The sequence below is a fragment of the Meles meles genome, chromosome 5 (genome assembly GCF_922984935.1).
Source record: "Meles meles chromosome 5, mMelMel3.1 paternal haplotype, whole genome shotgun sequence".
Taxonomy (NCBI): domain Eukaryota; kingdom Metazoa; phylum Chordata; class Mammalia; order Carnivora; family Mustelidae; genus Meles; species Meles meles.
In genome coordinates, this window is record NC_060070.1 from 60,553,410 (window position 1) to 60,682,167 (window position 128,758).

Genomic DNA, 128,758 nt, shown 5'->3' on the forward strand with positions numbered 1-128,758 from the left:
CATGGCTCCACCTAGTTAAATTTGTTTGTTAGCCTAAGACACCCCCTCTAGAGCCCTAAATGAGAAGTCAGACAGAAATGCCCCTTTCAGGGCATCTGGGAGGCTCAGTACAGTGAGTGCCCATCTCTTGATTTCAGCTCAGGTCATGATCTCAAGGCTGTGGGACTGAACTGGGTCAGGCACCATGCTGAGCACGGACTCTGCTTGGGATTCTCACTCTTTCTCTCCCTCTGCCCCTCCCCTCCATTCATGTGCACCTGCTCTCTCTATCTCATAAACACAGGAAGGAAGGAAGGGAGGAAGGAAGGAAGGAGAAGGGAAGGAAGGAAGAAAGAATTGTCCCTTCCCTTAGTTTCCCCCTTATTTATCTAACACATATAGTAATACTAATCTACAAATAGACGAGGCTTAACACATGCTTTGCATGATTTAATTCTTACAACAACCCTATAAGGAAGATGTACTATTACCATGCCCATCTAAGAGGTGTGAGGCAGAGAGGTCAAATGACTCACCCCGGATCACACAGCCCTATGATAAAGGGTGGAGCCAGGATGGGAGTCCTGCAGGCCACAGGCTGCAGAATCCAAGCTCTTTACTCTGGCCTGTGCTGCTGTTCACCTCTTCTGAACCCCTTGGCCTCCTCCCTTCACTCTTCCTTGCTCTACTCCCTGCCCCCACACCAGAGTAGGGCAAGATCTTATTTCCCCATGTCTCATGCTCTCGATCATGAAGCTGGATTATTTACCATATAAAGAATGGAGTGGGTTCAGTTTGTGCTGAAGGCTTTTCTTCTGCGTCTCCAGAGAAAGACTGTGTTGATGTTAGCTGTGAGGCGAAAGTTTCACTTCTTCCACTGTCCGCTTTAGAAGTGCCTGGGTGGGGGGGGGGGGGGTTAAAAAAAAAAAAAGCCAACCTCAAAGTAGGTTAGTAAATGCTTTATTCATTGTCTTACCGAGGACCATAGCTGGGGAGAGTCTTTCAGATTGCTCTGAACAGCGGCTCCGGAGTCTGTCTGCTTATGGGGGTTTATATGCAAAAGGGGAAGGGTCTACCTCTTGCAAACAGTCCTCCGGCGGTATAATTGCACACCACAAGGTATTATTTGTTGGGCTGTAAAAACTAAGGTTACTGATTTACACACAGACAAGTGAATGACCCTAGGTCATCTTTTTTTTTTTTTTAATATTTTATTTATTTGACAGAGAGAAATCACAACTAGGCAGAGAGGCAGGCAGAGAGAGAGGAGGAAGCAGGCTCCCCGCAGAGCAGAGAGCCTGATGCGGGGCTTGATCTCAGGACCCTGGGATCATGACCTGAGCCGAAGGCAGAGGCTTTAACCCACTGAGCCACCCAGGCGCCCCTGACCATGGGTCATCTTAATGAATTAGGTTTCTATCATATCTAATTGTTCAAAAATATGGTCTGGCGGGCCTCCACTTAACTGGTTTTCAGGTTCTTGTTTTTGATTTCTCCTGAAGTCACTTGAGAGGGTCACAGGAGGCTGACCTTGGTAACCTACTGCAATTTTAGGGCAGGAGGATTTCTGGGAACTGCTGAGACCAGTTGATGGCAGTCCCCCAACTCCCACATGGAGATCCAGATGGTGTCCTGTGAGCCTCACTCAGAAGTCAGCTCCGCCCTGGATGACAAATGCTAGCCCTGAGGAGATCAGCTGAATGACTCCTTCCTTTGGCAGCAACAAAGAAGTGGGCCAGGGCTGGCCTCCTGCCTTTTCCTGCCTGGGAGATCAGGAGCAGTGAGCGCTGGAAACACCGTGAGGACCTGTAGTTGCCCACCATATGGTTGCTGGCATCTCCTGCTACAGGGATGAAGACTTTGCCCTTCTACTTGGCGTGGCACCCCAAGGTGATCTCAGACAGAGAGGCTGTGATCAGGGCTCTTGGACCGTGTTCCCTGCTGAGATCTGAGGCCCCCCCAAAATACCCGACAAGTGAGCCATGTGTACCTGGAGAATCTATTGTCTCAGTTATTGGGATTCTCTATCAAAACCTTTAAATACATAGTTTAAGTCTGTTAAAGAACAAAAATTTGGGGAGGGGGGAGAAAATAGATGTGGTAAAACTTAAGAGACTCTCAACTGTAGAGAATAAACTGAGGGTTGATGGAGGGAGGTGGGTGGGGGAGGGGCTAAATGGGTGATGGATTCTAGGAGGGCACCGTTTCTGATGAGCACTGGGTGCTGTATATACGTGATGAATCACTGAACTCTACTCCTGAAACCGACATGACACTATGTGTTAACTAACTAGCATTTAAATAAAAACTTGAAACAAACAAGCAAAAAAGAAAAAAATTCATCTGAGTAAATCTGAAGGTCTAATTGGTTTTATTCTATGATTCATGAATTGGGCAGAATCTCATCCAGCTAGAAGCTCTGAGGGGTTGTATCAAATGGACAGTGGTTATAGAAAGGATAGTGGGGCAAGGATGTTATTAGCAAAAGAAAAGAAAGGATGGTTTCAGGCAAGGTCACCTTCTCTTAGGGGTAGTGACAGGGGGTCTCATCATGCAGATGACCTTGCTAGGACTGACCAGAAGATTCCAGACCAATTGGTTTACCATTTCACTCCTGGGAGAAGTAGCAACTACAGTTTAGGTATATATTAAGTCTTGGTGGAGCTCAACATAAATGACTACATTTTGGGTCTGTTTCTTTCTTTTTTTTAAATTTTATTTTATTAACTTGACAGAGAAATCACAACTAGGCAGAGAGGCAGGCAGAGAGAGAGGAGGAAGCAGGCTCCCCGCGGAGCAGAGAGCCCGATACGGGGCTCGATCCCAGGACCCTGGGATCATGACCTGAGCCGAAGGCAGAGGCTTTAACCCACTGAGCCCCCCAGGCGCCCCTGGGTCTGTTTCTTTCTAACAAGCCTTGGCGCAGGTAGAGTCTCCTGCTCAGTTAGCAGTATCTATCAGTGCAAAAGACTGTGGCTTTGTAAAGCATCATCTTATAAAAGGTGATGTGCAGGTCTCTCCTTAAGTGATCATGTTCTAAAATATTTTATAGATTTCACTCTTCAGTTATTTAACAAGTATTGTTTGAGTAGAATCTCTTCTTCCTCTTAGAAATAAATCTATTTCTTATTTATTCCAAATCCTGGATCAATGGTTCCCCATCTAGTATCATAGGATTCTTATGTGTTCACAAGGGCAGTAAGAAAGGCCTTTCATCCACTTTCAGTATTTCCTACAGATATTGTACTTTTATGATAAGGTTGTACTTGCTAACTAAAAAAAAAAAATGTATTTGCCTTTAAGTGAAATAATATATGACCCAAGTGATATTTACACAGACCAGAAGATCTCATTAGCATTCTTTAACTGAAATAAATGGAAGTGTAAATAATTTATTACACGATGGAAGAAATTTGTTTGGAAGATGGAAACTTTCAAAATGTGGGGTTCAACGGGCAGACGATGTCTAACGAGAAAACCAAGAGATCCCCACTGTTGCATTGTCACGACAGCTATGACTACTGTCTCTTTGTTACTGATCAATCTATCATAGCCACGAACTCAGGGTAGAAGTGGAGAAGGCCTGGCCCACGCCTGGGGGCCCTGCTGCTCCACTGGGAATCATGAGAGGGCTAGACAAATCGAAAGCATAGCTACCGGCTGGGATTGTCAACACTGTTGCCCGAACAAACTCAGTTACACTGAACACAAGAGAAGCCGCTCACTCAAGAGATGAGGGTTTAGAAAAGAGAAAGGGAGAAATTTATTTCAGGTGCTGATAGCCATGGCAGGCGCAAGCCTTGACGACTGACCACTCCACCGACAAGAGGGACACCTAGAGCTTTATAAGAAAAGGTTCGGGGGTACATGCAAGAGAGCAGGCAGAGAGCTCCAGGATCCCAAGTGGGGCTCCATATGTGTTCAGTCCATGATCATGGGCAGGGAAGGGAATGTGTGGAGTCTAGTCTTCTAGGCATTCCATTGCTACAAGGGCTTTTCTGGTCTGGTGGTTGGAAAACATCTTCTTTGATGCCTCAAGAAAGTGCAATGAGAAATAAGCACAATGGATTTTTTTTTAATTTCTTTTTAAAGATTTTATTTATTTATTTGACAGATCACAAGTAGGCAGAGAGGTAGGCAGGGAGAAAGAAGGGAGGAAGCAGTTTCCCTGCTGAGCAGAGAGCCCGATGCGGGGCTCGATCCCAGGACCCTGGGATCATGACCTGAGCCGAAGGCAGAGGTTTTAACCCACTGAACCACCCAGGCGCCCCAAGCACAATGGATTTTAATTAGAGCCAGAGTAAAGTAGTCTTGTCTATTTCAGCTTTTCACTGTTGGAGTCAGAGTTGTGCAAGAGGGTTTGCTGACACCTCTGAGAGTTCAAAACTGTTGGCAAGGAAAAGATTTTCTTTAGCCTTTGAAGCTTCTTCTGGCTGGTTTAAGAATTAAACTGACAGGAGACTCATTACTTGGAGAAAATCTAATTTAATTTTGTATGTATACAGGAACCCTACATAAATGAGAGATTCATAGACAGAAAGGTAAAATGAGGTATATGCCACCCTAAGCTCAGGAATGGGATAGGTGGCTGAGGATTCAAAGTTCCCGGCCTCACAGTTCCCTCCTTTGAAACTTCCCTGAAGTTCCACATGTTAAAATTTGAGCTGGGAGGTTGTTTCATCTTTTTTTTTTTTAAATATTTTATTTATTTGACAGAGAGAAATCACAAGTAGGCAGAGAGGCGGGCAGGGAGAGAGGAGGAAGCAGGCTCCCTGCGGAGCAGAGAGCCTGATGCGGGGCTCGATCCCAGGACCCTGGGATCATGACCTGAGCCGAAGGCAGAGGCTTAATCCACTGAGCCACCCAGGCGCCCCAAGGTTGTTTCATCTTATTGAACCAGTCTGTTAGTCCTGATAATAGGTTAGTTTAATCAAACTCATTTCAGGTGAATTCTCAAAGTTAAACCTACAGTTCAAATAATCAGATATTAAATAAGAGGCATTTCTTACGGAAAGAAAAGGTAAAACAATGGCTAATGATCAGATCAAGTGTTAAGCTGGTTTCTGAATTCTAAGGGTAGGCAGTCGAGACTTTTAAGTGTCAGATTCAAACATCTTCAGATAGAGTGAGGGCAGGTGGTGGCAATCTGAGAGACCCTCCTGGTCTATAGTTCAAATGTCTTTGATGTTCTTTGAATGGCCCGCTGAGCAACAGGAATGGAGATGGTCTATTCATGAGCTACTGTGGCAATTTCTCTGAAGTTTACATCAAGTCGTTTATATTTAGTTTGTAGGGCAGTTTTAGTTCTCAAATAATTCCAAGTCAGAAAGGAGGGAGAAAAATCAAAATGTTATGTTGGGGGGGCGCCTGGGTGGCTCAGTGGGTTAAGCCTCTGCCGTCAGCTCAGTTCATGATCTCAGAGTCCTGGGATCGAGCCCCACATCAGGCTCTTTGCTCAGCAGGGAGCCTGCTTCCCCCTCTCTCTCTGCCTGCCTCTCTGCCTACTTGTGATCTTTCTCTCTGTCAAATAAATAAATAAAATCTTAAAAAAAAAAGTTAGGTTGGAGAATTGTAGCCAGGCATTGGAGGAGACTATAAGAAATCAGGACCTTGTCCATTTTATACTAAATAGTATTAAAATCTCATATCTACAAGCACGTCTTATTGAAGCATATTTTTTCCTTATAATCAATCTCATTTTTACCAAAAACAGCCAAATTAACACTAATTTGTCTGCAAAATAAGTTTAGTTAAAAAAAGGGGTGGGGTGGACCTGGGTGGCTCAGATGGTTGGGCTTCTGCCTTCGGCTTAGGTCCCGATCTCCAGGTTCTGGGACCGAGCCCCATGTTGGGTTCCCCGCTCAGCAGGGAGTCTGTGTCTCCCTCTCCCTTTGCCTCTCTCCCTGCCTGTGCTCTCTCTCACTCTCAAATGAATAAATAAAATCTTAAAAAAAAAAAAAAAGACTTGGCCTGATTACTTACATAAAAGCAGCAAGAATAATGGTTGACTATATAGACTCTTTAAAACCTGCTTTGCTGGAACTTTTCATTAGAGCTCTAGATTGAACTGTTAACAATCTTGAGACCAGAAGCCAAGCCAAACACTTGTCATCATACTTTGTCTACAATATGAATTTGATTGAATTCCTTTTTCTTTTTCTTTTTTTTTTTTTAAGATTTTATTTATTTGTTTTACAGACAGAGATCACAAGTGGGCAGAGAGGCAGGCAGAGAGAGAGCAGGAAGCAGGCTCCCTGCTGAGCAGAGAGCCGGATGTAGGGGCTCGATCCCAGGCTCCTGGGATCATGACCCAGTCTGATCTGCTGAAGGCAGAGGCTTTAACCCCCTGAGCCACCAGGTGCCGTTTGTTGAATTCCTTTCTTAAGTTATCTGTAATATCATGAGATTATTGCATCTGTCAGGAAGTGATCTTCCTACTTACCTGGTAAGGCTACTGGGAACTCTGTAAACAAAGTATCCAGCTGACATTTCCAAGAGCTTTATTGGCTTTATAAAGTCAGGGTTAGTCACCTAAGGCTGTCTGATCACATCTGAGTCTATGCAGGTCTCTCTCAAATATGACATTCTAGTCAAAGCCTTGGTAACATAACCAATATTTCTGATTGTGTCCTGTCATAAAGAGAACAGATTCTTACTGGCCTTATGTAAATAAATATATTGTCACAAAAATATAAGAATATTCACTGAGAGTTTGTGAATTTTAGAGGGTGAGGGTAGGGAGACAAGATAAATGTTTCAGCTTGCTCACAAAGGTATATTTTATCAAATTGCTGTGAATCAGTTAACTTACGAGTTTCTTAAATCTGGAAAAAAACCCAAAACATTTAAAAAAATGTCAACAATGTTTCAAATAAGAAGTCATAAAAAGTATAATTATCTTCCTCGATGTATTCAGTCCCCTCCATGTTACTAATTCTTGTTCTGACTGAATCCAGTTTTTCTTCTAGTTCTGGAAATTTTTACCTAGTTCAGTTATAAAACTGAGGTATAGTATCTGGTATCTGAGGTATTAGATAATAATATCTAAGATCTAAGGTTACCCAGAACCCTGTATTCAGTATTTTTTTTCCCCATGAGTCTCATAAAAGATGAAGCACATTTGCAGGAAACTTTTATAAAGGCATTAGAATAAAAGTACAACCATCTATAAATGACAAAAGACTTAAAAATGGCTGCAGCTCAAGACCTGGTTAGAGTTTATTACAAAGCAACTGACATGGAAATTTTGTTATTTTTGTGACATACAACCCTTCGAGACAATGACATATCAGGACATCAGATTTCTAGGTGTTTCATATAATTTTTACAAACTTATTTTAATAACATATCTATATAAATATTATGTAAGAGAGTTTAATATTACTTATTTGATATACCAAATAAGCTCATTAGCTGAATTTCTCATAAAAAAATTATTTTTTGAATGTTCCAGGGGCTCACTGGAAAGTTTCAGCTAGACTATGGTCAACATACTTCATTTTAGAATTTGAGTTTGGGAAGTATGTAAAAGAAATATCAAAAGGTTTGAACATTTGATTAAATAGGATTACAGATCATTATGAAAGAATCATTATCTATTTAACCAAGGTAACAAGGAAAGATTTCAAAGGTAAATGCAGAAGATCACTTAGTTGTGAACAAAATTTAGTTTCTTTAATATGAGACCAGTTTTCTTAAGAAATCAAAGATCTGGGGCACCTGGGTAGCTCAGTGGGTCAAGCCTCTGCCTTCGGCTCAGGTCATGATCTCAAGGTCCTGGGATAGAGTCATGCATAGGGCTCTCTGCTTGACAGGGAGCCTGCTTCCTCCTCCTCCTCTCTCTCTCTCTCTGCCTGACTCTCTGCCTACTTGTGATCTCTCTCTGTCAAATAAATAAATATCTTAAAAAACAAATCAAAGAGCTGATAAACACAGGAAATTATTTTGGCAAACATAAAATCATTGTTTTTAGGCAGACGACTTAAAAGATAAAGGAAAACTTTTGTTTACAATTTCTTATGAAGAGCAGGTCAATGGTTCTAGAGAAAATTGTACTTTTAACAAAGAGAAAACAAAAACTTTGCATCAATGTACTTTTGATATTAAGATTCATTTACTTATTTAAATTATCCCAATCTTAGCAAGTACTGAGCACACATAAAATTTCTTTCCAAAGATTTTTTCTCCATAAACCTTCTACAACATTTTTTTTTTACACATTTAGATCGTGTCCTAAATTTTCCATCTTTAAATAACCAGTCTTACTTTAGTACAAAACTATTTTTCCCCTAACAAATATATATTTTTATTCGTTATATTTTCTCCTACCAAAAACATGTATCTTATTTTTCTCACATACAGAGTTGTTTCCTTTATTATTTCTAATAGTCTTAATTATATTTAGTAGAATTCTTAATGCTTAGCAATTCAATTGCTAGTGAAAACTAATAAATAATTGTGAACCTTGTTAATCAGAATTCTTTAGATTAGCAAATTTATTAATATATTTCATAATTTTTAGAAATGTGTTGTTTTTGTAGTACAATCTTTCTTTCTTCCTTCCTTTTTTTTTTTTAGGTAGGCTCCACTTCCAGCATGGAGCCCATGGAGGGGCTCGAACTCACCACCCTGAGATCAAGACCTGAGCTGAGATTAAGAGTCAGAGGCTCAACTGACTGAGACACCCAGTTGTCCCAGTGGTACAATCTTTCAATAAAGCATAAAACATGTTTACTAACAAACCCAAATTTCTCTTTAGTTTCTTTATAAGACAAAAGTAGGTAAACATATATTCATTATTTCATCTTATGTACATCTATTTTAATTAACTTGTTCTTAGCAATTATGCTTAGACCACCCACAAAACTTCACGAGGCATTAGACAAAGTCAACCATTATTCTGGGTTTTTTTTTTTTTTTTTTTTGACAAATTTTGTAACAGAGATACCATGAACTTATGTGACTTTTAGAAAATACAAGCAGAATAAAAGTTTTATATTCAATGCTGATAATTCTTCAGACAGGTCTATTTTAATTAAACCAACAACCTTAGATTAGCTTTAATACCAAATATGTTCCCAGACCAAGTGAACTTGAAAAACATTTGGGTTAGTTTCTATCTTTCTGAGTTTTGGAATGCCCACCCCTTACAAGTGTGTGCCTTCAAATCAGCTAAATAAAGCTCTTTTACAAATTAATTTTAGCAATACCATCCAGAGGTAGAGGAAATATCTCACATTTATAACATACATGGACACACATACAATATACACAGACAAGATGTAAACGAAATCTTAATTTTGTTTCTACTAATATTTCTGGAGAGGACATTGCAGGCCCAATTTTTAAACACTTTTCTCTTTTATTCTTCAGTCTCAGGAGACTGTGGGCTGTGTTTACATTTCAAAGATGTGATTAGATTTATAATTTGAAGGGACAGAGAAAGAATGTAAAAATGTTTTTCTAGAGTTTCAGGGTAATTGCTATTTAAAATTTACTTTTTTTTTTTAAGTAGAGAACAATTTTGTTCCAATATCTTGATCTTTTACAATAGTAACAAACATTTTGAGAGGAATAGTTAAGGTAAGGATAGGTAGGATTTAAGTTGTTTCTGGAGTTGTATTCCTGGTTTTGTAGAGATTTGTAAGATAAAGGCCATTGTTTCTAATTCCCCAAAGACCTGCATTACAGCTCAAATATCAAGGGATGGCTCATCTTTTTAACTAAATTTGCTCCTTTATATCAGGGAGAATTTTAACTAAAATGGGAACAAAAGATTTATGCCTTTGTAAAATCTGTTTAAAGCATTTTTAACAAAAGCCTTTTTTCTGGGTACACAATTTAAACTTGGCCTCTATTAGCCCCTGAATATTGGCCTTTTGCACACCATTTCTAGGAGGGCTTAGGAGAAATTGTGGTCATCTATTTCCTCAGGAAAGGGAAGGTTGTAAATATAGTCAAGTAATCTTTCTAATTATTCTCTAAATTTGGTAGGGTAATAGGGGTAAAATGGCTGTATAATTTAAAAGATCTGCTGCTGTGCAGGGGACATAAATTTTGTTGCAGTGGTGATGGGGAGGTCTAGGACAAACCTGCAAGGACCATTGCATAGGGACATCTAAAATAGGCAGAAGCCGATTACAGAGCTCAAAGGTAGGGGCAAAGCAAACCTTATTACCAATCTTGGATGCTTTGGTTAAATTTATTTTCTGGCTTTCAGTATTTACATGAGCAACCTATATACTTAGAACCTAGAGATAGGCCAGAGCAATCTCTGTAAATCTTATAGGAATGTGAAGTTAACACAGGCAGGTGAGTCTGGATTTTTTATTTTTAAATTTATGTATTTATTTATTTGAGAAAGACAGAGCATAAGTGGTGGGGGAGCAGGAACAGAAGGACAAGCAGACTCCCCACTGAGCAGGGAGCCTGATGCAGGGCTGAGATCATGACCTGAGCCGAAGTCAGACGCTTAACCAGTTGAGCCACCCAGATGCCCCAGGCTGGATTTTAAGAAGAGGAATGAACATTGGATGTGGACATTCATTTTTGAGTCTTAAGTCTAATTTCTATGCTTTTATCTTGTCAAGGGAGTCTCTAAGGCTAGCTGTTCTAAGACAATTGAGAGTTCTTTATAAAAAATATATATATAGGGGCACCAGGATGGCTCAGTGGGTTAGGTATCTGACTCTTAATTTCGGCTCAGGTCATGATCTCAGGGCCTGTGTTGATCTCCACGTTTGGAATGGACACTGCTTAAGATTCTCTCTCTCCCTCTACCCCACCCCCTGCCCCCAGCCAGGTCACATGCCCCCCCCCCCAATCTATATCTGTATCTATATCTATATGTATATCTATATCTATCTATCCATCCATCCATCTATCTATCTATCTACTTAAATACAGCCAATTTAAATGATTTGTCATCTGGCCATCGACAGATAGGATCTATTAGTAGTGACTCAAACCAATAAGCCTTCTAATGGCTTAATCAAAGACAAAAGGAGTGTCCAGAAGGACACAGATGATGTAGTCCTCATAATCCAAAAGTTTACTCCCAAGAGTAGTGAAAGCAAAGGTCTTTTTGCACAGACACTAAGGATGGTGTAGTGAAAATGGTGTCTCTGGTCTCCCATGAAAATATGAGATGCCTCCAGTCACAGGCCCACTCATCTGTGACACTGTACAAATGCTTCTGGAATGAGATGTTCCAGCACTCCCAAGCAACACAGGCTGAGACAACAAAAGTTCCCGTGGGCTAGAACCTCTCATGACACACATTCCTGAGAACTGGCACAGACAGATTGATACTTGGATCCCCAAGTCTATTTGGCCACCAAGGAGCACCACAGTAAGTACTCCCGAGTAAGGGCATCTCCACCCAGGTGGTGGAGACCAAAGAGAAATTTCTTGCACAAAGCCAAGCTCTCAGGACACAGAAAGAGACTAAGAGAAAAATATAACAGTTTTATCTAAGCCTTGGGTCTCTTGGAACCAAACTAATACCTATGAGTGATTTGCCATGGTTGGGGAATGCGTGTTGCTTTACAACAGTACCTCACTGCGTGGAAGTTTTCTTGAAGTTGGCAGGTGACCTAGTGTCAATCTAACCCATTCTGTGACAAACTTATCTTACCACAGGAGTCCTCTTGAGGAGGCCAGCACTCTGACAGTCTTTAAGTGTTCAGCCTGTGCCCATGAATTTTGAATTTTGCAGCTTTAACTTCCAAGATGTCCCTTAGCAACGGATGACAAGCAACATGAAAGACACAGACAAAGGAAGACAAAGGCCATTTCTGGGAGGAAGTGGACCAGTAACTGATGAGTACTCTAACACATTTAACCAAAGAGCTGTCAGGCCCAAGGAACTAGTGCCACAAATATTTTCTCCTGCGGATTTAAATTTACAAACCAATAAGAAAAAGGACTCTCATCGCTCTTGCTCCACTGGACTCGCAGAGAGAGATTCTGGGAGGCTGACATGGTAAGAAATCTTACCTTCCGCTGGCGGTATGTCCCACGTCCCAGGACCTCTCAACTAGAGCAATACTGGGGCGAGCTACGTCCTGTGACTTAGTGTCTTGCTGACGAGGCCAACTGTCAGGAAACAGGAATTCCTGTCCCCTCAAGGTCTGTCTAGCTGGATGAAGACTCAAATTGACATGAGACAGACTAACAGGAGGAAATGGAATTTGATAGTGTACAGATGGAGAATCCACACAGACGTGGAAATTCCAAAGACAGTCAGGCAAAATGAGGCCCGTGTGTCATTCTGAACTAAGGAGGAAGGAGCAGCGATGTGGAACTTTAGAGGAAAGGAATGCCGTTCACAGGGCAAGAAGAAGAGCAAAAGTTTGGTCATTAAATGTTTGCCCTGCCATACAGATGAGTCACTCTGATAAAACTGATCTCAGCTAATAACACTTAGTCTGGGAAAGATCTCCAGTGATATAGTTTGGAGGGGGCAAAAGTTTCTCTTGAGCCCGTGGGGTCTCTATTGCCTTCCACTCAGAATAATCTTCATGCCAAAGCAGCCATCTTGGGGAAGCCTGCCCTCTGCTCTGAGAATAATAGAAATGATCACCTGACTTTATCACAAACTGAGGCTACTGCCATTCATGTATACTCATCAGATTTGCTGATTTCTCTCTTCCAGGAGACCCTCACCCTGGGAGGACCAGGTCCCTTACGGTGGACCTGAGATTCTGGGGAGCCATTCACAGTGCATCAAGAGGTAACTGCCATTTTACCTGGGGTGCTGCTCCCATGTCTTTGAAGAGATGGGACAGTTAGGGTCCTTTCTTCGTTCCTTCATATAGCTCAATCGTGAGAACCCCAGTTCACTGAAGGACTTCAACAAATATGCTTTAAGTGCTCCTCGGTGCCGGACTCTGCTTTAAATTCCGGGTCTGCAGAAATGGTTGCCATCCCAGTCCTCAGCAAGCTCACAGCCTTGGGAAACAAGATCGTTGTCCTCCTAACTACAAAACGATCAGTGGGATCCTATATTCGTGGTTGGAACAAGATGTTAATTGGAATAGTTAGTGGGTAGTAAAACATTTGGCCGGGAAGATAGTGACAGAAAGTTGGGAGGAGGTGATGTGAGCAGAAGGGATTCTGGTTTTACTCTAAAAGCCTTTAGGAAGGGGAGAGCGGAGCCTGATGGTGTCCCTTCCAAGTTTCCGGCTGCTTCCCCGCTGCCTGCAGATTTCTCTCACTCACGCCACTGGTCTCACCTTAGTTCACCACATTTTCTAATGCAGTGATTCTCAAAGTTTGGTGACCGGCCCCAGCAACATCAGCATGCATCATCCAGGACTTCGTTAGAAATGCACATTGGGGCCCCCAACCTGAGCTGGGAACTGTTGGGATTTCACCTGACCCAGACTCCCTGTTCTCACGGTTCTCACACACCCAGAAACTTGGTGGGCAAGCGGCGGTGGGGATGGATACAGAGGCCGAGAATGACCGGGGCTGTTTGCGTGCGTGGGACCTGAAAGGACTGGATGACCCTCTCGAGGTTCCTGCCTTGGCCTCCGGGTCCCAGGTTCCAACCAGACCGGTTGGTCACGGCGCGCTCCCCGGCAGTTTCTAAGGGTCGTTCTGCTCCAGCAAATACGCGCTCCCTCGGGTCCCTGAACTTGACTCTCTCTTCCCCACGAGGCGGTCAGACCAGGAGCTTTAGCTAAGTCAGCAGCCTCGGGCCGCCGTGGGCGACTACCGGCCTGGCTGACGCTGCCCTCCAACGCGGCAGCGCCCCTGGGGTCCTCAGCCCGGGACAGCAGCCGCTCCCGCGCCAGCAGGGAAGGCTCCTTTGTCCGGACGGCGCGGTCAGGTGACAGCGCCGAGCCTACTTAGCGGGAGACGCGGAAGGGCGCGCGCTGGGAGCCCGGCGCGGACATGCGGCCCCAGGCGCCCCCGAGACTCGGGCTGGCGCTCCTGCTCCCGCTCCCGCTGCTGCTGCTGCTGTCGCCGCCGCCCGCGCCCGGCGCCGCCCCTCGCGCGCCGCGCTTCGACCCCACCTGGGAGTCCCTGGACGCCCGCCCGCTGCCGGCCTGGTTCGACCGGGCCAAGTTCGGCATCTTCATCCACTGGGGCGTGTTCTCCGTGCCCAGTTTCGGGAGTGAATGGTTCTGGTGAGCGCGCCCCCCTCCCCCGGCCTGCGCCGCCGCCCAGCCCCGGGTTGGGGCGGGTTTGTGGCGCCCCCAGGGCTTCGCCTCCCGCGGTTTGGGCCGCCGTCGGCACTTCCGGGTGATGGTGCCTAAGTCCCTGCGTAAGTGCCGGGAAGAACAGTGCGCTTCTCCTCCGCGGGGCTGCAGCGCAGTCGGGCGCTTGGGGCAGCCCCGGCTTGCTTCTCGGCGTCCTGGTGGTTGCACGTGTCACGCCGGAGCTCCCGCCCTGGAACCGCCCAGGGACTAAGACCGCCGAAGTGACTCCAGTTGTGTGTGGGTCGGACCAGGAACCGCGAGGCTTGGGCCTAAGCTGGTGTCCATCTCTGTTCAGCCATAAAGTATGGTTAAGACATAAGTTACGAGTCTGTGATGCTTCTGTTCATTTGGACATGCACTGGCTCTTTAGTGTTAAAATGTTGCCATGTGTGGCTCTAGGAATTAAAAAGTTTGTAGAGGGGAGCCTGGGTGGCCTAGCTGGTTAAGCCTGACTCTTGATCTCAGCTGGGGTCTTCATCTCCCGTGCTGAGCTGTTGAGCTTTGCGCTCCATGGGGAGCAACAATGACAAAAAACAACAAACAAAACAACAACAACAAAAGCTTCTAGAATGTTATCTTAAAAAGACTCCCTAATGTTATATGGAAAGCTGCAGACAAAATTGCTCTTTAAACTTTACGGAGATCTATGCCAACATGCGCACGTAATCTCTTACGACTTTGAACTGTTTTATCTACCTTTCCTGATTAAATACATGAGATATTAAGTTCTTCAAGACAGAAAAGTTACCAAATGTATGTATATATAATGTGCACATATATAATGTGCACACATATAATGTATTCCTGTGTAAAATAAAATAAGGGAGTATTTAACTCTATTTTATACTATACATAATATGCATCAAACTATATACAATATAGAGTAGATATAATAGAGTATAAACTATATATATTATATTAACATTACATTATTACATTATACCACTTTCTTTTTTTTCCATTTTATTTTTTTTATTTGTTTATTTACAGCATAACAGTGTTCATTGTTTTGGCATCACACCCAGTGCTCCATGCAGTATGTGCCCTCCCTATTACCCACCACCTGGTTCCTCAACACCCACCCCCCCACCCCCCCCACCCCCGCGCCCCTTCAAACCCTCTGGTTGTTTTTCAGAGTCCATAGTCTCTCATGGTTCATCTCCCCTTCCAGTTTCCCTCAACTCCCTCTCCTCTCCATCTCCCCATGTCCTCCATGTTATTTGTTATGCTCCACAAATAAGTGAGACCATATGATACTTGACTCTCTCTGCTTGACTTATTTTGCTCAGCATAATCTCTTCCAGTCCCGTCCATGTTGCTACAAAAGTTGGGTATTCATCCTTTCTGATGGAGGCATAATACTCCATCGTGTATATCATTATACCACTTTCTACAAAGATATTGACTTTCTGCAAGCAATAACCTTTTTAAATTAAATTAGTCCAACTGATGTAAAAGAATGTGTAGGGTATGGGGCACAATCCATACATTCTTTTGAAATCAACTTGTAAAACAAGGGACTTTTTTCCCCATACTGTCTATTACTAGACATATTTACTTCAGGATGTTATAAATCTTTGTTTGCAAGTTTTTGTGCTGTAAGGCATTTTGAGTTTATTTTTAAAATGTTTCAGATTAGCAAGTACATAAACAGATTTTCTTATCCTTATGTTAAGATGTAATAAATTATATGTTATCATTTTGTTCAACTAAGAATATTAGGTAAATATACATTTGGTGTTAGAAGAGGATTTGATATTAATTGAGACTAGTGCTGTGCCCAAAATACCTAGTTTTGAGTCCTATTATTCTTTGCAATGGTTAATTTTTCATTTTCCACAAATAAACACAGGGTTGTTTGTTTTAATCTAGAAGAATAAAGATACTGGGGGTGCCAGAGTGGCTCAGTGGGTTAAAGCCTCTGCCTTCGGCTTGGGTCATGATCCCGGGGTCCTGGGATCGAGCCCTGCGTGGGGCTTTCTGCTCACCAGGGAGCCTGCTTCCCTTCCTCTCTCTCTGCCTGATTCTCTGCCTGCTTGTGATCTCTCTCTGTCAAATAAATGAATAAAATCTTAAAAAAAAAAAAAGAATAAAGATACTGCTCATACGAAACTAACTAGAATATATTTTCAATAATGTATTTCTAATAATAAGTGCATTAACCCTGTAGAAGATTTTTTTTTTTTAAGATTTTATTTATGTGTTTTTTTGAGACAGTGCAAGTGGGGGGAGGAGCAGAGGGAAGGGGACTCTGCACCGAGTATTGAATCCTACACTGGGCTGAGATCATGACTCAAGCCAAAAATCAAGAGCTAGACACACAGTGGACTGAGCCACCCAGGCATCCCAGCCCTGTAGAAGATTCTTTAATTATCTGTGGTCTCCCTCTGTCTCCTCTAAACCTCTGGTCCCCATGCCAGTTTCACTCAGGACAGGCAAATAGTCAACAGTAGAGATGAGTATATCTGACTGTCCTTAATAGCAATTCAAACCCAGATATAAATGATGGATTCTTTACAGTAAGTGCCTCTTTTCATCTCTATTAGTATGGAATTTGAAAAGTAACTCTATAGTAGAGAATGAAGGTTCAAATTAAACTGTACTGGGGAAAAAGAAATCCCTCATTCTTGTTCAACCTTCTGACTGTCCCAGTTTGTCTTTTGTAGTTCAGGTTTTTTTTTTTGTTGTTTGTTTGTTTGTTTATTTTTAAAGATGTTATCTTATTTATTTGCCAGAGAGAGAGCTGAGAGAGTCTGTGCACAAGCACAGGGAGTGGCAGGCAGAGGGAGAAGTAGACTCCCTAGCTGAGCAGGGAGCCTGATGCAGGACTCAATCCATGGACCCTGGGGTCATGACCTGAGCTGAAGGCAGAAACCCTTTCACTGAGCCACCCAGGTGTACCTATAGTTCAGTTTAAAAGGCAGAAATGCATCATGGATCAGTTAGGATACTTTCACTTCAAGGTACAGAAAACCTAAGTAAATGATATAATAATAAGGGTTTGTTACTCAACACAAGAAATGTAGAGGCAGTTGTCTCATTGATGAAATCAAAGAACTAACCTATTTCTGTCATCCTCAGCCTGTTGACTTGTCCTTTCATGGTGACATGATTGCAGCCAGCATGGCATTGTTTCACATAACCAAAGGCAGCAAGAATTGCTCAGAATGAATGCATAACAAGTAATCCTTAAAGGCTGAGTCAATATGTTAAATTAACAGTATCATTTGAATATTACTGTTGCCAACTCCCCTGCTTGTTCTTTGCTAGTGAATATAACAGATGCATGCTGTTTCAGGCATGTGATCTCCCTTTTGAAGACTTGCACTTATGTTGCAAAAGACTATGTAAAGATACATACTACATTTTGTGATTTGAAAATGAAGAATTAAGAGCAAATAAGTGGCTGGGTTGTCTAGAACGTTCAGAGGGTTAGATGGAAAGCGAGGAAAGTTTACAGTAAGCTTTCTTTAAGGCAAAGTCAAACTATTGGGGAAGTGAGAAAGAGAATCTGGGTAATATTTGAGTAAGGGGGAATTAGTAAGGGGAGCTGGGGCAATTATTTCAAATGTTTATGTGTATGTCATTTATGTATTGTTTCTCTTCTTTCCTTTAGGTGGTATTGGCAAGAGGAAAAGATACCGATGTACGTGGAATTTATGAAAAATAATTACCCTCCTAATTTCAAATATGAAGATTTTGGACCACTATTTACAGCAAAGTTTTTTAATGCAAGCCACTGGGCAGATATTTTTCAGGCTTCTGGTGCCAAATACATAGTCTTAACTTCCAAACATCATGAAGGTAAGTAAGTGCAACATTTGCAAACGCTGACAGTAGTTATGAAATATAGAGTAGTTCTTTAGGAAGAAGAAACTAAAGCACATGAAATTAGTTTTCTCTTAGGAGCAGCATTTAGTGGCTACTGACTTTTGCCTGTATTTAAGGGACCACGTATTGCATCCAAATGAGAGGCATTAGGTTTGTAGAATGATCAGACACCCCCCCAACCACGTAAAAACAAATTTTAAAAACCCCAAACAAACAAAAAAGAAAAATAATCACATTTTGTTGTGTGCATATTTAACAATATTTCCAAGATTTCATTAAAGCTATTTGAAGTGAGATGTGGGTTGCAGCTTCAAGTTTATAATTAGAATTGCCTTTCTTTCTTTCTTGATTTTATTTATTCACCTATTGGAGAGAGAGAGAGAGAGAGCGAGCAAGCTCAAGGTGGGGGGAAGGGCAGAGACAGAGACTCTGAAGTAGACTCTGTGCTCAGCCCTGAGATCACGACCTGAGCTGAAACCAAGGGGCTGATGCTTGACTGACTGAGCCACCAGGTGCCCTGCCCTCTCTGCTTTCATCGCCCCTCTGTAATGCATTCTGGGAAGGCTCCCTCACCATGGGGATTATACTGCTATAGTTTTGTGTCATTACCACATACCTTGCTGCACTTTTGGCCAACTCTTAGGTGGCCAAATGGTGGATGATTTGCCAGTGAGGAAAGCGACACAGATCATCCAGAGGGACAAAGATGATGGGACTGCAATGGTGCCCACAAAAGTCAGAGGTGGTGCAAGAATATCTACAAGGAAACACAGGGGTTGTATCGATGAAGCTTCTCCAGAGAAGCAGAACCAGGTGGAAGTATGTTTATATAAAGAGATTTATTATTATAAAACATTGGGCCATGCAGTTATGGAGCTGAGAAGTCCAGACCAGGAAAGCTGGCCGTACAGTTCCAGTCTGAGGCCATTGCCCTGAGAACCAGGAGTGTGGATGATGATTTAGGTTCTAGTCCAAGTCTGAGTCCAAAGGCAGAAAGTGTGAGCTCAGACAGGCAGAGAGTTCTTATTCAGCCTTTTATTCTGTTCAGGTCTTTAACAGATTGGCTGAGGCACACCCACACTGGGGAGAGCTATCTGCTCTACTCAATCTGCTCTACTCAGTCTACCTATTTAAACCTTAATCTCATGCAGAAACACCCCCGTGGACACACCCAGAAAATATTTAATCAAATACCTGAGCACCCTGTGGCCCAGTCACGTTGACACATAAAATTATCTGTCACAGGGGTCCTACATTAATAGGATAGTTTCTCTAGTATCCAGAAGATCAAGGGAATGTCAACAAATTGTTACTATCCCAACCACATTTTAATTCATTTGACAATCTCCTTTGTGTGACCATCTTTGGCTGGTATAAGAAATTTTTTTTTTTTAAAGATTTTATTTATTTATTTGACAGAGAGAGATCACAAGTAGGCAGAGAGGCAGGCAGAGAGAGAGGGAAGCAGGCTCCCTGCTGAGCAGAGAGCCCGATGCGGGACTCGATCCCAGGACCCTGAGATCATGACCTGAGCCGAAGGCAGCGGCTTAACCCACTGAGCCACCCAGGTGCCCCAACCTTTCACGTATTTTTTTAATTCTTTTTTCTTTGGGATTTGGAGAGACTATTTTCCAACCATAAATATTTTTAAAATACTATCTGGCAGTTTCTAACTAACTGAGTATATTCTTTTCTATGATAAACCACCTCAGATCTTTCAGCAAGAAAAAAGCCACTAAGTTTGAATAAAGACATCACCCAATGAACTAGGACACAAAGTTTGCTTTAAATATTTTTTCGGGGAAAGGACACTACACTTCTACTCAAGAGAAACAATTTTACAGTCTTGAGGTCTTTTATTTTCTTTATATTTATCATGCCATGAATTCATAGGGAATGGGTTCCAGCAGTTCGGGCTCCTTTCCATTGGTTCTCACAAAATGTGCTTCTCTGGGTGGAGCAGGCTGATGCTTCAGTTGAACCCAAGTACCTTTCTCTTTGGCTTCCTTCTTTTTCTGATCATTTTCCTTTACACGCTTCAGGAAGCTATCTCGGCTCTTTGAATGTTTAATATGCTCAATGCGTACATTAATTCTCTAGGCAAGAATCTTGTCCTTAACTTGTTTGTTGACAACAATGCCAACAGCATGCTGAGTAACATTGTAGACTCTTCCAGTTTTGCCATGGTAACATTTGTGGGGCATTCCCTTTTGAACAGTGCCCATTCCCTTGATGTCCACAATATCACCTTTCTTGTAGATTCGCATGTACGTGGCCAAAGGAACAACTCCATGTTTTCTGAAAGGCCTAGAGAACATGTAACGGGTACCCCTCCTCTTTCCCTTTGTGTTGGTCATTTTGGCAAATTACTGGAAGATGGCGGTTCCGGCCGAAAAAGCTGGTATAAGAAATTTTACCTCAGTGCTTTCTGCAGAGGTGGGAAGGGTAATAGGAGGAAAGAACCAAAACCAAAAATCTGTAATTATCTTAGAAGACTTTTCCCTTTGGCTACATTCTAGTGGCTTAATGACTTTCTCCTATAGAATGTTTTTCCTACTGAGGTAGATATTTAGAAAGTGTATTTGCCTGAACATGTTGCTTTCCTGATGTCTAGGAACTCTTTAAGCTGCATGGCACAAAGTATTCCATCGTGAGCTTATTTAAAAGCAAAACAAAATAACTTTTAATCACACCATGGGGAGAGATAATGAAGCCCACATCTGTAAACTTTCTAGGACTCATGTTTTTATGGCTTTATGGAAGAAAACCCACTGAGCTTGGTAGGCAGGAAGATCTCTCCGTGAGCTTTTATGGTAGTGATGAAGACCCATGTGTTTTTGGTACTGTTTGGCAACAGAGCCTGTCAACTGAAAACATTTTTTTAAAAAAATATTTTTTCTTGTTTTTAAGTAATCTGTACAACCCAACACGGGGCTCAAACCCCACAATCTTTAGATCAAAAGTTACACGCTCTACTGACTGAGCCAGCCAAATACTTCCAACTTGAAACATTTTGCATCGGACTAAATATTGACACTGCTTTGAAGCTTACCACAAACACATTTGGAACAAGAGCCAGGTGTTTTAAACACTTCCTGAAAAGGAATCTGAAGACTGTGTCCATCTTAGACTTGTCCTAATTCATGAGAGTAAATAACAGAGTGCCTTATATATGTCTATTCTCCAAAGATTCACTTAGATTTCAGTGGGATAGTAACAATGGAACATTCCTGGCAATATTCCAAGGCACTAACTAAAATTTTTGAGGCCTTTGTATTATTTCAGTTTATACAGCATTTCTATTATTTTTATATAGAACAACCTAAAAGCAAATTCCTTTTAAAGTATGAGTTATTTTAAAGTGCTTATTTAAGAGCAGATGTTATTTTTCTTACCATTTAATTGGTAGATAATTTCAGTTAGTTTAAAGAGCACCATCTGAGTTTATGACTTAGGAAGGATGAAATTACAAATGGTGGGAATATTTCAAAGTACAGAGCTACTGGGGAAGCATATCTTTTCCTCTTCTGGTGATAAAGGATGAATGATGAAGTTCAATGAAGCTCAGGATGTACTATTATATATGGATCACCTGTGTTCTAAGACTCACACTACCTAAAATCATCGCCAACCAGGGAACATACTTTAATCTTTGGTTTAGGAGACAAGTAAGAATCTTGCAGGGGTGCGTTTCAGGATCTCCATTATAAGTAGTCACGTCATTGTTTAGGACGGTAGATGTGGAGGAGGTCCCCCTCTTAGCTGTGCTCTGTGTTGTTGATTTTGTGCTAGATCTTGTGCTGACAGAAGGCTGTAGGCATGATGTTCTTCAAGGAGCTTCTATTCTAAGAGGAAAAATATAGGAGTTAGGTCAGACTCCACAGACCTTAAAAAAAACCCTTGGGGGCGGGGGTGGGAGGTTGGGGGAACCAGGTGGTGGGTAATAGGGAGGGCACGTATTGCATGGAGCACGGAGTGTTTTGCAAAAACAATGAATACTGTTACACTGAAAAAAATAAATTAATTAATTAAAAAGAAAAAAAACCCCCTTGGTCCCATCTTATTGAAATTCTCATTTGTTGTTCGTATAAAAGTAGAATATGTGCTATGAAAAAAAAGTGCCATAAAACTCTTGTTGTAGACATTTTTATACGTCCCACGTACTATCTAGTTTGTTTTGGCATTGTATAGGTAGAAATTTGCTAGAACAAATTCATGTTCTTACAAAGACTCAATATCATTGTGCAGGCTTTACCTTGTGGGGCTCCCAGTACTCCTGGAACTGGAACGCTGTAGATGAGGGGCCGAAGAGGGACCTCATCAAGGAACTCGAGGTGGCCATTAGGAAGAGGACTGACCTGCGTTTTGGACTGTACTATTCCCTTTTTGAATGGTTTCATCCACTCTTCCTTGAGGATAAGTCCAGATCATTCCAACAGCAGCAGTTTCCTGTTTCTAAGATGCTGCCGGAACTCTACGAGTTAGTGAACAAGTATCAGCCGGAGATCCTGTGGTCGGATGGTGATGGCGATGCCCCTGACCACTACTGGAACAGCACAGGCTTTCTAGCCTGGCTGTATAACAGAAGGTGTGGGTGCTCTTAGATTGCTGCCATGACCCTCAGTGTTCCTCATTCCTGTATAGCGTTTGCTTTGTGAAATTTTCCCTTTCAGACCCATCTATGGTGTGGGGTAAGCGGAAATCGTTGTCGGTAATGCCTAGTAGATCTATCAGTTTTTACTCAGAGTAATCAATGAGCAAGAGTTATAACTCGATAGTCTGATTTTGAAATCACTAAAATCACAAATAATTTAGAATCATTGAGAAAATATAGAATCACAGAATCAAGAACTTTGAAGACATTAATTTTGTGGGTCTCCCTTCTCATCTCCTATTCTGAGACAACAGTTTATCACTCTTTGTGATTATGTGCTTTTGAATTCTTCCAATTCCTTCTTTTCATCTTTTGACCCTTTGATAATCTTTGCTGCTCAGTCGCTGTCACGCTCGCCTGCCTCCTCCTTTACTTCATCAGCATTCACGCCACTTCCTGTTCTTTACATGTTGCTTTCTAGCATGTTCCAGACTGCCACATTAGAACAGGGAATTCTGACTGAGCTCCTCTATGAGACTTAAACCTTGTGGACCGAATTTATATTGTAACTAGAAAATACTCAGTGTTGTGTTCTTTTTTTTTGTTTTTGAAGATTTTATTTATTTATTTGTCAGAGAGAGCTCAAGCAGGGGGAGTGGCAGGCATAAGGAGAAGTTAGGCTTCCTGATGAGCAAGGAGCCTGATGTGGGACTCGATCCCAAGACCCCGGGATCATGACCTGACTTGAAGACAGACCCTTAACGACTGAGCCACTGAGGCATCCCTTGGTACTGTGTTCTGAAGTCCGGGAGTGTTCTATGTGTGTTCCCTGGACACACTTGGGGTGTGCATAAGAACATTCTGGAGAGCTCTTTCTACTTAAAGCAGCAATTTCTCCAGGTACTTCTTCCAGGGGGAAAGACTGGGAATGATCCACTTCAGTGTGGAAAGCAAACTGTCTCTTCTAAGTGGGGTGAGGCAGGAGCTTCACACCTGCTCTGATGATAATGTTGTGGGGTTTATTTCATGCCATTGTACATTCCATGATGGCAACAGTCCACTTGCCGGAGATTTTTCAACCTCAGACACAACTGTAGGAGGAAGGCTAGAATGTATGTATGAGATTATTCACTCATAGGTGAGAGGAATATTTTGAGTGTAAATTCAAATCTGGTTATCATTCATAATATATGGGACAAGGAGCTTTAAATAATAGTATGATAGTCTTATAAGTGCTCTATGTGCTGGTTACTGGGCTAGGTGTTTTACATAAATTATTTCTGTTCTAAATAGCAGTTGAGGAAATTGATTCTTCAGAGGAGTTAAGTCCCTTACACTGAGGTAGGGAGCTTAGAAAGTGACAGAGCCAGGATTGCAACCAACCCACGTCTATTTGACTTCCAAACCAAGGGCTTTGCCTTATTTTATGCTATGATGATCTTTCAGGAGTGGATTTCAGTTAGACCTCATTCCAGTGACATTTCCTTTTATGTAAAATATTTTATGTTTTATTTAAACAATTATATTTCAGCCCAGTTCGGGACACAGTTGTGACCAATGACCGTTGGGGATATGGTACCATCTGTAAGCATGGTGGCTATTATACCTGCAGTGATCGGTACAACCCAGGACATCTTTTGCCTCATAAATGGGAAAATTGCATGACAATAGACAAGTTTTCCTGGGGCTACAGGAGAGATGCTGGAATTAATGACTATCTTACAATCAAAGAACTAGTGAAGGTACAGTAAAATGTCTGGTGACTATTAAGGTAATATTCTTAATTGTGTGGGTATGTGAGATTACCTTTTTATAGTTTGAATTTTCTGTGTTTGTTCTTCTGGATGGTGATTACATATGTGGGTGGAAGCGCACACATACAACGTATTATTAACACATTCACAATGGAATTGTTTCATCTACCTAAGAACTGTATTTGTTCTTAACTTTTTAGCAACTTGTAGAAACAGTTTCATGTGGAGGAAATCTTTTGATGAATATTGGGCCCACACATGATGGCACCATTTCTGTAATTTTTGAGGAGCGATTGAGGAAGATGGGGACCTGGCTAAAAGTCAATGGAGAAGCCATTTATGAAACCCACCCTTGGAGGTCCCAGAGTGATGATGTCACCCCAAATGTGTGGTAAGTTCTTCTTGTTACCAAGTACTGTTTGATGGAGGAAGGCATCTAAAATTTCTCAGAGATGTAAAGAGAAAAGTAGGGTAAAAAAGGAAATTGGATGCATGCCTATTTATTCAAAGCACTTTCCAGACTTTAGAAGAATTCAGCATGTATTGGAACACTTGTTTATCAAACTGAGCTTAAATCATCTCTAGAAACTTCATAATAGTGGGCAAATTTTAGTGAAAAATAGTTCTTATGAAAATCGTAAGCCATTCAGAAAAATGATAGATGTTGAATGGTTAATCCAAAAGGAAGATTTACATTTAGTCATTTAATTCTAATTTTCACAGATGCTCCATCTTATGAAATTAGCAAGAAAGAGGTGCCAAAGTATATTATATTTAAAATGAGGTGCCAAAATATATTTAAAATCATCCCAAATAATAGCATTATTTTAATTGGGAAAAACAAAACAAAACAAGAACCTTAAAACTTGTTCATGTTATTCTAATAACTCTAAACCTAAAGTTTCCTTAACATTTTTAACTTGCTAATTTTTCTTTTAACTAGAATCTTCTTTAAAAGCCTTGCTTCAGAGCTTATGTCCAAGCTTTCATATGCCAATGAGTATCTGAACCACACTTTGTAAATACGATATTTTCTGATGTGGGGTCTTAAAATATATAAATAAGAGTAGTATCAGTGAAGCTCTAAAAATTTACCTTTTGTTGTCACCAGGTGAATATAGCCTGATCAAGTATAAATCAAAAGATTAGAATAAATGTTCTTCTTTGATCTTACTTGACTTATGACTTAAAACTAATTGTCAGCTCACTGAAGAAAATAAAGTAGAACATTCTAGACAGAAGCAATGAACTGTAGAACTTTAAAATGTTTGGGAGAAGCCATAGTGAGACCCTCATTAGCAGTCCTTCATTTTACAGAGACTAGTTTAAATCTGGTATTGAAATTTGTGTCTGGGCATATATTTGACTACAAGGGGGGTCTGATCATGATTTCGCAAGTATTAACCAATATTCCATTAAGTTTTATTTCAATAAATAAAAATAAAAGCCAAAATATTTAACAAGGCTTGTGAAACCCCTTGTTTGGCTCCTACCAACTTCACCAGCCCCATGTGGCCCTCCTTCCCCTCCAACCACTGCCACCCCCACAGTAGAAGGTGTTTCCTATACCGTGTGTGCTGCCTCTCCTTGCTGTAGTCATCTGTAGACTCCCTTACAATCCTTCAAGGTTTCAGCCCTGGCCATCACTGTCCCCAGAACTACTTTAACATCAGTCTTAGTGATTTGAATACCTGTATTCACATTTCTTTTAATTTGCTGGCCCCTCAGTTCCTGGACTCTCCTCTAGGGACCTATCCACTCTCCCTTTGCTACCCCCCCTTTCGGGTCATGCCTTAGGTCCTACATTACCAATAACTAAACCTCTTCCACACTCTCAGCTTGAAGCATTCTGCTGTGTCCTACCACTTTTTATATCTCAGCTCACTCCACACAGCACTTGGGCTTCTGGAGGGATCTATAATCCATTAAGGATACCATCTGTGACTCACTCACTTTTTCTCTGTCCCCCAGCCCTCTTCCTGATTCTGGTCAGATTCTGTGGCTCGTCACTCCATTGCATACACTCTTTTTCTTTCTGTCGTACTCACTTGACTTTGATTAAAACCTCAGCTTTGGTTAAATTTAGCTCTTATTCCATACCTGCCCTTGGGTAGCCACAGGTGACTGAAATACACAGACGGGGGCACCTGGGTGGCTCAGTGGGTTAAAGCCTCTGCCTTCAGCTCAGGTCATGATCCCAGGGTGCTGGGATCGAGCCCCATATCTGGTTCTCTGCTCAGCAGGGAGCCTGCTTCCTCCTCTCTCTCTGTCTGCCTCTCTGCCTACTTGTGATCTCTGTCTGTCAAAATAAATAAATAAAAATCTTTAAAAAAAATGAAATACACAGACGTAGACAGACATACACACTCACACATAGTTCTTGGTGTCCCGGATCCCAACCCTGAATAGCCACTCAAGGACATCATTCTAGCAGTTCTCTCCTTTTGCTCCCCATCTTCAGTTTTCCTGCTGTAGTAGATCCTTTCCTGTCCACATGCAAATGTGTTACTTCTTACATCTTAAAACAAACAAAGGAACAAACAAACAAACAAACAAAAAAACCTCTTTTAACTCTTAGATTTCTGGGCACCTCCCCATTTCTCTCCTTTCTTGTATAGTAAAACATGTTAAAATATTTTATTGTTATTTCTTGCTATTATTACTTGTCAATTCCAGTTTCTTGCACCAGTTATCTCGTGTACCCACTCTGGTCAGACTTCCACCCCCAGACTTCTTAAAATCATTGTTACAAAGGCCCTTGATACACTGTCCTTCGCCAAACCCAGTGTCATTTCATGTCGCTATTTTCTGAGTTTATGGCAGCATCTGACTCTGTTGATTGCCCTCTCTTCTTTTTCTCCTCCCTCCTACCTTTTAAAAAAGTATTTTACTTATTTTATTTAAAAGAGAGAGAGAGAGAACACGAACACAACCGGGGGAATAGCAGAGGGAAAGGGAGATGCTAAGATCTTGACCTGAGCAGAAGGCACACTTGACTGAGCCACCCAGGCGTCCTGACAGCCATTTCTTCTTGTTGGCTGCTCCTTAAGTGTCCTTTGCTGGTTCCACTTCCAGTTCCCAAGCACGAAACCTTGAAGTGTCCCGAGACTTAGGCCTTGGACTCCCATTCTTCCTATTTATTTTTATTCCCCAGGTGATCACATCCGTTTTCACAGATTTAGATGCCACACTGATGACCTCTACAGTGTTGAGCTCTTTTCTCGAACTCCAGACTCATAATCAACTTCCTAGTCAACTGCTTGTCATGGAAGTGTAAGGACCTTAAACCTGGTACTGTCCAAAACTGAGGTCCTCCTAATTTTTAAATTTTGCTCTAAACCAGCTCCATGCAGTCTTCCCAATCTCAGTTAATGGCAGCTTCATCCTTTCAGGTGGTTGCGAGGCCAAAATCTTGGAGTCCTTAACTCTCCTTTTACATCTCACAGCCAATGCCTCAGCAAATGTCATCATCTTTGTCTTTGAGGTATATCTCGAATCCGACCACTTCTCATCCTCTCTTGTGGCAACTTTCTTCTTTTTAGTCTCTGTTATCCCTCCCCTGGTTATTTCAGTAGCTTTTTGAGTGATCTGTTTCTATCCTTACCCACTTAATCTTTCTGCTATAAAACCTTTTAAATAATAAAACCAGGTTATGTCACTCCTATGCTCAATTTCCTCCAATGGCTTCTAGGCTTAGAGAATGAGCCAGGTCTAATAGAAGTTACAAGGTCCTATAAAAACTGATTCCTTGGGGCACCTGGGTATCTCAGTCAGTTAAATATCTGCCTTTGGCCCAGGTCATGATCTCAGGGTCTTGGGATCGAGCCCTGAGTAGGTCTTCTAGCTCAGCCGGGAGTTTGCCTCTCCTCCTCCCTCTGCCCTTCCCCAACTCATGTGCGCACTTGCTCTCTCTCTCAAATAAATTCTTAAAAAACAAAACAAAACTGGTTCCTTGCTATCTCTGATCTTGTCTGCCATCCTGCCATCCTGCCATCCCTCATTTCTCCTTCTGCCCTCCTTGCTGCCGTGTCAGCAGACCAAGCACACTCTTGCATGGGGACTTCTGTGCTTGCTGTTCTCTCTTCCTCCAGATACTCACATGTCTCTCCCTCACATTCTTCAGGTCTCCTCAATGTCACCTCCTCAAAGAGGTCTTGCTGAGTATTAGATTCAAAGTAACATCTACACTCCTCCTTTCCAACCTAGCACGCTCTGTCCTCACCTGGCTTGTTTTCCCCATAGCGCTTAATCATCACCTCATTCTAATTTTTCCCACTACCGTGCGAGTTCCATGAAGATGGACTGTGTTCAATACTATGTCTCCTGCTCTAAAAAAGTGATTAGCATTTTAAGATTTCAATAAATATTTGTTGAAAAATTAAGTAAACGAATGAGCGAGTTCTGTTTCCTTTGTCTAAAGCTCCTGCTTCTTACCCTTCTATCTTCTCCTTCATCCTCTAAGCTCAGATTAAATGTCGTTTTCTTAGAGAGGCTTCTTGCTGATGGTCTCATTTAAAGAGATCCCTTTGTTATAATCTTTCAATTTCCTTTTCTTTCATTGTGCTTGTCAAAACCCTGTCAAAATCCTTTTCTTTCATTGTGCTTGTCAAAAATTTTTGACATTATTTGTGATTATTGAACATCAGTCTTCCTCACTCTAGTCTAAGTTCCATAAGAACAAGAACTAAGTGCTTTTTGTTTTTGTTTTTGTTTTTCTTGTACCCCTAACACAAGCCTCAGTACTTGGCCCAGCATTGACACATGCATATTTGTTGGTGAGGGAATATGAAGATTGGAATCAGCAGGTGGAAAGCCATTTCCTCTCACAACTTACCTTCTTTGCTGATATTCCCCTGCCTATTTCTAGCTCCATGAGAACTGTCTGATGGAGAGTAATATTAGAAAAATATCTGTTCCTTTTAGTTAGGGAAAGTGGGGGGAGGAAGGTACTAGGATATCATGATTGACAATAACAAGTATATATTTGGTCTTGTCTCCCTTTCTGGCACAGAGTTCCTAAAGCTCTTGGAATTTCCTAAGTGATGAGAATCATAAAGATGTCTTTTGTTACGTTACTGAGGTGACTTTTCCACTTCACCGAAGGGTGAGGCTGGTTGCCTGGAGATCCAACCTTGGGACTACAGGGTTAGAACTTTTAGTTCCACTCTCCGCCTCCAGGTTGAGGAGAGAGGCTGGAGGCTGAATCAGTCCCCAATGGCCAATGATTTAATCAATCATACCCATGTAGCGAAGTCTTCATAAAAACCCAAAAGGACAGGGTTTGGAGAGGTTGAGGGTTGTTAGGAGAGTGTGTGCCTGGAGAGTTCCTGGAAGCTCCAAGCCCTATCCCCATACCTTGCCTCATGCATCCCTTTTTTATTATTTATTATTTATTATTATGTTTCTGAGTTTTATCCTGTAGTAACAGACTGATAACCCAGTAAGTAAAACGTTTCTGTGAGTGCTTTGAGCTGCTGTAGAAAATTAATTGAACCCAAGAAGGACGTTCTTGTAACCTCCCATCTATAGCTTGTGGGTTAGAAGACCAGGTGATAACCTGGACTTGTGATTGGTGTGTGAAGTTGAGAGTGGTGCAGGCAAGCTGTCTTGTAGGATGGAATCCTTGACCTGTGGAAATCTGACACTATCTCCAGGTAGAGTCAGAATTGAAGAATTGTAGGACAACCAGCTGGTGTCTGAGAATTGCTTGGTGGCGTAGGGATCCTCTCCAGCCCCTAACACACATCCTGGAATGGGTACCCCCTTTGGGTGCTTTTTATCCTACCATGGAGTTATTTTTCCTTCCATCTATTAATGAAGACATTGGTTAATATTTACTACATGGAAGTATCTCTGTAAAATCATTCCAAACCTGACCTATAATGAGAAATATTACTATACTTTTTTCCCCTTTTAATCAGGTACACATCCAAACGTAAACAAAAATTGGTCTATGCCCTATTTCTTGAATGGCCTACATCAAATCATCTGTTTCTTAGCCAACCAATAGCTACTCTGGGAGTAACAAAGGTAAGGGGATTTTATCTTTATTTAAATTATCTTTATTTATGTTATTTTGTATCTCCTAAGACTACGGGTTTCCCCCACTATCTGAAAGCAGAGCATTCCTATGAAGCCTTTCATAAACTGAAACAGTGTAAAACAAAGATGCAATTACCATTAATTTATGTGGAAGTTTTTTTTGAATAGTTCCAGACCCCAAAAGTAACCTTAGGCTCTTCTGAAACCTTAGAACACATCTTGCTAATAGATGCACAAAATGAACTGTGACAAAGCACAGGTGCTCACAGATACAGCTGAAAGCTGCGGCAGCTGGAGCTGAGATGCTGAGCGTAAGAAGGAACTTGCTGCCACTCGGGCTGCTGCTTGGGCTGGGCATGGCCTCTAACCCAGCTCCCTGCAACACAAACACTGACTGCTGGTTTTACTTCTTGCCTTTTTTTTTGGTAAAAGTGAAAATCCTCTCTAGATTTCTCTAAGTTACAGAAACAGGTACTAACTACTGTAGGTCCTTCATAAAAGCGAAGTGGCATAACACAAACTTTCAAGAAGTGAGGGATACTGTAATTTGAAAATGAACATCCTCAGTGGTAATGTTTGGCCAAAGCTTTAGAAGTTTTAATTTCCCAGAAAACTAAACTTTAAACAGCTATGTTATCTCCCTGCATATCAATGTAAAATAGATATTCTTTCTCACAGTTATTTTGGGTTGTTCAAGTTCTGCAAGCATCCCAAATGCTGGAATTCACAAATACATACACATGCAGACATACATAAAATGAATTCAGATTCTCCCCCAGACATCCCATCCCAGAACACATCTGAATAAAAAGTAAGATGTGTGGCGTCACTATTTTAAGGTCATTAAAAAAAATGTGGAGAAAGTTAATCTAACAGTTGTAACCAACAGATCTGGCACTGAGTTCATTTTTATATATTTTATAGCTTATTTTTAAGAAACTGACAATTGCCTTGGATGTAAATTGTCCATATGCTTCTCCTTGCATCATTTTCCATATTTCATTTCTAACAGGCAGATCAGGCAGAAAGACAGAGTTCAAATTTAATGTTTAATTACAGCTTAGTGGCCTGGGTATGACATCAGCTTTTTATTTGATCTGTATTCTGTTTGACTCCCACTAATACTGTTATTTAAAAGTTCATGGGCTTTGTTTTTGTATTGCTCTACATGATAGGCAAAGTTTTCTTATTCAAAACAACTACAGATATGTAGGAAATTACTTATATCTAAATCCACTTAGTGTGAAACTAAGGATCTAAAACAATTACAGTAATAATTGATCAGACTTAGGTACTGTTGATTTGTTACTGGAAAATCCCGGAGGGAGGGTTGCTAGATAAGGAGGGGGGGAGCTTTCTCCAAACATTCTGTGCAAGAACTACGCAGGCCTTATGTTGGGTGGATTGGTTCCAGAGTCCTTTTCCCCAATCCTCTGTTCAGTTTTTCCCTACTCTGATACTATTCAACCTTATGCTTTTCCAACTCTTAAATACTCGTATATGAGAGGAATACGTGAGTAAGATACATGTATGCACTCATTTGGATCAAGGGGTAAAACAGTGTGTGAACCACTAAATAAAACTAAAAGATGAGTCTCCTGTCTACAGTGTTTTAAAGAAATACCAGCTACTCTTTCCAAATAAAGTGGGTGAGTCAAAGAGATACATTCGGAGATATTTGTGTGTGCTTTTAATTTCAGATTAAACTGCTGGGACATGGACAGCCACTTAACTGGACTTCTTTGAAGCCAAATGGCTTACTGGTAGAACTGCCACATCTAACCTTGCATCAGATGCCCTGTAAATGGGGCTGGGCTCTAGCATTAACTAATGTGATCTAATTTGCTGCAGGGAGGTTCATGCTGCAGGTACATGGGAGACTAGAAAATATCAGGTTTCTATAATTGTAGCACTTAGAGAAAGCAGTTGTAAAACTGGTCAAGGAAAGTCAAGTAATTATTTAGACAATTCAGACTTTTCCCCTCTTACTCCTTAATGTTTTTCTTAAATTACCCATGTTAACTGTTTTAACTCTACAGTGTACTTTGCCATCAAATTCTCTTCACTTGAGTTTATTTCCATGTGTGATTAAGAGGTGGGAATTTTTGTTTTACAGTAGGAATTGGTGGTGGTAATGACTGACTGAATTGTGTCTCCTGAATTGTGTCTCAAATTCATTTCTTGAAGCCCTAACCTGCAATGTGCCTATATCTGAAGATGGAGCCTTTGAAGGGGTAGCTAAGGTTAAATAAAGTCATAAGAGTGAGAACCTAATCCAGTATGACAGGTGTCCTTATAAGCAAAGAAAGAGACACTGTGGATGCAAACACACAGAGGAAAGGCCAGGTGAGGACACAGGGAGGAGGCACCATCTGCAAGCCAAGTAGAGGCCTTAAGACAAACGCAATCTGCCAACACATTGGGCTCTCAGCCTTCGGAATTGTGAGAAAATAAATTACTGGGGTTTAAGCCACGCAGTCTCTGGTATTTTGTTATGGCAGCCTTAACAGACTAATACAGGTGATAGGTATATAATAAATGTGACCTAATACATATTTCCAATGTATATAGTACTTGTCTTTTTATAAAATAAATTTTTTTTCCCTCTTGGTAATAAAACTGATATATGTTTACTCTAGGTATTTTAAAACATACAAAAATGCTCAAAACATGTTAGAAATGCTAAAGCCATTGTTTAGAACAGCACTGTTAATATTTTAGTACATATTCTTTCAGGGTTTTTGAGGTGGGGGTAGAGGGTATGTGGGAGTGGAGGCATAGGCCAATTTTTTTAGGTAAGCTAATTTGAGCTCCAATTTAAATTAATAAATATGTTTCCTATGTTTGCCTTCAAGCAAATTGGATTTGAAAACCTAGCTGAAAATTAGGAATTCTACTCAAATCTTGCCTAAGAATGAAGCAAAATAATGAAGTAAAAATAATATTGATTTTGATGTAAATTTAAAGAAACATGATTAGAGAACTCGCTGTCCTCAACAAAAGATGTTTAATTGGCCAGATCTTTATTTGAAGTACTGCAGGTTCCATTTGTTACATTAGTCAAATGCAGATATGTCACTGTTTCCAAAAAATGCTTCAAATAGAGAATAAAACCAAAGCACATATTTATTTCCTAAAATCATGCCATCATTGAAAACTTTTAAAAAAATTACTCACTGTTAAAGTTCCTAAAATTACCAAATTTTTGAAACCATGCCAAGGTATTTACATACATAAATATATTAATAGTTCTAAATTCCAATTAATATTTTATTAGGGATCCAACTTGGACAGATCTATATGATCCCAAACACTATACTAAGAAAAAACAAAAAAAGAAAGTTTAGTTATTTGGTAGCTACGAGGGATCTAAATGACAAAACACAATTCAGCATTGAACTGAACTATATAAAAAAATCTCTGATATGAGGACAATAATTATGGTAAGGATAATTAAAAATCGGATCTCTCATTACCTATTTTTTTTAAAAAAAGATTTTATTTATTTATTTGACAGAGAGAGAGATCACAAGTAGGCAGAGAGGCAGGCAGAGAGAGAAGAGGAAGCAGGCTCCCCGCGGAGCAGAGAGCCCGATGCGGGGCTCGATCCCAGGACTCTGAGATCATGACCTGAGCCGAAGGCAGCGGCTTAATCCACTGAGCCACCCAGGTGCTCCCTCTCATTACCTATTTTAAGCCAATAGTTTTATCCTCCAATCAAATAATCATTTTCCCAGAGTTATTAAATAGGTACAAAAAGGCCTGATTTGAATTTCAGTAACTTCTGGTTTTCCTTTAATGACTAGAGAAATGTTGAAGGCAAAACACACTAGATTATTAGACTGAATAATCTAGTCATTGATATTTTAAATATAGATACCACTGTATTAAGATTCTATCTTTTTTATGAGTAACATATTCAAGCAACACAATTATTCTAAAAGTTCAGGTTATTCAACTAAATATGAATCAAGACAACAGAAGATAAGACAGATGTTTTGCCTTCTGTTCATTTCAGTTTTGTAAGTGAAAAACTCATTAGATCAAATCTTCCTACTTTCCAAGCAAATAAAATAATGGTCTTATCAAATTTTTATATATACACAGTAACAAACACATTTATACAAGTTTGAAGGAGAAAAAGTAGAAGCAGTTTTAAGTAATCTCCATTCAATCAATTTACTGGGTTAACTGATGCTCTCCATCTTCTTGGAAAAGCATATGGATGGTTCCTAGGGCACGCTACATGCTTTCTGTTAATACACTTCTGTCTGGCACACCCTTCAATTTCTACTTGCTGCAATCAATGTATGTTTACCAAGCTGAGTTGAGTTTGTTTCTATAGTGGGTTGAATAGAATTTCTCAACAATTCATGTTCACCTGGAAGCCAAGAATGTGATCTTACTTGGAAATGATGTCTTTGCAAATGTAATTAAAGTAACTGTTGAGATAAGATCATACTGTATGTAGGTGGGCCCTAAATGAGAGCATGCTTGTAAGAGATCCATAGACACACAGAGAAGGCCATGTGAGGACTGAGACAGAGACTGAAGTTTGCTGCTGTAAGACAAGGGACACTTGGGCCACCAGAAGCTGGGAGTCAAGAAAGGATTGAAGTCTTCCCTAGAGCCTTCAGAGGGAGCATGGTCCTGCTGACACCTTGATTTTGGACTTCCAAGGAGCAGAAATGGTGAGAGGATGGATTTCTGTTGTTTTAAGTCACTCAGTTAATTATAATTTGTTACAGTGGCTCTAGGAAATTAAAAGTTATCAAACAAACTGATTATGGCAGTTGAACTTTTTGTCATGATTATACAAACTGTGATAATGTGAGTTTGAAGAGTTGTAGTCTCTGCAAAAACCAAGCTGAACTTTGAAAGACCAGATAAAAATGTGCTGCTTTTTTTAGGGGAGTACGGCTGGCTGTCAAAAGAACACTTGACTCTTGATCTTGGGATTGTGATGTGAGTTCGAGCCCCCTGCTGGGTAGAGATTATTTAAAAATAAAATCTTAAAAAAAAGTGTACTGCTTTTTTTTAAAAAAAAATTAAAGGTATTAGTAAATTAACTGTGGGCAAAACAGTTCTAAAAGATTGGAGGAAAATATAGCAAAAATCTACAAAAATTCTGTATCCTGGGTTCCCAACTATAGCAATATAATGTTTGCAATTTGTACAAGATAATTGGAGGACACCTTTAAGTAGACCTTATACTAAAAAGAAAAGACCTGGGTCCTACATTAAATAACTGACAAAGAATATTTATATTTTTAGTTAAAATATCTAAAAATTAAGTTTGTTTTTTTTTTAAAGATTTTATTTTTCTGAGAGAGAGAATGTGTGCACATGAGTAGGGAGAGGGGCAGAGGGGGAAGCAGACTCTCCACTGAACCGAGAGCCTGATGTAGGGATCTGTCTGACCTGAGCCAAAGGCACATGCTTAACCAACTGAGCAAACCAGGCTCCCCTAAGAATGAGTTTTTGGTGCATGATACCCTGCTTTAAGTGACCTTTTGGATTAACCAAACAACTAAGGGTCTCCAATAAGAGGGCTCTTACTGTACTAGTTGAAGACAAATTTAGAAAGTCTAAGCCCAAATAGCTTCAAATACATGTGGTTTTTACCTTGTCATCTCTAACTGCCACAACTCCACAGATGTAGGACTCCAGGTAAAAATTTTCAGCTGACCAGGTTTTGATTCTTTTATAAGGCCACACCTGTTCAGTCTCAAATATTCCTTGAATGAAATCCTGGGTTAATACTGCTGGAAGAGATGCATGCCCTACTACATACACATTCACTAATTTTCTAAAACGCAGTTTTTCAGTTACCCTATTAGAAAATAGTATCACTGTATTCTGTCAAATTTTGAAGAGAAGCATTTGCTCTTCTTACCACTTTTACATCTGTTTTTTCTTTTCTTTTTTTTAAAACGCTGTAGACATAGAATACCTAATGGTTGACTTTGGGCCTTGCCTGCCTCTCCTTGGAAGAGACTTCAAAATTAATTTTGTACCTTCTACTACTCAGCTATAATGTTATGCTTGAGGAACATAAAGTGATGTCATTGAAAATATTCTTATATTACTGAAAATGTATCCACTATACTGATGATTCATATATTTCTGTCTTAATTACCCTTATAAATATAGAATATAGATTTAACTAGAGACGATGAAATATTTATTTTCAGAAGGAAATGTTATTTATTTTTCTAAACAAAAAAGTTAAAAGAAAGCATCAATTATGTTACCAGTTAAAATAAAACTTGAAAACTAGTATATTCTCCCAAAATAAGAGCAAAAAATGCTATGGGACAAATAAAATTAATGGCTCTAAGGTATTAACTCAACAAAACCATATTTTACTAAAATATTTTATTACAATAAGATATTTACTGTCTCAAAATCAATACAAAGTTGTTAAAATTATTTACATAAAATGAATGAACTATGTGGCTAATAATAACTATTGAGTAAAGAGCATCAGCACAATTTTAGCCTCTAAATCAATACTTAATTTTCTCGGAATTGTTAACAATAGTAAAAAAAAAATTACTGATCACGGTTGTTAAATTCACTGATTTCCATCAAAAGAAAAGTCCTTCATTAGGTTTATTTACAATAAATAATTTATACCTTTGAAGAGTAACTGAAGAAAAGTTTGATTCCCTCATCTATACTTCAGTCCACCGAACTTTATGATTAGTTAAGTACATTTTTTTCCTATACTTCACACTTATTTCTCAAACATATCTTTTTCTCAGTATTAATGTCAAGTATATTACATTTCATATAATAGTAAAAAAGTATCTACACTAGTTTTTAGTCAGTTTGGAATTAATATCCATGGTATAACAAATATTTGCACTGTGTACACTCAGATATGCCCACAAAAACTAGTCTGTGACTTGACTTTAAAAAAATATATTAAGATGCCAAATAAAACTATTTTATTATGAAATGAAGACTTTAGGAATATATTTTTATTAGGCATTTTGGTAACAAATCATTACCCTATATGTAGTTGATTTATTCAGTGTATTTTTAAAAGTAAATGAATTCCATTGTAGTTTTTCTGGAAGCAAAAGAAATCACTTCTCCAGTTGCTGAGGAGTACTAAAAGCTTCATACACATTAGCAGCAAAGTCTTTCACTTGCTCCATCATCAACAGATCCTAGCAAAATGAGAGTAAAACATTACAATTTGTAAGAAGTATACATCATTTGAATCCATATCTGCAATTTGAGCAATGAATTTAGCTTTAAGTTTTATGGCATTAAGGCCAAAAAGAAAATCATTTAAAGAAGGGGATACTTTTTCTTATAAAAAAGTCTAGGAGACACTTATTGTTTAGGTTCTTATGTGAATGATGGAATGATAAGTACTCAAGTGTGACTTTGAGAAGACCCAAAACAGTCTACAAATGAACTTTTATGTATGCAAAGGGGTAGATACGTTATCTGTTGAATGATTATAGTACTAAAGATACAAATCTAAAGGTACTTTTGCTAGAAGATGATGTAACATGGTTGTGAGATATATTACTTTTTTAGAAGGTCTAACATAGAATACATGTAGCATGTCATATATTATTGCATATACGTACACAAACTGCACATAGACACTTTAGAACAGGGTTCTTAAGAGACTTATAAATGTAAGAATAAGAAAAAATTACATTTCTATTTTCATTAACCTTTAACTAAAACCTAGTATCTTTCAATTATGAAATTGCCAACCAACTGTGATAGTATTAGCATGGTCTATGACTTTGTCTTCAATAGAAATCAGACATTTTCATGTTCGATAGTTGTGTAAGTTGCATGAACTGCTGTTATAGCTTGTTATTTAATGCGTGAACAAAAAAGCAATACTGCTTCTTCATAAATTTGATTTTAAAAAGCATTTTAAAAACTGTTTATAATTGGTTTTCTTTAAAACCCATTTATTTTATAATACGCATTTATAGATACTTTTCAGAGAAGGGGCCCATAGGCTTCATCAGATTGTAAAAAGATCCATGACACAGAAGCATTGGAGTGCCCTGGTGAACATCAGAGAAACAGTAAGCAAAACTGTCCTTTGTGTTCTCTCTTAAGTATCAGAAAACCCAAGTGATCTGTAGATGAAGTCTTGATCTCAATAAACTCATGATTAAATCCTCTGAAGGCAATGTGACATTTTAACTCATAGAAATTATGGTTAAAAGAACTGGTGGGAGTCTTGTCAATCAATAGTGTAGTATATTAGTTTAATCTACATTCAGTCACACTCAAATACTTTAAACAATATCAAGGGTGTTTTTATTAGATTGAAATCTTTTGTTTTCATTATAAATTATTCAGATTTTAATTAATGTAGTGTATGAATTACTTAAGGATTGAAGCTGGTGTGGTATATTATGTATGCCTGGTTGTATTTCTCACTTGTTGCCAAGACGAACAGCCTACTGACGAAACTAGAGACTTTTATGAAAGTGGAGAAAGGTAAAGTGAAGGTTTAAATGCCAGAAGTTACAACCTTTTTCTCTCACGGATACCAAAAATTTAAACTAAGTTTTTGATTAAAAAATTGAGCTGAAATTAAACTTTAAGTGAAAGGAGATCAGTCTCATTCACTCATCCTTCTGCAACCTGAACATCTAACTGTCACAGGTGAGAAAGATGACACAAAAGACTGAAGAGAACAGTGAGGGAAAATAAGCATGCGAAGGACAAACTGATGAAACTATACACAGAAAGAAAGAAACACAATCTGTGGTCTCAGTGCTTTTCACATTCCCAAGTGGATAGTACAAGGAATATAATCTGACTTGTCTGAGACACAGGTTACTGAGAAGATGCCATCCTGACACTTCAGCCTTAGCGTCTCCTCACTATTATTGCAGTAGTTTGGAATTGAGGTGTATTGCAAACAAGTTTTACCTTTTTTTCCTTTTAAGTAGTTCCACGCCTAGTGTGGAGCCCAACATGGGGCTTGAACTCACGACCCTGTGGTCAAGACCTGAGCTGAGATCTTGAGTTGGAGGCTTAACTCCAACTGGGTGACTGAGCCACCCAGGCACCCCGCAAACAAGTTTTTATTTCTAATACAAGTTTTAGTCTTTTAAACCAAGTTTTCTAATCCAACTGTGCAAGTGACTCAGAAAAAAAACAACAAAAACTACGTAGATTCAAAGTTACTATTTCAATAATAGTAGTCTTAATGCATTCCAAAATGCTTTTCTAAGAAAGGATGGAGTTATATGTAGTACTATCTTATGCTGCTTTTCATGAGATTATTGGTACACTATTAACAGTCATATTTATTAAATCTAAAATGCTTTACTTCTCCACAAATTTTTTTTAGTTTTCCTCAAAATTTGTGGAACTGGATTACTGATCTCACAGCTCAATCTTATCACCAATACTTTAATGCAAAACATTAACAGAGTAAGTTCAATCGACCACCAGAATGTATGTGGACTAAAAATGCAGGCTAACTGCTGTTGGACCTAACATGGAGAAAGGTATTCCCAACCTCATAAATTTGCCATGATACACTATTGCTCTCATGGGGCATACTACCACACTCTATGTGTGGTTTTTAGTTTTTGGTTTCTTTGAACATAAATATCACAGGAGAGAAATGTAATTTTATTTCAGACAAATATAACTACAACCAAAGATACAATGTTTTTTTAATAATACCCCCAAATTTTCTTCTTACCTGAACAAAATGACTAGGTGTTTCACTGCAAACTGAATGGATCTGTCCATTTACTATTGGAATTATCTTAGCTAGTGGCAAGCTGACACTGGAAAGACTGAAAAATCATCATAGTAATAATTATTTTCTGAAATTTTCTTATGGGAACTTAACATTTTAATTACAGTGCAATACAGTCACTGAAGAATACTCACAAAAATGTATTAAGAAAATAAAAATCACACATAATTCTACCTCCTAGAAATAACTGTAACTGACATCATGGTTAGTTTCTTCCAGTAATTTTTATACATATCTATGCTTTTTTGTGTGTTTTTTAAACACAAGACTATAACCTCTCCAGCAATATTGTTTTGTATTTTTATTATTATGTCATGAACATTTTTCCATCTTACTAAAAGTTCTTCTAAAGTTTTTATCTAGTTTTTAACGATTATAAAGCTAATTCATCCTCTAGCTGTGACAATTTAGATCTAGCTCCTTGGAATTGGGTGTTTAAGTTTTTGCCTCATTTTCCTTAAATAGTTTCTTGTATTAACACAGAACTACTGGGTCAAAGGATATGATTATTTATTTTTTTTGTTTGTTTGAGAGAGAGCAGAAATTGGGGGAGAGACAGAAGGAGAGAGAGAGTCCAAGCAGCCTTCCACTGAGGGCAGAGATGAGGTGGGGCTTGGTCTCAGGATCCTGAGATCACGACCTGAGCCCAAATCAAGAGTTGGACATTTAACTGACTGAGCCACCCAGATGCCTCAAGTGTATGAATATTTTTAAGGTTTATAATGTATATTGAAAGATGCCCACTGCTTCTCCAGCAGTGTATGAGAAAACCTGCTCCATTATGCCTCTTTCTACATCAAGCATTAGTTTTTAAAAAAATCTTGATAAAAATGTCTTGATATGTCTGATAGATCAAAATAGTATCTTACAGTTTTAGTCTGTGTTTCTCTCAATTACTAGCAATGTTGAATGTTTCTCCTCCCTACTCCAGTGAACTACACCATTACCTATCTGGCTATATAAGAGGAGACTTGGGCACTTCTGTATCCTGACTATATCAAATCCCTCCACAATCCTAAATGTTACCTATGTGGGTCTACCTCTCCCTATGGCCAAACCTAATCCAGGCTAAGCAGTTTCTCTTGTCTGGACTATAGCAGTGACCTTCTAACTTGTAAATGCTTAACAATCATTTTTTTTGTAAATAAATGAATGTGTGATTACGGATGATAGAGTGACTGTTAAATGATGAAACAATTTGTAAACAATGATGAAATAATTTTTGTATGTGGGTTACAGACATAGGTTTATTACATTAAATGAAACACTTCATATATTTATACCTGAGGCTACACTAGAAATTTCCTTTTAAACATCATGAAAATGCTGAAGCTATGTTGTCTAACCAGTATGCTATGCCAAAATTTGAGGCAATGCATACAAAGAAAAAGCAGTGTAGAGATTTATGTGTTCCTGAGAAAATTACACATTATTGTCCTTTATGATAGCATTTTCCAAAATCTGTCATGTTTTTACCTGCTTGATATCTCTCTTTGTACATTAATTTTTCTTCAATAGAAACTGAAGACACCACTATCATACAGGTCTGTGAGGTTAGGTAACATGTCTGTTTTACTCACTGTATTATCCCAGTACTTAGTAAAGGGCCTGATGCACAGTATGTGCTCAATATGTACTTGCTGAATCAATTCATAGAAGTCTTCATTCATCCACTGCTATATCCCACCCCGATTCTCCTTTCCCACTTCCTTCTCCACAGAGCAATCCAGGTGATCCTACAATGTAAATTCCGTCACGTAACTCTCTTGCCACTTCCCTTGTGGTTCCCCAGCACTCTCATGATGACAACCATAATCTGTATGTGCTCAATTCTCCAACTTGATCTCACAATTCCCCTTTTCCTATTCACCTGTTCATTTGTTTTTATTGTTTAAACCTCCTGGATTTTTTGGCTATGTGTATGGTACAGAAGGGTCTAAATTTATTATTATTTTACATTAGTCACTGTAAAATGACTAATCTGTCTTACTGTTTACTAAATAAACATCTCTTCCTCACCTTCATCATTTACTAATTTCCTGTATATTTTAGAACCTGTTTCTGGATTTTACATTCTATTCTATTGGTTTATCTATTATGAATAACATATTATTCTAATAATTTCACCTTATATGTTTTATAAGGAAAGTATATTTGTTGCTTATTTTAATAATTTTTTAAATATTATATATTATGTGCGTATGTTTTATGTATATAGTATTATGGGAATATATACATATTAATACACACACATACATATATATACATATATATATATAATTTGAGCTTGTATTAGTTAGCATCACTTTTCAGTTGATTCTCTTAAAGGTTCTAGACCATTTTGTCTCTTTGCCAATAATTGAAAATCTATTTCCTTGACTTACAGTGATGGCTAGAACTTTCACTACATTTTAAATAAAAGGAATAGCATAAGGCATAATGGAAATATTTCTAGTATTGAATTATGGAGTATTAAGTTGATTACTGATATAGAAGAGAAAAAACTTAAGACAGGAGATATCTACTAAATACCTAGTGTGTGTAGTGAAATATGCAAGGGCATTAGATAATCTCTGACTTTGAGAGAAGCATTAAAATATAACTGAGGAACATGATTCTAGGTGAAAAATGTAGGTTGTATGGGAAAGTAAAATATGGAAAACTGTAGGAGTTTAAACTACTGGCTGATGTGGTTATAACAAAATTTTTCTAGTTCTTTAGGGTATAAGGTCAAGTATTTGTATTAAAACAACAATTACGGGGCACCTGGGTGGCTCAGTGGATTAAGCCGATGCCTTCAGCTCAGGTCATGATCTCAGGGTCCTGGGATCGAGCCCCGCATCGGGCTCTCTGCTCCGCGGGGAGCCTGCTTCCTCCTCTCTCTCTGCCTGCCTCTCTGCCTACTTGTGATCTCTCTCTCTGTCAAATAAATAAATAAAATCTTTAAAAAAACAAAACAAAACAAAACAAAAAAAACCCAACAATTACAATTCTTTATCCCTACTCAGGAAATAACTAACACCCTGCTAGGCAGAGATTACAGTGAAGTTTTATTAATTGGAACAACCTGATTTAGGGAGTATACAGGGGCTGAAATTTATTTTTGTATAATTTAAAGAAATCTAAAAAAATTTTAGGGTGATATTTAAATTGTTAAAGAAAATAAATGTTATTGCTCTAAGTATTCCAAATCCTCCATGTTAATTGAGAATTATTCTTTTTTATACAATAAAGGGTTCCAGAGAACTGAGTAAATAATTTCTTACCCTATATATTTATGAATTACATTGGACATTACACATACATACGGCGTATCACTTACTGTTTCTTTTCATTTTAATGGACTAGTTTATAATCAGTTAACATTGGTTTAGTACTTATTGATTTCTGAATCTAATATAAAAATCTACAAAATAGGTTATTAAAGAGTATAAATTCTGCTAGGACACCCAAAATATTCATGCCAAAATAAGAGTATAATAAAACCATATGATACATTTTAGCAGTATGACTATATGACTTAGAAATAATAGTGATTAAAATTACTAACAATTGCACTAACTAAATACTCCCAATCCTACAATAAGAGCTAAAAATGAATACATTATGTAGTTGTAGAAGTAAGAGATAATTCATCAAATGGGAATTTATAACAAGACTGCTTGGTTATTTTAATGTCCAAACTGTTGAATTATGTGGGCCAATTATGGCTTATAGTAATTAAATACATTTTCAGTTTTATATTCTAAAGAATTAAAATAAAAACAAACCCAAGAACTGGAACTGGAACTTGGCCTACAGAAAGGTAGTTTCACTATTTATATCCATATAGTGGCAAAATTTGGGGAAGAAATGAAATTTTTAATATTGAATACAGAAGAAGCTTCTGCAGAGTCATTGGTTTAAGGGAGTTTAATTTGTTGACAAATGATCAATCAAATTTATCCTCTAAGATTTTTTAAATTACCTGGAACAAAAAATAAACACATCCAAAGCACTCTTTTATTAGAGTATTCATTAGACACATAACATTTTTTGTCATCTTACCTACTCATGGAGTTGCTATGTTGAAGATCCTGTTCAGTAGGTCGAAAGAACTCAGCCATATTGTCTAGCAGTCTGCTAAAACCTCGGTTTAAACATGTATTCAAAACTGTACTAAAATCTGGACTATACAAAATAAGAAGGATAAATTGCTTTTTAGATTCTCAACGGAAAAGGAAATAAATTCAGTAACTATGTTGTTATCTTTGACAGCCACCAATATTTCTAGTTACAAACTACTTTTTATTGCCTAAAACACTGTAAGATTATATCAAGGAGCTAATCTTTAACAATGAAGCATAAAAAGTGAGCTTATTATTTAGCACAACACAATGATTTTATAAGTTTTTTGAATATCACTGAGCATTTTGTACAATGCATTTTCAAAAATATCAGTAACAGTATTACTTCTCTTCAGAGAACATTTTTTTTAAAAAGATTTTATTTATTTATTTGACAGGGCAAAGAGAACACGAGCAGGGGGAAGGGCAGGCAGAGGGAGAGGGATAAGCAGGCTCCCCGCTGAGCAGAGAGTCTACTGTCAAGAGGCTTGATCCCAGGACCCTGAGAGCAGGACCCGAGCTGAAGGTAGATGCTTAACTGACTGAGCCACCCAGGCACCCCTCTTTAGGAAACTCTTGAAGAGGAATCATCTTATAGTCACAGATATTGGTTTGCTTTACATACTGTGTCATGACGTCCCAGTGAGACAGAAAATTTTATTATCATGTACAGATGAGAAAATGGATACTTAAGAGATGAAGAAATTTGTCCAAAGGTATGTAATTAGTAAATGGGAGAGCTAGTATTTGAACCCAGGCCTTTTTGATCTTAAAGTTCAAGCTCTTTTTGTTACATTATGTAAGTATCTCACAAAACCTCTTTTTTTTTTTTTTTTTTTTGAGTAGGTTCCATGCCCAGCTTGGAGCCCAGTGTGGGGACTGAACTTACAACCTTGAGATCATCTATCCAAAAAGGATAGCTAAAGAGCCGAGGTCAAGAGTTGGATGCTTAACTTACTGAGCTACCCATGAGCCCCCAAACCTCTTTGATATGAAGAATAATATATATGTGTTATAAAGTTAGAAAATACCTAGTTGAACAGATTAATTTGATCTTTGACATCTAGAAATCTCAAGTGCATGGGAGTGTTGGGCAAAGGGCTATACATTTGGGAATTATTAGCATACAGATAGTTGTTAAAGCAATGGGGGAATATGAAATTATTTGGGACAGCTGAGGATGAAATAAGAACAAATACCTTAGAAAACTAATGTTTGTAAGAAAGACGGAGAAAGAAGAAACTAGGAAGAAATAATCTGAGAATGTGGAGAGAAATCAGGAGATTATGGTCATGGAAGCCACTTGAGAAAAGAATTTTAAGAAAGGCTTGATCAACAGTGTTAATTATCAGAGAATGGCCAAGTAAGATGAACATTTTTGACTGGATTTGGCAAGAGATCAATGATGACCTTTTCTAGAAGAACTTCATCGAGTGATTTGGTGGAAACTGGAGTAAGAAAATATGTGGAAATGGCTATTGTAGAAAATCAAGAGACTAGAACTTGATGAATTATACAGTAGATTCAGTAGCTGAGTTAAACTTCAAATTTGCTGATTTTTGTCATCATGAAAATATAAATAGAGGCTATAATTTCCTCCAAAAATAAAACTAGAGAAAGTGGTTCTAAATTATCTTGAGGATAAAAGAAACTTTGATATATTAACAACTTAAGATAAGACTGGTACTACTACTTAGATTCTACAATGATAAAATCACCTCAAAGAGAGACTATAGACTCTGAAAAACAACCTGAGGGTTTTGAAGGGTCAGGGGTGGGAGGTTGGGGGAACAGGTGGTGGGTAATAGGGAGGGCACGTTTTGCATGGAGCACTGGGTGTTGTGCAAAAACAATGAATACTGTTATGCTGAAAAAAATAAATGGGAAAAAAAAAATCACCTCAAAGAGTTTAAGTGGCTCAGCCAATGCTGAACAGCTAATGAACAGGAAAACCAAAACTGAATTCTAGGTCTTCCAGTCTTCTACTGCATAGTCTGATGCTTTCTCCATTTTTAACACTCTGGTTGTCTTCTGGGTGACTTAAAACAGTAATACTCAATTTGGGGAAGATGTGAAATTTTTATCCCTCAAAGTTTTAGGGACATTATAGTCTATCCTGAGAGGATTAGAGGATTAGGGGGAGTATTCTCAAAACTGAGTGTGTGTGTGTAGAGGGGGACTGTACACACATCACATATGTGTGCGTGTGGTATATATGAGGACTACCTGGAGCTGCCTACCTCTGGCTTGAAAGTGCACTTCTCCCCAACTCTTCAAGTCAGTATCAAGTGATTTCAAGTTGGTAGTCAGAACTGCTGCCACTACAATTTCAGTTTCTGGTTTGTTTGTTTGTTTGTTTTACAGGGCTAGTTGTTAAACATTTACTAATACACTGGGTTTATCAGAATCACCCCTGAGAGCTTTTCTCAAAATATAAATGCTTAACTATCTTCTAGTCCCTCAACTAGTATTTCAGAATCTCTAGGCTAAGAAAGTAGCTTGAGGAAGGCATGGACATCTTGATAAAAATCTGTTTCTCTCATCACCTTAATAAAAGAAATATTAGATAGGAAATCCTACCTAAAGACAGAGAAGAGATTCAAAATGTAATTTTAACAAGATACTATATTGCATATGTCATTTAAGAAAAGCTAAAAAACAGTCATAAGTACATTCAAAATAGAAACACATGTTTTCTGTTACATGCAGTATACATACCTTTCCAACATGTCTCTAGTTTCATTGAGTAGTTTAATAGTGGTAACATCTCTAGGAGAAAGCCCACAGGCCTGTGAAATTAAAATGCTATACTTTAGGGTTTCAAATATTAGCACAAAGTTATGATGAAACTAATCATATTAAAAACCCCAAGAGTTCAGGAAATCTACAAGTTTATGTTTTATTAAAAATCAAGAAATGAGTTTTTTAAACTCAAGAAAACTATAAAAGTTCATATGTACAGGTGAGTACTATTTAAAGCATGAGTCAGAATCTTAGATATTGTAAATAATGTTGTAATAAACATAGGAGTGCATATATAAAATCAGTGTTTTTGTTTTTTTTTTTTTGAGTAAATACTCAATAATAGAATTACTGGCTCATACAATACACACATACATATACATGCATGGGAATATTACACAGCCATAAAAAAGGACGAGAAGATACCGTTTAAGACAACATAGATGGACGTAGAGGGTATTGTGTTAAGTGAAGTATGGAAAAAAATACAATATGGTATCACTCATATGTGGAACACAAAGAAATGAATGAAACAAGAAGCAGAATATGATCTATAAATATCGAGAACAAACTGATGGTTGCAGAGGGGAGGGTTGTGAAGGGCTGGGCAAAACGAGTGAAGGGAGTGAGAGATAAAGCCTCCAGTCATGTAATAAGTAAGTCATGAGAATAAAAAGCACAGCATCAGGAATATAATCAATAATATTATAATAGGGAGATATGGGGACAGATAGAAATTATACTTGTGGTATAGCATAATGTATAGGTTTATGGGATCACTTTTTTTTTTTAAAGATTTTTATTTATTTATTTGACAGATAGAGATCACAAGTATGCAGAGAGGCAGGCAGAGAGAGAGAGGAAGAAGCAGGCTCCCTGCTGAACAGGGAGCCCGATGTGGGGCTGGGATCACTATTTGTAATTATGAAACTAACGTAACATTGTGTGTCAACAATACTAAAAAAATGAGTCAATGTGAAATTATACTTTGTAAGACCCTTGTTTATTTGGCCCCTCTTGAGCACATTTCTAGAATATACTCACAAAGAAAAAGAGTCCTTTGAAATTCCAGAGGCCTGGGATTTTTTTTTTTCCTTAATTGGTAAAACATTTTATCAAAATCTCCATGTCTTTTTTCATCAAGTCTAGTCTAGTCTGGGGCTCTGTGTGTCCCTTCAGTCTAAAGTTTCAGGGTTTAATTCAGTTCAGGTAAAATTGGGTCTGTCATTCCTTTCTTCACCTGTTCTTTGAACCATTTTCTTTTTTAGTTCCACTGTTGAATTTTAAAATTTGGAAACTGTTTTATCATTCCAGAAAGTTTTTTTAATATTGCATCTTCTTGAGAAGAATTTATAAGTTTTCTCCTTTTTCTTTCATTAATTCTGTTTCATCTATTTGCTTATTCAGTTTAGCCTCTATCCTGTAGGTCATGGGGTTCCCCTAAATGGCTGCAACCCTTTTTTTGGCCAAGTCATGAAGGCAAGGTCTCTGGACACCCAAACAGGACTATCTTTGGGGATGGAAATACAGCTGGCATTGAAATCCATGGTAGTCTTTGTTCTAAGGGGGTCTCTAGGACAAGGTATAGCTTAGAAGCCTCTTGGGTTTAAGGTTTCTCCAATTGCCAAGTGAGATATTCTTCTCTTAACTGTAAAGAAAGGTATAACCTGCTTACATATGAAAAAAACCCAAATATTTTAAAATGAGATATATAACCTGCAATCTTTGACATTTTTCTTTTTTAAATTTTATTTATCTCTACACCCAATGTGGGGCTCAAACTCATGACCTGAGATCAAGAGCTGCATGTTCCACTGACGGAGCCAGACAGGTGCTCCAACATTTTTCTTATTCTTAATCAATGAATTATTTAAATCACAACTGCCCAGGACACACCTCTATGAGCAACACCATAGTTGATAACTGTTAGATCAGGCCTTAGTTGTTTCTCAAGTGAATGACCAAAATTTCCTTTAGTCCATTTTGATATTGCCTTCATTGATTTATTTAAAAAGCAGATTGTGTAATTGTGGTATTGGCCTGGTTAAAATTTGTCTTTTTCTATAAATTGAAGTTCATGATCTTGATCATGATCTTGTCCTAGCTATCAGCTCTATCTTCTGCTACTTGGTCTCATATAATATAGTTTAGCCACATAAACTGAACTTGTCTCATGAGTTCCTCCGAATATAATGAACAGGTTTTATTCATTTCTATATGAATCATATATCACAGTGTCTTTCACATAACTAATACTCAATAAAAATTTGCTGAAATCTAAAATTATGTTTCTAATTAGAAATCAGTCATAATTGCTGTTTGTTTTCTAAATTAATGAAGTTTTATTTAAGTTATTGGAATACATGCCTTTTATTTTATTTTCTTTAAAGATTTTATTTATTTATTTGACAGAGAGAGAGAGACAGCAAGAGAGGGAACACAAGCAGGAGAAGTGGGAGAGGGAGAAGCAGGCTTCTAGCTGAGCAGGGAGCCCGATGCAGGGCTCAATGCGGGGCTCGATCCCAGGACCCTGAGATCATGACCTGAGCCGAAGACAGATGCTTACGACTGAGCCACCCAGGTCCCCCGGGATACAGGCCTTTTAATCACGAATCTTTCAAGAACCTCAGAAATCTAAATTTCAAGAGATAGTAAAAAAATTTTTAAGATATAGAATAACTGGTTTGGTTAAATGGTTATGAATTAATCACCTGAACTGCTAATGGAGTTTCTTCATCTGGCATCATATAGTGGCATAATAAAGATTTGGATCCATCTTTATTAATCCAAGAAGAAGATTTATGCTGTTCAACTAGATTTCTGATTTCTTTTAGTTTTTGTTCCAAGTCCAAAAGAGACAAAGAATGTTTAAGAGAAACGCTAGAAACAGAGAAAAGGGAATTGGGATAAATTGAAACTATACAACACATCCTATACACACTCTTTTTTAAACAGATTACTCTTTGAGATCCAGTCAAACCTGAAACTGCTGACTAAAATCACTAGAGTAGATTAAGAAATCAGTCATCAGTTAAGTGTCATTATTACAGAGCCACATCAAGTCTTGGTGTAGATTGCACAAGAAAATTTCCACTGTAATTATAGATAGTTATAGTATAAATGGAAGATAAAAGGCTCAGAGGCAGATTTTAAAGTAGGTATTTTATGTTATGACCCAAATATTTCTGGTTTGTTTGGAAGTCAATAAATAATTAAACATTAAACCTGTTCCCTTAGTATCAAAAGGTTGGCACTAATGCAGAAAATGGATTCACAATGCAGTATCTCAGGGCTGTGTCTATATAAGGTTACAAAGAATTTTACAAACTACCATTTGTCAAATCACCAGCTTCACTAGAACAATTCTAATTTTTCTTTTATTCACCAGAATCAGGAAGTCAGAGAAGCCAAAGCAAAATGCCTTACCTTCCTAAAATCTTCTGCACAGCTTGTTTAATGACTGTGATCAATTCTGTTAGGCCTATTATTAAAGGAAAAACAAACATAAAAGCCTTGTTCACTTTAAATTCCTCAATAATAAAAATGAACAAATTAAAATCAGTTTCCAGGTCACAAATAATCTCACCATCTCCAAGGAGGTGCTGAATACTTGACAAATATTGCTGTTGGACATCTGGGGGAGCAAGAACTGTCTGTACAAAATAGAAACAAGGTTAAATTATCTAATATTATTAGTAAATAATATTTACTTACTATAAGTAAAAACTATATAAGTTTACTATAAAGTATAACTTGAGCTGAGATTTTTCAGGACCTGAAATGATAGAAAAAATAATATTCTTTAACCTAACAAAAAGTCTAGTTTCAAAATATGAAAAATGATGCTAGAAGTTTATAATCACATGAAATATAAAGATACTTATTTTATAGAAATTATCAGGGTAAGTAATATTCAGTTAAATCCAGTTAAATCTTAATACAAAGGGCATTATGTATGTTAAGTCTATGAAACTTACAGTGCCATTTTTGCCAACTGCTGCATTATCCAGGTAAATATATCCACCAATTATGTTTAACTGGACTCGCAAAAGAACCACCAGCATACAAGTACTGTATACTGCTACGATACTTCTTGTGAAACCTTCACAGAGAAAAGATAACCATTTGGTACTATTATTAAAATAAACAAATAAGTAAAATCACTAACTATCCCTATGGTTATTCTTTTTTACAAGATGACTTTAAGAAATACATTTGCAGGGGCGCCTGGGTGGCTCAGTGGGTTAAAGCCTCTGCCTTCGGCTCAGGTGATGATCTCAGGGTCCTGGGATCGAGCCCCACATTGGGCTCTCTGCTCAGCAGGGAGCCTGCTTCCCCTCCTTTCTCTCTGCCTGTCTCTCTGCCTACTTGTGATCTCTCTCTCTGTCAAATAAATAAATAAAACCTTTAAAAAAAAAAAGAAATCATTTGCAACTGTTTCAAGTACAAAAATACATCAATTCACAATATTCATTGTCTATCTCCTTATAACTTGTTTAATGTAAATTAGGTATAATATCTTAATTGAAACAATAACTAATAAAAGCAATAATCAATATATTGAGTAAAGAGTTTATATTATTAGCTTAGAAAGGAGAACACAAAAAACCTGGGGAACACTGAGATTTGCAGCCTCAGAACTCTGAGCTGTTCAGGGAGCTAGCTGAGAGCTGAGAGTAGAGGGCTGAGCATGGAAGAACTCCAGTTTGCAATAGCAGGTAAAGGAGGCTGAGACCATCTAAGGGCTGGAGAAAGGTACAGATGGGGGACACCCAGAGACTAGCTTCACAGCAGCCTGGGACAGTGTTCAAAACAGAGGAGAAAGCAAAGGTGTTAAATGCTGCCAAGAGGTCTAGAAGGAGGAAAATGTCTGGTAGATTTAGTAACACAGAAGTTACTATTGGTGCTTGTGAGATATGTTTGGGTGGAGACACAGAAGTAGAGGAGTCAGGCTTTAGGGTGTCAAGGAATGAGTGGGAAGGAAGAACGTAGAAATCTTATATAAGGGGTGGTTGAAATAGAGTACTATAAAGGCTTAATTTATTTTTAAATAGGCAAAGCTAAAGCATGATTTAGTTGATAAGGATCATATGAATGGATGGGAAAATGTAGGGATGCTTGGTAGTATAAAGTACTGAGACCTGTGTGTATAACCTGTATACACTATATACTCTGCCCCTCCCTGTCTCCTCACGCACTCTTTCTCTCCCTCTCTCTCTCTCAAAAAAAGAGGCATAATATTGTAGGTATCAGTACCAAATGTAGGCATATGTGGTCTAGGACAGGTTTACATATCATAATAACAACAACAGTAATACTACCACCACCGCTAATATTTCCTGAATACTTTCTAGGACCAGATATTGGTCAACTTGCTTTATGAGAATTATTTAATGTGGACAACTTTATGAGGTAGAAAAGGGTCATCCACATAAAAGAGTGAGTATAAAAATTTGCCTTTATATGTATTTTAAAGATACGCTATCACATAAAGTAGGAAGACTTACTTATTATCTTCAGATCCTCCCATATTTCCAACTTGTTTGAAGGCCTAATGAAGAAAATATAAAGAATAGTAATCAGGTAATCTAATAGAAAACTTAGAACTTTATTATCTTTATAATTAACTTTATTTTATTATAGGATAACTATAGGAACTATGGGAAACAAAGCCCACAAAATATATTAAGTATAGTAAAAAAAGAACTGTAATTTCAGTAACCCATGATAACAACCATTTTCACAGGGCACCTGAGTATCTCAAAGCGTCTTCCTTCAGTCCAGGCCATGATCTCAGAGTCCTGGGATTGAGCTCAGTACTGGGCTCCCGGCTCAGAGGAGTCTGCTTCTCCTCTGCTTCTGCCTCTTCCCTCTGCTTATGCTTGCTCTCTCTCTCAAATAAATAAATAAAATCTTAAAAAACAAAACAAAACAAAACCCACAATCATTTTCACTAGTGTATTGGTATATATCCTTCTGGTTTTTATCCTCCTTCTGAGCATATGCATATATACCATAAAATCATATAGGAAAATCAAGAAAATTGTTTATTTCTTTCCCTCATTTACCATTTCACAAATAATAAAGCATGTCAGTAATCCTTCAAAGGTAAATAATAGTTTTTCGTTTTAAAATATCATTATAAACATAAGAATTTATATATATGTATATATATAAATGTATATTTAATGTTTGACTCACTGTATTTATTATTCTTATTGGTGTTCAAATTGCCCGTCTTTGACCCAATATTGTGGGTGCTATTTCAGATTGGTTCCTGAATCCTTTTGACATTACCCTACTAGTTTTTGATCGCTTCCTTGCTTACTGACAAGAAAAGTTGTTCTGGGTTCACCTTTTTTTTTTTTTTTAAAAGATTTATTTATTTATTTGAGAGAGAGAGAGTGCATAAGTGGGGAGAGGGAAGGGACAGGGGGACAGGGAGAAAAAGAAATCTCAACCAGATACCCCCATTGAGCATGGAGTCCTTTGTGGAGCTAGATCTCAGAACCCTGAGAACATGACCTGAGCCAAAATCAAGAGTTGGACACTCAACCAACTGAGCAACCCAGCACTCCATGGGTTCATCTTGTTCAATTTTTGCTACAGACCTGAAATCACCCTTTCTCCAAGAGTCCTGCTTCCAGGACGCCTTTGGTTCAGGTCAAGATCCCAGGGTCCTGGGTTGGAGTCCTGTAGCAGGCAGCCTGCTTCTCCTTCTGCCGGCCACTCCCCCTGCTTGTGCTCCTGCTCTCTCTCTAACAAATAAATAAATAAAATCTTAAAAAAAAAAAAAAAAAGAGTCCTGCTTCTTTGTAGCAGAAAATGATAGTCTGTAACTACAATCTCTGATTAAGGATATTAATTGCTACTAAGCCCTTTTGGTAGACTAAGCTAGTAACTGTGTTAAAACTACAGGGGTTTTAAACTTCATCTCCTTGATCTTACATCTATTTCTTTTTGCCTATACTAGCAATCAATGAAACCAATGTAATTACTAATTTGCTTCATCCTTCCCTCTATGAACAACAGTCTCAGAACAGCAATAGCAATATTGAAGAGTTTTAAGGATTTTGTACTTGGTATAGTGTCTATCTTTGTGGTTATAACAGCAACTACACATTTAGGTTGGTTTATTTTACCATCTCTTTCTAGACATTGTTTTGTAAACACTAAATTTAGTTTTATAAATATGTAAAACATTTACATGGTTCCAAATTCAAATTTACACAGCGCAGTATATTCAAGTAAGTCTGTTCTCTCCCTTCTTCATAGGTGACTATTAAAAATTTTTTACTTTAACTTACCATTGTTTTGCCTTATATATAAAATTTGCCCTCTTAGATAAATGGTAGCATACTATACACATTTTCTGTAGCTTTAAAGTATATATATAACAATATATCCTGGAGATCATTCCATAGGAATACACAGATAATAGCAATCTTTTTTTTTTTTTTTTCCCATGGCATAGTGCTCCACTGTGTGGATATAGCACATAGATGGAGTTCAGTGCTTTTCAAACCATCTACATGGAAGGACTGATTTTCTTTTTCTTTTTTATTTCCAATCTGTCACAGACTAGTACTTTTGTAAAATACAATAAAAATAAATTAGAAGGAAAATGAAATTAAAAAACCACAAAGATATATAAACTACAAACCCATATTCTTTATTATTATATTTAGACATAAATCTACATTTTAGTAAAAAGTTGAGTTACCATTACAGTTGTGGCATGTAACTAGCTTCTTATCTTTCTTTGCCATTGAACTGACTCTAGAGTTCAGTTATCCCCTTCCTAGATGACACAGGTTCAAGACATATGGTGTACCTCCTGCAACTGTCCTTAAATCATGAAATAAGGAAAATCATTTCCTTATTTAAACACGTTTGTAAGGGCTCAAGCCCCTCTTTATGCAAATATTTTTCAAAAGGACATTTTTATCCCAAACTACAAACAGTAATTTTATGTCAAAAGAAAGGCAAGAAAAAAAATAGCATTGAGAGACTTAAAAAGGAAACAGTAAGTAAGGAATAATAAACTCAGGAATTTAAGAAATTTTGTGTACTAAGAAAAGAGGAATGACACCTCTTCTTGAAAGCTGTCCAGGGTTATCCATCAAAATAAATCCCTTTCTTCTTTAGCCTCCCACATTTTCTGCCCACATTTTGCTTTCACTTTTTATCGTAGACTAAACAGAATATGTCTTGAATTATGATAATTTGTCATATACTCCCTTCTTTGGGTGACAAAGTCTTAAAGGGAAAGAGATCTTAATTATCTCAAATATTCCAAAACATAGGCAACACAGGGCCTTGTAGGAAACAGTCACTAAGAGGGAAGAATGCTACTATATTTATTACGTCTGTTATTATGTTGCTTTTATAAAGTGCTATTCACTTATTTCATTTGTCTTAGTTTCCTAGTAAGACTAAAACTTAAGGCAATTAAAACCTATTTCTGTTCTTTATCTACTTCTTACATATATTTTTCCTTTTCTTTGAAGATTTATTTATTTGAGACAGACTGAATGGGGGGAGGGGCAGAGAGAGAGAGGAAGAGGGGGAGAAGCTAACTCCCTGCTGAGCATGGAACCCCATGCAGGGTTCCATCTCACCACCTTGAGATCATGACCTGAGCCAAAAATCAAGAGTCGGACACTCAACCAACTGAGCCACTCAGGTGCCCCATGTACATATTTCTTTACCTTCTACTTATGTACCCATAGGTGGTAATTAAGCATTCATTTGACCAAGAGAAATCTGCTTTCATGTTTCTTATGTATATAATTATATGAACTAATTTATAAGCTAAACTTTATAACTATTGAGTGGTGAAAATGCATCATCCTCTACAAATGATAAAATTTGTATGACTAGCATTATACTTTAATCAGATTAAAAAAAATCCCAAGTAAACAAATCCATTGTTATTTTGGGAAGAATTCTCTGAATAGAGAAAATGATTTTAAAGAAATTTTCTAGCTTGTTATTTAACCTGAGTAGTAAATTCTTCTCTGAAAAATACAGATGATAATAATATCTGCCTCACAAGGATATTGTGAAAATGAAATGGAAGCATATATATAAGATGTTTAGTCCTGGGCTCAGCATAGGGAGACCCTCTAGAAATAGTATTTCCTTCTCCCTGGCTATTGGAAGGTAATTACAAGGGAAGTGAATATTTCAGTAAGGTCACAATGATTAAAATTTATTTACTGAAAACATTTCCCTTCATCTGTTCATTAAAATAAAATAAAATAAAACATTTCCCTTCATCTTGTTCATTTCCCTTCATCTTGCCATTTTCTTCTGGAAGTCTCCTCAATGAACACAGCATCACACTAAATTACAAAATCCCAACACATGCTGTACTCCATATATAAAGTCCTATGTGTAAAAAGTGCTTTGCGCTCAGAGAACTGTGATGGTAAGGTAAATTATTATTATTGTACACTCATGTTATATTTGCACTCCATTTTGTTAATAATATAAAATATAAATTCATATACCTTTCTCAAAATGTTCACATTCTACCTATTGTACTGTAAACTCTTTAAGAAGCACAATGTTTAACATAACTTAGCTTCACAACATCTGGTTCAGAAACACATTCTATAAGCACTCAATAATTACATTTCTGAATAAGGCCAAAGTGATAAAAGATCTATTTATATGAAAACCAGAATACACATAAATATTGTTGACCTAAATATATATATTGTTGGCCTCCTTTGTGCACCAAGGTAGAGCAAAAATACATAGAAAAAATAGAATGAATTTAGTGACAAAGTCACTAAGTATTTTTTTCTAAATGAGTATATTACAAGCATCAATTAGAAAAATAAGGAAACAAAGATGTTTGAAAAATATTTCAGTTCATTCTATAAATTTAAGTGACCTGTATAAACAAAAAATGATGTTAACTTGCATTTACCTGTTTTTTAGCAGAGCGGTTAGGCTCTCAGAATTGAGTTGTTGCATCAAGGCCTCTCTCAGTGTCGGAAGCATGGACAACACTGTGATGCAAACAGAAAATAAAAAAGGTCGCAAGTGAAATGACTGCCTTCACTGAGAAACGCACGTTGTTTTAGGCTATATGATTGGACTAACAACTAGCAAGGGTTGGGAGGGAATGTCAGAGGTAGAGTTTCAAGTTGTTATTATTAAAAATAAGAAAAACTGAGTTTATGCTAATAAATCATTTATCTGCTTACATTAAGTGACAGAATTATATATATACTATGACTATAGCAATGTAAACCTACAAGAAAGAATGGGAAGAATTATACTGAGATGTGAAAAGTGGTGGTCTCTGGATGGTGGAATAATAATAATTATCTCTTTTTCTCTTCTTTTCTGTACTCTCCACATTTTTTTTTAAAGATTTTATTTTTTTTTATTTATTTGACAGAAAGAGAGAGATCACAAGCAGGCAGAGAGGCAAAGCAGAGAGAGCAGGGGAAGCAGGCTCCCCACTGAGCAGAGAGCCCAATGCAGGGCTCAATCCCAGGACCCTGGGATCATGACCTGAGCTGAAGGCAGAGGCTTAACCCACTGAGCCACCCCGGCACCCCACATTTTTTTTTTTTTTACAGTGAATTTATTTCTGATATAATAAAATGATCAAAACAACATTTATATCTTTATACTTTGTTTCATATTTTATTTCTATTTTTAGAAAAGTTTATTAAATATTACAAAGCAGTAAGCATGTACTGAAACATAGACAAAAGTGCATCAGGCTGGGAATTAAGAACCGCTGAGTTGTACTTTGGTTTTGCCAAAGGTTATTGCCTGTAACTCCCCAAGAATAACATTAAGACACAGTGCTCTATGGAAAAAAAGACTGCATGTAATTTATAGAAGGTACTTGATTTATGGTTCCAGCATGGTATAAGAAAAGTTGGAGAAATGCACATATAATAATTTAAAATGAGTTTCTAACACTAAATAAGTAATGATAACAAAATGAAAAAATATCAAGAGATCACAAATACCACATTCTAAAAGGGAAAAACTTCAGTGTGTGATTTTTATTTCTTGACTAGGTAAGACATATTAATTACAAAACCCGTATTATTTTTTTCTATAGAACATTTAGCTTTTAGCCTATTCTAGACATCTATTTCAGTGCTGTACATGGAGCTTCAGTGTATTTCCTCAAGCCGTATGATTAGATCACCTAAGTCATTTAATTTAGATTAACTGAAGTCGCAGCTCAGAGCCAGTGTAAAAGGTAGCTTATCTCAGCGTATTTGGTACAAATGCCTAGCCCAAATGTGATATGTTAGCCAACCAAGAAAAATTAAGGTTTAGTGTCCTACATACAGAAAATGGAGTTAGTAAGGAACTAATTTAAAGATCATGACGTAAAACAACACGATTTGAGAGGAGTCTCTTCAACAATTCTGAAAGATAAGAGCGTTGCACTTTCCCTTTCAGCCCATTCAACTGAAGACAAGTCAATTCTTTTCTTCCAGGCAGTTTTGTAAAAAACACGGAACAACTATGTGTCTGTACCTAGTTGAATGCAGCATTCACGTTTTCCTTTAGCCATCTGGTCTCTATGATAAATAGGCCCCAGTCCAACCACAAATCACAAGACAACCCTTCACCAGCTATGAAATCGGTGTGACCCTGAGCAAGTTATTTAACCCCCCAGTGCCTCTGTTTTCTCTGTAAACTGAGGATAACTTTGGATCTTATAGAATTGCTGTAAGGTTTAACTGAGACATATAAAGCATTTAGAATATTTGCACATGAGAATGCTCAGTGTTAGCCATTATTATTATCCTTGTTTGGCCTTTTCTGACACATTCCAGTTTGTATCTTCTTCTTCTTCTTCTTTTTTTAAAATTTATTTATTTGAGAGAAAGAGAAAGCATGAGTAGGAGGGGCAGAGGGAGAGAGAGAATCTCAGGAAGACTCTGCACTTAGCATTGAGCCCTCCCTGGGGCTGGATCTCATGAGGCTGAGGTTCTGACCTGAGCTGAAACCAAGTGTTGGGTGTTTAACCAACTGTGCCACTCAGGCACCCCTCCAGTTTGTATCTTCTTAACATATGAGAGGCAGAAATGGACCTGCACTCTGACGACTCCAGAGCATGATGCAACCACCTGTGATCTGAATCAGATTTTATTTTTGCGGTCTAAGATTAAATTAGTACTTCTAGAAATCATATTGAAGTCTTTATAACCAGTTTGTACTCAACTAGAACTCCCAAACCTTAGTCATATATCCTGCTTGCAAGCAAGCTTAGATAATTGTGTATCTGTACAACTGACTTTTAATGCAGAACAATTCATTTATCCCAGCCTAGCACTGTCATATATAAATTTTATAAGTATCTCTCCTGAATATTCAGTAAAAATCATGAAGAAGATAAAGCCACAGGGCAGAATACGGAAACATTTTATTAGATGGTATCTTTCAAGTTGGGGCCAACTTTTTGGGTAAAAAAATGAGTCATATTTACCTAAAGCTACTAAATTTGATTTAAATGCAGTATATCCACTGCACCTTATTCAAAAGGATAGAAATTTAATCATATGATTTATAACCCCATTATCAATTTTTGAGCATACCAGAAAGCTAATTTGGCAAGTGTTGCAGTGAATTTCTATTTGGCTCCTACCATATTTTACTTTTAATTACCTATCTGCAGCCATTTATTCATCTGAGGATTGTGATGGTCATGGAAATGTGCCACCAAATCTGCTAGGAGGAGCATGGTTGGCTGGCAGCCCAGCTGTGACCCCTTTGGATCCATTACCATGTCTGCACCGCTCCCAGACAATGAGAGTGGTGTGGTGATACTAACAGAGATCCATTCCAGAGAGCTTTGACTTAAGGACACCCCACTGGCCTGCCAAAACTTTCTTGAAACTGTGCTATAGGCTGAAACTCTTCTTATCTAATCTTCTTTCCTTCTCCCTTTCCATTCAGTGTGAGACTTGCACTATGGTCTGAAAGCTTCCCTCGCCTCCTTCTGCTCCCTCCCCTTTGTTTTTGCAGGTGTTCCTCCCCCCAATGTATCTCTTGCACATCTAATCCCATCTTAGCATCTGTTTACCAGGGAACCCAAACTGACACAAGAGTACATGTCAAATTGAGATGTATTTGCAGACTCTAGACTACCTTTTTCTATTTTCTGAAAATTTGAGTAATAACCAGAAATGCACTGTACTTATTTTCTAAAAATTCATCAACATGTCTTTGATAGCATTACTTCATTGAATGCTGAATATCAATTTAAAGAACTATGTAACTTTTTTTTTTCCCTTTTAAGTAGGCTCCACATCCAGTATGGAGCCCAACGCAGAGCTTGAACTCATGACCCTGAGATCAAGACCTGATCCAAGATCAAAAGTCAGATGCTTAACTGACTGAGCCACTCAGGCGCCCCAAGAATTATGTAACTTTTAAAAGTTATCATTGGGGCGCCTGGGTGGCTCAGTGGGTTAAGGCCTCTGCCTTCGGCTCGGGTCATGGTCTCAGGGTCCTGGGATCGAGCCCCGCATCGGGCTCTCTACTCGGCGGGGAGCCTGCTTCCTCCTCTCTCTCTGCCTGCCTCTCCGCCTACTTGTGATCTCTCTCTGTCAAATAAATAAATTAAAAAATTAAAAAAAATAGTTTAAAAGTTATCATTTACTGAGTATTTATTATGCACCAAGCACTTTACATGCATTATCTCTTCACATTCTATAAAACATTTATGAAGTGGGTTTTATGATCATTTTATAGAAGAGAGAATTGAGATATAGATTTGCCCAGAGATAAGGGATATTATAAGGAAAACCTAGGAACTCACTGTTTTTAAAAAAAATTTTATTTTATTTAAATTCAATTAATTAATATATAGTGTATTATTAGTTTCAGAGGTAGAGTTCAGTGATTCATCAACTGCATATTAACACCTAGTGTTCATTACATCACATGCCCTCCTAATGTGTTTTACCTGAGTTGTCATCACATGCAGTATTGATGATCACTATTTGCTTTATAGAATGAAGTATTATTATTATACTAAATTTTTTTTTTTTTTTTTTTTTTTTTTTTTTTTTTTTTTTTTCTCATTTTATTTATTTTTTCAGCGTATCAGTATTCATTCTTTTTGCACAACACCCAGTGCTCCATGCAAAACGTGCCCTCCCCATTACCCACCACCTGTTCCCCCAACCTCCCACCCCTGACCCTTCAAAACCCTCAGGTTGCCCCAACCTCCCACCCCTGACCCTTCAAAACCCTCAGGTTGTTTTTTCGCTTCCCCTCCCCAATGTCCGTAGCCCGCTCCCCCTCCCCCAATCCCACCTCCCCGCAGCAACCCCCAGTTTGTTTTGTGAGATTAAGAGTCATTTATGCTTTGTCTCCCTCCCAATCCCATCTTGTTTCATTTATTCTTCTCCTATCTCCTACCCCCCCATGTTGCTTCTCCATGTCCTCATATCAGGGAGATCATATGATAGTTGTCTTTCTCCAATTGACTTATTTCACTAAGCATGATACGCTCTAGTTCCATCCACGTCGTCGCAAATGGCAAGATTTCATTTCTTTTGATGGCTGCATAGTATTCCATTGTGTATATATACCACATCTTCTTTATCCATTCATCTGTTGATGGACATCTAGGTTCTTTCCATAGTCTGGCTATTGTAGACATTGCTGCTATAAACATTCGGGTACACGTGCCCCTTCGGATCACTATGTTTGTATCTTTAGGGTAAATACCCAGTAGTGCAATTGCTGGGTCATAGGGTAGTTCTATTTAAAGTCCTTTAAACTCAGAAAAAAATTCTGCTTTCAAAAGTAAATAAAGAGAACCTACCTTTACAAATTCTTTCTAAATTAACTGTTCTTAAAAGAAGTGTTAGAGAAAAGATTAGGCTTTTTTTTTTCCTAAGGATTTTATTTATTTGATAGAGATCACAAGTAGGCAGAGAGGCAGGCAGAGAGAGAGAGGAAGGGAAGCAGGCTCCCCGCTGAGCAGAGAGCCCAATGCGGGGCTGGGGCTCAATCCCAGGACCCTTAGATCAGGACTTGAGCTGAAGGTAGAGGCTTTAACCCACTGAGCCACCCAGGCACCCCAGAAAAGATTAAGCTTTAAACAATAACAAAGAAAAACAGGCTTGACATGGATTTGAGAACTGATTCTTTAAGGGGTTATACCGGTTATAAAGTCTATTCCCTTCAAATGTGAGCAGTTGACTTTGTTATGGCATTCCCCCAGTAGATTTCCAACTCTGGAGGTTAAATCATTACCATTAATTCATGATGAGTAGTGTATTCTTCTGTGCTGCACTCATGGGTTTGTAGCTACCTACTGTAAGTTTAACACACTCAGGAATTTTTACTGCAGCTATTAGGCTTAATGGAATTAGGCTTAGCCTTACAGCCTTACTTCCCACTACTCTTACATTGCTCATTCTGCTCTAGCTACATAACCCTTTTGCATTCTTGAGTGTCAAGTCCGTTCCCATTGAAGGCATTCTGCATGGCTTCCTCCATTGAATCATTTGGTTTTCTTCAAATGTCACCTCCTCAAAGAGGCCTGACTCTCCTGATTGCCATTTCTTAAAGAACCGCTCCCTTACACATCTTTATTCTCCTTATAGCAGCCATCACTGCCTTAAGTTATTTATATGCTGTTTGTCATTTGTTACTCTCATTAGCATATAAATTCTAAATGTCAGGGATTTTTTTAAAATCAGTCTCCTTATTTCCCCAGCACTAGGTACCCCAAGTATTTGCTGAATGAATAAATAAGCTGAATGAACAAGCATTTATTGTATATTGCATATTAGCTTATACTGATTTTTAAAAATCAACATTTAATGATGTATTTCAGTTAAATCATATAAATCCTTTTGCCTTTTCGTCTTTGGTCCTGGAGGTATGCAAATTAATATAAATCATCAAGTAACTTTATATACATGTATAAATATTTCTCTTTGCCTTACCTGTCATATTGCAAGTCCTCTGGTTACTTTCAAAATGATACTGTCTTCTTGCTTGAGCAATGTACTCTGCAGCTTCTCTTTCTTGTATTTCTCTGATTTTCTTTTGTCCATATTTTCCCAGGATATATACTCCTAAAATTATTTTTTAAAACAAACAAGTATGTTAATTAGGGTGGTAAAAATTCCAAACGGTATTTTTAACGTGTTTCATCCAAATATAAGGTTTATATCAATGAAGAGTTAAAAATCACAACTTTTAAAAATCTAAATTAAAGACTTACATAGGAATTGTGACCTATGGAAGGTCACAATAAGGAAAAGTAGATAGGCATTTTAACAGCCAATGATGGGTACATAAAGCTAGGTCTGAAGAAAACAGAAAGGAATTAAGTGTACAAAGTCTGGCAATGCCTTTAATAGTGAAGTGGAGATATTCTAAGTGTTCAGCAATAAGGGACTGTTAAGTAAATTATGGTCTATCCATAAAAAAATTTTGTGAAATCTTATGTGACTATTAAAAACTGCATTGCTAAATTAGCCAACAACTCAAGGAAATATCCATATATATTGTTAGTTTATAAAATAAGATCTTGATGTCTCCCTTTTTAACATAAGTAGATACATGGAAAAAACATAAACTATAATCGTTGTTGAACAGTAAGATAGTAGCTGATCTTTCTCTTCTATTTGCTTCTTTCCATCTTCCATATTTTCTTCAGTCAACATATAATACTTTTTTAAAATGTAAGATATTTATTTATGTATTTATTTAAAGATAAAAAGAATACAAGAAAGGTAGGTAGCCAGACAGACATCGAAAACTAGCACTTTCAGTGGAAAGGGAAAGGGAAGAAGGTACAGAAATTCCTAAATTATAACACCACAGCACAAAAATATAGGTGGGGTCATAAGGCCTATAATTTTGTTGAGGGCACAGAATTTATTAGCTAAAATATGGGATTCAGAATCATCTATATACTCGAGGGGCTGCCTGCATCTGACCTGAAGATAATAGATATTGATGGTTATGGCACCATTTAGGTAGGTAACTTGAAGCAAGTCTCTTCTTCTCTCTGTATCTAATTTTTTTCATCCATAAAATGACAGGCTGGGATTGTAAGGTGCTTTAAAAGTTTCTTCTGTAGCTATGGCTTTATTTATGAATAATGGAAACAATCACTAAATACCTCAAAAAATGGGAGTGCAAGGTAGCTTAGTCTGTTAAGTGTCCAACTCTTGGTTTCAGCCCAGGTCATGACCTCAGGGTTGTAAGATCAAGCCCTGCATTGGTGTCTGCACTCAGCTTGGACTCTGCTTGAGATTCTCTCCCCCTCCCCCTTCCAGGTCTCTGCCTTCACTATCTATCTATCTAAAAACAAAACCAAAAATAATCCTCCCTCCACCCTCCAAATTAATGTAAAATGTTTTGAGATTTCCTTTCAGAACATCGCTTGTAAAGCAAAACATCTTCTAGTCTTTCTACATTATAAATTCGTTTTTTTTTTTTTTTTTTTTTCCAAACTGTCTTTTAGTTGTTTTCTTTTTCTGGACAAAAATCCCTGGAATACAACTATATACCAGATTACTAGGTTAATAATTTCAGTAAGTGTTTGAAAATAATCTATTATCACTGCTCAAAATCTAAAAAGACCCCATCAAATCCTGCTAGTCTGATTCTATTTCAGAAATATTTTCTAAATTTTGCCACTTTATTCCAACTTCTTTACCATTGTCTCCATTCAGATTCTGAGTAATGCTCTTAAGAACTGGTTTCCAGCTTCCTCCTCTCCTCTTTTCTTCTGTTCTCACACCTTTCCAATCCACCTTTCATATGCCAAGTCATTTTCTAAAATTTAAATCTGACTACATATTCCTGTGATTAGAATTCTTCAACACCCTGCCACCTTTTCTTAGCATGGATTCCCTGTTCCACTTAACATCAGAATTACTTGAAGGCCTGTTAAAAAACATAGCTTTTAAGGGAGTTCCCCAAAATCATCCCCAAATATCTTGTCTTATACAATACTGCATCCCCAATACATAATATTGTTACACAGAGGAAGCTCAATAAATACTAGCTGGATAACTGATGAATAAATAAACTGGTCTGGACCAGAAGAATCAGAATCTGAGAAAGAAAACTATGTTTTTGGATGCCTGGGTGGCTCTGTTGGTTAAGCAGCTGCCTTTGGCTCAGGTCATGATCCCAGGACCCTGCTCAGCGGGGAGCCTGCCTCTCCTTCCACCTGAGACTTACCCAGCTTACGTGCATTGTCTGCCAAATAAATAAATAAAATCTTTAAAAAAAGAGAAAATTCTATGTTTCTATTAAGCCCCTAAAGTGATTTTTATCATAGAAAATTGAGAAGCACTGGTGCCCAAGATAATGTCCAGATTCAGTAGAATGGCACAATATAGAAGGCCCTTCACAAACTGCACTCAGGCTAGTTTTCCAAATACATCTTTTGCTCCTCCCTATTTATTCCCTGTTCTTAACCAGAGCGAAATACACTGACTCATCACAAGCAATATATCTGAATCTGTTGAATATCCCTTTTTCCAGCTGTGCCCCATTCTTTTGCTAGCTGTACAACTTGACTCAAGTGAATTCCTGAGTGAAGCCTGCCAGACATCTTCACATTTATTTCTCTCTCCTCTAAATCCCCACAGCACCAGCTCTACTATGGTACTCTATTATGGTATCATCACTATACTACTTTTGTTTATTTCCGTTTCTGCTTTCCAGTCAGCACCAAGAGTTCCTCAGTGTCAAGAACTGTCTTATTCCTTTGTATTCCCAGAGCCTGATATAGTGGGAAGAGACACTCACTCTTACTCAGATATTTGTTGAATGAAAAAATGGAAAACTAAAGAGACCAAAAATTATAGGGATTAAGATATAAATTATAAGTCAATGCTCTGAGATTTTTAGAAATCAGCAAGCTAATAAATATTATCTGGTTATTCTTTGTTCTGCAACATTTTCTCTTGAGTATTGGTTATTGAAATGGGGCTTGGGTACTCTTGGGGGTGTTCAATACCTTTTCATGGAATCTGTGAGTCAAAGCCATTTTTGTAGATTTTGTCTTTTTCATGCTCATTCTCTCACACAGCAGAGTATTCCAGAGGCTACATGACATACTAACAAAACTGACTAAATGCAGAAAGAAAGACAGGAATCCAGTTTTCTTTAATTAAGCCACACAGTGAAGAGATTAGCAATAATGAAAAATGATGCCTCTCTTTCCAAAAAAAAATTATTAAAAAAATATTTGTGTTACTATGTAATGGTTTACTACTGTTATTTAATATTTAAAAAATTGTTTTAATTTCTAATATGGCAACCATTAATAGATATAATTTTAAAAGGCTGTTTAGAGTCTTTAATTTTTACAAGTATAAAGGAGACCTCAGACCAAAAAGTTTACATTTCATAAACTGGTCAAATTGTACAAATTGGTCTAAAGCAGGTCCAAAATGTAGGAAATTCCTATGTAAGGCCTGTACCTCAAAGTTTTAGTTTTTTTTCCACCACTGATAGCCAAACTTCTTTGAGCATATATGTTGATATCATACCTGGTTTTCAAGCTTGACAAAATATGCCACTTCTTCCATGAAGACCTTTTCTATTTTTTTCCAATTGCACATGCTATCTGCTGGTTTGATCCATATGCCCTATTTCCCCCCAGCTCTCTTATTGTTTTGTATTTTAATTATTTATATACTTGTTATGTTCAGAATGTTTGTGTCCCCCCAGAATTCTCATGTTGAAATCCTAATGCCTGATGTGATGATATTAGGAGGGGAGGTCTTTGGGAGGTGCTTAGGTCATGAGGGTGGAGCCTTCATGAATAGGATTAGTGTTCTTATAAAAGGGACTTCAGAGACCTCTACCCTTGTGGCCATGTGATGACATAAAGTCTGCAACCCAGAAGCAGGCCCTCACCTAACTTTGCTGGCAGCCTGATCCAGCCTCTAGAATTGGGGGAAATAAATTTCTGTTGTCTACAGTCACATGCAGTCCATGGTATTTTGTTATAGTAGCCCTAGCAGACTAAGACACTTGTTTTCCATTCCTGTCAGACCATGAAGTCCATGAAGGCAGAATGATAAAGTATGCAAAGAGAAAGTACTTCAGAATCTAACACACCTGGTTTGAATTCTAGTTTCCTTATTATTAACTCTGAGATCCTGGGCAAGTTTCTTCAATTCTTAGGACTCTAATTCCCACAATTTTGAATGGAAATAACAATAACTACTCTTGTTGTCCTGCCCACTGAAGAGTTGTGAAGAGCTTAGCACAGTGCCCACTGGACACCCAATAAATGGTAGCTATTACTATGAAAAATCTGTAACTCTTGCATTTCCAATCATACTACCGTAAACACTATAGGCACTGGATAAATATGTCTTAGATTAACTGAAATGTAACATTTCAAATGTTGTAGGAAGATATAAAACACTTGGATTATTTTCTCTTTCTGTCCCTCTGAACTTTTTTTTTCTTTCTCATTTCCCTTAACCTACAATTATAAGCTCTCAAAAGATTTTTGAAAAAAATCTATAACTATGTCTTAAGTATATTCTTTAGCTTCCCCTGCGATTATCTCTAAACTACCATTAAGTTGTTCCATAAATCGGAAGGGGTATGCTATTTTGAGATTGCTAGAGAGATTATTTTCCTTACTTCAGTAGAGGCAAAAAATATTTTATTTATACTTCTTCCATCATATATATATATCTTTAACTTTGCAAATAAAATCGACTTAGTGGTTTTAGCATAACTGAATTATACAGATAGTCCCTGAATTATACACATTTTTTACTTTATGATGATGCAGAAGTATTACACATTCAGTAGAATCCATTCTTTAAATTTTGATCTTTTGCTGGGCTAGCAAATATGCGGTACCATACTTTTGTGATGCTGGGCAGTGGCACTGAGCTCCCAGTTAGCCCCATGCAATCTTTGAGAGTAAACAACTCTTACAATCATTCTGTAATCATTCCACCAGTCTATTTTTCACTTTCAGTACACTATTCAATAAATTACAGGAAATATTAACAGTATTACAAGACGGGCTTTGTGTTGGATGATTTTGCCCAACTGCAGGCTAAACTAAGTGTTCCTAGCACATTTTATGCAGGCTGGGCTAAGCTATGATGTTTGGTAGGTGAGCTAGTATTTAATGTACTTTTGACTTATGATATTTTCAACTTCCTATATGTTTATTGGGTCATAACCCCATTGCAAGTTGAGGGAGATCTGTACATTAGATGTCAGTGGCTGAAGATACTGGAGAGTTTATTTGTAAAGGATTTCTCAAAGACTGCTATAAAAATTCACATAAAAATGTACTGATTTGTGAAAGACCTCAGAGATGAGGAAGACTCTCCTTACCTCATCAATAAGCTGATTTCAAACTTTCCAGCATCAACAGATCTGATGCCAAAAATATTGTTAATCTCAAACTGTTTGGAGGCAAAAGAATATTATCTAATAGTCAGATAAAAGCAACCAAATTCCTTAGAAAACTTCTATTCTTGTTTTTTAAGTACTTTTGTAACCAAAGCATGTAGTTAGTGATAATATTTCTCAAAAAAATCAAACGCTAAAGATTCTTCTTAACATTCCTACATTTCCTTCTATCTCACAAAGCTTTTTATTCTCTCCTTCAAATCCCTGCGTGCTGTGACATGACCACCATGTAAGGCAAAGGCTCTCACTATTACCCCACCTGTATCTTAATGTCTTCTCAGCCTGAGCTGACGCAGTGATGTCAGCCAGACCAACGAGCATTGATCCTAACCTTGAAGATCCAGAGGAAGATTGCACAACATCTTTCAAACACCTTCCCACTGCATAACTTGTTTTCTCAAGAAGCAGAAACAGAACTAAAATACTGATTTGTGGTTCTCTGTCTAGTACACATCTTCCAGTCCTTTGCCTGTGTGCTGTTTAAAAAAAAAACAAAAACAAACTTAAAAACAACACTGGAAAGTGCAGGCTTTAGGTTCTCCTAGACTATGACGAAACTTCTGAGAAGGGTGAAAGGCCAAACTACCGAGAATGCAACACCAATGAAGAATCTCACAGGAAGAACAACAACTTAAAAATATGTGTCTGTAAGAGCATAGTATCTTGAAGCAGAAACTCAATTGCGGCGGCTTCTCCCAAGGTCCGTGAGAGAAAAGGATAGAAAAGAAGCAGAGCAAGCGGCAGGGTCGGGACAAAAGACACAAAGTCCACGACTGCAGAGGTGTGGAGAACCTCAGAGGCTTGTCACCCCGCGCCGCGTCCGACGGGAGAGCGACTCTCCTCTGCATATCCGGGACTACGGTGGCCCGGCCTCTGTTTCAGAAGACAGTCACCTCTCTTCCGCCCCTTGCTCCCAAAGTCCCTTCCGAGAACGCTGTCACCCACCTCCGAACACTGTGCCCAGGAAGATGCATTTCTTTTTATGACGTTTTAGAAAATTCCACATAGATCTCAGCATCTTCAGGCCCTACAGGTACGGGCTGCCTAGGGGCGTGGGGTGGGGCGGGCAGTTCGCCGGGAAACCGTTTCCTCGTCGCTTGGCCCGAACGACCAGGCAAGACCGCCGTCGTCCCGCTGGGTGCTCTCCAGAAATCACAAAAGCGACTTTCCGCAGAGACTGACACCGGGGCGGGAAGGGGGCGTGGACTACAGCCGAGCAGCTGCGCTTTCTGTTGCTGCCGCCGCGCCGCGGTCCCCGCTCACTGGTCCGGGGCACCCAGGTCCGTCCAGAATTCGCTCCCGAGTGCGTCGCCGTTCGACTTCCCTGGAAACCGTGGCCCGCCGTCGCCGCGTTCCGTTACCCGCGCTCCTCCGCGGCCCCAGCCTCTGGCGCCGAGCACCGCGGCCCGGGTGCAGCATGGAGGCGAAAGCTGCAGCCACGCCGGTTCCTGGCGGCGGCGTGTGCTCGGTGACCGCGGAGGAGACCGAAAAGTGGATGGAGGATGCGATGCAGATGGTGAGGGGTGCAGGAGGTGGATGCCGTGGGTGGGAAGCTTCATTCGCCCCCTTCGACCCGAGCATTTGAGCAGACGCCCGGGGTGTGCTTTCTCGCCACCGGAATCTCGATGGCGGTCACGTTTTCTGGGTGGACGACTGGCTTTACTGCCCTGAAATTGTCTTTAGTCTCACAGTGCTGTAGGGGAAGGAAGAGAGGAAATACAGAAATCATTTTTCACTGGCATGTCGGAGCCAAACATCCTCATTCAGCTGCTGCTGGCACGTAACGTGCTCTCGAGACCCCTTCTTTCCCCCGAGACACACTCGCAAATCCGGAAAGTCACATTCTTCTGTACTTATGACCTCTTGAACCTATCTAGTAGGAGAAAGGACGCTGATAGATCAGGATGAAAACAAATCCCTGCACAGCCAGATCTACCAGTCATTCATCTGGCCTCCTGCCCTCTGGCCTTTTCACTTCCTTCCTTCGTTCCCTTCAGGACAGCTGGTTAATTAGGGCTCTGATCTGATTTGCGTACAATGCAAGCCTTTCCCATATTCTGTGTGCCAGTGAGCTCTTTCATGGGGAGAAGAGTGTGTTTGACATACATACGTAAAATGTCCTTCCGTTTCACATTTTTCTAAAACTGATGTAAAGGAAATCTTTTTTCATACATGGTTTTGATTATATTTTCCTAGTGGCCTCTGGTCTCCAGTAGTTAATTGATTGCATAATTATGTATTCATTCACTCCACAGATGTTTATGGAGTACATTAATCTTGGCGTTGGGAATTCAGCACTGAGACTGATTTTGGTATATTCCTCTCTGTTCATACTGTTCCCCCTGCATTCATTCGCTTTTACAGCCAAATGTTTTTCTCTAAGCCCGGATGCATGACAGCGTCTATCCGCTTGTTTCTGCTACTTACAGAATGTCCCTTTACACTTGTTTCTCATACTTTTTTGAAAACAACCCAGAGTAAAAAAAGTCTGTTTTATATTACAACCCAGTAAATAACACACGTAGCTATCACTGAAACAAAAGTTTCACAGAACAGTACTTAACTTTCCTTTGTACAGGTTTCCTGGTATTTTTTGAATGGGGAAGGGTTGTGCTTGTATTTCTGACAAATATTCCACATTCGTGATCCTCTCCAGTCACAGTTTTTTGGAACGATGCTGTTGGCCTTGGCCAGTCGGAGGATGGAGTCATCTGACTCACCCATCCTGCTAATGGCCCCACAGATACCTTAGCGTAAACTAGCAGTTGAATCTGCCTGTTATCTGGTCACTCAGCCACGTTCGTCTGAGTGGACGCGTGAGCCATTATGCGGATGGTGCGGTTGTAGGTAGAGCATTTCCGCGGCAGGTCCAGCCAGGTCCACGAACTGGCCAGCATCGCTCTGCAGGTGCAGAGCGCGCCTGCCGCCACCGCCGCCACCACCGCCCCAGCACAGAACGGCTCTTTCGTCCATTTTTGAAAAAAATGCTGGTCCTGACCCACTAACTTGATTTTATGACCCATTCTTTGAGCTCACTTCATAATTTATTTCCTCCAATAAACTTACAAGATATGTAGCGTTCCAGTACATTAATTACTACTCACGTATACGTTTAAAAATTAATTTGTAACTTGTCATATGGATTTGTTTGTCCTGGACCTCTTTTTATGTTACTAAATCCTCTACATTGGAGACAAGGAGTTTGCATGTGATATCAAAATTTCATTCTCTCTTCTCCAAATCATTTCAATAATGCATATGCCAGGCAGCTTCTTCCTAAGTAGTGAAGATGATAATATATACACAAAAAGGCTAAAATTCCCTAGAGTAAGCTGCATTCGTATCCTTCCATGGGTGAGAGTTCCAGAGGGCAGATGATGCCTGAATGCTGAGAAGTCAGAGTTTATGGGCTCTTCTGTTTATTTTCATTTGCTTCAGGAGCTCTCTCCTCAAAGTATTTATTTGTGGAGGCTGCCTAGATGAAATTTTCAGAGATGCTACCATGGAGAACTTAATAGTGTTTTTGAAAACAGATAACTTTATCAGTCATTGGGCTTTCCTGCTCATGTAGCAGAGCTGGGATTTTTTTTTCCCATCCTTTCACATTTTGGGTCTTTATTTTCCTTTAAGTGTCTTTTGGTCATAATATATTGGAATATTTCCTCCATCTATCTCTGCACTGTTCTCTAGACTTCTGAACTAAATACGTAAGTCCTTTTATTACTTTTTGCTGTGACCTTGCACAAGTAATCTCCTACCCCCTTCCCTTCCTACCCTGTAATATGAGATGGTTGTACTCCACATAGTTTCTCAGATCTCTCTGGCTTTGACGTTTTTGTCTCTTAATTGGATTATATATTTTTTAAGATTTTATTTATTTGACAGAGAGAGAGAGAGCAAAGGCAGGGTGAGCAGGAGAGGGAGAAGCAGGCTAACCTCTGAGCAGAGAGCACTATTGGGGCTCAATCCCAGGACTCCCAGGATCACGACCTGAGTGGAAGGCAGATGCTTAACCAACTGAGTTGCCCAGGAACCCCTCTTAATTGGATGATAAAAACCTAGGGGATGTGATTACCTAGTTTACCTATACCTACATAAGGTCAAGAAGGACCTTAACTTAGCTCTTGTATTTTGGTTTTGGCCTATACATGTTCTTCTAGGTCTTAAAGAAGGGGAAAAGTGCTTGTCATAAATCTTGTGCTTTGTTCAGCCTCTCCCTCCCCACTACAGGAACTTCAAATCTTGAACTACTTCAAAGATTGTTGAAGTAATTCAAGGTTTACTGTGTACTTCTGAGAAGAGTTTAAGATTCGACAAGAAGCATAGCCAGTGCCAAATGTGCTCACTTCTGAGGAATGTGACAGGGAAATATGCAAGGTACATGTAGGAGGAAGGATACTAGCGTCTTCATAGCATTTGTGCAGAGTAGACATATGTAAATGGCCGATACGGATAAGTAGAATGTCTGGCTCTGATTGGACCAGTCAAGTCGTATAATTTCTGGGTCTCACTGTTTAAAATAAAGGGATTGTGCTAGAAAATTTCTATCCTAGTCTATGATTTTAATCTACAGACATAAGCCTGAATTATAAAAGAAAGGAAAACAGTTTTTGAGAAAGCTTAAATATCTATTTTTTTTTTAAATGTTGTCTAAAGTAAGTGAGTCTGAGCAAAAAGCCATACAACCCTAATAGTTCAACAGGTATAACATTTTGGGAAGGCAACCTGGCATAATATGATTAACAGCCTCAAAAAAAAAATGTTCATATCATTTGACATAGTAAAATAAAGATGTGGCATTTAGCTTAAGGAAATAGTTTAGAAAGATAAAAGTAATCATTGTCATTTCAGTGTTTCATGTAACAGGGAAAACTAGGAAGCATTTCAAACTTCCGATGAAGGCAAATGGTTAAATTATGGTATATTACTGTGTTGAATAACGTGCTTTTATCAAAATGGTTATGGCTATTAGGTACAAACATGACATTAACTATCACAGCTACATATGATATTCAACATTAAGCAAGCAGAATACAAATTATTTTATACTATACATATACATTTAGAGGTTAGGTGTATGTTCAAACACTAGAATGGCTACTGGCAGCCAGCTAACCTTGACAGGTTCTTAACCTTTCAGCCACAGAGGCCTCTTTTATAAAATGGGTATATAGTATCTATGTCACAGGGTTGTATAGATTAAAAGAGACAATGTTTGTAAAGTCCCTGACACATTATGCTCAATAAATAAAAGCTGTTTTTTTTCTTTATCAAATAAACAAAGACTAGAGGAGAACACACACACAAATAATTAGTTAACATGGTAAAGATATGGGTCTTTTTTTTTTAAGATATGGGTAATTTTAAAGAAATTTTTCACTATGCTTTTTTAGTAAAAATCTAATCATAAGGGGCGCCTGGGTGGCTCAGTGGGTTAAAGCCTCTGCCTTCAGCTCAGGTCATGATCCCAGGGTCCTGGGATCGAGCCCCGCATCGGGCTCTCTGCTCAGCAGGGAGCCTGCTTCCTCCTCTCTCTCTCTGCCTGCCTCTCTGCCTACTTGTAATTTCTGTCTGTCAAATAAATAAATAAATAATCTTAAAAAAAAAAAAGGCATTCTTAAAAAAAAAAAAAGATAGCATAAGAAGAATAAAACCAGAAAGGAGCCCGTGGTAAGTAAATAGATGTTAGTGGAATAGAGATGGGTTCTTTATACCATCAAAGGCAGAAAACAGAAGAGAAAGATGGATGGGTTTTAATTACATAAATATTAAAAACTTCTGCGTGTTAAAAGGACAAGGTACAAAGTAACAATGCAAATTCACAAAGAAGTGATCAGACTTGACCGAAAGTTGGTGGGAGAGTTGGAAAGTATGAGAAGGGATGGATTGAAAACTATGTAAATTATTTAATTAGTTTAATTCTATTTTGAACTTGACAGCAAAACAAGTATGTATTTTATTGAACAGCATTTCACCTAAACCCATTTCCGTGGGGTTTAGGGTTGTTCTCACCACCTCCTCTCTAACCCACCATTCCCAGCTGCTCAACCACTCGCCCTCAGCATGGTGGGCTGGGCTAGTCCTCATTAATAACCTGATTTACCTCACCGCTCATGTTTTCTCTCTCATTTGGATAGCAGCAGTTGAAGGCTTTTCAGAAAAAACGAGTCACTCTAAGCAAATAGGAAGATAATCTTGAGAGGTGGGACATGGAATAAAGGAGCTACATTTGCTGGAAGAAAAAAGAGAGAATTGGAAAGAAAGTATGAAAGGCACACACGTCCAGTCACCGGGGGCCTGGGTGAAGCAGGAGGCTGCCAGGCTTTTTTCCAGGTGACCTAAGTCAGGACTTGGAAACCCAGTGGGCTCCACAGGTTCTCCCTGTCCTCTGCCACTCCTTCCCCACTGGGCCTTGAATTCCCTTCTATGTGCTTGAGATAGCTACACAGCCACACATAGAATTACCTCTTCAAGAGACAGTTTTACAGAAAATCCCGTGTCACGTGGCTCCCTCACTTGTTTCTTTTTTTTTTCTTCCTCATTTGTTTCTTGCAGTTTTTTAGCCTTCAACTTTCTAAGTCTCACTCTCCTTTTGTCCCTTGAACTAGGCCTATTTTGAACCCCAAAAGTGACAAAGTACCTGGTCAGTGGTGACTAGAGTAGAAATTTGAGGCCGAGTGGCCAGGAACCTGCACCTCGTAGGTGTTCCATAAATATTTGTTGAAGAAATGAATGCCTGAAACAGATTGCCTGGATTTTGGCCTCAGTCTCTCAAAGGAGCAAATCCCCTGACACCCCCATGTCTCCATTTACTCACCTGTAAGCTGGGGAAGCTCACTGAATCGATCTCATAGGGTTGTAAGTGAAATGCATTAATAATGATAAAATGCTTAAAATAGTCCTGGGTCAAAGTAAATTTTTCTATAGTTGGAAGCTCTTATAATTTGCAAGCTCAGAAGCAGAACAATTGTTACATAGACATAATAGTCTATGGTAATAGGTAGAAGCTAGAAATTGAACCTGTAGACAGGTCACTCTTCAAGCCACTGGTTTTCTTTTTCACCCTTCCACCAAAATTGCATCTGTGTCACCAGCCCTTTTTTCTTGGTCTGTGTCCCTCCCCCGTCCTCTCCCCCTGGATCTTCCCTAACAGCAGACACTTCTGATTTTCTTTTTCTTTCTCCCTCCCTCCCTTTTCTTTCTTTCTTTTTTTCTTTCTTTCTCTTTCTTCCTCCCTTTCTTTCTTTCTATTCTTTTCTTTCTCTTTAAATATTTTATTTATTTATTTTAAAGAGAGTGCACAAGCAGGGGGAGGGGCAGTGGGAGAGGGAGAAGCAGATCCTTCCTGAGCAGAGCCACCCAGTCGCTCTGACACTATTTTCCTCCTACCTTCCTAGGCATTTCTTCTTAACCTCCATTGCAAGATAATTCTCGTTTACTCTACTTTTACTATTATTTTTTAAACTTTTCCTTTTGAAATAATTATAGATTCACAGAAGTTGCAAAAAAAAAAAAAGTATATAGGGAAGGCTCATGTACCCTTCACCCAGCTTTCCTTTGTGGTAACATCTTAGGTACCTGCTGTGCAATGATCAAACCAGGAGAAGGACATTGCTGCAATCTGTAGAGCTTATTCAGATTGAATCGGCTTTGTATGCACACGTGTGTGGAGTTCTGTGCAATTTTGTCATGGTTGGTTTTTTGGAACCACCACCGGAACTGCTCAGTTACCACAAGGCTTCTTCGTGCTACCCTTCATAGCCACTATTCTCTCTCAAGCCTATAAGCCCTGGCAGGCACTAATCCATTCTTTGTAGCTGTAATTTTGCATTCAGGAATGCTATATATGTGAATATAGAATCTTCTGAGGGTTGGTTCTTTTCATTCAGCATGATTTCCTTGAGGTCCATCCAAATGTTGAGTGAATCAGTAGTCTGTTCCTTTTGTTGTTGTGTAGTATTCTATGGGATGGACCTACCATAGTTCAACTATTCATCCTCTGAAGGACATTTGGATTATTTCCAGTTTTTGCCTATTATGAATAAAATACCTACAAACATTTGTGTCTGTATATGAATTTATGTACTGTATGACCACAAGCTTTCGGTTCCTTGGGATAATGCCTGAGAGTGCAATTGCTGGGTCATATGTTAACTGCATGTGTTGCTTTTTAAGAAGCTACCAAACTGATGTCCAGAACGACTGTACCATTCTACAGTCCTACCAGCAGTGTATAAGTAAGTGACCCCGTTTTTCTTCAGCCTCACCAGCATTTGGTGTTTTTACTTTTTATTTTAGCCACTGATGGTAGGTAGTGGTAACTCATTGTGGTTATAATTTGCATTTCCCTAATAGCTAATGCTGTAATATCCTTACATGTACTTATTTGCCATCTGTATGCCCTCTTTGGTGAAGTGTCTTTTAATGTCCTTTGCCCATTTTCTAGTCGGATTTTTTTGTTATTGAACTTTGAGAGTTCTTTGTATATTTGCAAATATGCAAATATTCTTTGTAAATTTACTTTGTGGGATATGCAGTTTGCAAATATTTTCTTTCAGTTTTAGCTTGTCCTTTCTTTTTTGTAACAGTGTATTAGTTTCCTATGGCTTCTGTAACAAATCACTACAAACGAGGGGGCTTAAAACGACACAAGTTTATTCTCTTACAGCTCTGGGTGCCAAGTTTCTGAGATTCATTTCATTGGGCCAAACCCAGTGTGCCAGCAAGGCTGTGTGCCCTCTGAAGGTTCTATCTGTTTCCTCAACTTTTCCAGCTTCTGGAACAACATTCTTTACTTGACTCATGGCTTCTTTACTTGACTCATGGCTTCTTTACTTGACTCATGGCTCCTTCCTCTATCTTCAAAGCCAACGGTGTAACATCTTCAAATCTCTTTCTCTGCCTCTCTTATTAGGAGATTTGTGATTGCATTTAGGGCCACCCGAATAACCCAGGATAATTTTCCTGTCTCAAGATATTCAATAAATATTTGTTGGATAAGTAAATGATTTCTCTTTTGTGTGTGCCTGGGATTCTGTGTACTCCCAATCTAATTTTAAATAACATTTTTCATGTGCTGATTGCCTTAACTGTGTGGGTACTCAGCATCACCATCCTCCCTAGCTGTCAGTCCTCCTCCTAGCTTTCCTTTCTCTAGTAGCCAGTGGTGCATTTGTGTATTTATTTATTTGTGTATTTATTTATTATTTGTATATATTCACCAAACCTTGGAACTCTTCAGACTTTTGAATTTTGCATAACCTGGCATGCTTTAGCCATTGTTAAAGAACTGAACAGAGCTAGCCTGTGGGTGGTTCATGACCCAGTTCAGAAGAATGCAGTCTTACTGCTTCAGCTACTCTCTCCCTACATCTCTGTAGGCCCTAGCTCTGTCCTGCCACTCTGGAGGAGGAAGAGATACAGTTTGCTATCCCTGTGCTGTGTTCCTCTCCTTTCACCTTTATTGGCCCAAGGATAAGTTAAGTGTCAGTTGAGCCTGGTTGAAGTGGCTAAGTAACCATGTTAGCATGGTGATAGAAAATTATTGCTACTCTAAATAAAGTATAGCTGGGAATTGGGGCTAGTGCAAGAGGTAGAACATGCAGTCTTAAGCAATGTCTTCAACCTTACACTGTACATGCCTTAGGCTGTATGTGAATACCAACACTTAATTGGTAATCTGGTCTTCCAAAGTGTCTTCAGGTCTGTCAAAATAAGAAATGCTTTGCCTTTCTAAAAGCAGCTATACTTGGATTTTCTTGACTACAGTGAGTTGAAAATGATTATACACGAGTTCCAGGGTTGTGTTCTTCCTTTGTTCTCTCTCAGCAACAGGATCAAGGAGTATGCAGATACAACCTGCTTGCTTTTGCTCTCTGCCCAAAGAAGTACTCTAACTATCTTGGGCCTCGACTGCTGTGGTTCAGTCAGCTCAAAGCTAAGAGAAAAATGAACAGTCTCTGATGGAGGAGACTTTGCAAATATAACCAGTGGTTTGTCCTTTCCAGGATGCAGGTGGTGGACATATCCTTAAGCTTACTTTTCTAATGGATATTTTTCAGTCGAGATGTTCTTTATAGACAATGAAATACACGGGTCTTAGATATGTTGTCCATTCAGTTTCAACTGAGGCAAACCTCTGTCTACCTACCCCCTTTACAAGATAGAGTTTTGACCACCCTGGAGAAGTTCCTTGTGTCCCTGTCTATAGATGCCTTTCCAGGAAGAAATTGCTATCATCGTGTTTAGTTTTGTCTGTTCTAGTACTAAACCTGAAGGGAGCCATACAGTGTGTATGCTTTTGTGTTTGACTTCTTGGACTCAGCGTGTCTGACATTCACCCGTGTTGTTTTGCGTATCTCTAGCTGGTTCCTTTCCATCGCTCAGTAGCAGTCCATCGTGCCACTGTGCCGCCGTTTGTTTCCCTGTTCTCTTGTTGGCGCACACCTGTGCCGTTCGCAGATTTGGGCTATTATGAATCAAGCTATTATGAACATTCTTTTATAAGATTTTTTTTTTTTTTGTGGACATGTATTCCCTTCTCTTAAATAAATACTTAGGACTAGAATTTGTTTGTAGGCTACATATATATTTACTTTTTAGAAAAATTTCCCAAGTGTTCTCCAAAGTGGTTGTGCCATTTTAGCATAGAGCGCTCCAAAGCTTTTCTTGTGTCAAAGCAGAAATAGCACAGAGAGACGTCCAGGCTGGTTACCTTCAGGCTGTTGGAACTCAAGAGGGTATCTTCTATATTTAGTGAAACAAAAAAATGAAGCAAGTAGAATTTCAACAAGGAGATGACTTCAGTAAAATATTTATACATTCTTTATATATATATATAAAAGTTTTATACATTTCTTTTATACATTCTTTTATATATATATGTATATATATATGTATATATATATATATATAAAAGTATTTATATATTCTTTTCCTTTGCAAATATGTATATGATCTCTGAAAAGCTGCACAGGCCCTGCCACCGTAGGAAGAGGCAATAGCAGCAGCCTTTTGCTCACCTCTGCTTCCAGTGAGAAGAAAAGAACCAGGGGCTTGAAGCCAGTGAGGGGGGTTTGTTCCCGAGTCTCCCTTAATACAGATAGAACAGAACAGAGGCACTAAATACTGAACTGTATGTGACGGGAGGGAAAGCTCAGCTGTATTTCTTTGTTCTGGTGTTTATACACGTGTGCTTATGCTGTGTATAGTCTTTTCAAGTATTGAACATTACGTCTTAAATTTTCCACTTTGTCTTTTAGGCCAAGGAAGCCCTAGAAAATATTGAAGTTCCTGTTGGCTGCCTTATGGTCTACAACAATGAAGTTGTGGGGAAGGGACGAAACGAAGTTAATCAAACAAAAAATGTATGTCGATTGAATAGTTTAATTGCAAACATACAACAGTAAGGGTAGGAGTGCACTGACCTTTATCACAGTTGGCAAGAAGGTGGGTCTGTGTCAAGACCTGTAGGTATGAATGGAAGGGTAGCTTCCCTTAACTTTTCTTTTTTTGAATGCCTTCCTCTCTGATTATAAAAGTGATCCATGTTGGTTTTTTAAAATTTGGAAAATACAAAAAAGTTTAATGAAACAATACAATCTTTGGGACTAATTTTCTATTTCATGGAGTTTTACTTTAGCATTGAGTGAAACTCAAGAAGGAATTTTATTGCTCTGGAGTGTCAGTACTGAAGAAATGAATCTATTCTCCATCTTAAGCAAATCTAATATAGAAAAATTCCACTTTCCAAAACACATCAATTTAACTCATACCACATTATGTAGTACCTTTAAATAATGTTTTCCTCCCAGTAAATTAAGAAATCACCTTTAGCTTATACCTTTAGAGGTATTAAAGGATTGTGTAGAGGAAACTGTTCATTTACTAGATAATTCAATGGAATAAAGTCTCTATCACCTGCTGTCTCTGTACCTACATGTGGTATACACTTTATTATTTTTAAAAATTTGTATTTATTTTTTTAGAGAGAGAGGGCACACATGAATGAGTGTGGTGGGGAGAGGGAGAGAGAGAATCTTAAGCAGGCTCCACACGCAGTGCTCGATCTTATGACCCCGAGATCATGACCTGAGCTGAAAACATGAGTTGGACGCTTAACCCAGGCACCCTGATATTACACATTAATAGTTCATGTGCCTTTATGTTATTGTGGTTAGGTTGAGAAGCTCGTGAATTAAGGCCACACTTCTTGGTATCACAACAGTGTGTCACTGTAAGTACAAATGAATTCCAGTTTTAGGATTATCAAAAATACTAGGTGGACTCAACAGCTTATAACCATAACACTGCTCACACAGACTTTGATCTTATCGTTCAGTCATGGGAACCAGAGAACAGGCTGGGGCTGGTACTGGTGCTATGGGGTATTTAATGTTTATCCATCACATCTATCAAAAAGAAAACATGCAACATAGGAACCCAGATTCACAGAGCAATTATTATTTGGATGTTAAAACATTTGTGAGGTAAGTAATAAACATAATGTAGCAATTAGTAAGTACAGAGATACTTGTCACGAGTAGAATTCTGTATTTTAAGTAATTGCCCTCTCTCCCTATTTTGTGTATTTTGTGGTTTGGGATAATATCTTTAATATCAGAACTTTGAATGCCCTGATGTCCATCTAACCCTCCAGTGACCTGGGTTTCTTCTGTATCTTGAAATTAACCTGCATTTATTTTGGTTTCTGTACCTGATAGGAGATTGCCCTATAAAATACTATACAAAGACTCCTGACCCCAAATGAGGAAACCTGAGTCCTGCTTTTGGTTCTGATACTACCATCACCTCTCCCGCTGTGTGTTTTTAACATGTCCTAAATTAGCTTCTGGTTCTTCAGCACCAAAAGAGGGGTGGAACGGTGCCAGGGTGGTTCAGTCGGTTAAGCAGCCAACTCTTGATTTTGGCTCAGGTCATGATCTCAGGGTCCTGGGGATCGAGCCCCAAGGCGGGCTCCATGCTCAGCGGGGAGTCCACTCCCTCTCCATTTACCCTCTCCCCCTCTTCTCTCTCTTTCTGTCTTTCTCTCTGATAAATAAATAAATCTTAAAAAAAAAAAAAAAACAAACCCAGGGGCTCCTGGGGGGCTTAGTGAGTTAAAGCCTCTGCCTTTGGCTCAGGTCATGATCTCAGGGTGCTGGGATTGAGCCCCGCATTGGGCTTTCTGCTCAGCGGGGAGCCTGCTTCCCCCTCTCTCTCTGCCTGCCTCTCTGTCAAATAAATAAATAAAATCTTAAAAAAAAAAAAACAACCCAAAAAACAAACAAAAAACCCAACACCTTCTTTACTTGTTCCCAGGATACTACATCACTCTGGATTTTCTAAAAAAGAGAGGTTGTTTGCAGGGATTCAGTTAAACAGTTACTTACTGAGAATTCTGGGCAGATTTGACTCAGTAATTCTGAGGCTGATTGTTAAAAAGCCCCTGAATTGGGGAAACTTTTTTTTTTTAAGCTCCCCAGTTATTCTGCTATGCAGCCTTGAGAATCTGTTTTCTAAAGTCCCTTCCAGCTCTGAGATCGTAACTCAGGACCAGCCTTGCTTCCACCTGCCTGTAGCTTCATGGCACCTCGAGCCACTGTGCCAAATCTCTCACACCCTACTCCACACCACAGGTTCATGAGCACTTCCTGTTTGCCCCAACCAGATACTGTACTTGCTGAGGACAGACTTTGTAACCTCATGCAGGATGAGTACAAGTACGGTGGCTTGTACATAGTTAGCAGTCAGCATAAGCTTATTGATAAATGTGATTATCCTGAATATCATTAATAATTATTGCATGGCAGGGCACCTGGGTGGCTCAGTGGGTTAAGCCACTGCCTTCGGCTCAGGTCATGATCTCAGGGGTCCTGGGATCGAGTCCCACATCGGGCTCTCTGCTCAGCAGGGAGCCTGCTTCCCCCTCTCTCTCTCTCTGCCTGCCTCTCTGCCTACTTGTGATCTCTCTCTCTCTCTCTGTCAAATAAATAAATAAAATCTTAAAAAAAAAATTATTGCATGGCAGGACACATAGACTTCAAGGAGCATATGCTTCTTGTAATTCAGTGTTTTATGAGGTATAGATGCCAGTGAACCCCATTTTACTTACGGGGGAACCAAGGCTTTGAGAAGTTGTGTAACCTGCCCAAGGCCACATAATAAGCGATGTCGCAGTCAGGATTCAGACTCAACTATGGTTATTTCCACACACTGTGTGATTTCTCCTATAATCTGTGCCACTCAGGAGGTATCTGAGACTGATACCAAATCTGCTTTTCTCTAGAGTCTGCCAGAATGAAAAATCTCATCCCAAAGAAAATGTAAGTGATGACATCCCACTAACTACCTACAGATTTGCCTAGAGTCAAGTGAGGGTCGGCCTTGGAAATGTCTGGAATGGCCCACATGCTTGTGAAGACTTCAGGTTTCCCCTCGAAGATTCACAAGCTCTAGATTCCTTTTTTCCTCCCTGAGACTAATATTCTCTATGATATTTTAATTGAAAGAACATTTAGTTAAGAGGTACTTAACTAAAAATGCAGCATAATTCTTGCGCTATCTCCTGTTTGGTGTCTTTTGTGGGTGAGGTTATGGGACTTGAACTGGCAAACACATTGCCAAGCACTAAGAGCATCCCCAAATGTTTATTCATTAAAACAATGGAAGAAGCATTAGGCCCATTTTTTTGGTATTGGTTTTCATGTGTTTGCACAATACAGTTACATGTTGATGTAATAAGCCTCTCTCTCTCCAGGCTACCCGACATGCAGAAATGGTGGCCATTGACCAGGCCCTAGACTGGTGCCATCGAAGTGGCAAGAGTCCTTCTGAAGTATTTGAACACACCGTGCTGTATGTCACCGTGGAGCCCTGTATTATGTGCGCGGCTGCTCTCCGCCTGATGAGTATCCTTTTACTTTGTGAGTTAATGTCGTGTGCCCTTCCTGTAACCTTGAAAATGGCCAGACACGTAACCTGCTTTTCTCATATGCAAAAACAGATTTATGAAGCAAGTTATAATAGATTGTACCCCTTGGCCAAAAATTTTTAGGAAGGATTTTTAAATCATAAGATTTCTTCATTTTTTTCAATAGATGTAAAACTATCAACCAAATCAACTAGAGGAAGAAAAACTAAGAGCTAACAAACTTATGTAAGGATAAGTCACAAATTAAAGGAGATTATAAAACTGCAGAGAAAATGTCTGAAGAATATGTACCTTTGAGTAATAGATTATAGGCGATTTAAAATTTTTCTTTCTCTCTTTATATGTTCTTGTTCGTGTGTGTTTTGTTTGTATATTTTTGCCAAGAATACCTGTTAAACTGTATGAAAAATTTTAAGTCAAAAGTAGACATAAGGTAAAAAACATGTCACTGATGATATTATAATTGTAAATAAATGGGAAATTGAGAAAGTTACAGCTCTTTGAATTGTGTCTTTCATAGAGTAAGCGACACAAATACCGAGTGTTAGCAATTTGTCTCTAAGATCTTTAAAAAATTACTCGCTTATTCAAAAACTCAATTTCATACGTGCACATTTATATGTACTTATTTTGCTATGTATATGTGAAAAATTTTTATCACTTTAAAAATAACAGAGGGTTTTGAATATTACAGTATAGTCTCTACTTTGTGAAGAAGGAGGTTCTGGTCAAATTAGAACTCCCTCCCCATCCTGCCTCACAGGGTGGCTCAACTTTGGTCTGTTTTATATTGGGGCACGGGTTATATTTTATTTGGCAAAAGATTAGGGGACAATCCTATTTTTAAAAGGTGAAAATCCCCAGATTAAATTCCTGCTTCCTTTCTGGCTCCAATTCTCTAATGACTCAAAGAAAGTGAATTAGGAAAGACAAGAGAGAACACCAAACAATGAACATTTAGCAACTATATATTTGGTTTTCATTATTTCCAGTTGTGAGATGTTAATCTCTAAATCCTTGAAACTTCTTTTGTGTAACGGGATTGTATGATTTTTAAGATTAAGCCTAAGCTTAACTGTTTTTAAAAGTAGCCTGAGCTTGTCTGTCCAGGGTGGCCAGGTTTTGTCACTCTATGCACCTGAGCTGCATACTCTTTTTAGGACCTTAATTCTTTTTCATAAATCCCGCTGGTTGTGTATGGCTGTCAGAACGAACGGTTTGGTGGTTGTGGCTCTGTCCTAAATATTGCCTCTGCTGATTTACCAAATACCGGGAGACCATTTCAGGTAATGTAGCCCATTTATGCTTTTTCTGGCTAATGACTTTGATCTCGTCATGGGCTTGGGAATAGTTCATGTGTGGTCAGTACACCAGAAAGCCATGCTGGGACTAGACAGACTCTGGGACTTCTCGTCAAGTTCATTTGTGCCTCAGTAGAAGATAGGTAATCATTTCCAGGTGAGTGCTTGCCTCTCTTAATTACCAGAATCTCTCCAGAAGGAGAGTCCATGGCCTTCTCAGGTATCTCCTGACAGTGTTCACCAGCGCCTTCAGGTATGTTTTGGAGACGCTGTCACTGTTGACATTTTCCCTCGGTGAGTGTCCCCAGCTCCCTGCTGCCCCATGCTTGTGTGAAGCTGGGCCTCTGTCAGTGACAGTAGATACTATTTACGGTGCACACACAATATTTTTGCTCAAAGTCCTTTTGCTTTATCACTATGTACTAATTTTTTTTTACATTTTTAAAAAAGATTTTACTTATGAGAGAGACAGCGAGAGAGAATGTGTGGGTGAGGGAGGAGCAGAGGGAGAGGGACAAGCAGACTCTACACTGAGCCTAGAGCTCAACATGGGGCTCAATCTCAAGACCCTAAGATCATGAACTGAGCCAAAACCGAGGGCCACATACTTAACCAACTGGGCCACCCAGGCATCCCCGTTGCTATGTACTATTTTTGTGTCTAGCAATGAATACTTGTATTTTCATTATGTTCCCCCCTGTCTTTTTAATATGGAAACTTTCCCCAGACCCAAGTATCCACATTGCTTTCATCTTCTCTTTCTCTCTGTCTCTCTCTCTCTCTCTTTTTTTTTTTTTTAAGATTTTATTTATTTATTTGACAGAGAGAGACAATGAGAGAGGGAACACAAGCAAGGGAAGTGTGAGAGGGAGAATCAGGCTCTCCGCTGAGCAGGGAGCCCAATGCGGGGTTCTATCCCAGGACCCTGGGATCATGCCCTGAGCCAAAGGCAGACGCTTAACCAACTGAGCCACCCAGGCACCCCTGCTTTCATCTTCTCTTAAAATTTTTATTTTCCCTTTAATCTTGCCACCTGTCCCCAAGTTTTTATGTTTAAGGCTATGTGCATTAAGAATTGGGGGGCACCTGGGTGACTCAGTGGGTTAAAGCCTCTGCCTTCAGCTCAGGTCATGATCCCAGGGTCCTGGGATCGAGCCCCGCATCGGGCTCTCTGCTCAGTGCAGAGCCTGATTCCCCCTCTCTCTGTCTCTGCCTCTCTGCCCACTTGTGATCTGTCTGTCAAATAAATAAATAAAAATCTAAAAAAAAAAAAAAAAAAGAATTGGTAGTTCAGAGTTTGGCTTACAGACACATAGCATTTTTGGCAAACTGGTTTGATTGTTTTTTTTTTTTCCAAGGTTAATCCTGAAATACAATATTTTAAAAAGAAAAGGATTTAATAAATGCTGGACATGGTGGGTGGTTAACTTCAAAGCCCTCAGATATTCTTAGGAGAATACTGAGTACCTATGAGGGGCTAAATTTGGCTGAATCCCACTGAGAATAAGTTTTGGAAAACATTCTATTTTGAGTTTTCCCAGCTGAACATTAGCTTTCCTAACAACTTCTGTACATTTTAGAATAGATGACATTTAACATCACATCAGGAAAGAAATTGTAATGAAACGATGGAGAGTAAACAGTATAATCAGCTTGACCATTTAAAAAAACCTGCGAAGTGATTTTATTTTTCCAATCACTTATATCAGGAGCTTGAATATTGATTACCTAACTCTTTGCAAGTGAATTGCTGCTGACTTTGTATTTCATTTATGAGAAAGAGCTAAAGAATTTCTAAAAGTTCCTGGGCAGAACAGGGATGTGCCTTTGGATATCAGACACGGGTAGAAAATTCTCTCCAACACCTCAGAGACATTGATGCATAAACAGTCCTCTCCTACACGTCTCTGCACAGGGCTGATCTGGCTGAACTGAAGAATAAGTTTGTTTATAGTGTGTTTACCTGGCCAAATTGGCTCCAGGTAAATGAATGACCATGATTTGAAGCCATATCTCCAGGTTTGACGCCAAATTATGGGTTTTTTTTTTTTTTTTTTGAAGTGTCTGAGATTCTTTTTTTTTTTTTTAAGATTTTATTTATTTATTTGACACAGAGAGAGAGATATCACAAGTAGGAAGAGAGGCAGGCAGAGAGAGGGAAGCGGGTTCCCTGCTGAGCAGAGAGCCGGACATGGGGCTCGATCCCAGGAGCCTAAGACCATGACCTGAGCCAAAGACAAAGGCTTAACCCACTGAGCCACCCAGGTGCCCCAGTGCCTGAGATTCTAAAGAAAACATACCTTAGGTCTCTGGATCCTGTGTTTTTCCCTTTATTGGACTGGGTTGGGTAGGAGGGTTTGTGGGAGGTGGGATGCTGTTTCTGTACTGTAGAGTCGTAGAGTCATTTAATGCTTCTAAGCAGCATTAAGCTCATGGAGGAGACCTATAGAATTATTCTTTTCCGAGAAGATGGTGATACAGACCTGGTCCAATTTTTAAACGTTTATTTTAATAAGAATATGTGCTTTTTATTAAAGGCACAAGTTTGTAGTTATAATGAATAATTGAAAATACTGTCTTGGTATCACAGAGTGATGCAGTTTCCTTCTCCATCCATAACTCAGGGGGGTCTCATCCCAGCCTGCATATTACAGAGCTTTTAGGTGTGGCTGTGGGAGGTCCCCACCCCAGACCAATTGGATAAGAAGGTGAGAGGGTAGAAGAGAATATAGTAATTTTTTTTTCTTTTTTAGTTTTATTTAGTTTTCACAAACTCTGTGTCCAGGGCTAACTTTCACTAGATTGCAGGGAGGGAGCTGCTTTGCTACATGGGAAACCCTTCACCCAGAAGCAGATTTTCCATGAACATTCATTGATGATGGGTGAGGGGACAGGTCCCTTTATGTGTTCTCCCTGTTTCTCAGGAGAGGGGCTCACCACACGAGACCCTTTCCAAACGGGACTGTGGGTGTGGGGGGGGGTGGGGTTGCCCAGGCAGCCTTGGGCTGGGACGGCAGGGAGACCAGCTATCGGGGACCAACAAGGCTCCATGTCACTATCTTATCTTCCACCTGGCGGGGGGATTCTGACAGAGAGGCGTTCAGACATAATCCCACAGAGTTCCCAGGTGATTTCACTGAGCAGCAGTGCTCAGGTGGAGGAACACTGGTCTAACTTCATAGGAGAGGAGAGTGCTTTGTGCTAGTTGGTGTTCATGAGAGCATGAGGAGAGGTGGTGCTCTGAGCAGCATGAACGCTTAATGTGGTGTGAGGAGAAGGGGACTGACCCACCATGGTTAGCATGATCTGAGAAGGTTGTGAGTACTGAGAAGCCAAGGGAAGAGAGAGCTCTAAAAGGAAGCTAGAATGGTCAGGAGTCTCCAACAGCTGCAGAGAATTGAGGAGGTTGGAAAGGGAACCAGTGTTTTGGTCAGTAGAGGCCCATGGGATATCTGGAAGCAAAGCCAGTGAAGATGAGGTTGAGGAGGAAGTGAGAATCACACTCGCAACAGCGAGGAGTCTGGAATGTTCTCAGGGACCAGCAGGGTAGCAGCTTGCCTGAGGGGCAGGGTGGAAGGAAGGTTATTGGGATCCCCTCCGCCCCAAGCTTTACTGAGCTATAATTGACATATAACGCTGTGTAAGTTTAAGGTATACAATGTGAGGATTTGATAGATGTATAGATTATGAAATATTTACTGCAATAAAGCTAGTTAACACACATCCACCTGACATAATTACCATTTTGTTGTTGTTATGGTGAGAACATTTAAACTCTACTCTCTTAACATAACAGTTTTCAAGAACAAAATATAGTATTGTTAACTAGAGTCGCCCTGCTATACCTTAGATCCTCAGAATTTACCCTAGAACTGAAAGTTTGTATCCTGGGATCAGCTGTCTCTTCATTCCCTCCAGCCCCCACCCCTCCACTCCTGGCAACTACCGTTCTACTTTCTGCTTCTATAAAGAGTTTTATAGCTATATATACCATTATATATATGCAATAGAGTATTCAGCCATAAAAAAGAAGGAGATTTTGCCATTTGAGACAATGTGGATGGACCTTGAGGGTACTATGCCAAGTGAAGTAAGTCAGAGAAAGACAAATACGGTATCATCTCACTTACATATGCAGTCTAAAAACATCGAACTCTGAAAGGTTATTTCTTTTAATGAGGAAGGTTTATGTAGGCCATGGAGGCTCAGGTAAGAGCTGACTGAAGGCACAAGAGAAAGGGAGGTTCATTCTGACCAGCAGACCACACCGGTCAGGCCCCTGTGTTGGCGCCCAACGCCACGCTTCCAGATGTGCCTCCCCGGAATCTCTGTCCATTTTATCATTTCATGCGCCTTAGAAGGAGGCCATGTATCAAGTCCAAATTCCTGTGACACAGCTTCAAAGCCCTGCATATTTTGACCTCATTTTATCTAATTCTTTATCTAGGCTCTCACCCCCCATTAGTTGGTTTCCTCACACAGCCCAAGCATATTCTTACTCTTTCCCTGAAATGCTCTGCTCAGTGTCTTAAAATATTCATTCTTCTCTTAATTTTTAATTTTTATTTATTCTAGAGAGCACACGTGCACTTGCATGCGAGTTGGGGGATATGGCAAAAGGATAGAGAGAGAGAGAGAGAGAGAGAATCTTAAGCATGCTCAGTGCCCCAGGGGGAGCCCGTCTCGAGGCTCTATCTCATGATCCTGAGATCATGACCTGTGTCTAAATCAAGAGTCGGACGCTTAACTGACTGAGCCACTGGACACCTCAAATATTTGCTATCTTTCAGACAAGTTCAGATTTCATCTTCTTGTAATATTTCATGTAATTTCCCTCCTTCCCATTACCACAGTTTCTTATTCTTTCATGTACCGATCTCCTCTGTATTAGCTACCAAAGACAGATCAAACTGAACACTCTTTGAAAAAGATTATTTATCTGAGAGAGGGAGCACAAGTAGGGAGGGGCAGAGGAAGAGAGACTCTCAAGCCAGCTCTGCACTAAACGCAGAGCCCTCACGGGGCCCAACCTCACGATCCCAAGATGGGCCACTAGTAAACAGGAGTAGAGAAAAATAGCTCGCGCTTAACAAACACTGAAGATGTGCGAGGTATGTAACAGGTGTTATTTTTGTAATCTTATTTAATCTTCATGAAATCCCTCTGAGGTAAGTGCTGTAATTACCTACCTTTTACACACGAGAAAGCTGAGGCACAGAGAGTTTAACTGTCGTACGGAAGATCACATAGCTAATAATTTAGTACGTGATTGAGAAAGAATAGTTGATTGGAGTGATGTTTGAGTCCATCTGTTCTTTTGGTAATGTCCTTACTTACCCACATTGCTGCTATCCCCAAAGTATATTGATGTTATCTGAAATAAGTTTATGTAATTACGTATATACATTGCTGTGTTTATGGAATATAGGCCACATTTTCATATGCCAAAATTCATTCTCAGTTTTCTCATTTCATCAGTGCATTCCCGGATATCGGGCTGAGGAAGCGGTGGAAATGTTAAAGACCTTCTACAAACAGGAAAATCCAAATGGTCAGTTTTCCCCTGTTGTACATAACGTAATCTCACTGAAGACAAATCAGTGTGAAGAGACTCGACAAGGGCCTACCTCTTCATTTTCTCTTCCTTTTCTATTCTTTTCACAGCACCCAAGTCAAAAGTTCGGAAAAAGGAATGTCAGAAACCTTGACTTGTTCTAATGGAAGGCTGATGCCCCTCGATGACATTCTTGGACTGAAAGCTGTTGACATCATTGAATCATGTTTACATATGTCCTTAAGTCCTGGGAAAAATCATCTCTCCCCATTTGCTCTGTTGATGGAACAAATCAGCACTTTTAAAAAGTCTCCCAGTTGTGAACGATGATTAGCTTTTCCAAAAGCTTAAAGAACATTTTAAGAAGGGGGAAAAAAATAAAGGTTGAGGTTTTAGAAATTAGTAAGCAGTGCATAACCTTCTTGCCAAAATCATTGTGCCCAGGCCAGGAAAGTACTGAGTTTCAGCATATGTGCCTCCAGACCCAGTTGGCTGGCATGTGTCTGGACTGGAGTGCACCACGCGGGGGACACCTGCTTTATGCCTGGCTTTTCAGAATCGGATGCTTCATTGTTTGTCGTCACTCTGTTCTCCCAGGAGTTGAGGGCCGTGACTTCCTTGGAATCTGTAGAAGAGTTATGTACATCTAGACTATGAATGTTTGCTCCTCAGAACAGGTTTTTTTTTGGTTGTTGTTGTTTGCTTTTATAAAGCAGAGAAAATGCATATTTTTGAGACAAGTACTTGAGCATCATTTTTAAATCATAGCATATTGCTATCACAAAACCATCCTTATGCCTCCTTTGAAAATGAAGATGAATATTTTCTTAAAAATAAAAGGTAGAAGCAGAAATGAGACAGTTCCTTCTTTATTATCAAGCAGCTGTCCTATGCCAGGCTCTATTCATTAACTGAATCCTCAAACAAAACACGGAGCTGCTGTTGTAGCAGGGGGAGACAGGAGACGCCACCTAGATTATATAGTATTTTAGAAGGTGTTAAGAATTAGGACAACAAGAAAAAGAACAGGGTAAAGGGAATAGACATGGCATTTGGGGTTGGGACTGCTGGTTGTGCAAGTAAATAGAATGGTTCGTTTAATCTGAAATCAAATTATTTCTTTTTTTAAAAGTCCATATTTAGAATTAAAAGCTAAAATGCAAAAATGTGCAGACAACCCTGGAAAGGGTCTCTGCAGCAGGAAGTCCCGGATACTCAGCCCTTCTGACTGCCGCAAGTAAGGGGCCCATGCTGGTCAGAGAGCAAGGTTGCAGAGCCGCACTGGGTTTCGCTGCGTCTGCCCAGAAGGGGGCCTCGCTGTTCCACCAGAAGCCCAACTCCGGGCCCCTGTTCTTCGGTGGATTCATTTCCTTGATGCAAAGCATCTGTATTTGTTGGTTCTGCCATTTGAGCGATGTCTGACTTGTTTGTTTTGAATTACATTACAGGCTGGAATGTAATTGTGGTAAAAGTATTTTTATATTGCTGAGAGTAGCAGCTAATCACAGTTACATGCTTCAGAGGATTTATAATTGCTTGGTTTTGTACGTGTGTGTTTTTAACTGCATTTGAGAAATTTTATGGGCAAGAATATGCATAATTTTAAATCTATAGTAATGTTACATGTAACTTCTCAATTTCACCTACTTTAAAAAATTATCTCTTCATTAAATTTTAGTACTTTGACTAGTTTATTCCTTTCTGCAGTTGGTCATAATTCATTTCTGGCTCCTTATGCTTTTCTGCAAGCTGATGTTAGTGCACTTACTGTCTTCATATCATCGCTTTTTCAGGGATTATTCGTAGACAGAAAACCTGGGACCTTTCCTCCAGTGCCCGTAAGGACCAATAAGTTTGGCCAGTGCATCTATGGCAAGTAGGTTCTTAGTAAACATTTGTTAAGTAACATTATTGATTGAAGTTTGGAGAAAATAATAAGGGGAATATCTAGGATAAAGAGTCAAAGCCAAAAATAGTATATGGGTATTTTAGCTTAAAAATTGTCAATATTGAAAGTGTGAAGAAAGTAATAAAACAAAACCAGAAGGGATCGAAAGAAAAGACTTACTGATATACATATATTCTGTCTCTGCTTTGTTTTGGGGAATGGGTGCTTCCTAATTTCTAAGCATGGCCGAAAATTTTAATTTTGGTTACGACCTTTTTGATTCTCTCTCCAGTGACTGATTGACTTATAGAAAAGTCTCTCCTATATTTTTAGTCTTAGGCAGAGTTTCCTCTTCTGCTTTTGGGGAAAAAATCAGGTCAGACAGCATATGGCAGATTGCCGGTCAGCGCCTCTAGTGCTGAGATGAGAGCATTGTGAGGGCATAGACGTCAGTCAAGTCTACGGGATTCTGAAGGCAATTTCAAAGCGGTGGTGAGTTGTGGATGTATGATGAGGTAATCCGGCTCCCTGAGCTCCACATTCTCTAGCTACTTAGACATGGCTTAAAATGTTAGGAAGCTCCAGTTCAGATAGAATCCAACTGATTGACATGGGTAGTTCCTGTCTAAGAGACTCGCTGAGAGACTTGTTTTGTGCATGGGATGAATCTGAAAGTTGTGGGATGTGAAAGGGTTTTAGAATCACGGCCCTATTTGGAGGAGTTTGTAGGAAATGATTGCATCTAAGTTGCTAGAGTATCCAGTGTTTGCTGGTCTTTACAGTGGACTCTGCTGAGAATGAGTGGTGTGTAATGCTTTGGCAGGCTTAGATCACTGATAAAAGATTATGTTAAAATAACTTTGCATTTTCTTGTTACATGGTACAAGCATCTCTTCCTGTGTTGTATTTGGAATATTACAGAGGCAAAATATATAGCCAAGAATGCCAATGTAGAAAAGAACTCTTAATTTTTCTTTTATTTTTTAAAAAAAGATTTTATTTATTTATTTGAGAGAGAGAGCGCACAAGCTCTCTTGTGGGAACAGAGGGGAGGGGAGGGGCAGAGGGAGAAGCAGACTTCCCACTGAGCAGGGAGCCCGGTACAGGGCTCGATCCCAGGACCCTGGGATCATGACCTGAGCTGAAATCATGAGTCCCACGCTTAACCGAGCCATCCAGGCGCCCAGCTTTTCTCTTTTTTCAATAATGGTGTGTTTTTGTGATTAGATTCAGGTTATACATTTTAGGAGATGTTATGTTCTCAGAATATCACATCTGAAGGCACCCAAAGGGCATCATTTCCTAACTGGTGATGTTAATTTTGGTCACCCGGTTAATTTTGATCACCTTACTTCTTTGCGATATAATTATTGTTTTTTTTTTCCTCCTTTGCAATGAATAAGCAATCTGGGGAGAGAAACTTAAATTTTTAAAGGAAAATGTATTTGACATTAGTGGAAAGGAGGAGGAAAAATCAAAGATACAAATTTCAGAGCAGCTGTCGGGTTATTCTTCCTCTTTTATTTTGTCTGCTGAAATTTATAAATTCTTTTTGTAATAAGAATATTTCAGGGGCACCTGGGTGGCTCAGTGGGTTAAAGCCTCTGCCTTCAGATCAGGTCATGATCTCAGGGTCCTGGGATCAAGCCCCGCATCGGGCTCTCTGCTCAGTGGGGAGCCTGCTTCCTCCTCTCTCTGCCTTCCTCTCTGCCTACTTGTGATCTCTGTCTGTCAAATAAATAAAATCTTAAAAAAAAAAAAAGAATATTTCAAATAGGGCTATCTTAATAAAAATGAAAAGGAAGTCTCAAATAAGTTCTTCTTCTCAGCAAAACTAATACTTACATCAATTTAATTACATCTGATGAGAGAGTTTTGGAAACATAGGTCTGAGATGTTTCTGGTATCACAGATGGCCCACGGTGATCCAGTAGGATGTATAATCTAGGTAGGTAGTCATTGGCCATAAAAGCGGAGTTCTCTTGGGTTTCCATAGAGACATCTAGACTTAAAATGTTTAAACACTGCTGCTTTTAAAATGAGTGTCAGTAAAAATAGCAAAAACCAAGACTGTTTAAAAAAAATCATTAAAAATTTTTAAAGTAGTAAAGTTCCTGGTTAAAAATCCACGTTGAAGCCAAAGCTTGTCCTTCCCAGTCATTCTTCATCAACTGGCCTTGAATAGCCTTGGGGAGAAGAGGCATCAAGAACTGGTTTCTCTGCCTTTTGGCAAAGGAATGAGACTACACTGACTTCATCTATGAAGACAACTGCCAACTATTTTCTTACTCCGTAAATTGTTAATTGTGTGTGGTGAAGAAAAGGGTGATGGGTGACGTTATTTTTATGGGTAAGCCTGGCATAAGTTCTGGTGAAAGTTTGACATCTTTAGGATCTTATGTTTTTTCAAGTTGAGCTAATAAAAAAGAGGCTCATGGGATTATTTCACACCCAGTTTTTAAGTGAATATTGAGCTAAACACCATGTGTCTATGACTATTAGGGAGACTTTGTCGTGTGGTTGAAGAAGCATGAATCTTGTGAGTCTAGAACAGAAGTCAGCAAAATATGGCCCGTGGGCCAAACCCAGCCTGCTGCCTCTTTTGGTACTGCTAACAAGTTAAAGATGGTTTTATATTTTGAAATGGTTGGAAAAAAAAAATCAAAAGACTTGAGTGACCTGTGAACATTGTATGGAATTCAAATTTCATTGTCTGCAGATTGCTTTATTAAAGGGTAGCGCGCCCATTTTCGTGTGGTCTGGAGTTGCCCCTTCGCTATTACAGTGGGTAAAGTAGGGGTGACAGACCAGTGCCTCTCAAAGCCCGAAATATTTCGTGTCCAGCTCTTTAGGACACTGTTTGTGCCCCTGATCTAAAGAATATAAAATGTGGAGGTTCGATCTCTGAGGTGCTTGTTGAAGTTCTAGGATGTTGGAACTGGAGAGTGTGGCTCACTGGGCAGTGTGGTCAATTGCTTTAGTACCAGGATTTTTTTTTTAAGTTGGTTTATAAAGATGAAAGAGAAATCCAAGCTCCTAAAATATTTATTCTGGCTTAGAATATTTGGTTTCCTTACATCCACTTTAAGAGACAAGGAGAAAAGATCATTTATCAATTTATTTTGGTAAGAATAAACAATATTGTATTTATGATTTTCACATTAAACATATTATCAAGTATTTATCATCTGTAAAAAGTTACTCTAATGGCAGAAATCTGTTGGATCCTTTTAAAAACCAGGACTCAAATAGAAACTGTTTCCATACCATCCCCATCACTGTGCCTCCCCTAGTTCTCTCTGTAACAGGTTTGGTAACTCTTTGGTACTAGAATTACATATGCTGAGTTTGGAAAAAAGACAAAAAAATAAACATTTATTAGGAAATTTGTTTATTTTACCCAGCATTGAGTTCAGGACAAAGCCTTACGTCTAACGGACAAATACTATGTCTAAATTTTTAAGTTGCAAAAACAAAGCAAAAAACAAAAAAAACAAGCAAAAAACAAAAAAACCAAACTCTAAGTTGTATAGTAAAGCAGGATTGGAAGGAGACTTATGGAGAAGGACACCTGCTATGCTCGGAGAGGCAGGTGGGGTTTGGAAGGTAGGTGAGACAGCATGGTAGTGGGGGCTAGAGTAGACGACTATCATGTGAAGACATAGGAATGGGATGCTTGGGCTGTGTTATCATAAGATCTCCTTTTTTTTCTGAGAAGGTAATTTTTTGGGCGCCTGGGTAGCTCAGTGGGTGAAACCTCTGCCTTCGGTTCAGATCATGCTCCTGGGGTCGAGCCCCGCATTGGGCTCTCTGCTTAGCAGGGAGCCTGCTTCCTCCTCTCTCTCTGCCTGCCTCTCTGCCTACTTGTGATCTCTCTCTCTGTCAAATAAATAAATAAAATCTTTTTTTTAAAAAAAGTGTAATTTTCCCCTTCTTTCAAATGTGCGATTTCCCACTCATTCCTGGAGTATGTGTGTTTTGGGGTGGGGCCTTGCCAGGGACGAAGATTCTGACATCACAGTCACTGTGGTAAGAAGACTGGAACCACACATCACCCGGCAAGATTTGAGCTGTGGCAGGGATGGAGTGTGTCAGTATTAGACGCTAGTATTCACGTCAAACTTGCCAGGTTCTATTCATATGTTACCTTGTTAATCCTCATACTGTTCCCATCTCCCCTTTACTTCAGGGAAACTGAGGCCCAGAGAGATGCAGGTCGCAGAGTACTAAGAGACGGTGTCAGCCGAATCAGCTGGGTTATGCCAAGGTAGTAGCCTTCAGGTTTTCGTGCCTTTGAACAAAGTTTTAATTCCTTCATGCTTCACTTCTTGTCCATCTCAGGTCAGGCCAGGGGTTCAGGTTAAACTCCACTGTCTGGATTGCCATCAGTCACCATGGCAGGGATAAGAGAAGATGGTGAATACAGCTCTGTGTCTCAGGACAGGGTGGGCTTTACCAACTTGAATGTGCTCTGAATTGCCCAAAGGGCTCATTCAATGCACGTCAGTTCTGGAGGCCAGGGATGGGCTGCCCTTCTGCATCTCTAGCGAGCCTCCAGGGCATTCTTATAGGGGGCAGGGCCCCACTTCTTACCCCCGAGTAAGGAGTGCTTGCTGGCTTTTGCCTGGAAGTGACAGGTCATTTCTGCTCACATAAGTCATGTAGCCGTGTCTAACGTCAAGCTGGCAGGAGATGTAATCTACCATCTATGTCAGAAGGAGGAGAATTGCAATATTTGTGAACCATCCAATGAAGAGGAGAAAATGTGAAGTCAGGATTCAAATTCAGACAGACTGGCCCAGAGTGGGAGGTCTTTATCACCTCATACAGTCGTAGGCATTGGTCCCTTCCCTGTCGAGAAAGGACAGCGTCATGGCAGCTGCCCTACTTGGTGGCCACCAGTCAGGGTAGCCCTCCCTCGAGACTGACCAGTTGCAGTTGTCTCATGTGACACGGATACTGGGTGTCCCAGGCAGTTTAGTGTCAAAGGCAGCAGTTGTCAACATGATGTCGCAACCCTGTGAAAACCTTTCAATTCATTTTTTTCTTAATAATAGGCTGACATCTATGAATTATTTATTCTTATTCAAAGCATACCTTAGAGCAGATTCGAGCCTTTCCCCATGACTCCCTCTCATCGACTATTCTGTCATGTTTTCCTGTTCTGGAAAAGGGGTGCGGTTAGAGCCAGCATTCAGGGAATTGTGCAGGATCCTGGGAACGCCCCTGGGTGTGAATCCACACAGGCACACCACACATCACGTATGTGGGCTGCAAAGTGCCGGAGTTGCTGCTCTCGAAGCATCCTAGGCTTGTGGTCCATCCCCGGATGGTGGTGGCTGAGAAGCGGCTCTGAGCCTGCAGCCCACCCACATGACTGCGATCTTCTGATAGGATCATGAGCACCTGAAACTGGGGGAGTGAGTGGTGGAGTCCAGGCTTCAAAGAGGGTCTCTACAGGGAGCGCGGTGGACTGGTTTCGTCACAGCCCAGGGAACATGGTGCTGCTTTTGACTGGCCTTCCAGGGCCCATGGAAAGCCCTGCTCTGCCTTCTACCACAGCCCACTCTGCTGTTGGTTCCTAGGCGGAAGTGTTGACAAATAATTCAGAAACACAGGTTTCACCAGTCTGTCTGCTTTGTGGAAACCCGGATCTGCAAATGGCCCTTGGAACGATAGGAGATTGTTCCTCCTCCATTAAGAAACAAAACAAAACAAAAAACCCCAAAACGCAAAAAATAAAACTTCCCGAAAAGGAGAAACTGAAATAAAGGTACATCTCTGTTTTACATAATAATTACAATTGAGATTTCACAGTTACCCCACTACCCTAGTTGATTCAATCAACAATTTAGCTAAACATGAGGGAGAAAATGGGTCTTGACAGTGTTTTCTTTGGGAAGTCAGGTTTGCCATGTTGAAAAATGTTTGTGCCCTGGCCCGTCTGTTCTGGCGTCGGTCTCGAGAGCTGGATAAACCGGACGGTTCCTCCAGACACACATTGGTCCTGTAATGCCCAGAGTTTAATTAAAATACACAGATGCATGCCAAGTTAATAATTAAGGGAAAATAACAAAACAAAGTAGTAACCATTTTTATTCACTACTCAGACTGAAACCTACAATAGGCCTTTTCCAAATCAATGGCCCAGAATTCTACTGCTTGCCTGTTGTCGTCCTAATCCTAGGAGGTCTTCCCAGTGATCCTCCTCGGCTGTCAGTGTCCCTCGGAAGAAGCCCTGTTGCTCCACCAGTGATCCTAACTTCACAGGAAAGTGCTTCCAGCTTTTAATCTCGCCTGTGCTAGCATTGATCGAAAGTCATTTCTTTTAGTGACATTTCTGTATTGGAGGGCTAAATAAGGATGTCAGCTTGATTCTCATAGGGGCAATGTCACCATCCTGATTTGAATGCTAAACAATTTCAGGAAAGATTAAATTTCTTCTGGACCTGAGAGAAATCCCATCTTCTCAGGCAGAGGCTATGCTGGCAGGACGCCAAGGGGAGCGCCTTGGGCTGTCTGCTTCCGTAGATGTTCTCCTCAGGTAAGCCCACCACCCCACACAGTGTTCTTTTATTATCAACTTCATAAGCCTCTAGCATGATTTTGCTCTCCCCTTCAAAGTCCTGCGTTCTCCATGAAATCTTTTCTAACCACTCTAGCCCACAATGATCGTTTTCTTCAAAACTCCTACTTAGTGTCACATAGTTTAATCTCAATTGGTCTCTAATTACAGTAATTAGATGGTAAGCTCCTCCAAAGCAAGGATTTAGCCCAATGCTAGGCCCAGAGGCGGTTTCAGTAAATGCTTGCCGAGTGATGGATTTGCAGGTCTGGATGGTTTCCAGGAGTCAGGATGAATGGGTGAATTAGCACTCCCAAGAGGACACTGTCCAGTCTTCCTGGACCGAAGAGACCCGGTCTATAAGCATTTTTGCTAAGACTGTCGCTGCCAGACAGTGGGGCAGCCAAGGGAGTGTGACAGAGATGATTCCGATGTCTTCCTCTAGCTCATCTCTTCTCATTTGGAAACCTACATATTGGACTCAGGCTTGCGATTTTCCATTTTCAAGTTTGAGAAATCAGGAAGCCGTAGAAGGTCAGGGAGGTTAAAATATATATATATATATCTGCCTTCCTAGAAACTACCTTTCTTGTGGAGGGGTAACAAATAAAAGAGAGGACACGTTGTCTATTTCAGAGCAACTCAGATGCTGTGTGGAAATTGATTTATATAACTTTCTTGCTAGATTAGTCCAGAAACTGGATTAATATTTTAATCATATCCCCTGGAGAGGAAAAGGCAGCTGGTGAAATTGTTGGAGGTGACATGCCAATCTACATAGAAACCAAGTGTGGTTTGGAGACCACCATGGAAACAGTAACTTCAGTCATTAAGTGGAGAATGAAAGGAAGAAAGAAACCAGATAAGTTTTCCAGGATCAAGAAGTTATTTTTATTATAAACTAACCTTAGGGAGACCATAAGATTTATTATTATTTTAACATTTAAATTCAAATACTGATGGCTTTATCTTTTCATTGCTGATTACTCTTGGCAACAGCGGAGGGCAAGGAGTGCAACTGAACATCCTTCATCTTTTTAAGTTGCCATTTGTGTATATAAGCTCAGTTGTGCCGGCAAATCATGGCAATGAGCACACAGTGGCATGGTTCATGTCTCACTACAGGATTGCTCTCTCCCTGGGAACTTGACTTCCCAAGACCTGAATTCGAACCTTTGGTACGAATTCACTGGCATCCTGAAATCAAAAGGAAGACGGAGGAACTTTTTTTTTTTTCCTTTGCGGACCTGGATAACACCAGATCTTTACAATGGTCTGTAGTTGGCACTAGCAACAAGTATCTGGAGTATAACGTGTTAGACTCTGGGAAATGCAATCCTCTGCTTGGGAACTGCCCTCAGATGGAAACTGATGTTTAGATTATTACTGGAAATTTGTTTGTGCTTCTGAATTCTGTGGGATTAAGGCTGGTGCTGTGATATTCTTATGTGTTCCATTGACCTGTAGGTATTTTAGAAAAGAGGGAAATGAGAGTCTGAGGGTTGAAATAATCAGACTTTGGAGGTGCTAAGGCTCCAGTCCGATTATATTGGCAGACGGCCCAGGGCGCAGCTGCTGATGAAGGATCCCAGATTCCATCCGAAGGCCCAAATACCACCTCTTCTGTCTGGAACTGAGTCAGTAAAAGGAAATAGGGTAAGGCAGCATTTTGGACTGAAATTTCTCTGTGGGAGCAACAGATTGAATTGATAATGGGAGAAAGTTTGTATTGTTAACTTTTATAAGGTGGCCCAGTAAATTTCATGAGTTTTATGGGACTGGCATATTATTTGGGCCATATTTTCATCTGGTGCTCATTGTTCACCCTGCCTGGTTGGCTAGCGGAGCTGAGCAGGATCCAAGATGAGAAAGAGAAGTGGGGCTGTCTGTGGCATTGGGGCTTAACGTAATGAATGTCATGACCTGTTTCAGTGGCTTCTGGAGGCCACAACAGAGAGGCACTCATAAAAGCGCCAAGGGGAAGAAGTGGCCGTCTCTTTGACACCAAGAAAATGTGGAAAAAGAGAAAGGAAGAGAAGATATGGAGAAAGTGGCTCCATGAAGAAGATTGTTCTCTCCTGTTCTCCCTTTCTGAGGGGGAAAGCATCACTTGGCATAGAGTGGCTCTGATTAATTTCACTGGCTTAATAAGACAGACAACAAGGGGAGAATATCGGTGTCTAAGGGAAGGTAAGACACTTCTCTATTCATGCTCTTGGTTAGTTAGGGAAAGGGTGTTGATTTGCGTCCATGTTAATGGACAGAACTACACTGCAAAGTTAGAAGACACTTTGAACTCTCATTTGGGGCTGGGAAAGATGGCTTGGAAGCAGCTGGGAAATATTGCTCTTGGCATTTGTCCAAACCCTGTGTCTTCTCTCTCATGAGTGGCTTTTCCTTGTACTGGAATGTCACGTCTAAGATTCAGTTTTTGATTTACATTTAGGGTGGCAATGGGTAGTTCCACACCAAAGGTCTGTTTTGAATCGAGGCCTATAAGCTCACCTTACTTAGATAGTATTCTTCGCAATGTAGCCTAGTTAGAAATGAAGCTGACGGATGCTCCTTCATTAGAAGAAGTAGTAGTAGCTAATATTCCTAACCTCCGCATTGCTGCTGGGCTCAGCTGTTAAGGCTTTGCACCTATTACATGATCCTAGAAGCAAACCTAGGAGTTTCTTATTATTTTTCCCACTTAAGGAGTGAGTTAACAGAGGTTTATAGGGTTTAATTTGCTCAAGATCACAGACCTAGTCAGAGACAGAACCAGAATTTAAACTCTGGAAGCTCACATTTCTTAACCATCATAGTAAACTATTTCGAGAAGATTACCCAAATAGGAAAAGAACAAAAAGTGTGCTGAATCTTGTTTCCTGCCCAGCCCTCCACTAAAACAAAACACCATAACTTGGGTTTATTCATGAGGCTAGTTTTTGGCTTCTTTCAGTAGGTAATGAATTTGAATGTCTTTTTCTACCATGTGTGTATGTCTTGTATTTTAAAAAAATTTAATAAAGCAAATCTTCTAGAAGGAAAAGAACTGTTTTACTTGTAAGAACAGATCCCAGGGTACTTATAAAATTAAAAAAAATACAATTGGATCATCAGCTTGGTTCTTTTCAAAAGCTGGAATTAAAATTGCATGATTCTGTAAAAAAATTCCAGTAAGACAGGTCCTGTTAAGGAAGCATGGATGAAGTACCAATACCTTTGCATAGTCTGTAATTGTTTCCTCAAAACAATAGCACACGTTTTCACTATTATTGTTATTATTACCATTAGGTATTGTGCTAACTGATTTACATGTATTCTCACATTAATACATATGTGATAGGTTTTACCATCATGTATCACTTACCTACTATCACAGCAATACTGCATAACAACAACCCACAAAACCTCAGTGGCATACAAAAATAACTATTTATTGTTTCTACATCTAGAGTGATTGGCTAAACAGATCTGCCAATCTTGGCTGGGCTGGCTTACAACACTTGGGGTTTGGCTCACTGAGGACTGATCTAGCCTGGCCCTGGTTCAGATGAATGGGCAACTCAGCTCCTCCATTTATCTGTCTCTTATCCTCCAACAGGCTGGGCTGGGCATGTTCTATTGGTGATTAAAGAGCTGTAAGCTCTGATTGCAAACTCCGAACAAACCTGATTGCATAAGCGCATTTCAACTTTCTGCTTGCAGTGTCTCTGTTAATATCTCATTGGTCAAAGCAAGTCATGTAGCTAAATATAAGGATGGGGAATTATGCACTCCATCCCTTGGGAGAGCATTGGGAAAAAGCATGGCAAAAGGTATGAGTATAGGCAATGTAGAACAACTGGGCCCATTTTTGTAATCGATCACATATTCCTTTTTTTTTTTTTTTTTTTAAACAGGCGAAAAACTTGAGACATGGAAGTAAGTGGCTTGCCTAGATATTAAATAGCAGAGCTTAAGTTTGACCCCGGGGTTATCTTTTCTTAGAGCTGGAACTCTTAATAATGTACTATAAATGCAAGATTTAGAAACCAGTTCTGCCTCCAATTCCTCTCCAGATATGAACTATCTTTTTGCTCCCTTTTTATGCATCTTCACCAATGAAGACCAAATGCAGCTGTTGATATTATAGAATGAGAATGCTGTGAGGAGTCATTAACGTTAGCAAATTCTCTGAACAAGTGCTAGGTATTATGATCAAAGAAATATACAGACTTAAATCAGTGCTTGACCTCATTTTACATTTTGTAGTCTTTCAGATCTCTCTCACCTGCCAGAGTTTAGAATTATACTGGGTATAAAATCTCTTAATGCTCTTACTCCTCCTCGGCAAACCATCCTAGCGGTACCCCCAATCTGCCTATATTAGCAGTAACCATATGTGAGGATGATACTCTATACAGATTCCTTTTTCAAAAATTCCAGGTGACAGTAGCATCTTTAAGACTGGTCAGAAAGTTGTACATTTTGGAAGTTGACAAATGTGGACTCTGAATTGATAGAAATATCTAGTCTTTGTATCAAGTGCCCTTTCAACAAATGCTTCCTGGCCTGGTTTTGCCTCGTAACTTGCTGCTACTATTGTTATTCCCTTTATTTTTTATTTTATTTTATTATTATTTTTTGAATTTTGAAGACTTTTGAAAAAAAGATTTTATTTATTTATTTGACAGACAGAGAGAAAGCAAGAGAAGGAACACAAGCCGGGGGGAGGTGGTGGTGGTGGAGGGAGAAGCAGGCATCCCACTGATCAGGGAGCCCGATGTGATGCTTTATCCCAGGACCCAGGGATCATGACCTGAGTTGAAGGCAGACACTTAATGACTGAGCCACCCAGGCACTGCTGTTATTCCTTTTATTAAGCCAATTTCATGGCACTGGGTTTTGAAGAAAGTTGAAAAGTTTTTTATACTTCTGTTGACCCTGGAAGCAAAACATCAGAAGGACACATTCATACTTGGTGCTTGCTGAAAATGCATTCCTAAAGAAATTCCGTGGTGTACCCTTTGGCTCTCGACCCCCTGGTCCTATCCTGGAGCACTGACTATAAAACAGACACAACTTTCTGCTTTCAAAAAGTTGAAAGGAAATTTTTTATGGACCTCTGAGGACTGCTGAGGGTCCTTTAGGGTCTTTGTGAATGCCCCATGGGTCAGAAAGGTGTTGGAGATCTCCTTAGAAATTCAGAGTTTGGAAGGGGACTATAACGAAGAAAGGAGGAAATTTAGAGAGGTGATACTGTAAAGATGAAGGGACATTGGCTCTGAAATGAGGGAAAAACCCAAGGCTGATCAGTTTCAGTCAAGATACAAATGACTGAGAAAGACAGAAATTCAATTCAGATTCTTTGTGAACATAAAAATTTGGGGAACTTGGGTATGTGCTGTGTCTTCTCATCGTAGCCCCCACTTCACATATGGCCCTTACCTGTTCTCCCACAAGACCATAAACATAATGAGGGCAGGGACTGTGTATGTCTTGACCCGTGTTATTATTATTATTTTTTATTTCAGAGAGCCACGAGAGAGAGAGAGCACAGGTGGGGCTGGGAGGGGCAGAGGGAGAGGGAGAAGCAGACTCTGCTGAGCAGGGAGCCCGGTGTGGGACCTGGAATCATCACCTGAGCTGAAGGCAGGAGCTTAACCAACTGAGCCACTCAGGTGCCCCTTGGCTGGCATTATTAACACAAGGAAGCTCAATGCATTGCACTAGTGGCCACTACATAAATATTTGCTCAACACATGTCCTGGAACCAGCTAGTACTTCTATTGTTTTCCTCCAGCAAAAACTCAGAAACTGCCTTTATCTGGTACAACAAAAGAATAACCCATGAGTTGGATGTAATGTGGGAATTAAATAAAATATAATACCAGTGTATAATTGTGTCCTGAAGGATGTGTTTCTCATTCCGGTAGAGAGGGAAGGAGTATCACTATAAGTCAAGGGACCTGTCTTCTCATTGTAGCTCTGGTTTTGATCTTGGCCACATAACCTAACAGCAGCTTTCCTATGTATCCAATTGGAATAACAAATAATGTGTTATATTTGAAAATGCTTCAGAAGTAAAAGTACAAATTAATACTAGGTACTATCATTGTATAAGACACAAGTTAAACTGGAAAGTGGAACTCCAGATACAGGAGCCAGGGAAGGGGGATTTTCTTTTGTTTTTTCATCTTTTTTTTTTTTTCAAGATTTTATTTATGTATTTGACACAGAGAGAGAGACAGCAAGAGAGGGAGCACAAGCAGGGGGAGTGGGAGAGAGAGAAGCAGACCTCCTGCTGAGCAGGGAGCCCAATGCAGGGCTCGATCCTGGGACTCTGGGATCATGCCTGGAGCTGAAGGCAGATGCTTAATGGCTGACCACCAAGTTGCCCCCGTTTTTTTTCATTTTGCACACAACTCCTGTGCCCAATTTAGTGCATGTTCAATATTGGTACTTGGAACGTGTTTATGGAATGAATGAATGATCCTCAACTGTAGCAGAGAATCTAAAGATGATCTTAGGTGGCTATGCTTGTCTCTTTGTTTTTAGATGAGGATTTTCATATATTATTGTCATGCAGTAGAATTATTAAAAATTTATGTAAGGAATATAGAGTCATAAGACAGAGTTTCTGCCCTTAAGAAATTTTCTATCTCATTGGTTCACAAGACCTCATTAGCTTCTTTTTCCTCGAATTAAACAGTAATAAAAGGCAATAGGAGGGTCCTAGTTAAGTTTATTTGGATGTAGGGAGGAATATTTACTCTGGCCAACTTAAGGGGAGGGGGGGAATGTGTGGCTCACAGGAACGAAGGACATGTGAAGAGCCAAGCCCAGCCAAATCGTGTACCTCTGAGAATCTAGGGGGTGGACGAAGACCCACCAGGTCTCTGCAGCCTGGCCGGTTGAGGTCCATCCATTTTCTCCTTCCATCACTCCATACAAGAGTCACATTCCTTGGAGACAGAGAGTCCAGTTGGCATGATGAAGCATACATGCTCACACAATTTGGCCAAGAAAGAGCAGCTAGGCAAGACTTCGCGAGGAATGGACCATGTAGCTCCCCGAGCACAATTCAGGGGCCCCTCTGAGATGCAGTGAATCCTATACCTGGTATTACAAGACTTCAGAGAAGGGAGATTCTGGTAAGATTACAGATGCAAAGGGACTCAAGCTGGACCATTAAGTATGGGTAGGTGTGAGATAAATGAAGAAGAGGAAAGATTTCAGCCAGGGCCACAAGAGGAACAAAGGTTTAGGGTTAGGATTGAGACTGATGTGTTCACCAAAGGCAGAACTGGTGGAGACAGAGAAGACAGATGTCAATAAAAGATCCTTGGATTTATTTCTGTAGTGAAGTAAGGATATATAGCAGGTTTAAACAATAAACTAATGGTTCAGGCAGAGAAACAGTAAGTGTAGAGCTATGGGGTGCCTGGGTGACTCAGTGGGTTAAAGCCTCTGCCTTTGGCTCAGGTCATGATCCCAGGGTCTGGGATTGAGCCTCGCATTGGGATCTCTGCTCAGCAGGGAGTCTGCTTCCTCCCTGCCCCCCACCTACTTGTGATCTATCTGTCCAATAAATGAATAAAATCTTTTTAAAAAATAAATGTAGAGCTAATTGTACAGAAAACTTTCCCTGGAAAGCATAGGGGTAGCCTATGTATTTGTAAAAGAAAACCAGAAAAAGAAATGGTACATTGGAAGAAGCTTTGGGTATGAGATTGAGAACACAGGTGAAGGGAAGCGTCTTGAAGAAGGAGAGAGTGATTGGAGTGCCTGGGTGGCTCAGTTGTTAAGTGTCTGCCTTCGGCTCAGGTCATGATCCCAGGGTCCTGGGATTGAGTCCCGCATTGGGCTCCATACTCTGCGGGGAGCCTGCTTCTCCCTCTACTATTCCCCCTGCTTGTGTTCCCTCTCTCTCTGTGTCTCTTTCTCTATCAAATAAGTAAATAAAATCTTAAAAAAAAAAAGAAAAGAAGAATGAGAGAGTTGCTGCTTGTCCAAAGGCTGAAGGACAGGATGGGAACTAGTGGGAATGGAGATACCAGCATAATACTTTAGATGACACTTGTTCTAAATATACTAAGTCTTAGCAACATGAGGTAGAAATCACTGCTGAGTGAAGGGGAGTAATGTTGGGTGAGACTCAGAAGGAAGATGCTTTAGAATATCCAGTGTGGGGGCGCCTGGGTGGCTCAGTGGTTTAAGCCTCTGCCTTAGGCTCAGGTCATGATCTCAGGGTCCTGGGATGGAGCCCCGCATCAGGCTCTCTGCTCAGTGGGGAGCCTGTTTCTCCCTCTCTCTCTGCCTGCCCCTCTGCCTACTTGTGACCTCTCTCTCTGTTAAATAAAATAAATAAAATATTAAAAAAAAAAAAAAGAATATCCAGTGTGCTCAGGCCACAGTGCTTAGGAATCAACAAGGGGTCAGTGAACAATTACAAAACAACACCTCTGTTTGGTTAAAGTTAGCATGAATTTGAGCAAAGTTTCCAATGACTGGGTGGAAACTCTTTTTAGTTAGTATTCAAAAGCTAGTGTTTCCAAACCTTTGGAGCAGATTTTATAGATAAGACAGTTTATTCAGGAATTTAACTTTTGTTCCTAGTCTTAAAGGATTATTGGAAATATTTGGAAGATGACAGATTGGCATATTTTGTGATGATTTGCAACCTTTATTTACATACGGAGCAGTTGCCACAGAAGTCTCTTGGTCTTATATCATTTCATAAAATAAATGTATTACTAGAAACACCAGACGTTTCAGTGTTTGACTTAGCACTGAAATAGCACCGAATAGAATATGCTTAGCCATTTTCAACCTTCTTCCGTGCTTCTCCAGTATTTATGCTGGAGTTATCTCAAAAATGGACTCAAGGAGAAAGCATGAACCTACAAGCAATCCTTAACCTCAAATATTTGATCTATGTCATCACATTTAAGTAGTTCAGAATCTGCTTAGAAAAGACAAACCAGGGAGTTTGGCTTCCCATTACACCTTAGAAAGCGTCAAGCTCTAAGGCTTATTGGTGAGCCAGAATGTCCCCACTCCTAAGCCACCCAGCAGTGGCGCCTACTCAAGTCTACTTAAGGCAATGCACAAATATTTGCTTTATGCCATAGACCTGTTTCTGCAAAAATTAAAATAAGCCAAATGCTATTCGCTCCCCCCAAAAGCCCATGAATCATATTTTAATAAAAAATAATCACTTATTATGTATCTGTTTAAAATGTCATGTGTTGGATTTACTTACAAGTGAGATGCATCAACACTTTAGAAACACAGTCTGGGGGTAACTCTCTGGTCTTGAGGGGGCTCATTAGTGCATAGGATATAATCATTCACAAGGAATAGCCTAGTTGTTGATGGGGTTAATCATAATAGTCTCAATAACAGCTGCGGAGAATTCTATTAAGTTGAGTTTGTACTGAGTTCTCTACAAACATTGTTTACTGAATATAGATGATCACAATAGGGATAGGAATGTAAATAATCATAATCAATCATAAAAAGTAGGTATTATTATGACCACCTACTTTACATATTGGTAAACTGAGGCTTAGGAAGATTAGGGCATCACACAATAAGTAACAAGGTCAGAACTGAGGCCACATGTGGATAGTTCCAGCGCCCATGTGCATTATCATTTCCTAACTTCTCAAGTTCTCCCACTTGTGACATTATGTGAGGCTCTCTACCAGCAGCCTGTTCCCTTATTGCTGTTTGTCTTTAATATTTCTTAATTAAAAACTTTTAAACTTTTTATTTTAAATTAATTTTAAACTTAATGATGCTGTACAAATAGTACAAAACAAAAATTCCTGTGTATACAGGGTCCTCAAATGTTAATCTTCTGTAACCACAGCACAATGACCAAAATCAGGAAATTAACATGGATGCAATTCTATTACATCATCTACAGAACTTATTTGAATTTCCCCAGTTTCCGCATTCATGCCCAGGATCTAAACCAGGATGACATGCTGCATTTAGATGTCATGTTTCTTTGGTCTCCTTTGGGGCCAACCCTAAGCTGACCTGATCTCGGGGGTGAGCACCTCCCATTTCCCTCTTAGCCCCTTTGCCCGATTCATCCCTTTAAACTAGAATAGTTCCTAGCCTTTATTTGTCTTTCATAACCTTAACACTTCAAAAAAGTACTAGCCAGTTATTCTTGCAGAATGTACCTCATTTGGATTTGTCTGATGTTTCTTCATGAACAAATTTGCATTGTGCGTTTTTGGTAAAAATACTATGGAAGTTATGTTGTGTCCTTCTTAGCATCCTACCAAGAGATACATGATTTGTCACGTCACTGGTGATCTCAACTGTGATCATTTGGCTAAGGTAGTATCTGCTAGATTTTCCCACTGTGAAGTAAATATTTTCCCTCTTTTATTAATTAGTATTTTCTGGGGGAGCTACTTTGCAACTATGTAAATAGCCGGTTTCTCATAATACTTTAGCCATTAATTTTATCATTTATTGATAATTCTTGCCTAAAACAATGATTATTACAGTCCTTTAAAAAATGGTGGCATTCTTTTCCCATCATTATTCATACATATATTAATTGGAATTCCATCATAAGGAATAGCGTCCTCTTCTTCCCTTCTTATTCAATTATTTATTTATATTAGTATCGACTCATGGATTCTTACTATATTCTGTGGGGTATATTAATATTATTGGCTATTTTGTTTGTCCAGACTGTCCCCTATTTGGCCGAAAGAGCCCCTTCAAGTTTGGCTGTTAGCCTTTTGACATGTTTCCCATCGTTTTATTTTATTATTTTTATTTTTTTAAGCGAAATGTTTTTTTTATTAGGAAAAAAAACTCTTGCATTTAGAACTTGAAATGGTTGTAAACTGTAATTTCTTGTACAGCAATGTTGATGCTTGTGCTGAAGTCCACAGCCCGGACTACTTTGCTGCCTCTAAGTCATTGTTCAGAAGGTTTTAAAAACAGAGAGTCTGAGGATATCCTCTTGGTAAAGGTTTCTTTTTAAAAAAGTAGTGTGAATGGCCCGACACCCATTTCACTCTAGCACAACACAGGCAATGCTGAACCCACACACACAGCAGGCCACCAGGATGAGTGTCGTCATCACTCAGGGTGGGGGCACCTGGAAGTGGGAGAGGGCTGTCCTGCTAGGTGGGGCGACATCTAGACAGTTTATTCTTCATCCATGTTTCTGCACAGCGTCATGCAATAAACCAATTTTAAATGTTTGTTTCCAGTAAACCAGCTATGACAGTTCCTACTAACGAATTGAATTAGAACCCATTTAAATAAGTTTTAAATTTGTTTTTTCTTTTTTTTTTCTTTTTTAATAGAAATGCTTGACTGTGCTCTGTTGTCAAGATGCATGCATGAAAACTAGCCAGCCCAAACAGTGTATTAATCACGAGCAAATGGAACTGCAAAGTGTCTGCTAAGTGCCTCCTTATCATTAAGGTAGGACAAGGATTTATACTGTAAAGCACGTGTAGCTTGATCTTTAGGGCACAGGAACCACCAACCAATATGTGCAGTTTTTGTGGGTGTGCACACAAGGCACTTTTAACATTCAGTTTTGCTATGCAGAAACAGAATGACTATATGAACTGTTTTTTTCCTCAAGATAAGTACAAGATTCAGTTCGAGTCTTCCAGAGGGGGAAAAGGAGTTGAAAGTAGGTCTTCATGTGGCAGTCATCATCAGTAGGAATTCTTCATAGCTGCCTTGTCCATGGCTTCTCTGATCATTTCATCTTCTTCATCTGTTAGCTTTTCTCCTAAGTTGGTCGTGACCTCACATCGCTCTGACGCACTGATGTCACCATCCTCCTCAGAGACTCCGCATGCTTCGTGAATTTCTTCTTCACTGTCTCTTTCATTTTTCTAGCTGTCATAGTCAAAACTTGTGGGAAGTCAATGCCATGACCGTCAGCATCCCCCTCGTCAATCAGATGCGGAAATTTGACTCCTGTTGGGCTCTGATCCAGTGACCTCACAACAGTTCCAAGTTTGTCAAATAGGGAGAAAGCCCCCTTGAACTCAGGGATTTGTCCTTCAGTCAGCTGATCATCCGGGGGTGAGGAAGGGAGGAAGATCAGAGAGAGCGAGGGTGGCTACTCCTGCACAGGGGGTGTCCCGGGAGTGGTGGGGGCAGACAGTGTCTTGGCTGCCACTCAGGTTCCGGAATGTGCTCAGCACGGAGCCTCCCTTCCTGCAGCCCCACCAGGCTGCTGTGAGGACCGGGCAGTGCCCACCAGGCTCCCAGCACCACTGCCCGCCCAGCCTGCTTCCCTCTCACTCTCTCTGCCTGCCTCTCTGCCTACTTATGATCTCTCTCTGTCAAATAAATAGATAAAATTAAAAAAAAACCAAAAAAAACCCCCAAAAAACACAAAACACTTACGTTCTGTCATGACAAGATGTTCCAGGCTCCTCTTGGACTTTCTCTGCCTGGCCATGGTATGACCATTTCGCTGAAAAGCCCAGGTTCCTTTTGTTGGAGAATGGTATGCAGAAACCCAGATCTGGGCACTTACTGCTTTGGGTTTCTCCTTTCCTTTCTGTGCGGTTCTGTTCCTGATTTGTTATTGTGTAGTGAGGTTCATTTGTTTGGTCTTCTCGCCCGGTCATTCATGTATTGCCCCTCATCCAAATTCACCCTTTGTGACCTACTCCCAATAACGGGGCTGGAAATGAAGCATTTCTCCTCCCCAGAGAGCAGATTTACCAGGGAAGGGCACTGAGGGGACATTATAGGTGACAGGCGCTTCTCTTCCCTGTTCTAGTGTGCTGCTGTTTTGTCCCCTCACTTCTACCACATGGCTGCCAGCAGTGTGTGGAAAAATCCAGGGCTGCTCAATCCCAGCTTCTTGTCCAGACCACATAGTCACTTGGTGAGCTCACAGCCTTGGCCACCGTCCAGTGACCACCTCACTATGGCGCTCCCACTGTGGACATCACACACTCCCGGCCTCATGCCACTCTTCTGGTGAGCGGGCTTCCAGTCTCCCAGCCCCTTTTGTGTGCCTGTCTGTTGTCTTGGCCACATCTACCCCAGGGGAGTGCTTTTGGCTTGCTGGCCCTGACTGCAATTCCTTCCTGCCAGCTTCTGCCGGCCTGCACCCCAAAAGGGTATTTCCTGCTTGCTTGGTGACTGTGGGGCAGCTCTGGGCCAGGCAACCCACTAATTTTTAGGATTCACTGAATGTCTCCCTCTACCACACCCTTTCCAGTGAGATCTGAATCTCATCCTTGGGGAGAGGCCCTTTCCAAGTTTGTTCATTCCTTGGGCTCTCCGTCTCTGCCTTACAGCATTCTTTAGAGTTCTCTTTACACCTTTCCAGTTATTCCCCTGTGATAGTTTATATTAAATTTCCCTGTTCAAATGCCTGTGTGATCTCTGCCTCCTGATGTGACCCTGACTCATACATACCCCATATTGGATTCCCTTTCCCATCCTTGTTGATTTTATTTATCTCTCTATCCTCAGTAAGTGAATCACGACAACAGTTGCTTAAAGTCCAAACTATATAAAAAGACTTCCTAGGAAAAGTCACTCCCCTCTCCTCACCCTCCCTTCTGTCCTGCTCTCATTTCCCCACGCTTTCCAACTCCTTCCACCTACTCCTTGTTTCTGTCTCACTAGTTTCTAGTTTATCCTTTATTTCCTTTTGCACTATTGAGAAGATACATGCATAATTTCTGATTTCCTTTTCCGTACAATGTAGCATCCTACTGACATCCTTTTACATTTTGCTTTTTTCCCCCATGTCGCAGTCTGTCCTGGTGAGCGTACCATGCCAATTCACAGGAATCTTTGTCATTCTTTTTACAGCTGTGTAGTACTCCACTGCCTAAGTATACCAGACTTTACCCAGCCACTCTCTCAAGGATGGATATTTAAGCTGTTTCTGCACAAGGCTGCAGTGAATAATGTGTGCATACAAATTTTTTGTATTTTTGGAGATGTATCTTCAGGGTAGATTCCTAGAAGTGGGATTGCTCAGTTGGAAAGTCAGTCCATGAATTGCTTTGTTAGTCATTGCCAAGTTCCCCTTTCAAAGGGCTGTGCCAGTTTGTATTCCCACCAGCCATGCATGAAAGTGCCTGCTTTCCCCAGCCTTGCCAACAGGATGTGTTGTCATACTTCAAAATTGTTGCTTATCTGATAGGTGAGAAATGGTGTAGTCCTAACTTGCGTGTCTTTCATTGTGAACTATTTGAATATCTTTTCACAGGTTTAAATACCATGTCTGTGTTTATAAGTGAATTTTCTGTTCCTATCTTTTCCCCATTCTTCTGTTGATTTTGGTCCTTTCTCCCTTTTTAAGAACTCTTTAAATATTGAGGGAATTAGTCCCTAGTGGGTGGTGTAAGTTACAGACCTTTTCCCCAGTGTGTCAGTTGTCTTTTGACTTCGTGTACGGTCCTCCTGCTGTGCAAATGTTTATTTATTTTTATGTCGCCATGTTTATTGATCGATTCTTTTATCTTGTCTGGATTGTGAGCTGTGCTTAGAAAGACTTTCGCTGTACCAAGGTCAAGGAGGAATTTATCCCTGTTTTTCGTAGTTTTTCTATAATTTAAAATGTTTACATTTGATTCATGATCCATTTCAAGTTTATTCTTATGCATGGTGTGAGATACAGGTTTTATCTCTTGCCAGTAAGTACCCAGTTTTCTCCATCTTCGCTCCAGCAATTTGAAATGCCCCCTTTATCACACACTAAGTTTCCATACATACTTAGGTCTCTTTTGGGACTTTTTATTCTATTCTTCTGGTCTGTTTGCCTGGTCATGTGCCATTTCCAGACTGTTTCAGAAAGAGAGGCCCCAGAGCAGCCTTCAGGGCCTGGCAGAGCGGGTTTCCCCTACAACTGTGCATTTTAATTGATTTCCCAGCTATTCGTGTACGTTTTATTTTTCCATACTAACTTGTCCTTGATAGTTACTATGATTCAATTATGTGATGCTAGCGGAACTGTGGAAGCAATTCAGGGGCTCAGAGGTACGTTTGCTTTAACAGTTAATACTTTAGCCAATGGGAGTCTCCGGCAGAGACCTGGGCCCTGGAAGAAGATTGAGGACCAGGTATTAGCACCCTAGATGGGGTAAGGAAAGTCATAGAGGTAGGAGGCAAACCCAGGGTCAGAGTGCATCCCGGAAGTCACAGTTGGCTACAGCATCAGATCGGAAGTTCCGAAGCAGTGATCAGACCTGGAAGAGTCTGGGGAATCATGACGGTACACAGCGGGTGGCAGAGAGCCCTTGGGTTCCATGTGGGAGCCCACCAGTTCGGAGTCTGCAGATGAGATGAGTTTATATTATCTGCTTGGTAGGAAAATCCTCAACTCTCTAATTCCAGTGGTCAACAACGTGGCTTTAAAGGGTTTTGGTCAAGTGTATTTATGCCCGACATAGTTCTGAAGTAAATTTTGTTTTATTTTGTTCCTGGTACATCTAAGTCCTTTCTTCCAGAGTTCACTAATTTGAAACTAAAAGTTTTAAATGCATTTTAAGCAGCTACTTTCCCTCCCCTACCCACACATTGACGAAAATAAACAGGGCCACCCTACCAGCCGCTCTCTGATTTGCATCACAGCAAGAGCTGATGCAAATTCTCACATTTGGGGCTATTTCAGAGCTTGTGGAGATGGCAAAGGGTTCCTTTCCTTAAATAGCCTTGAGAATGGTACCTTGGATGCATGCTCTCTAAAGCATTGTTACTGTCAAGTGAAAATCTTTGATGAAATAAAATGCTAATGATAAACAAAGCATTTTCGATGGTGTCCGGTTTGATATTTGCAGGAAGAAAACATTGCAGCCCTAAGTGGAGAGTCAGTTTGGGGCCCCGCTGTCATCTGTGGCTCTGCCCTGGGTCCCACCCTGCTCCCTGTCCCGTGGAGGCCCCACCAGTGCTGCCCTCCACACACACACATCTCACTTCCCTCCTGCCAAAAAAAGTCAGACGTGAGACCTCTTGGAACTCCCTCCCCTAGAGCATCGTGCGCTGTTTCGTTGCATGGCATTTAGCACATATGTTCATAGACAGGAATACGGTACACCATGGCTTGTCACACTTGGGATAAGACTAGGAAGCAAGCACAGTTTGTCATGGCTTTTCGCCTGTGGTACCACTCATGCTGCTTCCCTGGCTGGAGGAGCCCAGTGTCCCCAGATCTGGGTTCCAGTTCAGGGATTGATAATGGCATGTTAACTGGTAATGGGAATTGGAGGAAGGGGGGTAGGATTAATATCTGCAGAGCAGCTACTCTGTCCAAGACAAAAATCTGTTTACATACCTTCTATCCAATTATTTTAGCTTTCTATGAACTGGGGATCTGTTTTTATTTTTTTACAAGCTAGCAAATAAAGGGAAGGGATCATTTATCATGCCTTCCTTGTAAGAACTACTCCAACCAACCAAGTCGTTGATGAGGCGGTGTTTTCTTTTTGTTCTTTAAAAAAAAAATTTTTTTTTTGAACTGGACATTTTTTTTAAAGATTTTATTTATTTATTTGATAGATATATTGTAATGAGTCAGAGAGGCAGTCAGGGAGAGAGAGGAGAAAGCAGGCTCCCTGCTGAGCAGAGAGCCTGATGTGGGGCTTGAGCCCAGGACCCTGGGATCATGACCTGAGCTGAAGGCAGAGGCTTTAACCCACTGAGCCACCCAGGCGCCCCTGAACTGGACATTTTTATACTCATTTTTCACTATCATTAGTTGAGCCAGGATTTTCTGTTACCTCTGCTTAACCCAGAGCCCAAGCTGAATCATGGTGCTTTTTGATTTCCTCAATGCCTAGGACAGTGTCCAGCACATAGCACAAACTTGGGGTTGCTCATGGACTTTTAAAGATTCAAAGCCTGACCCCAAAAGTATAGCTTTTGAAGTTTCGGGCTCTAGCAAGGATACTTTGGTAGATGAAGGCTTTTTTCGGTTTGACCCCTTTATCCCAGTCATTCAGGTTAGCTGGCTGCCTTGTCTGACCCTGAGTAAGATGCCTCTGACTCTTTCGATTCTGTTTCTTCTTTTTTCTGTGCCTTTGGCTGACCCCAAATTTAGAAAACCCCATAACATAATTTGGCCCTCTAGATTTTCTCAAAAGTAAGGCTGTCCCTAATGACTGAGCTGACTCTACAGCTAAAGTTCCAGCAAAGTCTGACCTCATAAGCACCGAGTCGGTTTTCTCCTAATTGAGAATGTCATTCACATTTCTTTGAGGATTTTGCCCACCACAGGAGGCTCCTTCTAGGGGCAGCCAAATACAAACGACCAGTAAATAGATGTACACATGCTTGACTTCACAAATCATCAGAGAAATGCTAATCAAAATTGAGAAGCCATTATTTTTCATCCAACAGAATACTCTAATCTAAAAGATTGAAAACATCCAAAGTCAACATGGATGTGGGAAAACCTATATTTTGATGAGAGATGGACCTCTGTAGATGCCCAGTTAAGAGGGTTGATCAAAATTTGAAATATGCATATTTGCTAGTTTACTTTTGGTTATCTTCTGGTCGTTTATTTTGAGTTTTTGTGTCTTTTCTTTCTTTCTGTAGTAGTCAGATTCAGGAGATTTTATCTATGTCTATATTTCTAGATCTACATCTCTTATCTATATGAGATGTAGAGATTTATTATAGGAACTGGTTGACACAATATTATGGAGGCCAATAAGTCCCACTATCTGCCAGGTGCATTCTGGAGAACGAGCAAAGTCGGTGGGGTGATTCAGTCTGAGCCCAAAGGCCCAATAACCAGGGAGTCAGAGACGAAGTCTTGGTCAGAATCTGAAGGCCTGAGAGCAGGAGCACTGCTGTCGGAGGGCAGGAGAAGACGGTTGACCCAGCTCAAGCAAAAACAGCAAATTTCCCCTTCCTCTGCCTTTTAGTTCTATTCAGGTCCCCAGCAGATTGGATGATGGCAGCTCAGATTGGTAAGGGTGGATGTCCTTTACCCAGTCTACCTATTCAAACGCTAATCTTTTCCAGAAACACCCTCACAGACACACCCGGAGATAATGTTTTACCAGCTATCTGGGCATCTCTCAGCCCAGTCACACTGGCACGTAAAATTAATCATCACACTTTCTTCCTTTTGTGTTGTTATCTTTAGAAATCTTGCTGGTTGAAATTTGCTTCCTTAGTCGTGTCTTCTCGCGCTGTAAGCTCTTCACCTGCTTTCCCTGTGTTCTTCTTATGCTCGCCTGCCTTGAGAGGGAGGAGCACCTACGAGCAGGTTATTTTTTACTTCAGGGACTTCACTGAGAGCCACCCTCACTCTTGGAGGTTAAAAATAAATGAGACGTATTTCCAAGGAGAGGAATCTCCAGATACAGAGAGATGTGCCCCCCTTCAACCCCGCTACTCACACACACACACACACACACACACACACACACACACACACAGGGGCTGACTCCATGTGGAGCGAGGTTCCACTCAGACCTTCTCCCCTTCACCCACAGCCTGTCTTACTCCCGGACCTTCAGTCTCTAACTGAGGACCCAGGGCTGTCAACGAGCCGGCACGGGGCCCTGTGTGAATCGCAAGAAGGCATCACTTTGGGTGAGAACAACCCTGTGGGCCCATGGTTGGTGAGCAGATGTTGCCTTTGCGTGATTTGGAAAAAGGATTTATCTCTGTTTGCAGAACAGAGTGTGAGCTTGATTCCAGCTCCTTCCACTCGCCGCCTGGGCCAGGCATCCTTTCGTAGGGCATTGCTGGTTTGTTGATCAGATCAGACACTTGGGAAATTGGCATTTTGCCTGAGCCCTAGGGTATGGTCCTCACCCTTCTTCCCCACCTCAGTCCGGGCTTTAGAGTTTTTTGGCATTATGTGCTGTAGTTCTGTTTGAGGCCAGCTCATATTTTTTTGTTTGTTTGTTTGTTTGTTTCAGTGAGTTTTAAGAGAGGAGAGTAAAATAAAATCCCTCCTTTCTTTATCATGTTTAACTGGAAGTTTAATTTCAGAAACATAACATCATAACTTATTTGAATCGTCTTTCATTTTTCACTTCTTCACACTGCTTACTCACTCCTAGTTGGCTTGTGTTAGTCATCACATTCTCTGCTGAGAGAACCCGTCCTTAGATTGCTACAGTGACACCGTATTGTTCAAAAACAATTTTCCCTTGACTTTTGTGCCTGCACCATATTTCCCAGACTCCTTCAAGTCATGTACGCTCTTTTCTGTGGTTTTTTTTTTTTTTTTTTTTCAATTTTCTCAAGAATGTAGCTACTGGAAAAGCATTCTAATGGGATCAACACTTAGATCATGGAATAATTCACCCATTTCCAGTAAACAACACTAAACCATGCATTGCTTGTTCAGAGCTCCAGTCGACCAGGATGAGTGTTTTAGCTAAACTCTCAGGGGGCAGCAGGGTTGGTGGAATGGTTTCAGTTAGGCTGTGGCTGTTTGTATGTCCACATCTTGGAGAGAGGCAGGGGGAGAGAAGCAACTCCTCCATAAAGAATGGTCAATTTTGTTGAAAAAAATTTTTTTTTGTTTTGCTTGTTTTAAATTTGCTTCTTTTTTTTTTAAAGATTTTATTTATTTATTTATTTGACAGAGAGATCACAAGTAGGCAGAGAGGCAGGCAGAGAGAGAGGAAGAAGCAGGCTTCCCGCTGAGCAGAGAGCCCAGTGCGGGGCTTGATCCCAGGACCCTGGGATCATGACCTGAGCCGAAGGCAGAGGCTTTAACCCACTAAGCCACCCAAGCGCCCCTTAAATTTTCTTCTAATAAACTGTTCATTCCAGTAGGAAAATTTGGCCAAATACATAAAGAGTTGAGTGTGGAAATCCAAATTAATTGGCACCATATTTTTTCTTAAATTTTTTTCTGATATCTTACAGATTGCCACCTTTGGCAACTGGTTTTATTTGTAGGCAGTCACAGTGAGGAGAGCTCTTGAACACCTTTCTTCCCCAGAGGCTGTCTTTGACCTTAGGACAATCGCTGATGCATTCTTGACGAAGACCAGACTTCTCTTGGGCATGGAAGCTTCTGTTACATACTTAGACTTTGTGACCCAGCCTCCAGGGGTTGAACAACAGCCCTATTTGTAAATAGCTTCAAAAGAACACCTCAGTATCCCCAGCATTATATTGAGCCATTTCTTCCTGTTTTGCAACTCTGATTGATGGAGTGCAACGATTTCCTCAAGAGAAAATGTTTTCTTTTAAATACTTTAAAAAGATGTATGTAATTATTTGAGAGAGAGAAAGAGAGGGAGCATGTGAGGGCGGCGGTGGGGAGGTGAGGAACAGAGGGAGACAGAGAAAAAGAATCTCAAGCATATTCCCCAGTAAGTGTGGAGTCTGACACGGGGCTTGATCCCACGACCCCAAGATCATGACTTGAGTCAAAATCAAGAATTGGACGTTTAACCGACTGAGCCACCCAGGCACCCCCAAAATGTTTTCTTTTAAAAAGTCTTTATTTTAAAATATTATCCTTTGGTGTCCAAATTACTTTTTATGAGGGGAAACCATAAAAACATACTCATTTGTAAGGAGGACTGGGTAAAGAGAGCATAAAAGCAAGGCATGCTTTAACTAAACAGCAGTGAAAATCCTTTAGCCTAACCAGCATGGTCCAGGACCTCAAGGGGATAAAAATCCCAGTAGCCAAGAAACTTATCTTCAAGGCAAGGAAGTTGGGAGTGGTGTGTACAGAAGGTATCTGGTTTAAATGGAAAATGTAGAAGAGTCAGGCTGCCCGTCCAGGTTTTGCTGACTGCTGTGGCTAGTGCCCGCCCAGCACTGAGCATGGCCTCAAACACATGCTCACCGTCCAGGTCGTTTGTAATTTGCATTGAGGTGTAATTGAAACTTTTCTAAAACTACTGACAGTCCCTCCTGTACAAATCAGGGAGTCAGCCCACGATTTCCTTGGCCTGCTCGGGCGGGATGTTCACAGGACGCCAGGGAGAAAGCTAAGAGAAAGGACGGTCCGGAGCACCCTAGCCGTGTGAAACCCTGGGGACATACATACAGCTGAGGAGTTGTTTGTGTTCACGTGTGTGTTTACACCCTTTCAACAATACGATCTTAACAGTTATTGCCACATTAAATAATAGCCTTACCCGTGTTGCTAAGATGGGTCACACTTCTCTGTTTCTTCAAAGCACGATGTTTAAGTCGGGGTGGGGGACTTTAAAAGCATTAATTACTGTACTGAGCGGCTGGGGGAATTTTTTTCAGAGCCTTAGGAGGTTTCGGAGAAAGCCCGGAGATATCCTTTTTGAATTGTGTGTCTTGCTCTTTTTGGTGTGCTTTGACAGGGGTTGTTTCTTGCTTGGCTCTTCGGGGCACCTTAGCACTCTCGGGACCTGGCCCGTGGCTCCCTGCCTGTTGAAGCTCCCCTTCTCTTTATTTCCTTGCTATTCCCAGTCTTCCGGGAGCTTGAAAAACCTTCAAACAAGCTTGTTAAGGTTATGAAACTGGAGTCCAATTCACTAACAAAGGCCCTAGGGGGCTCCCCACGATCTGCAAGTGTGCACCACAGGGGACTGTTTTTGCCTCATAGATGCCGGCTAGCTTACTGCCTCATCTCTGGCGGCGTTGTGCGAAGATGAAGGTTTTGTATAATTTAATTTAAGACAGAATAGGAATGGTCATAATTTGAAGGAATGAGATGAATAAAAGTATGGGAAAGGCAATATTGCATTTGGAGTTGGTTTTGTGCTCTGACCACTTTAAGGGAGAATACCTATACTTACTTGCTTCACTGCCAGGTGGCTGAGCAGTAAAATAGCTGTTGCTGAGTCTGGACATTGGGGGACTGTATTTGGAGCCACTGTGGGGAGCCTGGGTTGAATTAGGTGGAAGAAAATGTGACTTCTTATTCTGGTTCTGTTGCTAGCTCAAAAAATTAACCATTCACCCTGGATCTATTTCCTTAACAGCAAGTTGAAAGATTTAAAACAGAAAATAAGATTCTTCTAGCTTAACACTTTTAGGGGTGTGTGTGTGTGTTCTTTAAAGTGCTTTAAAATACTGAACTCATGGGTGGCCTGGGTGGCTCAGTCGGTTAAGCATCCAGTCCTTGACTTCGGCTCAGGTCATGATCTCAGGGTTGTGAGATCGAGCCCTGCATAGGGCTGGTTATGGAACCTGCTTAAGATTTTCTCTCTCCCTCTGCTTCTTCACCCTCCATCCCCACCCACCTTGAGAGAGTGCCCATGCTCTTTCTCTCTCTCTTAAAAAAAAAAAATTACAGGACTCATGGCAGATGGCCAAATAGCAAAACAGATCTAGTGCTGTCCTGAGATCAGATATCAGGGCAAGGTGCCAGAGCAAATTACCTGGGCCTCTCTCATCAACCCCGACTGATGGAACCAGGCAGATAAAATTAGAGACGGGACCACTTTTTTGCACAGAAACCTTTTAACCAGCATCCATTATTAGGGTATCTGCTGGGGCCCAGGACCCATCAAAATCGATGAAGGAGAACAATTATGACACAATCCTGGAAGTTGGGATCTGGTTGGTGTTTGCTTTGCTGTAGGGATTTTATAATCCTCTCATTCTAAAAATGTTAAATCTCATCCTCTATGTTTCCTGATGATGTACGTTTAATATTTTTCTACCCCTTTAGATGTTGCCATCTGCATGCCGATGTGTGAAGGAATATCTCCTTCTGGAAATCTTCAGCAACTTTTCTTTCTAAGCAAACTGCAAAATTCATAAATTTTAAAAGGAAGCGGGAGGGTAAGGAGGCACGTTTTTACTTTCAACATGTTGTCAGAAATGAGTGAGATACAGTCTGGAGATAAAATCTTGGCCCTGAAATGATGACTTGAGACCAGTGACTCTGATCTGTCGCAGTGATGAGAACAGACAGATTGGTTCTTCCCGAGGGTCCTGGGGGCCTCCTGATGATGGAGGCTGGTTTGGAGCACAAACTAAGATTTCCCTTTCTCCCTTTCCGACTGTGTGCGCAGCACATCTGCCAGCCACGGAGTCTTAGCAGAGCCACCAAGAACACAGTATGCAATGTGTTAAATTCATTGTATTTTAAAGTTGGAGATCATTCACGTGTGTAGGAAATGGGGCATACATATGTTATTTGAACACTCATGGTACAATATATGTACCTGGGAAAATACGTCTATGTAAGGACTAGAATCTCCTACAAGGTCCAGAAAATCCTGCGTGTATCTGTTCAGTGTGTACATCCCAAGAACAGCCGTGATCCCTAATCAGGAATCCTTTCACACATGTCCCAGGTACATGATGAGCTTCCGGGATTGCCTGCTAAAGTCTAATTCATACACTGTGTTTATAGGTTCAATTATAATTTTAAGCTTATTTTACTTAAATCTCCCCCTTGCTTTCCCATGACATACAACGGCAAGGTCACCGTCCTTGTTATGAGTGATGGTGTTCTGGCCCCTGCTGCATCTCCACCCTCTCCTGTCCTCCTCCTTCCCTATCACTCTCATCAGCTGACCACCTTGACCTTCTTTCTGTTCCTAGCACACACAAATCTCCTGTCCTCATGGCCTTTGCACTTTCTGTTCCCTCTGCCTGGAATGCACATCTCACTCTGCAAGCTTGGCTGCTTCTTGTCATTTAGGTCTCTGCACAAATGTCACAACTGCAGAGAGGTCTTTCCTAACTCCCCTCTCAAATGCTACGCCCACCCATCACTTCCTCACTCGAATGCTTTATTTTTCTTGAGACACATTATCACTCTGAGGACTGCCCTCTGTTTATTCACTGGGTATTTGCCCGTCTCCCACATAGGAATGTGGACTCCATGCCAGCAGGGACAATGCTGGGGTTGGGCCAGGCCCTGTGCCAGCTCCTGGAAGAGGGCCTGGCACAGAGGAGTGGCTGGACACCCACTGTGGACTCGATGAGCACACGCTCCCTGGCTGCAAAGTGGGCTTTGTTTTGAGCGTCAGAACAGCAAACTCAACTAAAAGAAATAATTCCTCTGAATAATTGTCCCTACCAGGTCACTAATCTGTGTTTCCTGGTGGATTCCCATCACTTGCTTTTGAAGAGATTAAAAAAAAAAAAAAAAGTGAAGTCCTATCATCCCATAGGCTTTCTCGCTTCTGTGGTTCACTTCTATGCTTGTCCCTTTGGAGGCCCCTCTCTGCCTGCCAGCCCCCCACCCCGCTGAGTATCCCCACCCCAAGGATGTCCTTCTCATCTGCCTGGCCCTCCAGCCTTCCTGCACATTTTTAGATGGCATCTGCTGTGTCGATTTGCATTCACTTGTATCCTTTCCTAGAAGAATTACTTCATTCTTTTGGGGGTGTGTGGTGGTGGGGAGGGGAAGGCGAGAGAACTTGATAATCATATTTTCAGGTATATGAAAGGAGATTTGTGATTTTTGTCTTTTTCCAAACACTTTTTACTCTTTTATCTCATATAAGAAGGAATCTGGATCTTCTATTAAATGGGTCCGCCGTCTTCTTCAGAAAGATAGTTTGTTGCCTGAGAGAAACAACGAAGTCATTTTTGTCTACTGCCTAAAATTTAAAATGCCCCATGAGTACTCATTAATGGACTCATACTTTCCAATAATAAAAACATGCAATTCCATGGCCCTTGACAGTGCAACCTTACGAAGGATCTGTGAATCCTGTGGATTCCTGTGAATCCCAGGGTTGAAGGATGTTGGAGGTCTTCTCTGCCAGCCTCCCACCCGGGAGAGTCCCTGTGAAGGCACTCGGTGATGGCGCACAGACCATAATAGGGTTAGTCATCTCGTCCTGTTTCCTGTCTCTGGGCAGCAACACGGCTAACCCACTCTAGTCAAACAGAGAGCTTTTACAAGACACGCAGTCTCTCTCTGGCATTTCCCAAACAACACCGTGGTGTGGTCACGTGAAGTGACAACACAAGAAGTCAGTTGTGGGACCAGGCCAACAGGGGATGCTCAGTTCTCTCTCCCAGGCTCAGAGCCCAGCCCACATTCCTGCTGTTTCCATGGAACCAAAATGTTTGTGTGGGTTTAGTAATCTCCAGGAGAAACTGGTCATGCGGTGGTGTCCTCCTTCACTAGCGCCGGGAGGATGAACCTGGTGAATTTCTACAGCAGGTGTTCCCCACCTCCCACCCATCCTCCACCTGAATTTCTGAATCAAGCTTACATAACAACCAGACTCAGAGTGAGGAGTTACCTAATTCAACGGCAAAATGGAGGTACGTATTTTACCCTGTTCACACCTGTGGGATTTTGAACTACAAGAAGGAAGAGAAGAGAAAGAACAGAGGCTGATGAAATCCTATAAATCATTTTCATTTCCCAGCACCCCTGTTTCTGATACCCAAGCGTTTCATCCTGCTACCATTTTCTCTTCACTGAGTCCTCACAGCTCAGGTAGAAAACAGACAAGGAAAGAACCAATGGGCATAATCCAGGGAAAGCATCGCTTGGGAGATAGGGGGCTAGATGGGTTCACACCTCCTGTGTTTGGAATACAGTGTGTGCCGGGCAGCAGCTCACACCCAGGCTGAGCCCCTCAGCCATGACTGATGGGTCTGTAAACACGCGTGCATGTGTGTGTGTGTGTGTGTGTGTGTGTGTGTGTCTGTGCAGGGTGGAGGCCCATGGGATGGGGAGGATAGGAAAAAGCCTCAAAATACAACCTGTAAAGAGGATGTTTTAATTCAAGAGTGTCCCACCAAGGAACTCTAGTACCACACCAGAGACAAACGCATGCTTTTTCTGAAAGGCGTTGCCAAGAAACATGTTGAGTACTTATGCTTTTCATTCAAACTTAGAGTGAAGTCACATTTATTGTGCTCATCAAGATGGCTAAATAAGGAATCCAGCCAAACCAGAATTATGTAGAGTTCTGCAAGAAGTCTGCCATGTGCTGTCTGTCACTGATTCCGCTGATGTTGCTGCATCCTGAGCGTCCCTTTGAACTTGTTCTAGCCAGTGCTTACACTACCTTCCTGCCCTCCAACCCTCAGTCAGTCATTTTATCTGAATGATCTCTCCTGTGTCTGTTTCAAACAGAAAAGAGGAAGCGTCACTTGTGCCCTACGAGGGAGTGTCCCAGAATCATGGCTGTGGCATCCAGCAGCACTCCGCCAGGGAGCCAAAGATGTCCCTGCCTTGCTAAATGACAGATTCGGAGGGATACAGAAAGGACTTTTTCCTCAACTTCCGACTGTCTTGTACTTTATTGTATTTTCAGTCAGATTACCCAGAATTATTAACATTTTATAGCACATTAGAAAAGTGATTTCCAGGTCATTTTCTAAAGTCTGAATTTTATCACCAGCTCACCTGTTGACCTGATATATAGAACACTTTCAGTTTTCGCATTTAAAAAGGGTAAATGAAACGCCTCTGGGTGGCTCAGTTGCTTAAGGCTCAGGTCATGACCTCAGAGTCCCGGGATTGAGCTTAGCCTCAGGCTCCCTGCTCAGCGGGGAGCCTGCCCTCTGGCTCCCTCAGCCCCTCCCCCTAGTTGTGCTCTCTTTTTCTCCCTCTCTCTCTCTTCATCAAATAAATAAAATATTTTTTTAAAAAAAGTAGGAAGAAGGGTAAATGAAATTGGCCTTCAGTGTGTGTTTAAGAGGACATGATTTTTAGAGTCATTCTGAACAATTTAGAAATGAACACAATTGCTTTTTCTGTCCCTTGGCTGGTTAGTAGAGAATAAAGTTTCTTGAGTTAAGATAGGGACTTCTAGGAGAATCACGAACTCTAAAGCTCTGGAGGTATCCTAGCTGATTTTAATAGACAGCTCAGGTCTGGGTTGGGATGGATAGCTAAGCCTCAGCTTAGATCAAAAGTGGTGGTGGTGGGTGGGCTGGAAATTCAGGAGGTGGTAAAACAGGACAGGAAAGTTCCAGTTCCAGCTCCAGCCCAACCACTAATGTGCAAACTTGGTCAAGTAATTGAACATCATTCTGGATCAGAATGATAAATTACACCATTACATTATAGTGTGTTTGTCCTATTTAGAACGAACTTGGTCCAGTTCAGCGGGAAGCCTACTTCCCTTCTTCTCTCTCTGCCTGCCTTTCTGCTTACTCTGTGTGTCAAATAAACAAATAAAATCCTTAAAAAAAAAAAAAAGATAAATAAGGTCTGGAGTCTAATGTATAACATGGCGACTGTAACTGACAAATACTGTATTATATCACTGAAATTTGCTGAGTAGAACTTAAATGTTCTCACCAATAAATAAATAAATAATAAATAAAATAAAATAAAAAAGAAAGAAAAGAAAAGGTGGTGACTGTGTTAACTCATTCACTGGGGGCAAGTCAAAGTATATGTATGTCAGATCATCGTGCTGTGTACTCTAAGTATCTTACAGTTTCACTTGTCAATTATATCTCAATAAGCCTGGGGTAAATATATAAATAAGAACAAATGATTCTACCTCATCTTGAATGAAAAAAGATTTTCTTTGGCCAACAGGAAGAAATTTCTTTTCCTCACTTCTCTCCTCAACTGTCACTGCAACTCCAAATAAAAATTGTTTAAATTCCCCAACTTTCTTAACAGTAGTCTCCTAATGCTTATTGTTCACCCATGATTGAGCTTCTTTCTCTTCAATTCCTTTCTAGAATTGGAAATTAAACAGGGAACAAAGCACCGGCTCTCTCTGAGTTCAAGGTGTATAGAGGGATAGAAATTTGAATAAGGCTCTCTGCCCCATGGGGCAACAGTGACTATGTCTCATCAGCAGCAGCATGTAGAAGGGAAGTCACCAGCCCAAAAAAGCCAAAGGTTCCTCCTTCCAAGTTTTGTCCAGCCCTGGGATCAGAGGAGTGGCTTCTGGGGCCAATGCTCCCTGCCTGCGTCACCGTGCAAGTTCCATGAGGCAGACCTGGCCTAGTGACCTTGACCTCTGTTGTAATGGCCCTTCCTCCAAATCCTTCTCCTCCCTCACCTTCTGCTCACCTGGGCTGTCTTGAATTTCCCCAGCATGTCTCCTTCTGCCCCCAGAGGATCTTTCTTTTCACTCTTAATGGCTTTGGCCAGAAGAACAACCCCAAGCCTGGTTGTGGGGGTGAATTCAGGACAGGCTTTGCACCATTTCTGAGTTTCCTAGGTTTTGTCAATGGAAGCCAGACTCTTAATGCTATTTTAATGCAGTTGTTTTGTGTGTGAATAATATGCTCTTTTTGCCAAACCTCAAGCCCTGGAACTAAGATCTCATAAAAATGCCTAGAGTCCAAAGCTAATAGCTGTTATTCAGCTGTTATGGGGTAAGGCCCCAAAAGCCTCAGATTGATATTATTCTTACTAGGGCAGTGGGGTCATGAAGCTACCGAGGGGTGGCTGGGGCTCCAGTTGTCCAAGGATTGGGAAGAGATGTGCTCCCTCAGGCCGCTCCAGTCACTCCACCTCGTGGAGGTCTCTGGTGGGGATCTTCGTAGTTCATTCCCTCTGCAGCCGCTGGTCACTACTTCCCCTTTGGTGATCCTGAATTCAGTGAAGGGCCTCACTTCCCACCGCTCCCCACAATCCCTGCCCTTTTCACACTTTATACATGATCATCCCCAACATTCACTCAACAAGAACTTTTTTATTAAATTGTAGCTGTCATGCAATGTTACATTCAGGTGTACAACAAACATACTGAGTAGATAATTTTATACATTATTTAATGCTCACCAAGACAAGTGTAGTCCCCTTCTGTCAGCATGCAACATTATTACAGTAGTGACTATCTTCCCTATCTGTACTTCTCATCCCCATCACTGACTTATTTCATAATTGGAAGTTGTACCTATTAATTCCCTTTGTCTATTTTGCCCATTCTCCCTCCTCCTGCTCTCTCTGGCAACCACTGGTTTGTTCTCTTTATTGGTGTGTTATTTGTTTGCTCATTTGTTCTGTTTTTTAGATTCCACATATAAATGAAATTATATTGTATTTGTCTTTTGATGTCTGCCTTATTTCACTGAGCATAACACCCTCTGGGTCCATCCATATTGTTGTGTGTGGGAAGATGGGAAGATTTTATTCTTTTTTATGGCTGAGTAATACTCCAGAATCTATCTATCCATCTTTTTAAAAGTTAATCAATTTATTTGAGAGAGAGAGAGTGAGAGCACAGAGGGAGAGTAAGAAGGAGAAGCAGATTCCCCACCGAGCAGGGGGCCTGATGTGGGGCTTGATCCCAGGACTCTGAGATCATGACCTGAATGAAAGGCAGATGCTGAACTGACTGAGCCACCCGGGGGGCACCTCAGTCTATCTATAATCTATCTATCATCTGTCTCTCTCTCTATCCATCTAACATGTATCTAATCTACCACATCTTCTTTGTCCATTCCATCCATCCATACTGATGGATACTTAGGTTACTTCCATGTCCTGGCTATTGTAAATAATACTGCAATAAACATAGCATTTTTTTCCTCATTTAACAAGACTTTATTGAGGATCTATTATGTGCTGGGCACTTTGCTGTGTGTGATAATAAAATTCATCATTAAAATTCAGCCTGCTGGTAAGAAGATTCTAGACTCATGAATGAGTATGGACTCTGAAGCCGGAGGTCACATGCTGGCTCTCTCACCTGTTAGCTATTAACCCAGTGACCTTGGGCAAGATCTTCCTGTCTACCTATGTACAACAGAGCTAATAATGGCACCTGCTTCACAGTTACTTTTTGATACATAAATGGGTTAATATGTCTAGTTCAGTGCCCAGCACATGGTAAATACAACGTGAGTGTGTAAGTGAAAAACAAAATAATGGAGAGGAGGTGGGCATCAAAGTGCTCCCACAAACATGTGAAATAACTTCTGGGAGGAAGAAGACAGCAGCCTGTGAGATCTGAGAAGCCTGGGCTGGGTTGGGAAGGACAGGAGGGCATCATGTCCCATGGGCTCCATCTCCTGCCACTCTCTTGGATCAAACCATGGTCACTCTCCTCTCGACCACAGAAACGTCCCCATAAGTGATTTTCCTCCCTGTTCCCCTCCTCTTCAGACTGCAGCCAATGGGGTTTTTCTAAATCTTAAGTGCAACTATGTCATTTCCTACATGGCATTCTTCAGTGGCTCCCAAGTACCCTCAGGTTTCTATCCAAAGTCCTCAGCAGGCTTGCAAG

General features: G+C 40.0%; 3 protein-coding genes, 1 long non-coding RNA gene and 3 pseudogenes across 5 annotated transcripts; 3 read left to right on the forward strand and 4 right to left on the reverse strand.

Moving 5' to 3' along the window:
* The first annotated feature begins 11,969 nt into the window (after window positions 1-11,969).
* FUCA2 (alpha-L-fucosidase 2) lies at window positions 11,970-33,891 on the forward strand. 2 transcript variants are annotated; one of them, XM_046005827.1, is made up of 7 exons: window positions 11,970-14,114; window positions 17,803-17,990; window positions 22,266-22,605; window positions 24,143-24,353; window positions 24,566-24,756; window positions 30,287-30,395; window positions 30,619-32,084. In XM_046005827.1, the coding sequence occupies exons 1-7, from the start codon at window positions 13,879-13,881 to the stop codon at window positions 30,631-30,633; spliced, it is 1,290 nt and encodes a 429-aa protein (XP_045861783.1). In that variant the 5' UTR covers window positions 11,970-13,878; the 3' UTR covers window positions 30,634-32,084. The 2 variants fall into 2 exon arrangements, with proteins under 2 accessions (XP_045861783.1, XP_045861781.1); XM_046005825.1 differs by lacking the exon at window positions 30,619-32,084 and adding an exon at window positions 32,108-33,891 and having other exon boundaries at window positions 11,972-14,114.
* Window positions 19,797-20,406, reverse strand: LOC123941959 (annotated as a pseudogene).
* A 2,879-nt stretch (window positions 33,892-36,770) lies between the features above and the next one.
* PEX3 (peroxisomal biogenesis factor 3) lies at window positions 36,771-69,735 on the reverse strand. The gene is made up of 12 exons (XM_046006413.1): window positions 69,414-69,735; window positions 62,990-63,121; window positions 56,968-57,049; window positions 52,535-52,578; window positions 51,005-51,129; window positions 50,614-50,680; window positions 50,454-50,508; window positions 49,739-49,907; window positions 47,004-47,074; window positions 44,227-44,349; window positions 40,120-40,216; window positions 36,771-37,585 (listed from the first exon to the last, which is right to left on the reverse strand). The coding sequence occupies exons 1-12, from the start codon at window positions 69,484-69,486 to the stop codon at window positions 37,502-37,504; spliced, it is 1,122 nt and encodes a 373-aa protein (XP_045862369.1). The 5' UTR covers window positions 69,487-69,735; the 3' UTR covers window positions 36,771-37,501.
* Window positions 37,602-45,253, forward strand: LOC123942471. The gene is made up of 3 exons (XR_006818425.1): window positions 37,602-38,476; window positions 41,111-41,293; window positions 45,132-45,253. It is a non-coding gene; the product is annotated as an uncharacterized LOC123942471 (long non-coding RNA).
* Window positions 69,736-69,837: 102 nt separating the features above from the next.
* ADAT2 (adenosine deaminase tRNA specific 2) lies at window positions 69,838-93,170 on the forward strand. The gene is made up of 6 exons (XM_046006767.1): window positions 69,838-69,984; window positions 79,730-79,834; window positions 83,227-83,377; window positions 84,580-84,686; window positions 90,180-90,252; window positions 90,366-93,170. Exons 1-6 carry the CDS (start codon window positions 69,886-69,888, stop codon window positions 90,407-90,409), a joined length of 579 nt encoding a protein of 192 aa, XP_045862723.1. The 5' UTR covers window positions 69,838-69,885; the 3' UTR covers window positions 90,410-93,170.
* Window positions 71,028-71,441, reverse strand: LOC123941533 (annotated as a pseudogene).
* A 17,202-nt stretch (window positions 93,171-110,372) lies between the features above and the next one.
* LOC123942147 lies at window positions 110,373-111,737 on the reverse strand (annotated as a pseudogene).
* Between the last annotated feature and the right edge of the window lie 17,021 nt (window positions 111,738-128,758).

Coding starts and splice junctions, on each gene's coding strand:
- PEX3 (XM_046006413.1), bottom strand. CDS start 69,486: ATGCTGAGATCTATGTGGAATTTTCTAAAACGTCATAAAAAGAAATGC. Junction 63,122..69,413: donor CCTGGGCACAGTGTTCGGAG/GTGGGTGACAGC, acceptor AAATAATTTTAG/GAGTATATATCCTGGGAAAA. Junction 47,075..49,738: donor AAACTCCATTAGCAGTTCAG/GTGATTAATTCA, acceptor TTAATTTCACAG/GCCTGTGGGCTTTCTCCTAG.
- ADAT2 (XM_046006767.1), top strand. CDS start 69,886: ATGGAGGCGAAAGCTGCAGCCACGCCGGTTCCTGGCGGCGGCGTGTGC. Junction 84,687..90,179: donor ATACCGGGAGACCATTTCAG/GTAATGTAGCCC, acceptor TCATTTCATCAG/TGCATTCCCGGATATCGGGC. Junction 90,253..90,365: donor CAAACAGGAAAATCCAAATG/GTCAGTTTTCCC, acceptor TTCTTTTCACAG/CACCCAAGTCAAAAGTTCGG.
- FUCA2 (XM_046005825.1), top strand. CDS start 13,879: ATGCGGCCCCAGGCGCCCCCGAGACTCGGGCTGGCGCTCCTGCTCCCG. Junction 14,115..17,802: donor TTCGGGAGTGAATGGTTCTG/GTGAGCGCGCCC, acceptor TCTTTCCTTTAG/GTGGTATTGGCAAGAGGAAA. Junction 17,991..22,265: donor AACTTCCAAACATCATGAAG/GTAAGTAAGTGC, acceptor ATCATTGTGCAG/GCTTTACCTTGTGGGGCTCC.